The 144,179-nt window shown below is 41.0% G+C and overlaps 2 protein-coding genes across 3 annotated transcripts; both read left to right on the top strand.

Annotated features, from left to right (window-relative positions):
- The first annotated feature begins 45,569 nt into the window (after window positions 1-45,569).
- Window positions 45,570-104,339, top strand: LOC117465575 (nebulin-like). The gene is made up of 71 exons (XM_071206878.1): window positions 45,570-45,641; window positions 46,977-47,298; window positions 47,998-48,069; window positions 49,504-49,575; window positions 51,973-52,074; window positions 52,503-52,613; window positions 52,711-52,809; window positions 53,216-53,326; window positions 54,517-54,627; window positions 54,721-54,834; window positions 55,446-55,556; window positions 55,672-55,782; window positions 56,045-56,155; window positions 56,996-57,106; window positions 57,602-57,712; window positions 57,800-57,910; window positions 58,481-58,591; window positions 58,932-59,039; window positions 59,137-59,235; window positions 59,312-59,422; window positions 59,995-60,105; window positions 60,507-60,617; window positions 60,709-60,819; window positions 63,103-63,213; window positions 63,683-63,793; window positions 63,895-64,002; window positions 64,140-64,250; window positions 64,418-64,528; window positions 64,836-64,946; window positions 65,146-65,256; window positions 65,617-65,727; window positions 66,059-66,163; window positions 66,256-66,366; window positions 66,474-66,581; window positions 67,079-67,189; window positions 67,347-67,457; window positions 67,706-67,816; window positions 67,960-68,070; window positions 68,208-68,318; window positions 68,399-68,509; window positions 69,084-69,191; window positions 71,074-71,184; window positions 71,344-71,454; window positions 73,151-73,261; window positions 73,502-73,612; window positions 73,700-73,810; window positions 74,228-74,338; window positions 74,423-74,530; window positions 76,843-76,953; window positions 77,533-77,643; window positions 79,380-79,490; window positions 79,591-79,692; window positions 80,449-80,547; window positions 80,633-80,746; window positions 82,058-82,156; window positions 88,396-88,500; window positions 88,681-88,788; window positions 88,901-89,011; window positions 93,285-93,395; window positions 93,843-93,941; window positions 94,290-94,394; window positions 94,926-95,030; window positions 95,182-95,274; window positions 95,890-95,982; window positions 96,660-96,752; window positions 99,050-99,154; window positions 99,922-100,099; window positions 100,463-100,555; window positions 101,170-101,250; window positions 101,828-101,985; window positions 102,149-104,339. The coding sequence occupies exons 2-71, from the start codon at window positions 46,987-46,989 to the stop codon at window positions 102,323-102,325; spliced, it is 7,851 nt and encodes a 2,616-aa protein (XP_071062979.1). The 5' UTR covers window positions 45,570-45,641; window positions 46,977-46,986; the 3' UTR covers window positions 102,326-104,339.
- Window positions 104,340-104,964: 625 nt separating this feature from the next.
- Window positions 104,965-112,147, top strand: ssr1 (signal sequence receptor, alpha). 2 transcript variants are annotated; one of them, XM_034108678.2, is made up of 10 exons: window positions 104,965-105,136; window positions 106,725-106,870; window positions 107,275-107,371; window positions 107,456-107,559; window positions 107,697-107,855; window positions 108,624-108,700; window positions 108,809-108,887; window positions 109,279-109,372; window positions 109,780-109,794; window positions 110,373-112,147. In XM_034108678.2, the coding sequence occupies exons 1-10, from the start codon at window positions 105,067-105,069 to the stop codon at window positions 110,438-110,440; spliced, it is 909 nt and encodes a 302-aa protein (XP_033964569.1). In that variant the 5' UTR covers window positions 104,965-105,066; the 3' UTR covers window positions 110,441-112,147. The 2 variants fall into 2 exon arrangements, with proteins under 2 accessions (XP_033964569.1, XP_033964570.1); XM_034108679.2 differs by lacking the exon at window positions 109,780-109,794 and having other exon boundaries at window positions 104,966-105,136.
- The last annotated feature ends 32,032 nt before the right edge of the window (window positions 112,148-144,179 follow it).

Raw genomic sequence — 144,179 nt, 5'->3', positions numbered from 1 at the left:
ATGAGAGCGACTCTTAAGCTTAAAATGACTTAGCAAATATAATAATAATATTTGATCTGTGTGTGTGTGTGTGTGTGTGTGTGTGTGTTGTCTCCAGAACTGGCATAAAGGATGTTTCAGCTGCGAAGTTTGTAAGATGACACTGAACATGAAGAACTACAAAGGCTACGACAAGAAACCCTACTGCAACGCGTGAGTCCTCATCTCCCATCCTTCTCTCTCTCTATATCATTATAATAGATAATAATAATACATTTCATTTGAATGGTGCTCAATGTCACCTTTCATGACTTAAAATGAAGCAATAAAACATACAAAAAACAACCACTAGAGTCAATAATAACACATACTATAGGCAGAGAAGCACCATTAACAAACATGAATGAAATCAACAGCTAAACAATGAGGCTAAATCTGTAAAAATAAGAAAGAAGTATTTAAAAATAACAACTTCCTTATGTGAAAAAAACAAGGAAACGTATTACAAAAATATACACAAAAGTAAGTACAATTAGAATATGATATTATGACATAAAAATATGTACAGTATATTCGATTATTCTGAAAATGTACTTATAGAATATCCGCTTTTCCACAAACACATATGATGCCCTCATGATCATCTCTATACTGAACCACCAATTAGCTTACTGTTTGCTGTCTATACGGCAATTAAAGTGTTATTATTGATATATGTATGATCTTCCACAGAGTATAAGCAGCATCCTGTGGCTGCACTGTGTTATTATATGCCTCTGTGCCCTGCATATCTGCGTGTTGCTCCTTTAATGTTTTTATAGCAGCCATGGTTTTGGTGGCTTGAGGTTTTTCTTCGTGGTTTTGGTTTTGAGCCCGGCCCTGAGTCTGTGAGTTGTTTCTCTCGTCACTGTTAACCTGCTCGGCTTGTTATTATCTCTATAACGTATACATTGCAACAACATTTATTGCACAGCCTTCACACACACCAGAGAGATTATACACCTCAGAGGAGCCATGTTTGATGCATGTTGCTGGGAAATTCTAGCTTGTGTTAAAAACTCTGTGCTGGAGTCTTCTCAGATTCGGAACGCTTTGACCTTTGACCTTTTGACTTTTTGTCGCTTGTCATCTTGATGATAATTAAACCATTATACAGTTATAATCATGCGTTCAAACTATTTGTTACATGACTTTATTGAATACTGGAATCTGATTGGTCATTTAGGACATTTGAGAGGTTGTTAATACTCGATAACACACCGCTGCTAAGCATAATAATGACCGTGGCTAAGGAGGATCAAGGGAGAGAATAAGAAAGAGGACAGAGCGTAGGACGTCAGAGAAATCAACAGAAGAAAGCAGACAGGAAGTAAAAACGATTAAAATGGGAATACAACTATATAAAGAATAAGTACAAAGGACTAAAAGGTGACTTTAAACCAACTACAAGTATGGCATAAGGCGATAATTCTTAAACATTACAATTATTGTCAAAATGAAATCTGTGACTGTTTAAGGCAGCCGACATTTAGAAAGATAATAAATACTGGAGGGGGCCAAGAGGAGTACAAGCACACTTTGTCCAGCTCACCCTTCTGTCACACACTCACCCCAGCATTGACTCGACAAACATACACTCACAACAGTGAATTTAATGGCGGGGTTACGGCGACCTTTGACCCTGTGAGGTTAAAGAGGCTTTTCCTCTTCTCGGCTGGTGAAACAAAGCGGCTTTGTTTCCTTTTCTGTTGAAACATTTTGGACAACGTGTGTGTTTGAATTCACACTCACAAAGTGTCCCAGGACTTGGTGTCCTCTAACAATTGCTGAGATAGATTCACAATAGTTGGTAAATAAGGATGTTTACTGGTTATTTAAAAGCATCTTAAATCTGTTAAACTACACTAGCTGAGTTTTTCGGCAAAGATTCATGCAAAAATGTGCGCTTTATTCTCATGTTTTCTTTTTCCTACTTTTTATTTATTGAACCTACATGTACTTTGTCCAAAAATAAATAAAATGTTTCATATGTTATAAGAAAAAGAAATCGGTAAAAATTCTTAAATTGGAAAAGAATAATTAAACTTAAGAATAAATGCATAACAGTCATATTAAGGCGAGATTGATTACATTACATTTTACGTTACTTGTTAGACGCATTTATCCAAAGCGACTTACTGTGGACAATCCCCACAGGAGCAATTTGGGGTGAAGTGTCTCAGGGACACAACGACATGCTGACTGCAGTGGGGTTTGAACCTGTGCTCCCCTGATCCGAACAGCAACGCACTAGTCCACTGTGCCACAGCCTCCCTAATAAAAAAAAATGAAATTATGAAATTATTAGGACATATTTTGGTCCCCTTATTATATTACTGTATGGCAGCTTTAATCTAACTCTATTTTTTCTTAAATTCTTTTAAATTCTTATTATAGTATTTAAATCTTGTGTGTATTAAAGATGTGCCCGAAGATTTTTCTTTAAGTCATTCAGCATTATTAAAGACATTTTTATTTAATTTGTCTATTTTTGATATCTCTTAATTTAAAATCCATGATTACAAAATAAGCACCCCTGAATATACTTAAAAATAAGGCACAACAATAATTTACAAGAATGGTTATAACCAATGATTGCTGGATACATTTGTAATGTGCAGTATGGTTTTCACTGACAGACCAAACATTTAAAGACATGTTATAGTACAAAAGATACATTCATTACCTAGAAAATAATAAGCGCATTTATCTATAATGTAGCTTCAGAACTAGACTAATTTGTAGACCATGTCTAAAAATGCTCCAAATGCAATATTTTATTTTCTGCAGCCTGTAAATGAACGACCACTCATGTTGTATAATCTCCTCCTCACTATGACAACAGGCCTCTCATCCCACCTTCAAAAATAGCAGCTTTAAAAAAATGTACAGCATGTGTGCAGCATCCTTTGTCTTTTGGCGAGTGTATTAGTCTTTAGAGTGCAGGATGAAAGTGTGTGTGCAGCGGTGGTTCCCAGAGATTGCAGTTTATTATAGTTCTGATCATTAGCAAGAGCATAGTATTGGTATTACATTTGAGAAAAGTGAGCTCTTTAGTTCTGAATTCAGTAAAACCTGTTTATGCTGCAAAATTGATCTTGAAAAAAGTCAAAATTACTACTTAACTCATCTATCATCTCCATCTATTTACACATTGTAAATGGTAAAATATAAACGACAAGGCTGCTAAATGTAAACCTGTATCTTATAAACAGTAATACGTACTACCATATGGTAAAACCTGTAAAATGATGCCAATATATATCGCTCATTTTGTTGGTTATCTGGTTACGGTGAACAGTCTTTGCACTACAGTTAATCAGAAATAAGAAACTGTTGATTAAATTAGAAACATTAGGAAATATCCAATATTTATGCCCTTTGAGGTTTATATAGAAGTACATTACATTGTTGTCACTCGTTTTCATTCAAAAAGCGAATTAATGCGAAGGTCATGAGAGTTCAATTGAGTTTCTGAACTTTGGCTATAGAGTGGTGAAGTCACGCCCATCTACTTCCGGTCTATGGGACCTTATTTCGGAAAAATTATGTATTGAAGTCAATGGCGAGAGAAAAGTTATCTTTCGATCCCGTTTGAATTGTGCCATGAATTACACATATGATGTTTGTCAATCTTAAAAAATAATTTCCAAGTAAAAAAAGTCACAGTTAAACTGTGAAGTTGCACTTATTTGTGTGTGAAACCGCTCAATGAACTACATCTCTGGTCTCGCACAATACACGTCACCAACACCAGAATGAGGTGAAAGTATTAAAGGAGGTGGAAATCATTGAGCATGTTGAGAGCTGCTATTACACAAAAGGGGAGTTAGTCGGTTCTGTAATAGCCAGCATGCGGGACCGGCTGTACAAGCTGTTTCTGTGAATGTTAAACAAGTGTAATGTGTAACGTTAATGTCAGCTAGCTAACATTAGCTAACAAGGTACACTCTCGTGTTTTGTTTTAGCAACTCGTTTTCTGTGTACCTTGTCCTAGCCAACACTAATGTTATCCAGAACATACACAGCGATCACGCAGTTCTTAACGAGAAAACGAGTTGCTCAAACAAAACACAGGAGTGTACCTTGTTATCTAATGTTAGCTAGCTGACATTAACGTTACACATTACACTCGTTTAACACTCACCTCGGCTCTTACGGAACCGACTAACTCCCCTTTTGTGTGTATACAGCTCTCAACATGGCCAGACTTGTAGTGATTTTCTCCTCGTTTAATACTTTTCGCCTCATTCTGAAAGAAACAGGTGAAATGTGCTAACGTGACGGCCGTCTTGGTGTGTGGTGACGTGTGTTGTAACTTGTGTGAGACCAGAGATGTAGTTCATTAAGTGGTTTCACACAAAAAAAAGTGTTACTTCACAGTTTTATGACAATTTTTTTAGTTTTGACTTGCAAAATTATCTTTTAAATTGACAAACATTACATGTGTAATTCATGGCACAATTCAAACGGGATCGAAAGATAATCTTTCTCTCGCCATTGACTTCAATACATGATTTTTCAGAAATAAGGTCCCATGGAGTTCCACCGGAAGGGGAGGGACTTCGGCTCTCTATAGAGTGGCGAAGTCCCGCCCATCTACTTCCGCCCCATGGGACCTTATTTCGGAAGAATTATGTATTGAAGTCAATGGAGAGAGAAAGATTATCTTTCGATCCCGTTTGAATTGTGCCATGAATTACACATATGATGTTTGTCAATCTTAAATAATAATTTCCATGTCAAAAAAGTCACAGTTTGTCGTAAAACTGTTGAAATATAAGACTATGAAAAATACGCAACTAGAAAGACTACAAATCCCAGAATCCCGGTCCCGCATGCTGGCTCTTACGGAACCGACTAACTCCCCTTGTGTGTATACAGCTCTCAACATGGCCAGACTTGTAGTGATTTTCACCTCTTTTAATACTTTCCGCCTCATTCTGAAAGAAAGAAGTGAAATGTGCCAACGTGACGGCCGTCTTGGTGTGTGGTGCGAGACGGGAGATGTAGTTCATTGAGCGTTTCACACAAACAAATGTGTTACTTCACAGTCTTACGACACATCTTTTTTTTTTTGACTGGCAAAATTATCTTTTAAATTGACAAACATCATATGTGTAATTCATGGCACAATTCAAATGGGATCGAAAGATAATCTTTCTCTCGCCATTGACTTCAATACATAATTTTTCCGAAATAAGATTCCATAGAGCTCCCCCGGAAGGGGAGGGACTTCGCCTCTCTATAAGGCAGCAGGCTTGTTTGAGACACATTGCGGCTCGCCTCGAAAGTAGACGAGAGTAGCCGATCGCAGCCGGGGGAGGTGTCAAAAAGCTCGTCTTAAGTCGGACAGCTCGGACTCGGAGTCGGCTTGACTGGCTGGGTTTGCAATGGCGGAAATTGCGTTGGCGTTTTTCGTTGCAGATGAAGTGGATGCAATAGAAATCCCACATGTATTGTATGGAGAATGTAATTTGATTTAATCTTGCCATTTTAAATGATGTATTCAATAAATAAGGTTAAACCAAATCATTACATTACAATAGATTTTATTTTAAGGATTTGGTTTAACTTAAAGAGAAACTTTATTGTTATTGCACATATTACAGGTACTGAGACATATTACAGGTACTGAGACAACGAAATGCAGTAGCTTCTAACCAGGTGCAACAAGCAGTGAAGTGGAAAGTAATGTACACAATCTACAGAATAACATATAGAATGAATTGAATGATGAATAAACAGTGGGGTATGAATACACTAGATATCAGCTTGTGAGCAGTATGAACAGTGTGTATGAATATGCTAAGATATATAAAGTATGAAAACGGTAAGCAGTATAGTATAAAATATATAGATATTAATTTCATGATGATAAACATTGTGGAACAATGATGAAAAATGAGAATGGATGTGGCGACGTAAAACTGACACAAAACAACAACAAACTTTTGCCAGCCAATTGGAGAGTTTCATCAGCAGCACGTGGTAAAAACCACCAATGAGCGCTCAGCTCGAGATACCAGCGAGCCGTTTCCCATCAAGCATTTCGCTTCCGCAGCTCGTGGAGAGCAACTGCGCCAACTCGCCTCGCCTCGCTCTCAAGGCTGCGGGCGTCTTTGTCCCGCGAGATTTCAAAGTCTCATGTGGGCGAGCCTCCAGAGCAAGTCGGACAAAATGACTAACCATCATGCAACGCACTAGCAAGACGTTGATCGCAACTGCGCAGGTCTGCGCAGGTCTTGCTTGTCTCAAACAAGCCTAGCATAAAAAGAGAACACAGGTGCATTGAATCATGGGAATTGTAGTTTTCATTCTGCATTTGGCAGCAGCACTAACAGTGTTATGCTTTACAGCAGAACAAAATCCAAAGTAGATTATTAGTAGTAGTAGTAGTTTGTATCTTCTTTATATTGTATAAAAGCTGGAGAAGTTATCGTGAGGTTTTTCCTTTATTATTCATTAATGAGTTATTTGTGGTCAACATTGGTCACTGCTTCACACACTGCAGTTAATGGCTTTTCCCACACTACGTCAGAGTGTGTTATCTGAAGAATGTCACAGCAGCTCAATAAGGACCTGTAGGGTTTTCATTCCACTTAACACACGTCTGTTTTAAAAACACAACATATGTCTCCAATTATGTATTATATATATAATTGGATGTTGTGCACATTTTTTTTATAATGTAATTTTTGTACAGAAAACATCAATTTCCATTTGTTATGTAAAAATAAAAAACAATAGCTGGTTTCAGTCGCATCAAATAAAACAAATACATGATTTGGTAAAATAAATTGAAGCGAAAATATCCCCATTCTTTTTAAATAAACAACCTCTATCTTTTCAATTAACTCCATTTATATATGCTCAAAAGTTGCATTCCATATATCGGGAATACTTTTATTCATATTTAATTCATAATGGGCTTTATTCATTAATTGTGTAATTTAATGGAGTAAAAATCCATTCATTTGTTATAGAAACAGAGAATTCACACAAAGTTCCCATCAGTTTTCTCCTTTGAAAATTGAGTTTCCCTTTGATGATCCTTTTCCTCTAGAAATTACAAAAAAACATTAAAATCAAATGTATTTAATGGGAAAATGCAAAACTACAAGTCAGATTTCTGAATCTCTCTGTATTATTTCCATACTGTACACTGCTTCCTGTCTGTAAAGTCAGAGCATCGTGTTTTCGTTGCTCAAACATCCTGCAGGGATTCTTTGTCTTCAGTGAGAGTTTAGCACCTCGGTGTTACATGCAGCGCTGCGTGCACGGCTCCCTCTGTCGCTCTCTGCTCTTTACTGTGATATTTCTGCTGTGTGTGCTTTGTTTTTCTTGGCTCTTTGTGTCATGTGTCCATTGTTAAGCTGTGGCTGTTGCAACAACAATAACACACACAGCTTTCTATTTATTTCTTCTGTAGCTGCTTGGATTGTTAAACATCAGACAAAGGTAGTAGAGCCTGCACTTCCTGGTCTTGTTGTAGCTGCTGCTAAATTCCATTCATTTGAACTAGTGGACTGAGTTGAGGGGACATTTTGAATTAAGGAAGCTTGTTGGGTGAACAGCGGCATGTTTCGGGTCTCAGTTTATTTCACTGCAATAATGCTATTATGTTTAAACTGCATCGACTACTGAGAATGAACAAGGAGTTCTAATTGTTTCTTAGGAATGGAGGGAAATGTCCTAAAACTTGAGTACACCCAAAACACATGTGTACATTTGTACCAGGCATTTTGAGCTTGGATTATTATATTTAAAAGCACGATAAACTGTAAGTGTGTATTTTGCAGTGTGGTAAGACTGATAGTGCCAGCCTTTAGTTCATACTGCATGACAATAGAATCACTCTCTGCATCTTCAACGCGACATCCATAGCTTACTTCTAAATGTTTCTGTGCAGAGGGAACTTAAAAGTGTTAGAGATTTCTTGACCGTGGTCCCGTGCTTCTTAAGATCCTCTCTGCAGCTCAAAGAGGGGGGGGGGGGGTTGCCGACAAAAAGTGTGCCAAAGGATTACAGAAGCACATGAGACTCAACACTATAACTCATGGACTTTAAAGGTCCCATGTCATGCTTTTTCGGTTATTACCCGTCCCCTTGTGTGTTATGTAGCTTTTTCTGCATGTAAACGGTCTGAAAAGTAACAAACCCTCAAAGTACACCCTGTAGTGAGTAAAACTCTAACACAGAAAAGACCTGTCTATGCTGCCCCAGAACGCCTCGTTGGAGATTTCTCTTTTTCCATTGTTTACTTCCTGAGTATGGTGACGTAATCATGCTTAGGTCCAAATGGACCAATCACACACACTCACTCAGCCTTATCTTTTCTCAGCCGCAGCTCCGTGGATCTCCACTCACAGTTCGCCACACACTCACGTGTGTGCTCAGGCTGAGTTCCGCGGTGTCTCGCTGTCTCGCAGACCCAACGCAGCAACCAGGAAACGACACCAGTAATACAGCTCACACTGTCCGCTCCTCGAGCCTCAAAGGGCGGAGCAGCGAGCCCCGCAACGTCCCGCCAACACGGCACCCAGACCCCACGCAGCATTCTCACCTGTTTGTCATTACTGGTGTCATTTTCTGGTTGCTAACAAACGTCAACATAATCACTGATGTTCCGCTGTAACGGTGGTGAACTCATCAGAACAGAGTGGGCGAGCTGACCAATCAGAGCACAGTGCTCATAGGGAGGGGGGGGGCAGGAGCTCCAACAAGCCGTGTAGGACAGAGAGTGAATACACATACTATACAGAGATGCTGTATGAGAAACCAATGTGATTTTGGAACATTGAACAATGTAAATCTATTCTAGTAAACCTCAACAACGGAATTATGATCAGTAGAAATGGCCATGCCATGGGACCTTTTAATAAAGGACTAATTCAAACAGGAAACAAATAGTTTACATTGATATTCTAGAGTGAGAATAGTAATCAGGCGTTATTTCACACATAGATATTTATAAAAACAGCTTCATAATGAAAACAAACCACGGAAATCCCCATCCCAAAAATAGAAAAAGGGAAAAAAAGAAAAATATCTATTTACTTTTAAATGTAAAACCAGAGACCTTATAGTTTTGCAGTGGCCTCTTATCTTCTTAAGAGCTGTATATGTAAATTAAATAACCATGTATTTCTATGGCAGTTGGTCATGGGATGGTTTTAATCTGTTGTGTGTGACCTTATGACCTCCATCAACTCCATTCACAGATTTATTAACAGTTCACTGCTATTTCATTTCAAGAACCAGCACCTTACCGTGGTAGAGAGGTTTGTGTGCCCTGATGAACCTGGGGGCTGTGTTGTCTGGAACCTTGTGTTCCTGGTAGGGTCTCCCATGGCAAATTGGTCTCAGGCAAGGGGCCAGACTAAGATTGGTTCAAAAGACCTCATGAAAGGAAAAACAAGAAGTGAGGATACCCGGCCCGGAGGAAGCCCGGGGTCCCCTTCTGGAGCCAGGCCCAGAAGGAGGACTCGTCGGCGAGCGTCTGGTGGCCGGGCTTGCCACGGAGCCCGGCCGGGCCCAGCCCGAAAAGGCAACGTGGGCAACACCTCCGCTTCTCTGTCCCGCGGGCCCACCACCTACGGGAAACATCGATGGGGTCGGGTGCGCTGCCAGACGGGTGGCAGTGAAAGCGGAGGGTCTCGACGGACCAGACCCGGGCGGCAGAAGCTGGCTTTGGGGACGTGGAACGTCACCTCTCTGGGGGGGAAGGAGCCGGAGCTTGTGCGGGAGGTGGAGCGGTACCAGTTGGATCTGGTTGGGCTCACCTCTACGCACAGCGACGGCTCTGGAACCTTACTTCTGGATAGGGGTTGGACTCTATTCTTCTCCGGAGTTGCTCAAGGTGTGAGGCGCCGGGCGGGTGTGGGGATACTCACAAGTCCCCGGTTAGGTGCTTCGTTGTTGGAGTTTACCCCAGTGGACGAGAGGGTCGCCTCCCTACGCCTGCGGGTTATGGGGGGGAAAACTCTGACTGTTGTGTGTGCTTATGCACCCAACAGCAGTTCAGAGTATTCGGCCTTCTTGGAGACCCTGGAAAGAGTCCTGTATGGGGCTCCTGAAGGGGACTCCTTAGTCTTGCTGGGAGACTTCAACGCACATGTGGGCAATGATGGAGACACTTGGAGGGGCGTGATTGGGAGGAACGGCCCCCCTGATCTGAACCGGAGTGGTGGTTTGTTACTGGACTTCTGTGCTAGTCATGGATTGGCCATAACAAACACCATGTTCGAACATAAGGATGCTCATAAGTGTACGTGGTACCAGAGCACCCTAGGCAGAAGGTCCATGATCGATTTCGTTATCGTATCATCGGACCTGAGGCCGTATGTTTTGGACACTCGGGTAAAGAGAGGGGCGGAGTTGTCAACTGATCACCATCTGGTGGTGAGTTGGGTCGAGTGGCGGGGGAAGCCTCTGGATAGACCTGGTAAGCCCAAACGTGTAGTTCGGGTGAACTGGGAACGTCTGGAGGAGGCCCAAGTTCAGGAGGCCTTCAACTCACACCTCCGGCGGAGCTTTTCGGGCATTCCTGTGGAGGTTGGGGACATTGAACCAGAGTGGTCGGTGTTCAAAGCCTCTATTGCCGAAGCCGCGGTGGGGAGCTGTGGTCTCAAGGTCTTAGGTGCCTCAAGGGGCGGTAACCCTCGAACCTCCTGGTGGACACCGGTGGTCAGGGAAGCCGTCCGACTGAAGAAGGAGGCCTTCAGGGATTTGTTATCCCGGGGGACTCCCGAAGCAGTTGCAAGGTACCGACAGGCCCGAAGGGCAGCAGCCTCATCCGTGGCCGAGGCAAAGCAGCGGGTGTGGGAGAAGTTCGGAGAAGACATGGAGAAGGACTTTCGGGCGGCACCAAAGTTGTTCTGGAAAACTGTCCGACACCTCAGGAGGGGGAAGCAGGGAACCATCCAAGCTGTGTACAGTAAGGATGGGACGTTGTTGACCTCAACTGATGGAGTGTTGGGACGTTGGAAGGAACACTTTGAGGAACTCCTGAACCCGACAACTCCGCCCTCTATGTTAGAGGCAGAGCTGGAGTATGACGGGGGATCAACGCCAATCTCCCGGGGGGAGGTCACTGAGGTCGTCAAACAACTCCACAGTGGCAAAGCCCCGGGGGTGGATGAGATCCGCCCGGAAATGCTGAAGGCTCTGGGTGTTGAGGGACTGTCATGGTTGACACGTCTCATCAACGTTGCGTGGAAGTCGGAAACGGTACCGAAGGAGTGGCAGACCGGGGTGGTGGTCCCCCTTTTCAAAAAGGGGGATCAGAGGGTGTGTGCCAATTACAGAGGCATCACACTACTCAGCCTCCCCGGGAAAGTTTACTCCAAGGTACTCGAAAGGAGGGTCAGGCCGATTGTCGAACCTCAGATTGAGGAGGAACAATGCGGATTCCGTCCTGGTCGTGGAACGACGGATCAGCTTTTTACTCTCGCAAGGATCCTGGAGGGGGCCTGGGAGTACGCTTATCCGGTCTACATGTGTTTTGTAGACTTGGAGAAGGCGTATGACCGGGTTCCCAGGGAGTTACTGTGGGAGGTGCTGCGGGAGTATGGGGTGAGGGGGTCTCTACTCAGGGCCATCCAATCTCTGTACTCCCAAAGCGAGAGCTGTGTCCGGGTCCTCGGCAGTAAGTCGGACCCATTTCCGGTGAGGGTTGGCCTCCGCCAGGGCTGCGCTTTGTCACCAATCCTGTTTGTAATATACATGGATCGGATTTCGAGGCCGTAGTCGTGGGGGGGGGGGTCTGCAGTTCGGTGGACTAAGGATTGCACCACTGCTTTTTGCAGATGATGTGGTTCTGATGGCTTCATCGGTCTGCGACCTTCAGCACTCACTGGATCGGTTCGCAACCGAGTGTGAAGCGGCTGGGATGAGGATCAGCACCTCCAAATCTGAGGCCATGGTTCTCAGCAGGAAACCGATGGACTGTCCACTCCAAGTAGGGAATGAGTCCTTACCCCAAGTGAAGGAGTTCAAGTATCTCGGGGTCTTGTTCTCGAGTGAGGGATCAATGGAGCGTGAGATGGGCCGGAGAATCGGAGCAGCGGGAGCGGTATTGCAGTCGCTTTACCGCACCGTTGTGACGAAAAGGGAGCTGAGCCGGAAGGCAAAGCTCTCTGTCTACCGGGCCATTTTCGTTCCTACCCTCACCTATGGTCATGAAGGATGGGTCATGACCGAAAGAACGAGATCGCGGATACAAGCGGCCGAGATGGGTTTCCTCCGCCGGGTGGCTGGTGTCTCCCTTAGAGATAAGGTGAGAAGTTCGGTCATCAGGGGGGGACTCGGAGTTGAGCCGCTCCTCCTTCGCGTCGAAAGAAGCCAGTTGAGGTGGTTCGGGCACCTAGTTAGGATGCCACCTGGGCGCCTCCCTAGGGAGGTGTTCCAGGCACGTCCAGCTGGGAAGAGACCAAGGGGTAGACCTAGGACCAGGTGGAGGGATTATATCTCTTCGCTGGCCTGGGAGCGCCTTGGGATCCCCCAGTCAGAGCTGGTTGATGTCGCCAGGGAAAAGAAAGTTTGGGGCTCTCTGCTGGAACTGCTACCCCCGCGACCCGACCACGGATAAGCGGGAGAAGATGGATGGATGGATGGATGCTATTTCATTTCATTTCAAACCTTTATTTATACAGATAAAATCCCATTGAGATCATTGATCTCTTTTCCAAGGGAGACCTGCTCAAGTAGTTCCACATGAAACATAAAAACATAAATAGAACAACAAAAGGACATCATACAGCATCATTTACATAATTATCCACATAAGCAGGTACCAATAGCTTCCGATTGAGTAGCATCCAACCGAGCTTTAAAAACATTTAGTGGCACCAGATAGTTCAGTTTCCATTTAATTTGCAGACTATTCCAAGACAGAGGAGCTGCGCATCTAAAAGCTGTCTTCCCTAAGACAGTCCTTTGGCACATTTAATAAAACCACAGCATTCGATCTCAGGCAGTAGCCACTTACAATTCTCCGTGAGATCAGGGAGCAGATATAAGATGGAAGTTTCCCTAACATGGCTTTGTATATAAAAATGTACCAGTGACTGAGCCTCCGTACAGTTAGTGAAGGCAAACCAGCCCTTGCATACAGGGTACAGTGATGGGTTAATGCTTTACAGTTTGTCACAAATCTCAGTGCACTGTGATACGCAGCATCTAACTTGACCAGGCAATTGGCAGGTGCATTCATATAGACCAGATCCCCATAGTCCAGCACAGGTAAAAAGGTCACAGTGACTAGCCTTTTCCTGGCCTCAAGCGAGAAACAGGACTTGTTTCTGAAAAAGAAACCTAGCCTAACCCTCAGTTTTTTTAGCAGGTTATTGACATGAAGTTTAAAAGAGAGACAATCATCAAGCCAGATACCAAGGTATTTGTAACAGGCAACAACTTCAAGTTTTGTTCCTTGCGTAGTTACAATATCTAAAACAGGCTCTGGATTATTTTTTGCTTTTGAAAAGAGCATTACCTTGGTTTTATCCACATTTAAAAGAAGCTTTAATTCAGAGAACTGAGTCTGAATAGTGTTAAAAACAGCCTGTAATTTAACAACAGCCTCCTTAATGGTGGGACCTGCACAATACATCACAGTATCATCCGCATAAAAATGTAAAGTAGCTTCATCCACATTATCACCTACGCTGTTAATATATATGGAGAATAAAAGTGGTCCTAAAACAGAACCTTGTGGTACACCATTAGAAATGTTTAACCACTCAGAAGACAGCCCATCAAAATGAACACATTGGGACCTTTCAGAGAGGTAGTTCACAAACCACCCCACTGCAAGGCTGGATATGCCAATACTGAGTAGCCTCTGCTTTAAGATGCGATGATCAACGGTGTCAAACGCTTTGGAAAGGTCAATAAACAGAGCTGCACAACTCTGCTTATTATCTAAAATACTAGTAATGTCATTCACCACTTTCATTGTGGCAGTGATGGTGATGTGTTTCTTTCTGAAGCCTGACTGATGATTAGACAGGATGTCATTTGTACATAAAAACTCCTTTACCTGTTCACTCACTAAGCGTTCAAGAACCTTAGCCAGAACTGACAATTTAGAGATTGGCCTATAGTTATTTAAAATAGTTGCCTCCCCTCCTTTCAGTAAAGGCAAGACATAAGCAGACTTCCATACTTTTGGAATTGTATTTGTGCTGAGGGAGAGGTTAAAAAGAGAAGTAAGAGGTGGAGCAATAAAATCTGCAGCTATCTTTAAAAAGAAAGGTTCTAAGTTGTCCGGGCCAGCCGGTTTCCTAGGATCTAGCTTAGATAAGGCTTCATGAACAACATTGACAGTAAAAGGAGTAAAACTGAAAGGGTTTTCCAGACCACGTTGTTCAGAGTCACAGACTGTAGTGTTCACAGAAGCAGAGTTAGTCACAGAATCAAACATAGAACCGCAGGACACAAAATGTTCATTAAAGCAATTTAGCATAGTGGCCCTGTCCGATATAGAGCCAGATGCTGTGGTAAGGCACGGAGGTAGCTCATTACGGATCTCACCGGTTGATATCGATTTGATTGCTTTCCAAAATTCCCTAGGATTATTTAGGTTTTCCGTGGTAACTGACAAATAGTACTTCGACTTTGCACTTTTGACATTTGAAGTGAAGCTATTCCTTAGCTGCCTAAAACGCAGCCACTCTATCTCTGAGCCTGATTTCCTAGCCTTTGCCCAGGCCTTGTTTCTCTCATGAAGGAGACTAGACAGCTCAGCAGAAAACCAAGGATTGTCTCGTCCCTTTACTCTAAATTTACGCAGGGGTGCATGTCTATCAATGATCTCCATAAAACCAAGATAAAAATAAGACCATGCGGTTTCTACATCAGCACACAGATCTATTTTACCCCAATCAAAATCAAACAGATCATGCACAAAACCCTGCTCCACAAAATGTTTTATGTCTCTCTTGATGATAATGCGAGGTTTAACCTTTTGGACCTTAGTGTCCCTAATTGTGGCTACAACACAGTGATCACTCAGATCATTAGCAAATACTCCTACAGATGAATATTTATGGGGAACATTTGTTAAAATGAGATCAATTAGGGAGGATTTATTAGGGGACTTAATATTTGGGCGAGTAGGACTGTCAACAATCTGAGTAACATTCAATGAGATACAAAGGTTTTTAAAATCCTCTGACACTGCAGTTTACCAGTCCCAGTTAAAATCTCCAAGTAGGACTATTTCCTTGTAGTCTAGTTGTGATAAAAGATTTGCTAGTGAAGACAAGGAGTCTTTGACAGCTGAGGGGGGTCTGTAACAACTCACTACCATGACCTGTTGACCCTTTGCCACTTCTATATTTAAGGCTAAAAATTCAAATTGCTTACTGATCGATTTGGAAACTAATGTGGTTACACTGAACTTATTCTTAACATAAATTGCAACGCCACCACCTTTATTAGGCCGGTCGGTACGATACACATTAAAACCATTTAAGGCAATGTCAGAGGCCAAAATAGACTTATTTAGCCATGATTCAGATAAGACAATGACGTCAGCGTCAGTCGATTTTGCCCAGATACGGACAAAATCTAGTTTACCTAACAGACTGCGCACATTCAAGTGGATGAAACCCAACCCATACCTAGCTTTAAAATCAGCAGGAGTAGCGATCTGACTATTACTACTGGACGGACCAGGGTTAAGTTGTACATTTCCTGACAGTAATAACAACAACAAAAAACAGGCATCTTTTCCTCTTAAATGACACACATACACTGTCATCTAATTTAGAAACACCGGAAAAGTCTGCGAGAGTGTGATTTGAGCTTAAGAAGCAGTCCTGAAGAACCATCAACGCAGGAAAATAAAAAAGACAAACATATTTTGTCGAGCAGATTGACTGTGACAAGGCAACCGGTAATTGTTTGAGCAACACATCCGAACCTTTGCAGCGGATGCAGAACAGACCTGAATCCAGTAGTCTTCTCAGAATGACTAGAGATCTTCTCATAGTCCAAAACAGTTAACAGGCACAGTAGAAACACGATATGGGCCATTTTCCCAGACCAGCACTGCTTAAACAAATCTCCTCAAAACTCACACAAAATGACTTTATTATTGTTCATATCTTTAGCAAGGTGTTATATGGATTTACTATATTTGTATGACAGGTGTTAAACTCAGTTACAGTGCTATAAAAAACGTAATTAAGTAGTTACTCCAAATTAGAACAAACTATTTATCTATGAATTGATTAGTCAGTTGACAGAAACATAATGGGCTAATTATTGATATTTATTTTATTATTTCTCATGCAAAATCATAGACATTTTAGAGGTTTTAAAAAAACATTTTCCCTGATTAATTATAAACAGTTGATCTTGAATGTAGATTACTTGGATTCATTCTCCAAATACTACTCAAGTTTTTTTTAATATTTGTAATATGTTGTAATAGTTCCACTGTGCATTCCAAGAACGGCCACAGATCAGAAGCCCTGTTAACGTCGGTGATGGGAGGCTTTAAAACAAAAACTGAATATATTTAATTAAAAGAAATGCAATATATGGTGGACTCGTGCGACCTGATAAAATGTACTCAATATTTATTCCAAATGCACCATTACATGTCTGCATGAAAATGACTTTAGGTAAAGTATGAAGGCCTTTCCTAATGTTTTATTTGCCCAAATATGTGGGAAATGTTCCTAATTGTACCAGATAATCTCAAACAATAGCAACTAGATTATGAAATCACTGCATACCCCCCTTGGCATTTTGTATGACAAACTTGTGACTTAAATGTACAAAAACTACAAAAACTGTAGAGAAATCACAGCAAGAAATCTTTATTTCCTATCATTTACATGTCAGTAGATCGACGTGCAAGATAGTGCAGAGTAATGAATATTTCCCTTTTTGAATGTGCTTTTGCTAAAACATGAAATAAGCAGCAGCGATCAGCAGAGCAGAAACAGCAGATGAGTGCATTCATAGCAGGCGTCTTCCTATGTGAGAAATGTCTGATTAATGAAGTTTCCCTTCGTGCTCATTAATATTAATCAAAGCTGATTATGTAACGCTGCACCCAGCTGCTCGTAGGAACAGGAAGACACAAACGAAATATTATTCTGTGTGTAAATGTGAATGGTAACAAGATTCCACATGTAGTGCGAGTGTTAAGGCGTCAGGTTGTTGTGATCAAGAGTGTGTGGTTATGTAACGCTGCTGCCCACATAACCTAGATCACTGCGCCCCCTTTGTGCCTCAGAAACATTTCAGTCGATCCTGCAGCAGCTGTATCATCTCATACTCTGAGGTGGAAGAAAAGCATCTCTTCTTCCGTGTGAAAGCAGCCATCAGTCACAGAGTGCAGCCTCTTCTGGATGCTGCTTCCTGGGCTTTGAAGTGAGCCTCTGCACAATTAACGACGCTACAGTCGGCACATCAGGAGGGCACACGCTCCCATGAAAATAGTATGGCCTCAATAAAGTTGAAGCTTCGGAAGAGAGTCCAAGTTCCGACACTCTATAATAATATAATAACGAGGAGCGTTTATGTAGACTGATATTGCAATTGCAAGATAATTCATGATATAAAAGGGATTGATTATGTTTCCATCATTGAAGAATATATTAAAGAGAGATTGTGTTGGATCTGTACCGAACACAAGGGGGGTAAGTCTGTATGATACTGGAACTTCTCTGCAGCTCCTCAATACTTTGTTCAGATATTCTCACATATTTAATCTTTAACAAATATTGTGCTTCCTGATATTTAAATATTGCACTATATATTGTGATTTTACTTTTACTTGAGCAGCCCTAGGCAACACACATGGAAACGTCTTATTTAGAGTGCGACACTCTTTTTTGGCAACTTTGGGCCCCTGTACCGTAATGGAACTAATAAACAATTAGTTTAACACACACAAGCAAAACACACACATCCTTATTTCATTGTCCATGTACCAGTAGATGCTGTATGTAATGTATACACAGACAGGAACACAAGCAGGATGCTAAGCCTACTCCTGTGGATGTATTGATGACCCCAAATAAATAACAATCAGTTTAGATGCCCACTGTATTCAGAATATTTTCACATCTTATAAACTCTAATGGACTTCAGTGCTTCACCCCTTTATTGGTAGAGACATCTTTTGTAAACATTTGTGTAGCTGTACCAGAGAATATTGTGTTAAAACAGTTATGTTACTTCATTGTTCTCCATGAAGTTAGTCGAAAGTGGTGTAATGTGGCCTGTGCCAATTATGTGGAGTGTGCAGGACCCTTTAAAAACAGCCTTTTTAAATGCTACATTGCTTGTCAGCCACCAGTGTGGTTATTTAGATTTGGAATTCGGCCATATGTGCTCAGCTAGTGCTGCACGATTTGGGGAAATAATCTAATTGCGATTTTTCTGACAGATATTGCGATTGCGATTTGCGATATTTGTTTTTAAGCGACCCAATGGACGTTTATTGTAAAATGCGGCCATATCTCCGGCTAGGAAGGTCGTATCAACGTGCTCCCGCCTCTAGCACCCCCGCAGCCCGAGCTACGAGTGAAAGAACTAAACTTACATGAAACTTTCGTTGGGTTGCTTTAAAGTCAAGCTTCAGTTAAAGATTCACCCTGTAATAGAAACATGTGATGGAATATTACTAACCTGACTCAGATGCTTTGTTTCACCAAACTATCTAGGAAAGCTCCATTGGAAGCCATTTGGAAAAGTATTTCAAAAATACTTGGCAGGTGATTGGATCAATCTGTCTATCACCTACTATCATGGGCCACTTCTGATTGGTTAACAATGACTGGTACATGTGGAGCACAGCACTTCTGATTGGTGTGGATGACTGACATACAAGAAGAAAAGTCGCAGGCTTTGCGATTTGATAATCGTTCAGCCCTACCCTAGTGTTCCTGATCATGTTTTTGGAAGAAGAAAAACACTGCAGTTAATGGCGGACCAGATTTATAAAGTGCAGCTAATGTAAGTCAGTGTGAAGAGTGGTTCTTTCTTCAGTGTTACATTTGGGAACATCATTATTTATTGAGCCTCAGCAGAGGAGTCACATCTTACCCTGCTGCACCGCCACAAAACAAATCTCCCAGAGAAAGAGAGCAACTGAAAGGAGACTGGGAATCAGAAACAAAGATGGTGAGAGCAGCACATTGAGTGAAAGATACGAGGGGAAACTTATGTAAGACTCCCAAAGAACTGTCATGGTTTCCTGCCGTGAATCTGCAGAAAAGGAGATGAGGAGGGAGGGAGAAGCACAGTTTTAATAAAAGAGAATACATAGGGAAGGATTTGAGAGCAACGAGAGGACAGAGGGAGGAGAGGTGTCTCTATTGAGAGTGTTTTCTGCATGAATGAGTACAGAGAATGACAAAGGACACAGAGGACAGATCATAGTGTTGTTGTTTTCTCATCATGATGTTGGAGTGAAATCAGGAGGAGGAACTAGAGTTTCTTTCTATTGGTCTGTTTGCTTGTTTTTATTCACTTATTCAGACTCTCTTCCTCTTTAACTTTCCTCTGTTTTCACTTTTTTATCTTCTTAACTTTTCTCTCCTCACCTCCTTCCTCACTTTCTCATCTCCTTTAACACATCCTACTTTTGTCTTATTTACTTTCTCCTTCCCTCTCACCTCTTTTCCTCTTTTATTCCCTCTTACTTCTCCCATCCTTTCCTTCCCCACTCGGTCCTCTCGTCTCCTCTCCTCTCCCCCTTTCCTTTCCCCTCTCGTCTCCTTTCCTTTATCATTTCCTGTTTCCTCTCTTCTCATTACTTTCCTTTCCTCTTCTCTTTTTTTCTCTGCTCTTTCCTTTCTTTCTCATCTTCTATCTGCTTATCCTTTCCTACTTCTCTCTTACCTTTTGGTCCCCCATCCTTTCTTTCCTCTTCTCCTTTCCTCTCTTGTCTCCCATCTTCCCTAATCTTTCCGTTCCTCTCCCCGTTCCTTCTTTTCACATATCCTCTCGTGTTTCTCTTCACTTTCATACCATCCTCTTTCTTCTTCTTTCTACTCTCCTCTCCCCTCTTCTCCTCCTCTTCTTCCCTCTCTTTTCTCTCCTCATTTCCTTTAGTCTTTACTTCCTTCTTCTCTCTTCTCTCCTTTCCTCCTCCCCTCTTCTGTTTCCTCTCCTCTCTTCTCCTTTACTTTCATCTCCTAACCTCTCCTTTCCTAAACTTTCCTCCCTAACCCTTCTACCTCTCCTCTCCTGTTTCCTTTCCGCTTTCATCTCCTCCTTCCCTTTCCTCCTCTTCACAGTTGTGATGTTGATAAGTCATTAGAAAGCTGATAAGGTTGGATGTTTTCCCACTTGATTTTGAAATGACGTAATAAAGTAAGGTTTATTTCTCACTGACTGGGCAAGATAATAATGTTAAATTACTTTAGGACGTTTTTTAAGGAGAGGTTTTCCATTCTTTAAATAATGTACTCCTTTACCTTTCTCTTTGTTTTGGAGCTCCCTTCCTAATGTCTTTCTCTACACACAGCTTTAGTCTGAACTGCTGTAATCGCAGCTGATCATCAGCCTGGAAGCCAGCCATTAAATCCTCTGCGTGATCATATCTCTTATTTTAATAACTGCCTGAATTATCCCCCACATTTTGTCAAGGCCTTTTATCAGGAGCTGCCACCAACAGAAAAGCATGAGAGGAGGTAATACGCATTAAGGGTTGGTGATAAAAGTGAAGTCATTAAACATGAGCCTGCAAAGAATTGCAGGGTTTAGGGTGCGTCAAACACAGAGATACTTTCTAGGAAACATTGGACTATTTCTGCTTTTGAGGAACATGTGTGGAGAATATTTTGTTTCATTTATTTGATCCTTATTTCTTTGTGGTTGCATAATAAATCAAATATGGCAGAAAATGAAACGCTCAGGTGACAGACAGTCTCAGCTTTCGTGTCGTGGAGTTTTAATTTTCATTCTCCTCATGACTTTAAAGGAAGTCTATAAAAAGCCTCTCGATCAGCTGCAAAATGCATCATCACAGAGCTGAAAACAGAGCTGTTCTACTATGAAACTCATAACAAGTTTTTTAAATACTTTCGAGAGATGCGTTGTTCTCTCAACACGACGCAAAGCTGCAAACATACCGTATAATGATCTTATAGAATATGATGTGTTGCTGCAGGTTCAACTAGCCAACAGTATATAGGGAATCAAATCATCTACAGCAGTAAAATGCTGAGAACATTTTTAAATAATGTCCTGAAAATACTTGAAAGAATATCCCAAAAATATGTGGAAAAGAATCGAAAATTATTTGAAAAATGTCTGGAAAATTGTCCTGAAAAAATATGTCGGAATGGTCAGAAAATATGTAAAAAAATAAGTTAATTATTAGCCAACAGTTTATAAAGGAGTGCTTGTTACTGCACTATCAATCATTTTACAGTATAATTATTAGGAAGGATGTTTAATGCAGGACTTTAACTTTTCTTGGAGTACTTTTTCTGCAGTTAAGGTGATTTGTGATGGATCATGATGCGTGTAGTGATGTAAGCAGATACTCTGTGTGTGTATAGAATATGTGTGTCACAGTACACAATGTGTTACTCAGTGCCTGGGGGTGTATGCATGCAGCAGTGTGTCTGATATCAAACTAGGCCACCGGTTGCAAAGCAAGCACACACACTCAGCGTGGTGGGCTGCGGCAGGAACACACACACACACACACACACACGCACACACGCACGCACACACGCACGCACACACACTACAATATGCAGTGGTCCTGCTTGACGCCCACCTTATTATTTTTTGGCGGCACCTGGAGGATCTTTGACATCCTCCTGGATCCATCATTTTTATTATTATATGTATATTTCATCATCTTTCAAATTTGACCATTACTGTTGTAAATCCCCCAAGGTTTTTTTTTATTTATTTTCCCTTTTAAACGCACTTGAAATATTCCACACTCAACATTAACTACACATTAAAAGCAGTTTTGAGAGGGAGAGTTTGAAATATGAAGGCACATTTAAGTAGTTTTAGCACACATACAAAGCACTCCCTTTGCTCTTAATTCACTGATTGCAAACTGTGACACATGCATGTTTTATTTAATAATACTGAGTACAGTCTGTCCTCTCCATCTGATATTTCTCTGTGGTGCTGCAGAGCTGTCAGCAGGGTTTACAGTCTGTCCTAAACACACACAGAGAGCTTCATCAACACCTACGCAGGAAGGTGGAGAGAGGCCAGAACCACACACACACACACACACACACACACACACACACACACACACACACACACACACACACACACACACACACACACACACACACACACACACACACACACACACACACACACACACACACACACACACACACACACACACACACACACACACACACACACACACACACACACACACACACACACACACACACACACACACACACACACACAGTCAGCTGTCCTCCCTGACCCTCTTCCTCCGTCTCACATCAGTGATTCACCAAAAGATCATCCATGTTGTTTTATTTCACTCAGTAGAAACTTCTCCTGTGCTGGTGGCTTTTGTTGTTGTTGACAGTGAGGCATGTGGAGTCACTGACCCAATCTCCCATCATGCACCTGGAGCCATGGTAACAGCCATGCCTCCTACCAGCAGCTATACTGCATACATTTTGCAACATGTTTTACTCATAGAAAACTGTTGACACGAAAGCCAAAAACTCAAACATGACATTTTGTACAGACATTTATCTCTCCCTTAGAATGCATTCAAATAACTTTGATCCTGTGACTTTTATCTAGCACCATCAGTTCACATTTTTGTGACCAAGTACCGGCAGAAAAGACATGCCCATCAGCTTGAGTTGTACTATTGCTAATTAGCACATGCTAACATGCTAACGTTAGATGGTGAACATTAAACCTGCTGAACTTCAACATGTTGGCATTTCATCATTAGCCTCCAGGGATAGTTTTCATACATATGTTTTACTTTATAGCAGAGTTTACCAAACATCAATCATAAACATTAGTGCAACACAAAGTTACAATTCTCTTCTTGACTTATGTTAATTTTGTATTAAAGAACATTTACATGAGATAAGATAACAAGTACAATGAGATGAGACCTTACACACACACACACACACACACACACACACACACACACACACACACACACACACACACACACACACACACACACACACACACACACACACACACACACACACACACACACACACACACACACACACACACACACACACACACACACACACACACACACACACACACACACACACACACACACACACACACACACACCAACACGTTCTCACTCCCATCCCGTCACATATTGACGGACGGTCAGGGCCCCTCCCCGTCGCTATATTACGTACAGGGTACCCCTTGCCCGTCAGGCTTCTACGGGCAGGGCGTCCCATAGACCTTCATTGCGGACAGTGGACCCCTTGACCATCAGGCTTCTACAGGCAGGGCGTCCCATAGATCTTCATAATGCCTATTTTAAGGTTCATTTGGCCATTAAAATGCGTTTTGATGTCATTTTATGCGAGTAATGAGTTTTTATCTCTGATTATTTGTGCAGTACATGTACATGATGTTTAGTTTGCTAGTTATGACGAAGATTACTTCATGAATGTGTACACATTCATGGTTGCTAAGGTGGTTGCTATGGACGCTGCAACAGCTCCCAGACCACGTGATCAACAACAATGGCCGACCTTCGTGTTATTCTCGGTGGAAAATGCCCATTTTAAGGTTCATTTGGCCATTAAAATGCGTTTTGATGTCATTTTATGCGAGTAATGAGTTTTTATTTCTGATTATTTGTGCAGTACATGTACATGATGTTTAGTTTGCTAGTTATGACGAAGATTACTTCATGAATGCTAACGTTTTTTTGGTGGAAATGTGTTTTTTCACAGCAAAGTCACCCTCTGTACTTGGACTTATTGGGAGAATCTAAAGGCAAGAACATCCCAAATATTAATTTAGGTCTTTATTGTAGACCTTTAGTGTTGCCGTCTGTGAGGAAAATACATGGGGCTCAGAGCCTCGTATTTTTAAAATCTTTTTTTCCTTCTAATTTGTTATTCTTTTCAAAATAACACTGTGGTGTCTCGTCAATTGTGTTAGTCGTGTTTGTTTTATGTCTGTCACTTCATGTTTAGTCAGGTATGTAATTCCAAGTCTAGTAAGGTTTCTATGTAGAGTCACGTTTTCTTGTTACTTCATGTCTTGTCTGTCTATTTCATGTCATGTCTCGTTTTCCCATTTCCTGTTTTATTTTGTACTTACCTCTTGTCTTTCCTTTCAGGTCCTTTTAATTCCTCACTTTGGGTGATTTTCCGTCCTCGTCAGTGTCTGCCCCGCCCCTGATTGTTCCCACCTGGTCCCTATTCCCTCATGTATAAATAGTCCTTGTCTCCCTTTGTCTTGTGCCAGTTCGTCTTGTTTCAGTGTGCTTCCATGTCCAGAGACCCAGCGTTAAAACCAGAGAGAAGAGTTTTGTTTAAAATCGAGAAGTTTTGTTTTGTCCTCGCTTGAGTGATTTTTTTGTTAAAACTTTGTTTTATTTTTTCATTAAAATCTGAGCCGTCGCATTTGAGTCCAGTATTTTTGTACCCCGTTTTAACAGAACGAACTGGCCAACATGGACTCAGCCGACTCAGAAAAAATTAAAGTGGATGTCGAAGAACAGAGAGCAGAGCTTGCTCACCATGCTGCACAGCTGGTCTCCATTAACAGAGGAGTTGGTAACCTCACTGATCGCCAAGCAGAATTCCAGGAGGCTGTAACGAATCAAGTTAATCACCTGGCGGTTCAAGTGCACAGAGCTCTTGCCCAGCTCGAGGCTGGATCATCTACACGGTCTCCTACTATGCCAAGCCCATCCGTTGCATCCGCTGGTGCTGCTGCAGACCACATTCCCTCTTCTGGAACGTCGCTTCGCCTTGCATCTCCAGAAAAGTTTTCCGGGGACTCTGGGGACTGTCGCCCCTTTCTGGTACAGTGTGAACTGCATTTCACCCATAACCCCTCAGCCTTTATCTCAGACCAAGCTAGAGTAGCCTTTATGCTGTCCCATTTAACCGGGCGAGCTGCTGCCTGGGCTACGGCCGAATGGTCCTCTAATTCTCCAGTGAGCCAGTCAGTGAACATGTTCTCAGAGACTCTAAGGCATGTTTTTGATCACTCTTCACCAGCCAGAGAGGCCAGCCGAGTGTTAATGCAGATTAAACAGGGACCCAGAAGAGTGGCAGATTATGCGATACAATTTCGCACTTTAGCAGCAGATAGCGGGTGGAACACCCCAGCCCTTATTGATGCCTTTATGAATGGATTAAAGGATTCTATTAAGGATCAATTAGCACCCCTGGAGCTACCAACAGATCTTAACTCTATCATTGCAATGTCTACCCGCATTGATATTAGACTTAATGAAAGGAACAGTGAAAGGTTAAGGACCAGCGTGCGCCCATCTGCCCCACAACGCCCATGGATAAACAATACACCTCTGACAACATCATCCGAGGAACCAATGCAGCTGGGCGGAGCCAGGATCACGGCAGAGGAGCGACAGCGCCGTTTCCGTGAAGGATGCTGCTTCTACTGTGGACAACATGGCCATGCTGCATCTTCCTGCCCGTTAAAAGGACAGGCTCATCGGCGCGACGGAGGGCGCTGGTGAGCCGATTTTCTGCAGCTGACTTTCCTCCACGTTCATTGACCAAGGTAAAATTACAGTTACGTGACCACACCATGACTCAGGGGGTACTAGTGGATTCAGGGGCAGACGAAAGTCTGATGGACTGGGGTCTTGTTAAAAGACTGGGTATTACTACTGTTCCTTTGACTTCTCCTGTAGATGCCAGTGCCTTAGATGCCAAGCTGTTATTCAGAGTAACCCATATAACTGAACCCGTTCAAGTAACCATAGATGACATTCACACAGAAACATTAAGATTCCACTTATTTGACTCTGCACTTCACCCTATAGTTTTGGGACTTCCATGGCTCCTCAGGCACAATCCGAATATTGACTGGCGGTCGGGAAACATTATGAACTGGGGCTCTGATTGTAAAGTAACCTGCTTAGCCTCCCCTGGGAACTCCAGACAGTCTGTTAATCAGACAGACATCCCCAATAGAGTTACCACTGACATCAAGTCAGAGTATACTGACCTGTCCAGAGTGCCTGCATGTTATCTGGACTTAAAGGAGGTTTTTGACAAGACTAAGGCTACTTCGCTACCACCTCATCGACCTTATGACTGCCCTATTGACCTTTTGCCTGGAGCTCCGATCCCTAGAGGTCGGCTTTACTCCATCTCTGCACCAGAAAGAGGGGCCATGAAGACGTATATTGACTCTTCCCTTAAGTCTGGACTCATTAGACCGTCGTCATCACCTGCAACTGCAGGCTTTTTCTTTGTGGGCAAGAAAGATGGTTCCCTCCGTCCATGCATAGACTATAGTCCACTCAATGGAATAACTGTCAAGAATAAATACCCGCTTCCACTAATGTCTACAGCGTTTGAACTGTTGCAGGATGCCCAAGTATTCACCAAACTGGACCTCAGAAACGCCTATCATCTCGTCAGAATTCGGGTGGGGGATGAGTGGAAAACAGGGTTCAACACTCCGAGTGGCCACTACGAATATCTTGTTATGCCTTTTGGTTTATGCAATGCTCCAGGTGTTTTTCAGGGTATGATCAATGATGTGTTGAGGAACTTTCTCAACAAGTTTGTCTTCGTCTACCTTGACGACATCTTAATTTTCTCACCGGATGAGGAAACTCACATTCAACATGTCCGCCAAGTACTCCAGAAACTGTTGGAGAATCAACTGTACTGCAAAGCTGAGAAATGTGAGTTTCATGTCAAGACGGTCTCCTTCCTGGGTTATATCGTCACCGCTAACCATGTTCAGATGGATCCAGTAAAGGTTAGTGCTGTGGAAGATTGGCCAACTCCCACAAACAGGAGACAGATCCAACAATTCTTAGGCTTTGCCAATTTCTACAGAAGGTTCATAAGAAACTTTAGCACCATTGCGGCGCCATTACATGCACTAACCTCTTCTCATGTTGTTTTTAAGTGGAACACTGAGGCGGAGAAAGCCTTTCAAAGACTTAAGACGTTGTTCACAACCGCTCCAATCCTCACAGTGCCTGACCCGCAGAGACAATTCATTGTGGAGGTGGATGCCTCGAACGAAGGCGTCGGAGCGGTGCTCTCCCAAAGGTCTGCTCAGGACAACAAGCTCCATCCTTGTGCTTTCTTGTCACGGAAGTTGACAGACGCAGAGAGGAATTACGATGTGGGGAACAAGGAACTTTTGGCAGTAAAGATAGCCTTAGAAGACTGGCGTCATTGGTTAGAGGGGGCGGAACAACCATGTATAGTATGGACTGATCACAAGAACCTGGAATTCATTAGAAAATCCAAAAGACTAAACCCACGCCAGGCTAGATGGTCATTGTTTTTTAGTCGCTTTAACTTCACCTTGTCATACAGACCAGGCTCTCAAAATGTGAAACCAGATGCTTTGTCACGCATGTACGAGCCTGAACCTGCTGCCAAAAAACCTGAAAGCATCCTTCCACTTCATTGTGTGGTTGGGGCAGTTTCATGGCCAATAGAATCTGTGGTGAAGCAAGCACATGGTGAGAGCCCGGCTCCTAGTGGTTGCCCGCAAAATAGGTTGTTTGTACCTGTTTCTGTTCGCTCACAGGTAATTCACTGGGCTCACACGTCTTTGCTCACCTGTCATCCGGGGGTTAAACGCACAATCTTTATGATAAAGCAACGTTTCTGGTGGCCGGCTATGGAGAAACAGGTGGCAGAGTATGTGGCAGCCTGCACCGTTTGTGCCAGAAACAAGACCTCCAAACAAGCTCAGATGGGTCTGCTACAGCCTCTTCCTGTTCCACATCGTCCATGGTCACACCTCTCCATGGACTTCGTCACTGGATTACCCGTTTCCGAGGGAAACACCACCGTCCTGACGGTGGTGGACAGATTCAGTAAGATGGCACATTTCATTGCATTACCCAAGCTCCCCTCTGCCAAAGAAATGGCAGAGGTCATGTTACGTGAAGTTTTCCGCATTCATGGTTTTCCCAGGGATATCGTATCGGACCGAGGCCCCCAGTTCATCTCAGGTTTTTGGAAGGAGTTCTGCCATCTCCTGGGTGCCACCGTCAGCTTGTCTTCGGGTTACCACCCGCAGTCCAATGGCCAATCAGAGCGGCTCAACCAGGAGCTGGAGACCTGTTTGCGGTGTCTCGTTTCCCAGAACCAGGCATCGTGGAGCAAGCACCTGGTGTGGGTCGAGTATGCTCACAACACACTGCCCACCGCAGCTACTAGACTTACTCCTTTCCAGTGTGTTTATGGTTATCAGCCACCCTTGTTCCCTGCCAATGAAGGTGAGGTCACGGTCCCGTCGGCACACGCCATGGTCCGTCGGTGCCGCCGGATCTGGGCAGGTGCTCGTCGTGCTCTCCTGCGCAGTGCCAGCCAGATGAAGAAGGTGGTGGATCGGCATCGCAGACCTGCTCCATCCTATAGGCCTGGACAAAGCGTTTGGCTGGCTACCAAAGACTTACCCCTTCATGTCATGTCCAGAAAGCTAGCCCCAAGGTTTGTGGGTCCTTTCCAGGTGTCTAAGGTGATTAACCCAGTGTCTGTGCGCTTACGTCTACCCAGGTCGCTCAAAGTCCATCCTACGTTTCATGTGGGGAAGGTCAAGCCTGTAAGAGAGAGTCCTCTGGTGCCCGCCTCTAAGCCCCCACCGCCTCCCCGGATGGTTGATGGTGGTCCTGTCTACACTGTTAAGAAACTGCTTGGAGTCCGTAACCGTGGTCGAGGGAAACAATTCCTCGTGGACTGGGTTGGTTACGGTCCCGAAGAAAGACAATGGGTCCCTGCAAGCTTCATTGTAGATCGGAGTTTGATCACTGACTTTTATCAGGATCATCCAGGATGGTCTGGGACTTCCGGAGCAGTCCCTAGAGGGGGGGGTACTGTGGTGTCTCGTCAATTGTGTTAGTTGTGTTTGTTTTATGTCTGTCACTTCATGTTTAGTCAGGTATGTAATTCCAAGTCTAGTAAGGTTTCTATGTAGAGTCACGTTTTCTTGTTACTTCATGTCTTGTCTGTCTATTTCATGTCATGTCTCGTTTTCCCATTTCCTGTTTTATTTTGTACTTACCTCTTGTCTTTCCTTTCAGGTCCTTTTAATTCCTCACTTTGGGTGATTTTCCGTCCTCGTCAGTGTCTGCCCCGCCCCTGATTGTTCCCACCTGGTCCCTATTCCCTCATGTATAAATAGTCCTTGTCTCCCTTTGTCTTGTGCCAGTTCGTCTTGTTTCAGTGTGCTTCCATGTCCAGAGACCCAGCGTTAAAACCAGAGAGAAGAGTTTTGTTTAAAATCGAGAAGTTTTGTTTTGTCCTCGCTTGAGTGATTTTTTTGTTAAAACTTTGTTTTATTTTTTCATTAAAATCTGAGCCGTCGCATTTGAGTCCAGTATTTTTGTACCCCGTTTTAACAAACACACTGTTATTTACTCACCAATAACACACAATTATCCTTGCTTTTATTTATTGGTTTAATTCCATAATCTCGGTCTTTTTTGGTGTTCGTCAGCAACTGAATTTCAAAATAAAAATAACCGGAAACAGACGTAGGCCTATAAGGGCCATTTCGAGCATCATTGCGATTGTCAACATTTTTGAGTTTAGGATGGCCCGAAGACACTACACTACCCATAATCCCCAGCTATCGTTTAGGACTACAGTCCCCGTGATTACTCTTCAAGGTCTGGGATTGGATGTTGGAGTGGCAGTGCGCCAAGGTTACGCAGCGTCAAACAGCTGTTTGAAATGGAACGAAACCACGCCAGACTATCCAAAACTGGAATCGAACGCCCCCCAGAACTACACACTACACTATTGTGTTTCGCAAAATGTTCTATGGGACGTCTCTACTGAACGTTTTCGTTTTTCCCACAATTAGAAGTTGCCAGTATTAAACACATTGGTGTTATCAAATGTAAAACATATAATTAATAAATGGGTGAAAATCGCTGTCCATAATGCGCAGCATCAATATATAGCATTAATATATACCCACATGACAGCTCATTGATACTTTGTAATTCTACTCCACTACAATTCAGAGGTTAACCTGGTATTTTTACTCCACTACATTTATTTGAGTTACTTTGCAGATTCTGATTAATGATGTGAAATATAAACAACCCTTAAATCAGACTTTAGTTACACCTCAGTAAAATGAGATATTTGATAGTTGGTGCTTGAGAAGACTAAACACGTATCTGCAATTGACATTAATGGAAACGAGTAATAAAGTATATTAATTACTCGTTATTCTCTACTAATAGTTAATTAAAGACTATATATTATGGCTATTTTGCACATCCCTTTCAAGATTTCAAGATTTTAAAGGTTTATTGACATATCATATACACAACTACGGTGTAGTTATGCAATGAATGAAAAACTTGGGTCACAGGTCCCTCAACAGTGCATTACAAGACATCTATCAATATGTGTGTACCTCCACCATTAAACTGTCATATTCTGCACATTTCTTATTCTATCTACATACATAAGAGTATAATCCATATGTATAATATCAGTTAAAATAAGTGCTTCAACATAGTTAACATTGCAGGAAAGCAAGACCTTAATCTGTTATTTCATGTTTAAATAAAGGTTAATTCGTTTTTCTGTTTTGCACCTCCTATTAATATCTTTGTACATCATGCACTAAACTGTTTTTTTAATTGTTGATATATTTATGATCCACGTCAAGTATTCAGTTTCGGCGGCATTTCTTCAGTTTTTCCAAAGGTCTTCTCATCAGGGCGCTATAAATAAAGAACTACGGCATATCTGTAATATGTAATGCAGCCGAGCCGTGTATTACAATGCCGTTATGTGATGACTTTCAAAGAGAAAAGCAAGAGCACTCGGAATTAAGTATTATTTTATTATTTTAAAATGTTTTCCGGATTTCATATAATATAAACACCAAATCCCAGCATGCATTGCGGCTAAAAACATCCAATCAGCGTAGCTGAGAATCTTGGGTAATCGCTCGAAATGCTACGTCTGTTTCCGGTTATTTTTATTTTGAAATTCAGTTCCTGAAGAACACCAAAAAAGACCGAGATTATGGAATTAAACCAATAAGGAAAAAAAGGAAAAAAAGATTAGAAGGAAAAAAAGATTTTAAAAATACGAGGCTCTGAGCCCCATGTATTTTCCTCACAGACGGCAACACTAAAGGTCTACAATAAAGACCTAAATTAATATTTGGGATGTTCTTGCCTTTAGATTCTCCCAATAAGTCCAAGTACAGAGGGTGACTTTGCTGTGAAAAAACACATTTCCACCAAAAAAACTTTAGCATTCATGAAGTAATCTTCGTCATAACTAGCAAACTAAACATCATGTACATGTACTCAGGGGCGGACTGGGACTACAAATCAGCCCGGGACTCTCGACCGGCCCACTTCGGTACCGCCGGCCCATGCGGTGCCGCAAGTAAATACCGCTAGTAAATTGTCGACGGGGGGGGGGGGGTGTGCTAGTGACTTACCGCAGAGGTAGACATTAAGGGTAAAATTGACTTGTATTATCACTGGCCCCACCATTGTAACCACTGGCCCGGAGCATTCGTCCAAAAACAAATCGACTAATAATGAAGAAAATTAACACATTTGTTGCAATAGTAATTTATGCACTAACTACATTACTACTTGTACAACAACATTTGCATCATCAGTTCTTCCTCATTTTCCTCAATTGTTCATATTTGGTTTATTAAAATAATGATATTGTGGTGTGTGGTGTGTACACATTCATGAAGTAATCTTCGTCATAACTAGCAAACTAAACATCATGTACATGTACTGCACAAATAATCAGAAATAAAAACTCATTACTCGCATAAAATGACATCAAAACGCATTTTAATGGCCAAATGAACCTTAAAATAGGCATTTTCCACCGAGAATAACACGAAGGTCGGCCATCGTTGTTGATCACGTGGTCTATGAAGGTCTATGGGACGCCCTGCCCGTAGAAGCCTGACGGTCAAGGGGTCCGCTGTCCGCAATGAAGGTCTATGGGACGCCCTGCCCGTAGAAGCCTGACAGGCAAGGGGTACCCTGTACGTAATATAGCGACGGGGTGGGGCCCTGACCGTCCGTCAATATGTGACGGATGGGAGTGAGAACGTGTTACACACACACACACACACACACACACACACACACACACACACACACACACACACACACACACACACACACACACACACACACACACACACACACACACACACACACACACACACACACACACACACACACACACACACACACACACACACACACACACACACTGGTGTATCGTTAATGTGGTGTCTTAACCAGTAGCAGTAAGAGAAAGGCAGGATATGTCTGAGTGTGTTATTGTTATATTTAGCTCATGTCTGTAGATTAAAAACCTCATATTGGTTGTAAAGCAGATTGTGTTATTTGATTTTCATTGCTGTTATTTTGTGATAATTTATATTTAATTAATGTAACAACAATTTAAAAAGGATTATGAAAAGTCTTTTCTTTTGAACTCATTTATTTAATTTACTTGAATCAGTTTTATCAGCGATACAATTATCCCAATTTTACATGTTGAAACACCTATTGAGTGGCATCATGGGAAATGTAGTAATACAATAATGCCACACTTTTTCTCTTGAAATATCAATGTTCTTAAATCAGTGATTAAATGACTTTCTGACAAACATTTATTTTACATTTACGAAATGTGGCTCTGGATGAGCTTTTTCATGTCTGAGAGAAAACACCTGATAATGTCAAAGTGACGTCAGGGGGTGACGTTTGACGAAATATTTTCTGTGCATCATGGGAAGTGTAGTATTCCGTGTTTTTAAAGCTTGATCTCGATTTCTTCGCTATTTTGCTTAATCTGACTGTTCCTGATCTTGACACTTTATAGAAGTGCTTCAGTTAAGACTGCAGTTTTAGGGTTTTAAGCAAGAATGTGTCTTTTATATATTATTTTCTGTCTTTGGCCAATAAAAACCCAAATTGTAAAAAAGTAAAAAACGGACAGGCCTATTTGTGTTCTACAGACGTAGGCTGGCTGTTAAAGACTCGACACAAACTGAGTTACTGTGCAGAGCTGCTTGTCCACCCCGAACAGAGATACCTTGGCTAGCTGTGTGTGTGTGTGTGTGTGTGTGTGTGTGTGTGTGTGTGTGTGTGTGTGTGTGTGTGTGTGTGTGTGTGTGTGTATGTGTGTGTGTGTGTGTGTGTGTGTGTGTGTGTGTGTGTGTGTGTGTGTGTGTGTGTGTGTGTGTGTCTGTGTGTGGTATCCCACAGAGCAGCTCTTTGTCTCAAAGTATCGGGTTGCACCAAACGAACAAAGCATCCATGGTTGCCAGTAGCGACGGGAACAGGTGAAGTGAAAACTTCAAGACGAATTTAGTTTGTGTGTGTGTTTATGTAACACTAAAGCTAAGAGTAGCAAAGCGAAACAAAGGCCTGACGGTTAAATAAAAAAGACTCTAACAAGCTAACTTCTAACAAGCCTCGACAGGAAGTCTTTCCATGTTTATGTCTCAGAGAAAGAGAATAAACGTTATGACTTAAATTGACTAAAATTGAGAGAAAGAGGAGAAATAGTGAGACAGAAGGTAGAAAATATAAACAATAACACAACCAGTTCGTTTTGAAATCACGTCAGTTGCTTGAAGTTTGCTACTCAATGGAGGGCTGAATGAAAGTCTTCTTGAGTTTGGATTGGAGACAAACCTACTGAGAGACATAAAGATCATAACACGGCATCTATTGCACGTCTGTCCGTCCTGGGAGAGGGATCCCTCCTCTGTGGCTCTCCCTGAGGTTTCTCCCATTTTTCCCTTTAAACTGGGTTTTCTTTGGAAGTTTTTCCTTGTACGATGTGAGGGTCTAAGGACAGAGGGTGTCGTATTGTCATACTGATATTCTGTACACACTGTGAAGACCACTGAGACAAATGTAACATTTGTGATATTGGGCTATATAAATAAACATTGATTGATTGATTGATCATGATGACTGTTTGTGATCTTCTGATAATCATCACGTAAAGATCCCAGCAGCCTGTAATTATTATCATGATTATAAACTAAGCATCTGCAACAACATGATAATGAGTCTGGTGTCAGGTAACAGGTGATTCTCTCGTGTGTCTGTGTGTATTAGGTTCCTCTCATAGTGTGTGCATTGTGTTTGACCTCGAGGACAAACAGGGGTTTGGGACATTAGAGGTGTACAGTGTCACATAGTGAAACATATAGCTCACAAACATGGGTTTAATAAGGAATGAAGTGTTTTAAATGAATGTTATTTTGGGAAAGTGCAGGGTTTTCTTTTAAAATGTGAAGATTTATTTTATTCTTATTTCTTTGTGTTTAGACCATTGTTGAGAAAAAAGCCATTCTCTCTTATGGTGACCAATTTCTATAAAGTGCCTTTAATGGCTAATGTTGAGCTCATACAGGAGGTGCAGACAAACATGCTATTAACACAATGATGTATTGTGTTTGGTTTTATATCATCAGACCACGTTTTGCTGCTGCCTTCCATGAGCACGAATGAGGTGTACACTGTGGTGTGGTTACCTGAGACTTGTGCAAGGACTACCTTCGAATCGGAGTAAAAGCAAGAGTGAGAGATGGAGGGAGAGTGTGTGGGAGGGACGTAGAGTAAATACAGAAAAGAGCGTGGGAGGTAGAAAGAGGAGAGGTGGGAGGAAGAGGAGGAGAGGAGTGAAGGACAGTACAGGGGTCAAACTGTGCCGAAGAGAGACTGCTGGTGTCCATGATTCACAGAAAGAGTCGCAGGCTAAATGAATCAGCTTACTGTAGCTGTATGTTGTAATTCTCCTTTAATCTGGCTGATTTCTTCTTGCATGTTTTGTTCTTGTTTCTCTTGTTGTAGGTGTTCTTCTTGTTTTCTACTTTTTCCTCCTTAGTTTCTTGATATTCTTCACCACTAAAAGTGATTGAATAATTATGTTAGCATTACCCCAGATAGCTATAGCATGAATACAAGGTACATTCATTGCAAACGCTGCACTATTTTTAAATGTAGAAAACAGAAAAGTCTTAAAGAGTTGTTTTCCTGGAACTCAGGTTGCCTAAATAATTATAAGTAATGGTTGTAATAATTATCTTCCTGTTCTAACCATTGCCTACAATAAAGCCACCTTTTCAAAGTTCCTCCTGAGTGTGGGAGGGTTTTGTATTGTTCCCCCGCTCCATTGTGCTTCATGCTTCCTGCAGAGAATAGCTTTACATGTCAACTCACGAATGCTCTTTGTAGATACAGAAAACTAAATATATATCTTAAGGTCACTAATAAGTTACCAAAAGGTCCTGTGGGAAAAAGAGAGATATAGCAGTGTGTTGCTTTTTTATTTTGAACCTCTCAATGGGTCATTGTTCCTGCTAATGTCATCATCTTTAACTCATTCGGGTTACTCCCAGCATGCAACGGCTGCAGGCTTCATTGTTTAAAGAGGTCCATATTTCCTGGAAATGTTGAAGAGATGTTGAAGCAAAAATGTTTGCTCTAAAGAATGAATTTGTCTGGAAACTTGACTCTCATTGGTTAGAGGTGGAATGTTTCCATTTTAATTTTGAGGTTATCAATAATTGGTTAAAAGTTATTGAGGAATAGTTGTGAAAAACATTTAATCTTTCACGCATTTCTAATGTATTGGTTCATTAGCAGCTTTGACGAATGTCACATATTAAATGTTGGGGCAGTTTTTATTATTAGCTTCATTGAGTGGTGGACGAAGTATATTTACTGAAGTACTGGGTATTTTTAGCTCAAACATTTCTACTGGATTCATTTGAAACTCTGCTCTTCCTCCTTTAGACATTACCCCAAGACGTCATTCACCATCGTGGCCGACACACCGGAGAACCTGAGACTCAAACAGCAGAGTGAACTACAGAGCCAGGTACATGCGCGCGTGCACACACACACACACACACACACACACACACACACACACACACACACACACACACACACACACACACACACGCACGCACGCACGCACGCACGCACGCACACACACACACACACACACACACACACACACACACACACACACACACACACACACACACACACAATTGGGTATTTTGGTAAAAGCAAAATGTGAAATTGCGACGGGAATAAACTTGGTGAATAAATGATGACGTACATGAAGCCTGACTGCACACAAGGTGTAATTTTAAGATGTCCTCTTAGCCAAAACAGTCACCAAGCCAAACGTGAAGTTTCTTAAGGATATAAATGAAGGCTGATGGTAAATATTTGTTGTCATTTGTTTGTTAGCAATTATGGGAAATAAAACGACGAAGGGAAGCTGTTTTAGATTGCATCAGGAGTGCTACTTTTGATATTCCACGTGCAGATTTACGTGCACTTTATTTCTACTCGTCTCTGAGAGATAGATTTATGTTATAACCCCCTCCTTCTCTTCTTCAACTATCCGATCCATCTGTCTGATGTCCCCAGAGGAGATGTTTGAATCACTTCATATTAGCGCTGGAGAATTAAAGTCGAGCTTCAGGAAGTGATTATAACAGACAAAGAGGCGTGCAGTGTGAGTGTACACACTGACCCAGTTGAGTTACAGTATGGATGAGACATGGTCATGTGACACACGGAAGTGTGTGTGTGTGTCTCACAGCTGAAGTCATCAAAACTCAAGTGTGAGTGAAATCCAGATTTTAATTGATTTGACTAGATGTGTTCATACGTATGTACATTTCTTTTTGGATAAAACATTATAAAACAAGAATTTGGCGCCCACCTGCAGTAATCCGGAGGGCCCCATAGGGGTCACAGACCCCCTGCTGAAGACTCATGAATAAAAGTCTCTGCCATGCCTTTATAACAACAAGTTTAATTAAAAATGTTCGTCCGCAACTTAGGCGAGACATGACGAGTGGTGTATTAGGATAATGTGCAGCGACGCGGTCATTATGGGGAAGAGAACACTCGACAGGCTGATCAGGAGCCCGACGCGAAGCAGAGGGATCTGGATCAGCATGAAGGCAAACTGGATCTGCATGAAGGCAAACTGCATGCAGATGCATGAAGGCAAACTGTACGCAGTTTGCTTTTCGGCCAAACTGTATACAGTTACATCGACCAAACTTCTTTCTGCAGATGTGAGCGTCCTTAACAACGGTCAATAAATCCTTGACAGCAGTCTGTCTGTTCTGGATTAACAACGTGTCACGTGTTCTGAATTGACCAATCAGAATCGAGTATTCAACTAGCCATTTAATAAATATATTTATCTAAAATGTGACAATCTGCATCCTTATTACTTTTGCTGGATTTGGATGCTCATACTTTTAATTTTACTTTTAAATGCTGTACTTGGAATTTTATTTGTACACTGTGGTGTTACAGGTTACCACTGATATTTGGTCTTTTTAATTTGATATATTGATACAAAATTTAGAATATCACCAATCTTGGACTTTAAACTAGCAAAATTATTAATTGAAACAGGAAATATCAGATCAAAGAACAATTTTAAAAGACTGGGTGTTTGATGTCATTCACTCTACTTTAATATTTCATCTGATAGGCTCAGAGTATATTGCTTTTGTTTACGTAAACTATAGGGCAGGGATCACCAACTTTCATTTATCCAATAGACACTTTCGCGGGCCAGCGATTTTTATATATAGCCCAGAATTTTGTAGTTGTTGTCTGGGGGGGGGGGGGGGGGGGGGCAGCGGGGCTACTGCTGCGGAGCACATAAAGCAGACTCTTCACGCTAACGAAGGATCACTTCTTCTTCAGGGCAGGGAAGGCTACGCAGTCTACTGTCCCGCAGCTGCTGCCTCTCTGTTGGACTCCGGTTCTGCACATTACTCACGAGACGTTGTAACCACTCCGCCAACGCCACAGTCACCCCTGCCGTGCGTGCCGGATGAGAATGTCTGGCGGGCCACCAGTTGATGGTCACTGCTATAGGGGAATAACTCTCACCAGTGTGATTTTGGTGAGATTATGACCATGCTGGCCAAAATTACAGAGGGGATGCCAAATCCTGCAGCCATAACACCAGCTCTGCCAGATATAGAAAGTCCCATTTGATGAATTCACATACTGTACATTGTCATTGACTTATACTGACATATTTGAACAATTGAGTGACTTTAAGCAATGCAGAGAACATCGCAAATATATAAGGGGAATATTCCTTTAATATATTTGTGTTTTCTTTCCTGCAGGTGAGGTATAAGAAGGACTTTGAGGAGAGTAAAGGTCGAGGGTTCAGCATCATGTCCGACACCCCAGAGATGCAGAGACTCAGACGGACCCAGGAGCAGATCAGTAATGTATGTTCACACACACACACACACACACACACACACACACACACACACACACACACACACACACACACACACACACACACACACACACACACACACACACACACACACACACACACACACACACACACACACACACACACACATATATATATATATATATATATATATACACTATGTTACTGTTTGTCCTGGTGTGTGTATGAAAGTAAGGGGTGCACTTTGGTCAGTGAGCACAATCACACACATACACAAAATATCGACAAGTGTTGAAGATATCAGCTGAGTGATGAGGAGCTTCTTATGGAACCAATGAATAAGTAAGTAAGTATTATTTTTCATTTTTTATGTGTTTTAAAGCCAGTCAATATGTCAGTTATTCAATTAGAAATGTATTAACAAAATAAATAAATGTTTTAATGTTGCATGTACATCAACAACATCCTGAGCACGACTTATATCTAACATATTTTAAATACCAGTGTCTAACATACAGTGCATTATATATAATGGACATTCAGAGCTCCAAGAGACAAGTAGGCTGAAGATTAACCAACATTTAAATAATTAAATAATACTTTGCAAAGTGTCTTTAGAAAAGTCAATAATGAATGAGGTGGCGGATGAAGAATCCCATCATGTAAACAATTCATTATTAATTATATCGAAACAGCTCGGAGTGTAATATGTAACGTAGATATAAGTAAAATACTTATTTAATAGAAGCAAAACCATTTGGGAGTTGGGCTAAACCATCAGCCATGTTTGTAAATGTGCTTTTAATTCAACTGTGTATGAATTACATTTGAGTTTTATGGTAACAATACAGCTTTTAAACATAAAAGTTACAATTGTGTATGTTTAATTGTTGTATGTGTGTGAGGGTGTGTGTGTGCACAGATGCTTCTCCCATGTGTCCCAATGACCCAGTGACCCAGCAGATGATGCCAAGGTAGTGTGTGTTTATCTTTTTTTATAAAACAGTTTTTCATCGTATGTTGATCATATAAAAACATGATGAATGTTGGTGTAAAAGCATGAAATGCACATTAAACATTCATTTATGTGCATTAAAAAAACATTACAATGCACTATTCTGGTGTGCTCTCTTATAGAAGATGTTATTAATATTTTAATCTTAAATGTACTATATACTTGTAGGTCACTTTATGTGAGACACAGATTAAAAGATGGGATAAATAAAGTATTCTATTCTAGTTTATTTGTTATATTCTTGTTTTTATTTTATATTCTTAAAACGTTTTTTGTGTCTTCCCCTGTGCTGCAGTAACACATACATTTGTCCTTAGGGGCTCCAAAAACATTTATTTGATCTTAAAGTAGACAATAAATCCCCTTTTAAAATGTGTTAAGTTACTTTCTTCACACATCACATTTGGGCTTTGATTTTATTCTCCTGCCTGTTCTCCTTCCCTTTGTTGTTCTGTCCTCTCCTCTGTGCTCTCTGTATCTCTCTCCCTGTTTCTCTCCCCTCTCCTCTGTTTACCTGACCGAGTGATCCCATTATTCCGCCGCGGTAATACACCCTGGATTTTCTCATCTCATTTGCTTCACTTTAATTAATTCACACACATTAACTCTCTCTGTGTGATATTCAACAGCCTACACTTTTATCTTATTACTCCGCTCTTCTCAAGGTCGAAGAGAGAGAGTAGAGGATGGAATTTATGTTTTAAAATGTTTCCTGATCTCACAGAAAATATATAATTAGCATTCATCGTCAGTTTCTGCATGCAGAGCAGTGTGTTCTCCCTGCTAGTGAACCATCAGGACGAGATCACAGGAAAAGCTTTGTGTGTTTCTGAATGTATTATCTGTGACGCAGAGAGAAGCAGAGAGGTTTTTCCTTTTCATTTTTTCACCACCTGAAAACTGTGTCTCTTAATTTAGCTCCGACTGGAGACAGATTTATTCCCAGAGGTGTACTGCAGACTCAGCTGTTATTCAGACAGCCATGTTGTGTTTAAAGACCTCTGTAATCAGGATGTGTCTCTGTTTTTATGCTTTATTGTGGGTGTGACTATACAGATTAGAAAAATTAAAAGCACAAAATACACTCTACATTTGGCTGAGGTGGAAAGTTGAGCAAATAGTCTGTCGACCGAAATGTTACTTTACGCAATAATTCATTTGTTTATGCTTCTTTCATGCAGAATAATGAATAATTTGACTTTACCACAAGATATTAAAATTGTTCAGTTTTGATGTAATGTGGGATATATCACTATCAGATTTTGTAAGGCCTTAATGCAGAATAACCTCTTCATCACCTGTTTGTTGTTGTTTGATAAATAAGCGTTTTCTTGGTGTTGTTGTTCAGGATAAATAGTTTTTTCTTGTTGTTGTTAAGGGTAAGTGAGTGTTTTCTTGTTATTTGTATGGATAAACTATTGTTTCATTGTTGTTGTTGTTGTTGTTACGGGTAAATTAGTGTTTTCATGATTTTGTTAAGGATACATTTGTGTTTTCTTGTTGTTTTGGTGGACAAATATGCCTTTTCTTGTTGTTGGTGAGGATACATTAGTGTTTTCTTAATTGTGCTTAGTATAAATGTGTGTTTTCGTGTTGCTGTTAGGGATAAATTAGTGTTCTCTCATTGTTGTTATTGTTGTTGTGGATACATTTGTATTTTCTTGTTGTTGTTGTTGTGAAGCTTCTCGTTGTGTATCAGCAGATGGGCGCTGTCCTGTTTACCTCGGCTGCCATCTGACGCTCCTCACTGCCAGATACCTGCTGCTGTCAGGACTCTGTCGCAATACTATTAATCTTTATGGTGAGTAATGTCAACAACCACACAGAGGAGGTTAAGAAGTAATGGCTTTTATTTTCATTCGTTTGTGTACATACCTTTACCATTAATCTCCCCAATCATTGCATTGCTCTACATCTCACAGCGTTTGCAAATAAGTAAGCTACATTTCAGGCTCTAACCTAGACTTTAAAAACAGGTTATAGGACACTTCACATTAGCTTTGTCGAGATTGTCATAAAAGAGTGATATATCCATGCTCCCCTGAAATGTGAGACCTCCTTTTGTATTTGAAACTAAAAGGAACGGTAGCTTCACTGAAAACGTATATTACATCGGGAATTATTAAAAAGTGGATTCAATGCACTGAAGTGATTAAATAAACTTCACTTTAAAGCAAAAATAAAAACATAATTTTAACTTTCTTTCTGTTGATACTTATTTTTTAAATGGAATAAGAAATCTTAACATTAACCACCAAAGGAGCTTTTGTATCCGTTCCCGCTCCTAAAGCTTGTTGCTTGAGTGTTTATTTACCTGAGAAATATGTCAGCAGTCAGTCAGTGTGTATTGTGTTAAAACAAACACACTAGGCTTGTTTGAGACAAGCAAGACCTGCGCAGACCTGCGCAGTTGCGATCAACGTCTTGCTAGTGCGTTGCATGATGGTTAGTCATTTTGTCCGACTTGCTCTGGAGGCTCGCCCACATGAGACTTTGAAATCTCGCGGGACAAAGACGCCCGCAGCCTTGAGAGCGAGGCGAGGCGAGTTGGCGCAGTTGCTCTCCACGAGCTGCGGAAGCGAAATGCTTGATGGGAAACGGCTCGCTGGTATCTCGAGCTGAGCGCTCATTGGTGGTTTTTACCACGTGCTGCTGATGAAACTCTCCAATTGGCTGGCAAAAGTTTGTTGTTGTTTTGTGTCAGTTTTACGTCGCCACATCCATTCCCATTTTTCATCATTGTTCCACAATGTTTATCATCATGAAATTAATATCTATATATTTTTATACTATACTGCTTACCGTTTTCATACTTTATATATCTTAGCATATTCATACACACTGTTCATACTGCTCACAGGCTGATATCTAGTGTATTCATACCCCACTGTTTATTCATCATTCAATTCATTCTATATGTTATTCTGTAGATTGTGTACATTACTTTCCACTTCACTGCTTGTTGCACCTGGTTAGAAGCTAAACTGCATTTCGTTGTCTCAGTACCTGCAATATGTGCAATAACAATAAAGTTTCTCTTTAAGTTAAACCAAATCATTAAAATAAAATCTATTGTAATGTAATGATTTGGTTTAACCTTATTTATTGAATACATCATTTAAAATGGCGAGATTAAATCAAATTACATCCATGTTGTACACATCATAAATCTTAAAGTGGCAGCTAAAGAATTAACACAGCAGCAGGTCTGTTCAATTCATGCTCATTAAGCTTCATGTGTGCGGATCTGAAGGGACTGATCATTTGTAGCCTGTCCACCTATCAGTTTTGTAAACATTAAGAGGGAGGAGCATTTCTAATTATGGAACCCAGTCACTGGTGTGGTTCATCATCATGACTGAATTAACAAACCTATATAAAGCAATGGAGATCACCTTTGTCTACAGTGGGTAAAATGGAATTTCCGCCATTGCAAACCCAGCCAGTCAAGGCGACTCCGAGTCCGAGCTGTCCGACTTAAGACGAGCTTTTTGACACCTCCCCCGGCTGCGATCGGCTACTCTCGTCTACTTTCGAGGCGAGCCGCAATGCGTCTCAAACAAGCCTACTGTCTTAATGACCATTACCACCAGAGGTCTGTACTACGAAGCAGGATTTCCGCTTAGCCGGCTAACTTCAGGGAAAACTCTGGGTTTCCGGTCCTACGACACTGGTTCTCTTTTTAGCAGGCTAGATCTCCATGGTAACTTATGCTGAGCGGCTAACCTGGGGGGTATAATACGAATCTAGTTCAACCTATCCTGGATATGTTTTGAGTTATCCGGTTGACTTAATCCAAAACAAAGCCGCTCTCGCTAAACTGTCCTACGACGCTGGCTATCAACTCGTTCGCTCAAGCCAGCCGTGCCCTATCTAGTTAGGTGCGCGTTCACATAAAAGGGGTGGTATCTGGAGCATTCGACCAATCACAAACATGGAGAAGCGTACTGACAGCGCAGCGTCATACTTCCTGAATGAAAAGTCAACTATAATATTAGACATATGAAGAAGTTAAACTTTAAACATCCATGACTTAAACACTTTATCCAGGATAAAAGCCACATAGCTGCACCTGCAAGGTGAATACAGCTGGTAACAGAAAAAGTGTTTGAATGCGTACATTAACAGGTTTATGATATGATCTGACTTTACTTACATTTGACTCGAGTGTTTCGTCAACTTAATGTGTTGCTTAAAATAATACTTATGCATATGTGACACTGTGAGTGTTGCACAGCCAGATACGGCTCAGCTGACTCAGATAAGGAAATATATGATACATTATGATGTGATATGATGTGATATGAATGATAATGGGACACATCGACGTCTGCACTCACAGTGCCGCTGACTGTAGGCTACGTAATGTTACTTTGATCCGGTTACTTATGTTGTGGCAGATATTTAATTAAGCTTTCTTAACATAGCCTAATAGTATAATAGTTGTAATAGTCAGATTGCTCTGAAGATGGGAGATGTTCTATTCATTTTCACGTTCACACAGTCTGTGATTTTGGCCGGCCGTCTTTCCTGCAACGGCAGTTTAAACTGTATTTCCTCTGCACACTGAGCTCTGATTAGTCAGCAGGCGTGGTGCTTTCGCTGAGTTAATCTCTTATCCTGGAACCTATCCTGCTTCGGAGCACAGACTAGGTTCCAGGATAAGTCACCATGGAGATGAACCAGCTTCGTAGTACCGGAAATCCCAGAAGTTATCTTGCTAAACGAAAATCATGCTTCGTAGTATACCCCCCTGGTCGGGACCAGGTTAGGTTGCAGGCTAAGAGATCAACTCAGTGAAAGCACCGCCTGCTGACCAATCAGAGCTCAGTGTGCGGAGTTTAAAGCGATCAAGTCATATTACAGGAGAAAGGAAATACAGAAAAACTGCCGTCGCAGGAAAGACGGCCGGCAAAAATCACCGACTGTGTGAACGTGAACATATCACCTCCCATCTTCAGAGCAATCTGACTATTATAACATTAGCGTTAAGAAAGCTTACTTAAATATCGGCCACAACATAAGTAACCGGATCAGAGTACATTAAGTACAGTCCGCGGCATATCACTTCATAATGTATCATATATCTCCTTATCTGAGTCAGCTGAGCCGTATCTGGCCGTGCAACACTCACTGTGTCACATACTGTATGCAGAAGTATTATTTTAAGCAACACATTAAGTTGACGAAACAATCGAGTCAAATGTAATTAAAGTCAGATCGTGTCTTAGACGGGGCAGTGATATCATAAACCTGTTAATGTACGCATTTGTTAACGATGCCATGATCTTAGGGCAAGAATACCGTGAACATAGTTTAACGTGACAGAAGAATAAATACACACATACACCGTCGGCTTTGCTTCAACCGGAAGTGACACGTTTTATTGCGCATGTCCCTTTTATCACGGGAATACAGGAAGTGATTAGTATAAGAGTATTAAATAAACAAATTCATATATTACAATTCATAATTCAACACTTTTTCTGTTACCAGCTGTATTCACCTTGCAGGTGCAGCTATGTGGCTTTTATCCTGGATAAAGTGTTTAAGTCATGGATGTTTAAAGTTTAACTTCTTCATATGTCTAATATTATAGTTGACTTTTCATTCAGGAAGTGTGACGCGCTGCGCTGTCAGTACGCTTGTCCATGTTTGTGATTGGTCGAATGCTCCAAATACCACCCCTTTCATGTGAACGCGCACCTAACTAGATAGGGCACGGCTGGTTGAACTAGCTTCGTAGTACAGAGGCCTGTACTACGAAGCTGGCTCAACCTAACCTGGATATGTTTGAGTTAGCCGGGTTGGCCTAATCCAAAACATACGCGCTCTCGCTAAACTGTACTACAACGCGGGTTATCAAGTGGATCGCTCTGGTGGCTCCGTGGCAAGCCCGGCCACCAGACGCTCGCCGACGAGTCCTCCTTCTGGGCCTGGCTCCAGAAGGGGACCCCGGGCTTCCTCCGGGCCGGGTATCCTCACTTCTTGTGTCGTCTTTCATGAGGTTTTTTGAACCAATCTTAGTCTGGCCCCTTGCCTGAGACCAATTTGCCATGGGAGACCCTACCAGGAACACAAGGTTCCAGACAACACAGCCCCCAGGTTCATCAGGGCACACAAATCTCTCTACCACGGTAAGGTGCTGGTTCTTCAGAGAGGGTTACTTATGTTGTGGCAGATATTTAATTAAGCTTTCTTAACGCTAATGTTATAATAGTCAGATTGCTCTGAAGATGGGAGGTGATATGTTCACGTTCACACAGTCGGTGATTTTTGCCGGCCGTCTTTCCTGCAACGGCAGTTTTTCTGTATTTCCTTTCTCCTGTAATATGACTTGATCGCTTTAAACTCCGCACACTGAGCTCTGATTGGTCAGCAGGCGGTGCTTTCACTGAGTTGATCTCTTAGCCTGCAACCTAACCTGGTCCCGACCAGGGGGGTATACTACGAAGCAGGATTTTCGTAGCTTCAACCTAACCTCTCTTAGCCACTCAGCATAAGTTACCATGGAGATCTACACACACACACACACACACACACACACACACACACACACACACACACACACACACACACACACACACACACACACACACACACACACACACACACACACACACACACACACACACACACACACACACACACACACTGTACCCAGCCTGGCACTGTATTTGGATGAAGGGCATGGTGGTGATAAGGTTTTGAGTAGGGGGCTAAATGTGGACGTTAAAAGTGATAAGAAGTTCCCAACGGGCGACAGAAGACAGTCAGACATCACATGAGGCGGACATTAGTCGATTTTAGACGTTAAGGAAGACTGAGGAGTGAGAAAAATCTGTAAAACAGCATCTAAAACTTCCAGGAGACAAAATAGTGACATCAATTCTCTAGTAGGAGGGCATCTGAAGATACTGAGAAAACAATAAGCAACGCTTGGAGAGAATTTTTTTATTAAGAGACCCTAAATCGGACAAGGTGAGTGTAACGTTGAACTCATTTGATGATAGGTTGCTGAAGATGATAACGTTTGTGAAGAGGCTGGTGATTACTGACCTCTGATTGATGACCTTAAAGAAAAGGAAGGCCGAGCATTGAGGAATTTTAACACGGTGACTTTGATGAAGCTGAAAATGTCACCTTGAGCGGATAAGTTAGTCTGTGAGTTGAAGCCTGAAGTTTTAGTCAGTTTATTCATGTCAGGTCTTTTTTCATTCAAAAATAATTGATGGTTATGATTGAGCTTTCTTTATTAGCACATATGTGGTAAACACGAGATTCAAAGTGTTGCTTTTGGATGATTCTTTGTGGAGGAACAAAAGTTATATAGATCAAAAGATAAGACAAAATATCACGTAGTACAGTATATACAGTATATTTGTATTATATGTCAGATTAAAATGTGTATATTTAGGAATTGCATGAATAAATGAAAACAGCATAGCAAGTGAAATGCGTTTTTTCCTCAGAGGTGACGTCATGGAGGAAGAAGAGACTCCAGCTGCAGAGAGGAGAGAAGTTTTGACCGGGGAGAAGGAGAGGATGGACGTGGAGGAGGAGGGGGAAACTGAGAAACCAAGCAAGGAGGAGAGAGAGGAGGAAGGAGGAGAGGAGGAGACAGGAGAGTCATTGCAGGAGACCCTGGTTACGAAAAAGGTTTTTTCCGCAACTACAAGAAGTACGATCGTGGAGGAGACGTTGGAGGAAACTGAGAAAGCTAAAGAAGATGAGGAAGGAGGAGAGGAAGATGAGGCTCAGGCTAAGAAGGTTCTGGGATCCTGGGAAGCAGAAGTGAGTTTGACTTTTAAAACTCAACATAAACGCGAAAAGTCCTTATTCAGCTCAATAAATCCTAAAAATAATCAGATAAGAAACCAAAGAAAGGAAATTCATGATTCAAAGATCTGTGGGTTCCTAAAACTACTTGATTTGTGTGGAAAACATTCCTCTGCTTTGTGTTCATGTGAGAAGACAGCTAATTCATTTGTTATCTTTTAGAACACACTGAGATGGCTGTGCTCGTATGATGTCTCTCAGCTTTTTAATTATCTTACTTCAGGATGGTTTGAATTGTGTAAAGGGAAAAATTCCAAAAGGCTACAAATCTTTCCAAACTGCAGCTGAATGTTTTTGAGGTTTTGTTCCTGATTAAGTGCAGATGTATTCCTCTTTGTGTTGACCTCGACACTGCAGCTCTCATACGGCTTAGAGAGGATTAGTGAAACCATTATTAGCCTCTGATATTGGGATTTTTAGGAACTGATAAAGGAGGCGAGGGATTAACACTGCAGGACTCAGAAAAGGCTCCTTACAGATTTCAACGTCTCCGTTTTACAAGAGATAATTCAGTTTGGCAATATTACTAATAATAGGTGCAACAGAGATGATCTTTTATGATGGTTTAAAGTACAAAACCGAGAGGCGCCTTCATATTTTACAGATTAACTGCACAAAATTGTGAAGTCAAATGTGCATGTATGTTTTTTGTAGGTGTCCTCTGATGAAAAGCCTCCTCTTCCTGACCCTGCATTCAACAGGAGGTGCAGCCTGATCGTCAGTGAAGTAAGTCACTCTCAGATCATTTTGTTATTTATACAAATATCTCTAATAAACTGTAGTTTCATTTAGGGCTGCTTAATTAATCGTATTTTAATCGCGATTACAATTATGGCTTGCAACGATAACGAAAACAACATAATCGAATAAAACGATAGTTTTTTTATTATTACTTTTTTTGTTTTGTTTTTTATATATATATATTTTTTTTCAGTTGAATTATACTTAAAGTTCAGGGTAATCAACTGTTAAAAACATACTGTTCACATTTTTTTCTCCAATAAATGGATGTTTTCAAAGTCAATGAATAATCACATTTAATAATCGCAATTACAATTATTGACCCAAATAATCGAGATTATGATTTTTGTCATAATCATTTGTCATAATATTATACACACATGCATTTCCAAACATTTGGACTACCTATGTTGCAAATGTATTATCTTTTCAATTTACACACGGCATCTATTGCACGTCTGTCCGTCCTGGGAGAGGGATCCCTCTTCTGTTGCTCTCCCTGAGGTTTCTCCCATTTTTCCCTTTAAACTGGGTTTTCTTTGGAAGTTTTTCCTTGTACGATGTGAGGGTCTAAGGACAGAGGGTGTCGTATTGTCATACTGATATTCTGTACACACTGTGAAGACCACTGAGACAAATGTAACATTTGTGATATTGGGCTATATAAATAAACATTGATTGATTGATTGATTGATTGATTGATTGATTGATTGTTTGATTGATTGATTGATAATCGAGCAGCCCTAGTTTAATTTATTATACAAAGAAGAGCTGTGCTTTCACAAAATATTTACACACTTAGAGTATTGATAAATGTTCATCAGTGTTATGGAAACTTCTGTGTAGCAATGCAGTTGGAGTCACCGACTCAGGAAGGAGACAGGGTAGAGCAGGAGCTTCGATGTCAAACACTGGAGGTTTATTTGGAGTTATGGCCGGAGGATTCACATCACAATCACAGCAGTCACGGTCTGACTGCACGGGTGGTTGCCACGTCAATTCTGGAGCGCCTCTCTCTTGCTAGCCCATTTAACTGGTTTCAAAAGAGAGTAATCAACATGTTTTGATAAGATAGCTTTAGACAGTTTGGGCACACTGAGTTACCTGCGTCCGCCACTTATGGCCTCGAATATGTCATACCCTGGAGTCCACAAACAACAAAGAAGGAAGTGTCCCAGTGCACCCACAACAAAGACCATCTGTGACCTAGTATTGACCGATCACAGAATGGGAACAATAACATTATTGGCTGAAGCAGCCTGTGGTTTGGCAATATTACTAATAATAGGTGCAACAGAGATGATCTTTTATGATGGTTTAAAGGACAAAACAGAGAGGCGCTTTCACTCAGAAAGTGGATATTTTACAGATTAACTGCACACAATTGTGAAGTCAAATGTGCATGTATGTTTTTTGTAGGTGTCCTCTGATGAAAAGCCTCCTCTTCCTGACCCTGCATTCAACAGGAGGTGCAGCCTAATCGTCAGTGAAGTAAGTCACTCTCAGATCATTTTGTTATTTATACAAATATCTCTAATAAACTGTAGTTTCATTTAGGGCTGCTTAATTAATCGTATTTTAATCGCGATTACGATTATGGCTTGCAATGATTACGAAAACAACATAATCGAAATAAAACGATAATTCTTTTATTATTACTTTTTTTGTTTTGTTTTTTATATATATTTTATTTTTTTTCAGTTGAATTATACTTAAAGTTCAGGGTAATCAACTGTTAAAAACATACTGTTCACATTTTTTTTCTCCAATAAATGGATGTTTTCAAAGTCAATGAATAATCGCACTTAATAATGGCAATTACAATTTTTGTCATAATCGAGCAGCCCTAGTTTAATTTATTATACAAAGAAGAGCTGTGCTTTCACAAAATATTTACACACTTAGAGTATTGATAAATGTTCATCAGTAATGTGGATATCATGACTAAGTGGGTAAAGACAAATCATACACATTATATGTTCTTAGAACACAACACAACTTTACTGTAATGCTGCCTTTAAAACCCCTTGGAAAAACAACACTTATGCCATACAACAATATCCAGATTTATGAGAATAGCTAGTCTCGTATCTCAATAAAGATCTAATATCGATATAATACCCAAAACAGCAGTACAGTAGAAAATTACTATATTTTTCTAGGAAATGCAGTGAAATCGAAGTATAATGCTGACATAATATAATATGATAAAATATTATAATAGAATTAAAATAGAATATATATAATATAATATACTATTATATAACATTACATTACATACTATAATAAAATAGAATATATGTTATATGATATTATATACTATTGATATTTTTTCAAGCCCTGGTTTGAAGAAATAACCTGAGATAATCCAAAAGTAATATATCCAAATAATCCCATGAATCCCCTCCATGGTGAGCGCAGTGTTGCATCTGTGTGATGGTGACCCAGCTATTCTGGTGTGTAATCTGCTGCAGCTTCACCTCGTGAATCAAAATGTTTCTGAGTGTAAACGTCCTCTGCTGCCTCTGATATAAACCGGGTTGCTATTGGTAACCATCCCTCTAAAGGGGCAATGACTGGCCTTTTTTCAACCCGAGGAGATGTGGAAAAATGTAAAGTATTTCAGAGCAGTGAAACGCTGAATGAGGGTGACGCTGGTGCAGCATGTGGGAGGCGACAGATTTATTCCCTGTGAGTCAAAGTTGGCAGAATAACTGCAGAATGACTCATCAAGTCAACGCACGTTATAAATCCTTCTTCCTGTCTCACTGCCTCATTTAAATATACTTAAAATGTCTATTTTTCCATAGTTACTGTTATAATGTAGTAGTTCTTTACATTATTCATTATTTAAAGTAAATATTATTCATTTGTTTTCTGAGTGTTGCTGCGAAGATAAACTCTGAGCAAGAAAATGTAAAGTAGTTGAACAACAGTTTAGAGATCTTGTTGTTACCATGGAGACGCACGCCTCTTTAAAGTTTAGCTTCATGCTGCTGTAATGCCAAGAGACAGCTCATGCAGAGAACATGTACTGAATTTATTCATTTAAAAATAAGATCCAATTAGTTTTAAATGTCTAAAATCAAACTTTCAACATTTTAAATAAAAAGTAGGATTTTTATTTAAAATGTGGTTACCTTTCCCAAATAATATATGTTCTATTTTCTTTATTTTGGTTATTGCAATTTGCATTTATTAAAGGACATTTATATTCATTTTATGGATGAAGAAAAACAGCACATGAAGCAAACATGTTTAATGGTAGTTAGCTAAAAAAGAGGCCTTCATTTGTATTTTTGTTGTTGTTTGTCAACATTCCAAATTGTATAAAGCAGTGTTTTATCTTAAACATAATCATCATTTAAATCAAATGTTCTTCCAAATAGAGACACCTGAATGCAGTTTATAGTACATTTTCTGTGCATTTAATCTATCTTCCCCATTATGTGAATGCTATGGTATTTGTGCATCTTTTAAATATTTTAGACAAGACATAGACATAGTTTTCATACATTATTTATTAATGCTGCACACAAAGAGAGAGTCTACGACTCTGCAAAACATCTAACGCATTGTCCTCCTGAGGATAGAGTTCAACAGGAGTTCAGCTTATGCACACACACACACACACACACACACACACACACACACACACACACACACACACACACACACACACACACACACACACACACACACACACACACACACACACACACACACACACACACACACACACACACACACACACACACACACACACACACACACACACACACACACACACACACACACACACACACACACACACACACACACACACACACACACACACACACACATGCGCACACACACCCACACTCACATTTCTCTTGCTTCCTGCAGGTGAAGTATAAGGAGGACTTTGAGAAGATGAGGGGTCAGAGTCTGTTTGTTCCTGGAGCCGAACTCATCCACTCCAAGAACATCAGTGCCGTGATATCTGAGGTACACACACACACACACACACACACACACACACACACACACACACACACACACACACACACACACACACACACACACACACACACACACACACACACACACACACACACACACACACACACACACACACACACACACACACACACACACACACACACACACACACACACACACACACACACACACACACACACACACACACACACACACACACACACACACACACACCTAATGAGGAGTGTATGTGACGTAATCCATTTATCTTAACACCAATTATAAACCTTTAATCAGCCTATTTAAGAAGCAAGAAGCAAGAAGCAGCCTATATAGCATCACTTTCTAATATAAACACTCTTTATGTCCTTAAATGGAAGGATAAAATGATGTCGATCCATCACTGTGATATCTGTTTCTGAAATGTGTTTCAGTCGAAGTACAAAGAGGAGGGGAAGAAGGAGGCGTCCATGTCTCTGTACTCCATTTTGCCGCAGACCCCTGAGATTCAACACGCCAAAGAGGCCTCACAGCTGCAGAGCGACGTACTGACACTTATAGTTACAGTATTTATCTCTGAGTTATGTAAAAACACTTTCTACCGTGTAGAGAAAGTGACTGTTTGTGTTGTTTGTGTTCCAGGTGAAGTACAAAGAGAAGATTTCCCCCTCTCTTTACTCTCTGCTGCCAGAAACCACAGAGACTCAGTTTGTCAAGGAGCTGACGGAGATGCTCAGCGAGGTCAGACAGGATGGATGGATTCATGCATGAAAGGATGAATAGATTATAGATGGAGGGGTGTGTTCTGATGATAGGATGAATACGTGATAAATCAATTGATGAATAACGCTATGGATACAAAGTGTACAAATGGGTGGATGGATGAATCGATAATGTATTCATTCGTGGAAGGATTCATTTATGGTTTCGATGGATGGAGAGTTCTTCATAAAGGGAAGGATGGATGGACAACATTATTTAAAAAATGAATGAAAGACTGATGGAGGGACAGATGATGGATGGGTCTATGTTAAAGTGGATATAATGGATACCTAGAGGATGAATGAATAAACAGATAGATGGATGAATGGAAAAATCTTGGATGAATGAATGATCCACTAATGATGAAACTATGTCTGCTCCTCAGAACAAGTACAAGGAGGAAGGGAGGAAGGAGATGAGCAGCAGTTTGTACTCTCAGATGGCAGAAACTTCTGAGATGCAGCTGGCCAAAACCGTACACCAGTTTCAAAGCGAGGTATATATATATATATTTTTGGGTGTTTTTCAACATATTTCATCAGATAAACCCAGAGTGGGCATTAACACATTAAGATTATTTAATGCTGCAACCGCAGGTTTGGGGCTTCCCACTGCAAATTATTAAATACATAAAGCAAACACAGAAATATTAATTCAAGTTTAAGATTTCCATCTGCAGTCCCCAAGTTTAAGATTTCCATCTGCAGTCCCCAAGTTTAAGATTTCCATCTGCAGTCCCCAAGTTTAAGATTTCCATCTGCAGTCCCCAAGTTTAAGATTTCCATCTGCAGTCCCCAAGTTTAAGATTTCCATCTGCAGTCCCCAAGTTTAAGATTTCCATCTGCAGTCCCCAAGTTTAAGATTTCCATCTGCAGTCCCCAAGTTTAAGATTTCCATCTGCAGTTCCCAAGTTTAAGATTTCCATCTGCAGTACCCAAGTTTAAGATTTCCATCTGCAGTACCCAAGTTTAAGATTTCCATATGCAGTCCCCAAGTTTAAGATTTCCATCTGCAGTCCCCAAGTTTAAGATTTCCATCTGCAGTCCCTGGGCAGATACACACTTTGCATTCAGCTAAAAACATTACATAATCTCTATCACATTAACAATTATGAATATATATCAAAGCACGGATTCAATTGCACATTTACCGATGCAACTATAGTCAAAGTCAAAGTAAACTTTATTGTCAATCTTCCAGTTTGTGTGTACAGACAGAGAGATCGAAATGCCGTTTCCCACAATCCCGAATATAAAAACAAATGTATATAAAAATATGAGTGCAAATTTGTATATATATACACAGTCAAAGACACATTTTTACATGTGCACACATTAAGACCTAAATAAAAACACAACAATCAATATACTAACAATTATTTTTGAATACAGTGAAGTGAATGTTTGCAAGTCTGGTTGCTCAATATATATTATTTTACGTCATGGGAAAAAGAATGAAAGTTTGTGCACGTTTTAGCTGGAAGCATATTCCAATGCACCATGGCCATAAATGAAAAAGTATAAAAAAAGAAAAAGGCTCCTCAATGACGAAGATCAGCATTGTAAATACCAATCAAAGTTCCCAAAACAAACTGAGATTTAGAAAACTGTCAACAGCATTAAGGTTCCGTAATGACTATAGTGCTTGAGTGAATGTTATTTTGACACACTCAGTGATTTGTTTCAGAAAAAGTACAAAGAAGACGGGAAGAGGAGGGCCTCCATCTCTCTCTACTCCCAACTCCCAGAAACTCCAGAAATACAACACGCTATGGAGATGTCCCAGATGCAGAGTGAGGTACATAGAAACAGACATAGAAGGGAAGCCACAGGAATTCTGGGAAATGTAGTCTTAGTAGTGACACTTAGCATTCATCTCTCTCTCCTGCAGGTGAATTGTCGGCCCAGTCTTTTGGTGAAAGGCGCTCCTTCCTCTCTGTACTCCCAGCTGACCGACACCTCAGAGATCCAGTTCGCACGAGAGATGACGGAAATGCAGAGCGAGGTAAACACTGTCTCCAGAGAACTCTTCTTTTAGACTTTAGATAAAGAGCACTTCATCATATTTTCTTGGAGAGTTTAGTTTGTTTGGTCACAACCAGGCGAGACTGTGTTTTGATCCAGCAGTTCATAATGTCTCAAACATTCCGTCTATGATCCTGCACAGTTTACACATCTTTAAATCCACACTCTATCTCATTGCATTCTTTACAAAAATGTATATAGTTTTTTTTAGTTGTCTTACTTTGGTTTATTATACTCTATTCCATCGTATTTCTTTATACTGTGTTATATATAGCTACTCTATAAATATATATCATTCTAGTATGGTTATGTGTATATTTTGACTCCTGTACAATGCTTGTGAAACCTTCATTCCCCAATCTGTGATAATCAAACACAAATCTAACAATATATGTATTTAAAAGTACTTGAAGTGTACATTCAAGTTTGATTGAACAAGTTAGGAAGTAAGATTTTATATATATTACACCTCCTAACAATGATGGATTAAATGTATGACAATGAGAGTTAAACTCTTCCCAATACTCCTTACAACGTATTGCAATACAATCTATATTTTTCCTGACGACGGATATGTTTCTCCTCTCTCAGAGTAAATATAAGGAGGGCAGCAGGATGAGCATCTCTCAGAGTTTCTACTCTCAGCTCCCAGAGACCAACGAGACGCAGTTTGCTAAGAGTGTTGCAGAGCTGCAAAGTGAGGTAATGAATGTTCATTTAATCATCTTTTTTATTTTCTGATCCTTAGAAACTATTTCTTTTTGTAAAGGTTTTCAAAGTTTACAGCACATTAAAACAAATGTTTCTTCTTCTGCAGATGCGGTACAAAGAGGCGGGTAAGAAGGGGGTGAACTCGTGTTTGTACTCCCTGCTGCCCGAGACCTTAGAGACGGCTCACGCTAAAGAAGCCTCCGAGCTCCTCAGTGAGGTACAAAAACTACATTAACACCACAGAGACCATTGTATTAATAATAAATATGCATCCAAAATATACATGTTGAACATACAGTAAGCTCACGAAGCGAAAATAATGTCACCATTTTCAATTATTTCATAGGAAACACTACTTCTGTTATTTGTATTCTCTAAAGACTCTATTCTGTAACACAGTTCCCTTTCCTCCTTGTATTTATACTTTTGCTCTTAATTTGTCTCCATTTTGCACCTTTAATATTTCTGTATTCGTCCAGGTGAAGTATAAAGAGGAGGGGAAGAAGGAGATGAGCATGAACCTGTACTCTTTGCTGCCTCAGACCATCGACACGCAGCACGCTAAAGAGGTTACAAACCTGCAGAGTGAGGTATGCATGCAACCATTTCTGACGTTTTATTGATAAATAAATAGAAATACTGTTGTTTTCGCTTATATTTTGATATTTGCTTGGATAGGCCAAAATATATAGCCGTTAAATAATTGTAGTGCAGCAAGTACAACATTTCCCTGTAAAATGAAATAGGAAGTAGCATAAACTGGACAAACTAAAGCACTTTATTAAATGTACTTTCCATTATGGCAATTTACATTTGCACAGGGTTCTTTGGCAGTAGGCTGACACTCAACTCATTTAGTCGTATCTTACAAGAACAATAAGTTTGCCCATGTAAAATGTGACGTATATTTTTTAAATCAATGTGATACTTGTTATGGAAATCTAAGACCCAACACTGTGGAGAGTACAAGTCAAAGTGATCAAAACAAATAAATGGTGAATCAGACAGAGTTGTCTTTCTGGTTATTTATTTGAAGCTTCAAATACATAAGATACAATAAAAATAGACACAGGTCTCACAGAGCATAGAATAGTCTGCGTGAGTGTGCGCCATACAATATGGTAGCAAAGCTTATATACAAGAAAGAGTGGGAAGTTCAGAAATCTGTCTTCACACAGTCACATATTGTAATTAGACATCTGTCCTTGAGCTGTAGATAGTATAACGGTTCTCAGAATAGGGAAGTTCTTGTGTGACTTTGTGTGAGTCTCAACCCAGTAGCCAAATCAGCTCTGTGGCCTTGAAGCGCTTGGGAATAAACCCACAGTAGAGTAGAAAACAGCACATCTCAGGAAATGAGAAGCATTTGGTTTAAGCATCTAAGGATATAATAACAATTTCCACTACATTCTGTGTCCTGTTTCTTGCAGATAAAGTATAAGGAAGGAGTGAAGCAGAAGAATCAGAGCACTTTGTTCCATCAGCTCCCAGAGACCACAGAGACTCAGCTGGCCAAACAGCTGACTGACCTGCAGAGCCAGGTACCAAACACCTTTTTTAAAATGTATTTCTTTTTTACCAGAAACAAAAAGGAAGCAGAAAAGAAAGAGAAAATCCAGTTTTCGCTGAAGAGGGTATTTTACTGTTCCATAGCTACAGTGAAGAACTCTTTATGTGCAGAGCCTCTTCGTGAAGTACTCTTCACTCTCATCCAAAGCTTTCATGGAAAATCTGATCCACTAAAACATGTCAGATTTTTAAAGACAGAGGCTCCTGCAGTTATTTATATGATAGCATAATTGTAATAACTTATTCTGCCATGTGACGGAAGAATATCACACATTTTAGTGATGCTACGTTTGTGTCTGTTGGATTATGAAACATGTATTCAATAAAAAAAGAATAGAAAAGGACTTCCTGCAGAGACCTTTGATACACACATGCAACAGAGAAGCTGATTGTGCAGGAATGATGTAGACATGCAGCTGTAATTAGCTGTAATATTTAATAACCAAAATGGGTTTTGATGTGTGCAGGCAAAGTATAAGGAAGCAGGAAAGAAGGAGGTGAACAGCTGCCTGTACTCTCTGCTGCCTGAAACTCTGGAGACTCAGCACGCTAAAGAGAGCACTCAGCTCCTCAGTGAGGTGGGGTTCAATGCTCTACACAAACACGGGGAATTAAATAGTTTCATGAAGATTATTCACTTTTTTTCTCGATTTCCATTTCCCCAGATTAAGTACAGGGAGAGTGGGAAGAAGGAGGCGTCCAGCTCCCTCTACTCCTCTCTGCCCGACACGTCAGAGACGAGCTTCGCCAGAGAGATGAGCGACATGCAGAGCGAGGTAAGAGGCATGCACAAAACACTGATCATGTGACTCTTTCATTCCTGACTGTCCTCTAATGCAGGGTGCCTATTTTAACAAACGAGACGAGATGAGACACTGTATCGTGCGTTATGTATGATTTCAGGAGATGACTCTGAATTATAATCCTCCAAAATGTATCTTGGTATTAATGTGTGTAATGCTGTATCGGTGTCATCGGAAACTACACGTTTTTTATAAAAATAAAACTAGATAAATTGCTGAAAGTTATTATTATATTATTATTCTTCATTCATTTAAACAGGGACGATAAAGCAAATAGGTCCATTGTATGTGATAAAACAGGGAAATCTTCTGAGAAAGAAACTAGGATTATAGGGATCATTTCACTTGAACAATCTCACCAAGAAATAACACTTTAATATTATGTATAATTAAAGCCAATGTCAATATCTGTTTAAAATAACATCTGTGGCAGGTTGTTGTTCCTGCAGCAGCATTTCTGAGACAAGTTCCTGTTTATGCTGCATGCGTACTGAAAAAGGTGTATTGGAATCTTAATATTTGATTTTGTTTTGTCTTTTGCAGACTAAGTACAGAGAGCTTGGGATGAAGAGCCTCTCTCAGAGCGTCTACTCTCAGCTCCCAGAGACCACAGACACTCAGTTTGCTAAAAGTGTTTCAGAGCTGCAGAGCGAGGTGAGGAAAACACACACATTTATTCTGCAGACTTCTGCATCTGAACTGAGAGAAACCAGAGCTGAGAGGAAGCTCCAAATACAGTCTAATATTTAAAACTGATGCATGGAATATAAATAGTTAAATACTTGAGGGAAACAGAATTAGCTTTGAGAATAGAATACATACTATGAGATAAGATAACATCAGATCACCCACTCAGACAGAGACAAAATAATAATAATATCATATCTGATAAGACAATAAAACAAAGAGTAAGCATGTAACTCAGTACCCAGAAACAATAAATGAAGACCAATGGAAGAGGAATATTTCTAAAGAGAAAGGTCTTTTTTTGCAGATGAAGTACAAGCGTGGAAAAAAGGACATCTCCTCCTCTCTGTACTCCACACTGCCTGAGACTCTGGACATTCTGCACGCCAAAAAGGCTTCAAAGCTGCAGAGCGAAGTAAAAAACCTGCAGCACACACACTCTCCACACACACACTGTCCACACTGTGTCTTTTTATAGCTGGATAATTGTCTCTGCCCCTGTTTGTGTGCAGCTGAAGTATAAGCAGAAAGGATCCTCCGGTCTGTTCCACCTGCTGCCGGAGACCTTAGAGACGGCCCACGCCAAGGAGGTCTCCGAGCTCCTCAGCGAGGTAACGACAGAAAGAAATGAAGCCTCCTCCTTCCTCATGAGGCGCAGACATTCAGCACTTCTCTTTTTTGTTCCAGGTGAAGTATAAAGAGGAGGGGAAGAAGGAGATGAGCATGAACCTGTACTCCTTGCTGCCTCAGACCATCGACACGCAGCACGCTAAAGAGGTTACAAACCTGCAGAGTGAGGTATTCACAAGTCATTCTTTCTTATCTTGCTCTTTAATTTCTTGTGTATGATGCCATATATTGAGCATGTTAGGGTAAAAAAGAAAATATAAAAAAGAAGGAAATTAGTGTTTCTATTCTGACAAAAAACACCTCAAATCAGTTTTTATATTAACGTCTCTTGGAAATCTGGATCCTTATAATAACAATATGGTAAAATGTGGGTTAAATAACTAATATTTCCTTATTGCTAAATGTAATGGCTAATTACAGTTTGATCCACTGCACGCATAATACACAGCAATTGACGGCCATGTTGTTCATTGTAAAAAAACACATTTTCCCCAAATAATTCTCGTAAATGTACCACTTTAAAAAAAAAAAAACATCTCTCCCCGCCCAAAGTTAGGTAATTATTTTTTTTTTTAAACTTAAAATGGCCATAAAATGCTATCGTACTTGTTTCCTCAGACTGACACTCACAGTTTTTAATGAATGTTAGATGTTTGCCACTGTAAAATGGGACACATATTTGCATATATATATTTTTTTATAAATGTGATGTTGCATTGTTCTGTGTTGGTGTCCTGCAGGTGAAGTATAAGGAAGGAGTGAAGCAAAAGAATCAGAGCAGTTTGTTCCATCGGCTCGCAGAGACCACCGAGACTCAGCTGGCCAAACAGATGTCTGACCTGCAGAGCCAGGTACCAAACACACACTTTGTACACACATATACACATTATTTATATAGAACAAGACTGACAACGATACAATTTGGAGAAAACCCAAATATATCTATTTTAAAATGCGATTGTGATCTCAAACACTTATATAGCTTTGAATATTTTTGTATATAATCAAGAACTATTGTTTTATACAGCTGGAAAGTATTTTAAACAATAATAGGTATGTCTAGTCCAAATCAATTTGGCTTTTGAAGAAAAGCCAAAGGAACACAATGTTGGTTCATGAAGTTAACTATCTCTGCATTGTAATCTGCAAACTAACTCTTTTAAGATTTATACTCAAGGTTTTTTCTCCAAAATGTAGCTTTTTAATCTGGGAAATGTTCATGCAAGGTGACCGTGTTCTCGTCAATTTGCAGAATAAGTACCAGGAGGCGGGTAAGAAGGAGGTGGAGACGTCTCTGTACTCCCTCATGCCTCACACCATGGACACACAGCACGCTAAAGAAGCTGGAGAGCTCCTCAGTGATGTAAGAAGAAGAACAAAACACTTCTTCATTTCTGATTTCTCAGAGTCTGATCACAAAATGTTTCCATTCTTCTCTCTGCTGTTTCTTCCAGATCAAATACAAAGAAAGCATGAAGAAGGGGATGAGCAGCTCCCTCTACTCCACTCTGCCCGACACAACAGAAAACAGCTTGGCCAGAGAGATGAGCGACATGCAGAGCGAGGTGAATAAAACACAGAGACAATCTGGATTTCAGGGATTAGAGAACAGTTTTCTGACAGTTGCTCTTTTTTAGAATGAAATAAATAGAATACAAATATGTTTATTAATGTAAGTTAAAGTACTGTAAAATGTCCAATAAATGATTGAATAATATATATATTTAAATATTTTGACATCAATAACTTCAATGTTGTTTCTATCTGCACTGATTTAGAACTGCAGTTTACGTGTTGAGAACACTGAACGTTATTGAACAATATATATTTATACTAAAATAAATACTTAAATATGCCAAACAAGTATTTTTCATGCACATGTTTTAAAAGTTCTTATCATTTAAACTATGGTGTTAGATTTGGTCACGTAAACCAAGCTAATATCCGGATTTCAAAAAAGGCAATAGACCCTTTTGCTTAAATTAGCTCTTGATGGCACAATGTAATGGCTGCAGCATAATGACACCATTAGTGTTGAAATTGCTTCCTTATAAACCTTAGTGTTTCACGGAGTACTTTCTCCCATGAAAATGAATTGTATCTATTGAATCTATTGCCACTTTTTTTAAATGTGCAAGTAAACAAAGGGGGCACTCTAAACTAGGGCCTCCTTGACCTCAAACATTTTAAAGTGAGGTTGAATAAAGATGAGGTTTGCAGGATGCCGTTTGATTACTTATAAATAATCATAACCTCAGTACTCAGTGCTCTGTGATGTTTTTATACCTCAGACACTGACCAGAGGTTAGATTAGCATCAGAAACAGGATCAAAGGGCTCACAGTCTGTTACTAATGTGTATTACAGGAGAAGCATTAACACCGGATCTGTGGACTGAGAAATATGGGAGACTAGATTTTCAGTGTGCGAAAAAGTAAATAACACGTCCCACCGTCCGGGATGTGTTATTTACAATATCGGACAAGTAGATCTTTCAATTGACTTGTCCGATGGAGTGAAATTGTTCGCCCTTATTCATTGACAAATTATTGATAAATTCAGTTTACAAAAGGCAGAACTAATTCGCAAATTGTCCGTGTCCGCCATTGTTGTGGTTTTGCTTGTCGATTCCTAAGGAAATGCATCTCGCCGCTTTCTGTACTGTTAGACGGGGGCGGGGCTGGACGTGTAGCACATTGGCAGGCTTGGGAAGCAAAACTCGGTTCCGAGTAGGAACAAATAACAATTGTCCGGTACCGGGATTAATAAGAGTTGTGAGGACAGGAGACGGAGGCCGAGCCCCGCGGACCGCAGCTCTCTCTCCCTATGCTCCGTATCGTGTTGCCGTATCAGCTGATTGCTGCACGGTGCAGCTCAGCGTCTCTCTCTCTCTTTCTACACACAGCAGATCCGCTGCCCGTTTAACAGCCTCATATTTGTCAAACTTTCTTATGTTCTTTCTCTAACACGTGATGAAGGTTATTAAGCGTTTTAGCTCCTATATTGTTAATATTGACCGCCATTTGCTTTATGAAGTGAAGCAGCCTCCCTCTCTGTGTCCTCGCGCCGTCCTCACATCCCCGGACCCCCAGACTCGGAGGAGCACAGGGATGTCAGTATTGTTTATGAAGCAGGGTATAGAAAGTAACTACATTATTGAAATGAAATAACTATTTATTTACTTTTACAAACAGTGAGCAGCTGGGCAGCTGCAGCATGTGTATTGCAGGACATGTGTTGGACACACAGACTGTGTGGTTGGACTGTGTCTCACAGGCAGGTTGCAGTTTAACATCAGAGGAGACTGGGCCAATTGTACATTCTCAAACTGCACCACTTAGAACTAACTAAACAATTATTTTTATATAATTGTATTCAATAACCGTAACAAAATGAAACAGTATGAAGTGATTTGTAAATAGGAATACAGATTTGACTTAATGTTTTCATAAATATATTTTTCTCGCAGTTTGTCATGGGACTTATCTTTACCCTCTCAAAGAACCAGAATCGAGAACCGAAAAGAACCGGAATCGAAAAGCATAACTGGAATCGTTCAAATCCAAACGATACCCAACCCTATGTGTGATGCAGTAAAATCTTACCGTAAAAACCGTGGAAAAATGTGAAATACGATGCCAATCGATTTTTCTGGACAAGTGAAAAATGTAAATTTCCAAACTCACTTGCCCATGGACAAGTACTCTCTAAAAACCTTTTCTTACACTGTAGATTCATACCATCTCAGGGGGTACAGGAAATATAATCTCATGGGGTCTCATTGTACAATGTATCACCTCCTTATGGTTATCCATCAAACCAATATCTGTTGTTTTCATTTTTTTCCAGAACAAGTACAAGGAGGACGGGAAGAGGAGCCTCCCTCAGAGTTTCTACTCTCAGCTTGCTGAAACACCGCAGATTGAGTTCGCTAAAAATGTCTCTGAGCTGCAGAGTGAGGTAATGGAGAGACATGCTCCATAAATTATGTTTTATTTGGAAGCTGTAGCGCTAAAAAGCCAGGTACATGCATTATGTAATCATTGAACACACTAAAATATGACAAATATTTAGCAACATATGGGATGACATTAGTTGTACACGCTTGATGATGTCCCACAATTATATTACAGTGCGCTAAGTGGATACTGCTTAAAAAGATTCCTTTTCATAAAATCACATTACACTCTGAAGTTACTTTTCAAATATATCCCAAAAGCTGATTCGAGGGGGACAAATAATGAGTCAGTTAATGCAGCTATACAGATGACACACAACTCCATATTTGAGTGTCAAACGGAATCAGAGTACTTTATTTATCTAGGGAGAAAAACTGGGTAAATTGTGTCTCAGGTTTGTGCTCATGCTTATTTTAAATGAGATACATTTCGAAGCCAGTTTTAAGTAAATTTTTGGTTTGTGTTTTTAGATGAAATATAAAGAAGCAGGGAAGAAAGGAGTGACGAGCTCTCTGTACTCCACTCTGCCCGAGACTCTGGATACACAACACGCTAAAGAGGCTTCACAGCTGCAGAGCCAGGTACACAAACACGCTTTTTATTATGCTTTTACCTTCTTATATTCTGCTGTAAAAACTGTGAAAGGAAAGTGGTTGGGACCCACATGCTATGTGTTTTCCAGCTGAAGTATAAGCAGAGTTTAAAGAAAGACGCCCCCAGTCTGTTCCACCTGATGCCAGAAACCAACGACACCATGTTCCATAAGCAGCAGACGGAGATGCTCAGTGAGGTACCACAAAGTGGGATTATTTATATTGGATTTAACAAAACACAAATATGTAGATGTATTTCTATTTGTCATGATCCTGCAGCAACTGATCTCTGTATTAACCAGCATCTCGTTCCCCTTTCTTTCTTCAAATCAAGGTGAAGTATAAAGAAGAGGGGAAGAAAGAGATGAACATCAACCTGTACTCTCTGCTGCCTGACACCATCGACACGCAGCATGCTAAAGAGCAGACGGACATGCAGAGCGAGGTGCGTTCAGTGTCGGTTAACACAAGAACTACCTCCAGAATTAATATCATTTAAGAATTTCTCTTTTTTCAATCACACTCATAGTCTGTACTTTCTCACTTTTACTCTTCCTAAGGTGTAACACAATATGGTATAAACCTGAATATGATTCGTCCTTGTTCTTCCAGGCTAAATACAAAGAGGCCGGGAAGAAGCAAACGTCCTCGTCTCTGTACCAAAAACTTCCTGAAACTCTTGAGACTCAGCACGCTAAAGAGGCCACACAGCTGCAGAGCCAGGTAATACATGAATACAAGAATAAAAAAATCATCGTTTACAAAATCTCAAATACTCCCGGGGTTAAATAAAACATTTCTAATTCTAATCATTTCAGATTTTCTGCACAACTTAAGTTGACATGGCAAGTTTATTATCATAGCATAGAAACCAATGTTTAAAATGTAACTAGTATATCAAATATAAAGTTTACTCAGTTTTTAGATTAAGACTAGCATAGAGCTCAAACACGCAAATGTAGTTGTTGAATTATGTTTAGTGTCTTATTCGCTCTCCTCAGTGACTCCATGTTTCCCCTCTGTGTTGCAGAGCCTGTATAAAGAGGCCGGTAAGAAGGAGATGTCGTGTCCGTTTTACCACCTGATGACGGACACCCTGGAGAATCAGTTCGCCCGAGAGATCACTCACATGCAGAGCCAAGTAAGGAAGAATATATGACACATTTGTCTTCCTGTTTCTGTGGAGACCTTCTAACATGTACTGTAAGATAACAGCGGGAGCCATTTCTTTTGATTTGTTTTCTACGTTTTACATGTATCAGACTTTGGCACACCCTGCCCTTTATCATTAATCTGTGTTATTATTGAATATAACGTGTGTTTTCTGTCTCTGGTTGTAGAATAGGTATAAAGAAGACGGGATGAGGAATCTCTCTCAGAGTTTCTACTCTCAGCTGCCAGAAACTGCTGAGACTCAGTTTGCTAAATCTGTTTCTGAGCTGCAGAGCGAGGTGATAACAACACAGCAATATTGTAATTATTTGTATCTTATTTTATCTCAATGCATTTAATACTATCTTATTTTATCTTAATATATTTTATCATACTTTAGTTAATCTTACTTTATCTTATCTTATTTTTCAATTTATTTTATTTTATATTGTCTTGTTTTTCTCAAATGTTTTCTTATCTTATCTTATCATATTTAATTTGGTCCTATTTTTTTATTTTGTGTTTTATATTGTCTATTTTAATATTGTTTTTTTTAAATCTATTTAATTGTATCTTACCATATTAAAAATGTTCTTATTGTGTTTTATCCTATCTTATTTGATTGTAATCAATATCAAATGCTTTATTTTGAATTTTAGACAAAGTATAAGAAGTCTGGGCGTCAGGATGCTGGCAGCTCTCTGTACTCTGTGATGGCAGAAACTCTGGACACACAACACGCCAAGCAGGCCTCACAGAACCAGAGCCAGGTACACACACACACACACACACACACACACACACACACACACACACACACACACACACACACACACACACACACACACACACACACACACACACACACACACACACACACACACACACGCACACACGCACACACACACACACACACCACACACCACACACACACACACACACACACACACACACACACACACACACACACACACACACACACACACACACTGACTCTGAGCTAAGTAAATTGTGAATCGACTTTCCACTATTATCAGGCTTTTCCTCCCATGCAGTTTCTCTCAGTGAGATATTAACACATAAAGGGTGTGTTTGGTGCAGGTGAAGTACAGAGAGGAGGTGGGGAAGTCGAGCAGTCTGTTCTCCACCCTCCCTCACACTATGCAGACGCAGCTGGCCAAAGAGCAGACGCAGCTGCAGAGTCAGGTGAAAACACTTTGAGCGTCTGTCTGAAACTCTCCCTGTGTGCAGTCTGAAACGTCCACATGCTAAATGAATTCTATCCCTTTGTGATGCAGGTGAAATATAAAGAGGGACACAAGAAGGACGCGTCCTCCTCTCTTTACCACCTCCTCCCTGAGACCGCAGAGATGCATCTGGCCAAACACCAGTCAGAGATCCAGAGCCAGGTGCTGTCAACGCTGAAAAAATGATAGAAAAATAACAATACGTGACATTAATATAACGCTTTTCACAGTGCTCAATTTAAATCAATCTTTTGTCTTTTTGCCTCCAGACAAAGTACAAGAAGGACCAAGAGGATCTTTCTGAGACGTTGTTCTCTTTGATGCCGGAGACTCTGGAGACTCAGTTTGTGAAAGAGATGTCTGAGACACACAGCGAGGTGAGATGTATATTATAGTAGTTTATTGGAGTTTCTTACAGCTTTTATGCAATATATAACAGGATGTAATGTTGCTTTTGTTGTTGTGAATGGTCTTTTTAAAGAAGACTCAGTAATGTTATGACAGTGACATTAACTGTGTTGTTCTGAATATTTAAAATGAGACAGTCATTTCTGAGTAGAAATATCAACAATTCTTCCATATGTCCCATATTTACATCATAGACTAACATGTGTCCTCTAAGTTGGGTCAACCAGGGCATGGAGCTGAAATCCTATTGGTTGACAGCTGATGATGTCACAGAATGGTTGCTAATCAACCGCCAATAGCATGCACGTCTGATAACGCTGGTTAAAAGCAGATACATGTTTTACAGAAGTTCTCTGGAAAATAAAAAGATTTTGGAGTAGGAGGACTGTCGTGGGTTTAATACTTTAGATTGTAGTCAAAGTGTTGTTTTAACAAGTGTGTGTATATGTGTGTGTGTGTGTGTCAGGTGAAGTATAAGCAGGCTGGGAAGCAGCAGACAGCGTCTTCTCTTTACTCCAAACTTCCAGAAACTCTGGAGACGAAACACGCCAAGGAAGCGACTGAACTGCAGAGTGAGGTGAGTGTCTCTTTACCTTTACTGTATATTCTGTTTTCTGTCTGATCTTAAAAAAGCTATGTTGATAAAACGTACACTTCCCCCTAAATGTATGATTCTATTTTACTGTGGTGAATGTCCTCTTGTTTTCTCACTTTTCTTTCTATTTTTCCGACAGAAAAAGTACAAAGATGAGGGGAGGAAGGACATGACGTCGTCTCTTTACTCTCAGCTTCCTGATACATCAGAGACTCAGTTTGCACGAGAGATGAGCGAGATTCAGAGTGAGGTACAGCAAACACACTTTTCTTTTTGTTAAAATCACCTAAATAACAACATTTTCAGAATAAAACAATATGTCCAGCTCAGGAAAAAGAGTTCTCTATACAGTAGATGGAGATATTATCCTCATTACAATCATCTGGATGATTTTGTAGGACAATATATAGTTTGAATAAGACATGCACCTCCTGCAACACAACTATGATGATACAAGAAATAAAGTATCTTTCTGAATATGTGTTTATACGTCTGTAGAACAAGTACAAGGAGAGTGGGAAGAAGAGCCAGTCTGTCAGTATGTACTCTCAGCTGGCAGACACCAACGAGATCCAGTTTGCAAAATCTGTTTCTGAAATACAAAGTGAGGTACGGTAATGATTTACTTTAAATGTTGTTTGATTGTATTGATTTGTTTAATGCTCATTTGTTTACCTGCAGTCACAGTGTTTACCGCATCAGATACAAAAGTTCCCTTTGTTCTTAATTGTGATTTTCGTATTTTTTTCCAGGCTAAATATAAGGAGGCAGGGAGAAAAGAGGCGTGCAGCTCTCTGTACTCGAAGCTGCCGCAGACTCTGGACACGCTGCATGCTAAAGAGGCCTCACAGCTGCAGAGCCAGGTGTGTACAAGCAGTATTTGTTATTATTACTTTGGCTGTATAATTCTGTTCCTCAAAGGCTTGGTGAGAACAACAACTCCCATGATCCAATGCCACTTCACAACACCAATGTGTCTGTGTTTTCCCTCTCTGTGCAGGTGAAGTATAAGCAGGAGAGCAGGAAGGAGGCGACCAGCTCTCTGTACCACCAGCTACCTGAAACCTCAGAGACTCAGCTGGCTAAAGATCTGAAAAACATTCACAGCGAGGTGAGAAAAAGTGACAGATGAGAGGAAAAGTCAAAAAAGTATCCCTGCTGTGTTTCTAAGCTCGGCACTCTCTTCCTCAGTTGAAGTATAAAGAAGAGGGGAGGAAGGAGTTGGGGAAGAACTTGTACTCGCTCCTCCCTGAGACGGCAGACACATTCTTCGCCAAGCAGATGTCAGAAATACAGAGCCAGGTGAGGACCCTGAACGCATCATACAGGTGCTCTGCAGGGGGAAAGTCTTATTATGATCTTACAGTGTGTTTGTATTACTACTGCAGACAGAAATAACATTAGCGAATGCATTTTATTGAAACAAAATTGTCAATTTCGACCGTTTATTTTGCATAATTGATTATAAGAACTGCAATTATCATTCAGGTAAAGGCAACGTTGTATTCAAGTGTCGTAAAACTATATTGTGCCAATGATATAAAAAAAATCCTAAATCTGAGTATAGTTGTGAAATTGAGAATAGTGGCATATTGGTTTTGTGATTTCATTTTGGAATAAAATAAAGATAAAATAAAAATAGAAAACTAATATTTATGTCTGTTTTTTTCCAAATGATTATACTGATTTTGTTTAACGATTAATGTCAGTATTCTTGTTGAATATAAAGATGTTTTATGTTGTAAATGTTTTACTGAATACCTGAACATCTTCTACGTTCACCTTGTATTTATCTGAACTTAACGGTATAAAAGGGAACAACCAGAATATTGAATGACTTCAATCCAATCTTTTTCTTTTGTCTTTTTGTGTGAAGACAAAGTACAAGAGGGACAGAGAGGATCTTTCTGAAACGCTGTTCTCTTTGATGCCGGAGACCCTGGAGACTCAGTTTATCAAAGAGATGTCTGAGACACACAGTGAGGTGAGAAACTTTTACAGTTATTGATGATATTACAAGGATTTCAATTTGTTTTATGGGGAGTCACCTCACATTTTAGGGCAGGGGTGGGAAACCTTTTTCCTCTCAAGGGCCATTTCAATTTTTACAACATCCTCCGAGGGCCGTACAAATTATTGACCTCTGCTTAAAAATACTAAAATCACAGCCCATTCATTTCGCCTTTCTTTCATGCTGTGCAAAGAAAAAGCAACCTCTTAATCCAGATATTTTACCATGACTCGCGTATGCATGCACGTGCACGGTTGTGGCATGACCACCAAAACAGAAAGATATTGGACACAAGATATGTGCAAATGTATTTAGTTTCCTATCCATGTGGACGTGATTTAAATGGGGGGGGGGGGGGGGGGGGGGGTGATTAAAAGCATCAATCTGGTGCACTTTGAGAGCAACATTAGGAGTTCTATGGATAGATCTCTCAACACATATGAAACAGACCTGGAAGCACATTTATTTTTCTTTATGGATATTTCACAAACCACTCCCCTTTCGAACTGTATTCTTGTTTATTAATAACAACTTTTTTGTACTGTCATATAGTATTTTATACCCGTTTACTTTATTCTCTTATTTTTTTATAACTATAATGATCATATAAAGATGTGCCTTTACCTCACTGGTTGTAGAAAAAGCTTCTTATATTTTTTAGCATAGCTAGCTAACCAGATGCTAATAACAACAAAGTTATTGACTGTATGATCAGTGTGACAGATGAGCAGATCGCCACCGGGCTTTCAACTAAGGCCACAGCCACGCAAAAACTGCGGCATGTGTACGGCTCCTTATCGGTACTGCTTGCAAGTGCCGGAGCGACGTTCTGGTGCTCTCCGTCAGAACTGCACCCCTTTCAGACGAGACATGTACCACGTGAGGACACGTTAGGCTCGTGTTGTGTTCAAGGACCCTGACCGTGGCCAGGAAAAACAGGCACTCGCTTTGTTTAATTTGTTTGCGGTCTAGATTTCTTTAATTTTTTTCTTTTTTGCGTGTGTTTATAAATTACCTTGAGGGCCGTACCAAATGGTCTCGCGGGCCGGAGGTTCCCCACCCCTGTTTTAGGGCAAAAAGACTTTAAACTTAGTTAAACTTTATTAGTAAATATAAAAATACTAACCAGATCACCAGATGTGTACTGAAAATAGTCCCTAAAAAACACACTATTTCCTCCTTGTTTAATAAAAATGATCATGAGAAGCTGGGTTTTTCAAAAGGTTAATATCTTTAGATAAGACTTCTTTCTTTCAGCACATTGTTGTTTTGGTTCTTTTCATGCGTTTTGTTAAACGTCTGAAGGTAAGTCTGCAGGGGGAGCGATTACGTCAGTGTAATGCCTCAGAGATAGAATGAAGTGTGTGTGCTGCGTCACCCACACTTCATTCATTCACTCTGACATGTTGACACACTGCAGATAAACGGACCGTCCTTCTATTCTGAGCTTCTTATCAGAACCGCATTTAGAACGGCTGATACTTCTCTACATCTCACCCCTCCTCCACACTCAGGGTTTTTATTCTCTGAACGAAATAAGAAATACATAATCCTTTCATCCAGTACTGCTTCATCTGTTTTCCTCTGGTCACTCCTCATCTATAGCTCCTTGTTATTACTTTTTTAAGGGAATTGGGTGTCTTAATCTTTGTTCTTTTCAAAACAAATGCTACTGAAGAGCTTTTCCTGACGATCCTTAATAAAAGAACATGTCAGTTACAGATACTTCTCTCTTTCTCACTCCTTTTGTGCAGCTCAGACACATTAAGAGGGTTTTTAATTCACTGAACAATACAATGTTTTCATTCTGTATGTGCCTCATATGTTCTCCTCAACTCTAACTTCCTTACTGCAGGTCAAGTATAAAGAAGCAGGAAAGAAAGAGGCCAGCAGCGCTCTGTACCACAAACTACCGGAGACTCTGGAGACGCAGCATGCTAAAGAGGCCACTGAGCTGCAGAGTGAGGTACACATACTATCCTGAGGGAGTTTCATGCAAAGATAGATTGATTTTGGTATTCAAACAGCGTGTTAAAAAAGACATTGAGTTTGATTACGTCTTGATTGTGTCTGGTTGAGTTTAAACTCAATTCAAACCCCACTCAAGTGACATTGTTCCCTTCAGAATAAGTACAAAGAGGACTGGAAGAAGTCGATGTGGTGCAGTCATTACGCCCAGCTGCCGCTCACCACCGAGACGCAGCTCGCCGCCAAGATGACCGAACTGCAGAGCGAGGTACACACACACACACACACACACACACACACACACACACACACACACACACACACACACACACACACACACACACACACACACACACACACACACACACACACACACACACACACACACACACACACACACACACACACACACACACACACACACACACACACACACACACACACACACACACACACACACACACACACACACACACCAGAGATGGAGTACTCGAGTCCTGGACTCGGACTCGAGTCGGACTTGAGTGCCGATTTTCGGGACTCGTGACTCGACTCGGACTCGCGCACTGATTGACGCGACTCGGACTTGGACTCGTGAATTCTCGCACAGGATGACTTGGACTCGGACTCGGACTCGTGAATTCCCCCCCCCCCACGATGACTCGGACTCGACTCGTACATTGACGCTCCGACTTGGACTCGGACTCGAGCACATTTTCTCTGGAGTCTGATGTCCTCTATCCTGTGTGGCGAGTTCACGTACTGGGCCCCGCTGTTCCAGTCTAGAGATGTCTACAGACACACCCCGCATCGTGCTGTATGCTTTCACACATTCTGCTTCCACATTGGAAAAGAGCAGCGCAAAATGCTCGTTATGTGGAAACAATATAGAAGAGAAGGCTCCGTAACACATTACTCTAAGGATCGAGTTCAGACATATTATAGGCTGTCTTGAACACTATCATCAGAGTAACGTGATCTAATCAATAAATAAAGATTCAGCCGATAACGAAAGCACATACTTAACATGCAGAATGACATTTTGCATGTTAAGTAGCCATGTGCTTTCTGGGGATAAATCTTTATCGGTAAACTGATTTAACCCGTAAAAGTTCCTTCAAAATAAGAGTCCCGATCTTATTACTATCAAAATAAAAGTGCAAAACGAAAACTTTACCATAGGAAAATATTGGCATACAAATATAATCACTTCTCTAAAAGGTAACTCATTTTAAATATAGTTTATTTATATATAATAATAATATTAATATTAGAAATAAGCTTTATATTTGTATAGCACCTATTACAAGAATTGTAGCCAAACTCGCTTCACAGCAGTTCAATAGACAGGATAACAGCAATGTAGAGGAGCAGCTACATTTCAAAACATATATCCACGAAGATTAATACATGAAGACTTGTGACTCGGACTTGACTTGGACTCTTCTTAAGTGACTCGGAATTGGACTCGGACTCGAACACAGGTAATGATGACTCGGACTCGACTTGGACACTCCTTGGGTGACTCGGACTTGGACTCGGACTCGAACACAGGTAATGATGACTCGGACTCGGACTCGACTTGGACACTCCTTGGGTGACTCGGACTTGGACTCGGACTCGAACACAGGTGATGATGACTCGGACTCGGACTCGACTTGGACACTCCTTGGGTGACTCGGACTTGGACTCGGACTCGACTACGACTCTCCCTTGGTGACTCGGACTTGGACTCGGACTCGAAGAGTGGTGACTCGAGGGTGACTTGGACTCGTGAATTGGTGACTTGACTACAACACTGACACACACACACACACACACACACACACACACACACACACACACACACACACACACACACACACACACACACACACACACACACACACACACACACCGAACACACACATTTACTGCTTTATAACAGCTGAAAGATTGTAATGTATTTCTCTGTGTGTGTCCAGAGTAAATACAAAGAGGAAGGGATGAGGAGTCTCTCTCAGAGTTTCTACTCTCAGCTGCCAGAAACTCCTGAGACTCAGTTAGCTAAAACCGTCTCTGAGCTACAGAGCGAGGTGAGGAAACACTCGTACTCATCTTTCTTTATTTGTTTCACTTTATCCTTTGTACATCTCACTGGATTCAAGTTAAGGTCCAACAGGTCTCCACTGTAGTTCAGCATTAATATCCTATTATTACTAATTGAACCACTGTTTATATTGTAATAAACAGACCAACACACTAACAAAAGATCTTCAGTGACACCACAATCAGAGGTGGTGTAAACGGTGGCTAACAGCGGATGTTTCCTGCAGGCTAAGTATAAGGAGGCGAGCAGGAAGGAGGCGGGCAGCGCTCTTTACCACACACTGCCTGAAACTCTGGACACGCTGCACGCTAAAGAGGCCTCCGAGCTGCAGAGCCAGGTATAATAACACTCACATGTACCGAGGAGAACACTGTCGACAACTTCCTCAAAGCCTCTGTCTCTTACCACGCTGTTTCCTCTCCAGGTGAAGTATAAGGAAGGAGGGAAGAAGGATATGGGCTCCTCTCTGTACTCTGTGCTGCCACAGACAGAAGAGATGAAGGTCGCTAAAGCTGCCATGGAGCTGCAGAGTGAGGTACTATTCAGATACTTTATTGAAGTAAAAGTCAATATCGAAAGTATCATAAGAAATGTAGTTAAAGTGTATAAAACCTTGCAAAGCAAACAAACAAGCACACAAAAGTGGAGTAAATGTACTTAAATTCCACCACTAATGATTCATTTCCCGTGCCATATTGGAAATGTAGTAATAATAAATGCATTTTTTACTTTTAATTAAACAAGTGTCTTTGGAAAATAAGACTCTAGTTTGATTTGATTGTTTCATTTTGACGAAAATAAAACAAACATCAGGAGTAAAGGGCAGTGAAAACATACAGATGTTTTACTTGATGGGCATTTTTATATTGTCGTGTGTGTGTGTGTGTGTGTGTGTGTGTGTGTGTGTGTGTGTGTGTGTGTGTGTGTGTGTGTGTGTGTGTGTGTGTTGCAGAACAAATATAAGGAGAAAGGCAGGCAGGAGAACAGCTGCAGTGCTTTCCACCTGATGGCTGAGACTAAAGAGATGGACTTCATCAAACACATCTCTGAACTCCAGAGTGAGGTAACGCTCAACTCCCCTCTAACAGTTTTTATGACAATAAGAAATATATTTACATATTTGATCTGTTTAATATATCTCTGTTAGACAAAGTACAAGAAGGACAAAGAGGATCTTCCCAACACGTTGTTCTCTCTGCTGCCGGAGACTCTGGAGACTCAGTTTGTGAAAGAGATGTCTGAGACACACAGCGAGGTGAGAAACACACACATCCAAAACACACTGTGTGAATATTTCAGTGTGTGTTTGTCTGGAGAAGCCACTTTGTGCTTTGGGTTTGATTTGTTCTCGTTCTCAAACAGTACAGATTAATAATTCACCACAGCAGTCAGAACTGATGAACCATTTTTATGGGAACTTTCCAAACACTGTGATGAAAAGATGCCTGCATGTCATTAACATTTTATATTTATATATTACATTGTAAGTACTAAGTAACATTTCTTTTTTATTTCTATTTAAAGAGCCTGTGACAGCCTCCCAACAACTGTTGTGCAATGAAATATTGGGCTACTAGTCATCTCGAACCGTCAGTTTAAAAAATAAGTTGCGATACCGTTTCGTTAAATATCAATAATTTCGCGGGGAAATTCCTTCGACTCATTTTGAAGTTTTGGGGGAAGCCGGAAGTGACGTCAATGCGGGAACGCTTCACTGTGCGGCGAGAGAGCCAAACACGGACAAAGTGTGTTGTTATGCGTAGAAATGGTGAATTACTGAGATTAGGCACGTTAATAACGTTTTAATGAAGTTGACTGCAGTATATTCATATATTTGTCAGTGCTTTCATGTCAATTCGGCGAACATAAACATAAATGATCGTGGTGAAGATGATGATTACATTAGGATTAAAAATCGGTAGTGAGAGCTGCTGAATTTCCTCCCGTAGGATGTGATATAAAAACAAATCGATTATTTTTGTAGTTGTAAACTCAAGTGGATTAAACTACATTTATTAGTGCTTTCATGTCAATTCGGCGAACATATGATACATTAAATGATCGTGAGGATGATGATTTAAAAATCGTTTGTTTGAGCCGGTCTGCATTTCCTGATGAGAAAACAAACCGATGCTTTTTATAGTTGTACACCAACATGGATTAAACGTGTGTTTTTTTTACCACAATGTTGGGGAAATTAATGGATAAAATGCACGGATTATTATTATTATTATTCCCACTCCGATCGGGACACTAGGTACACCCTTTCCCCGCAGCGAGGCTCCCCCGTTGACAGTTTACGTGGGCTGTGCTGGGTGCAGTGGCGGACTGGTCATCGGGACGAATCCCGATGGGCCGGTACCGAAGTGGGCCGGTCGGATAAGTCACTAGCACATCCCCCACTCCCCCGTTGACAACTTACTAGCGGTACCGAAGTGGGCCAGTCGAGAGTCCCGGGATGATTTTTAGTCCCAGTCCACCACTGGCTACATGACTGTATTATCGCCCATATTAACGCACCTAATTCCTAAACTTCTAACAGATACAACATAAACCGATCCTTCAGCCTCATATGAGCTCTCAGACACGTTCAAAATTAAACTGTCATTGCTGTCTGAGCTTGCTGCTGTGTGCGCCATCGTGCGTTTACATGCAGATGCTGGGATCCTGAACGGTGCAGCTGGAGCGCTGTCCCCGCAATGACGTCACACATAATTTGGCGGGACTTGAAGAATCCCCGAGAAGATCCAGAAAATGGTCAACATTGAAGGCAGATTAATGGTTATTAAAGTACAAATATCCCAAATCAGTTCAGTAACGATTTTCAAGGGGACAATATTTACTCAAATTGATGGGTTTGGATGATGGGGGAAACTCGTGTCACAGGCTCTTTAAGTGTTACCTGAAACTGTTTCATCACACATTTTCTGCAGGACATTAAAGTGTTACAATGTGAAAATAATTTATTTCATAAATATCACAATTTAATGGTTTTAAAGTGAATTTCAATAAATACTTAATCAGATTCTATGTCTGTATTTGTCAGAATAAGTATACATTTATTTCAAACTGTTTTATATTATCAGCAACAATTTTCATATATTATCAAAGGAATAGTTGACGGAAAAGGAAATGTTTATAGTGCTCAATGGTCGCAGAAAAAAGGTTTTCTATCAAATGAACTTATTGTGTCTTCAGTAAAAAAATGCATTCAAATATTAACTAGTGACTGAACTTGAAGCAGCATAAAGAATATCTCCTTTCAACGTGCAGGGGATGCTAAAGCAAGTTTAAGTTTTATGATTAAAAAGCCACGAGAATAGAGATCAAGCAAGCTAAAATAGACTAAAACAGGTATTAAATACAAGAATAGAAGTAACAGTGCTGTCAGATAATAGAAGTAATGATTTGATTTAATTAAAGGCCCGACAGTAAAATACGACAAAAGGAAATGTTGTGTTGCTCACGTCCTCGCAGAGTGCCAGCAGCAGCAGTACTGTGTTTTCACTCTGAGCATAATATATTATATACAGAATAATATCTAATATTGTTGCTTTGTGTTCGCAGAGTAAATACAAGCAGGCGGGTAAGAAGGAGCTGGGGAACTCTCTGTACTCTGTGTTGCCAGAGACCAAGGACACTCAACACGCCAAAGAGCAGAGTCAGCTGCACAGCGAGGTGCCAACTAGCTTCTAAACCTTTTATCTTCATGCCTTGGATTCTGGTTTTCAGTCCCATATTTGAATAGGGGACAAAGTATGAGATGAGTCATTCTACTTAAAAAACAGTCCTAGCATAGCCATCGTCTGAGTATTATGTGTATTCAATTGCACTGGCATTAATCATGTTAGATATTTCAAAATGTGCAACAAAAAAAAAAAGTTATGAGATATCTTTTAAAGAAGTTTAATCTCCCCCATCTCAGCTGTTTGTGTATTAGAATTATTTTTGATGGTGCATTATTCTTTTTTTCTTTAGTTAAAAACATTACAAACACAATCCATGCTTAGTATTTACTTTACAGATAATTGGAAGTAAGTTGACTGGAAAAGCAGAAACAGAGGGAGCAAAGGCCGATGGGAAATGTGGTCCTAATTTAAGCAACCCTAAACCCTCAGCATGAGATACGCACACATTTCTTATTATGAATGCATTGATTTAACGATCCTTCCCCTAAAAACGATTCCAATACCAATCTGCTGATGTGAGTATTAATCCAATACCAATAAATGTTTCTCACGTGTTCCTGTGTTGCAGAAAGCGTACAGGGAGGAGGGGAAGAAGGACGCCGGCTGCAGTCTGTACTCTCAGATGCCTCAAACCATCGAGATGGTGTTCGCCAAAGAGATCGCCAAGACACAGAGCGATGTGAGTCTGTGGTTTCGGGAATCCTTTATTGGTCCAACAGCGGGAAATTAACATCCTTACAACAGAAAAGAAACAGTACAGATGAATGAATCGAGCACAAATAAGTAGGCCAACATTAAATAAATCGAGCACATGTGACATAATCACAGACACAAAACGAATGAATAGATTTAAAGTGTGACTGTTATTGCAAAGTGAAAAGGATACAGGATTTTGTTTTACTCTTAAACTGTAAAAAAACCCATTATTTTTAAGATGCTTTGTGTGTCATTCAAATTGCATAATCCTACACCTGTTTCAAATTGATATTGAAAGTAGATATCTTAAATGATCAGATCCTCTGGAAAGCTTTCTTCTAGCACTAACATTCAAAATAAAAAAGATCTGCTTTATCTGGGGACAGATTGCTATTATTACTATTGTTTGCATAAAATCCCAATAAGAAAAGAGCAGACTTTTTAAATGTGTGTATAAAAGAATAAACATCTTAAAACAAATGTCACACATGCTGGATTATAATCTCTCTAAACTGTAGAGATTAGAGCTCAGAGAAGAGCAGCAGGGAAGGAGAGACAATGATTCTTGAGTAAATGGGTCATATTTAAACATCCCAAGATGCTCTCTGCTTAACACACTCACACAGAGGGAGGCGCGGGTTAGTATCATTTTATGCTCTCAGGCGTTAACACAGAGAGCAGCTGTGTGTTTTCCACCGCCTGAGGACACAGACACTGATCCACACACACACACACACACACACACACACACACACACACACACACACACACACACACACACACACACACACACACACACACACACACACACACACACACACACACACACACACACACACACACACACACACACACACACACACACAGGTTTTGATACGTAATCTGGGGCAGGCACATGTTTGTGTTAAAACTGACACCTCTGACATAAACACAGGTTATTGGAAATAAATCAAATGTCTCCTTAAACTCTAACATGAGAGTTATGAATCAGCTGTTTTAGGGGCCATTCAGAAAAAGGTCGAAAGCAAACACATAAAGAAGTGAAGCAACTGCAGGAGTGATAAATCAGGTGTGTGTGTGTGTGTGTGTGTGTGTGTGTGTGTGTGTGTGTGTGTGTGTGTGTGTGTGTGTGTGTGTAGTCTGATGAGTCTGTGTTTGGGGGGTGATGAAGTGGGACACGCTGCTTTCTGTTTCTGTCAGCTGACCGAGCAATGTGTGGCTAACTGGAGCATAAGATTACCAGCACACTGTCTGCAGAACTCTCTCTATAGAAACTGATCTGAGACCCGCAGGCTATGAGAGGAAATCAGAGAAAATCATGAGGTGTCTTTATGGTCAAACTTTATTATCTGTGAAGAGTACCTCAGGAACAAAGAATAATACATCAATACTTGAAGACATTAATATAACTTGACACTTTCTTTTGTATGATATGTGTCTACTTTACGTTTTATTGTATTATATGTAAGAAACAGTAGTAAAAGGTTACTAAAAACAGTACTTAAGTACTATTTGAAGTACTTTAATTTACTCAAAAGCATCTATTACCACCATACAATTTGAAATCTGCTCATTTAAAGTAATCGCAGAAAGCAGCAACTTTAATTTTCACTAAGTTTAATAATCATTTTCCATGCAGTGAATTCCTCATTTTCATTGTTGTAAGCTCTCTTTATTTGTTCTACTCCTTTAATGGTCCTCTATCTTTTCTGTCTGCAGAAGTTTTATAAGGAGAAGTTCAACCGAGACAAGGGGAAGTCGAGCTACACCAACATGGCGACGCTGCCGGAGGTGGAGCACGCCATGGAGGTGAACAGGAACCAGAGCGAGGTGAATACATGCTGTAGTTTCCTTCCAGTAGGCCTGGGTAAAGAACATCAAACCTTAATGTGGTCTCAGTGTCTCTCTGAGTATCCTCTGCTGTTCTCAGGTCAGCTACAGGAAAGGTAGAGAGGAGATGCATCACTACAGCTCAGAGGCCAACAGACCTGACATCATCAACGCCTCCAATGCTTCGAAGCTGGCCAGCGACGTGAGTGTGTGTGTTGTGTGTGTGCGCCAGGGAGAGTGTGAATATTTCATTTCCATGACAACCGTCTCGTTCACCAGCTGTTCTCAAAGAGGAACCGCAATAAATAAAAGAAAACGTTCTGCTGTTAACACTGAATTGTTCTTATGTAAGAGTGTGTGTGTGTGTGTGTGTGTGTGTGTGTGTGTGTGTGTGTGTGTGTGTGTGTGTGTGTGTGTGTGTGTGTGTGTGTGTGTGTGTCAAACATCCTACACAAGAACAAGTATAGCTTAAATGTTTCAAGATAGCAGCATGAGTTCTGTATCTATTCTGTTTCTCTTTTTAATTATTTGTGAGTTTATGTTATATGTGAGTGTTTGTGTCCTTAAAAGGAATACTACACTCAAGAAAATGATCGTTTGTGTGCCTTTGCTTTCTACATGTTTGTTGTTTGTCTGCACATCCATATAGTGTTGGTTATTTTGTGTTTGTGTATACCTGTTTTGTTGGGCTATTTGAACAATTTGTGAGAGTGTGTGTCCATAAATGCATGTCTTTCTGCATTTATTATGAAACATCTGTGTGTACGTGTTGGTGTGTGTTCCAACAATTTAAATGTTGTAATCTTTATATACTGTAAATAGTTGTGTATTTGTATTTCTCCTCATCCACATATTTTCATCGTGTGTGTGTGTGTGTGTGTGTGTGTGTGTGTGTGTGTGTGTGTGTGTGTGTGTGTGTGTGTGTGTGTGTGTGTGTGTGTCTATGGTATTTATATAGGTAGCCTATAAGAGTAAGCAGCATGTTTACAGTGACGGCTTTCTTCTGGCGCGGACTGACATCCAGCATGCCAGGGAGGTGTCAAAACTGGCCAGCCAGGTAACACACACCCACACACAGCCTACCCAGCATGCATTGTTCAGATTACCAGATGATAGTTAACCTCTATGTGTTTCCCCTGCAGGTGAAGTATAAGGAGAACTTTGACAAAGATTTAAAGGGCCAGCGTCCGTGTTACAACCCTCTGGACTGTCTCTCGTTCAAACACACACAAGCCGCTTCTGCCCTGGCCAGCCAGGTGAGGACATTAAACACACACAATAATCTCTGAAACTTCAATGATACTTACAGGTTCTGTTCCGTGGAATAATCTCCACATATTAACACCATTTAATGTTTTTTGGAACTTAAAAGCTAACAATAGGACATGGGGAAACTTCAGCACAGTCACATAATTCACATTTAACTTTTAGTCTGTACATTTGACAAACAAATCAAGGGCAGGATTTTCTGTGGTGAAGCAGCAACACTTTATTAACCAACAATATAATTGTAATTCTATTTAATCATCCAAGTGTGTCTCCCAAAAGACATGCTTGTTATTGTGTTTGAAAAGATCTCACCAATCTGAATCGTTTCCTCCATGTTTAAATCATCAAGAAAACATGAGTTTAAGAGGAACAAACTGTGTCTATTAGTGTGTGTTTGCAGGAGTGTGTGTCTGTTAAATTAAGTCTGTTGTGTGGATGTAACCATGGCTACTTTTATAAGGCAAATGGAGAGGGATTGTAGGATGAGAGCTGGATAAGTTTAAGAGGTTACACATGCACACGCACACACACACACACACACACACACACACACACACACACACACACACACACACACACACACACACACACACACACACACACACACACACACACACACACACACACACACACACACACACACACACACACACACACACACACACACACACACACACACACACACAAAGAACAGCATCAGACACATGCAAATGCATATAAATATGACGAAGCAGTCACACACACGGTTTTATTCTGCTTGTTGCCCACACAGCCTCAAGAGCTTTCCCTCTCCACAGCATTATGTAACATCTTGTTGTGTTGAACGCTGCCTGGTGTTCACGCTGAGCTGCTTTCAGAAAAAGAGCCATCAAGATGCACAGGCAGCTTTCTGAATGCATGTTTTTTTGGGAAAGAATTTGGCAAAAGTCTGGAAGATTTTGGCACTAAATCCACAAGAAAGGTCCAAAGTGTTTTTTGAGGCTGTGAAACCTGGAGGATGGGTTTATGTTTGCAACCTCTGGAGCTACTCTTAAGAGAGTCTTATTTTAAGCAAAATCATAAGGGTGAGGCCTTTAACTCTTCAAAATCTATAACCAGAAAACATAATAACTCACACCTTGTGATAATGTCTGGAAATGTTCAGTATTTCCTTGGAGTTCTCACCAAAATCTGCTCCCCTTTACTCCCCTGTTGCGAATGAAGCCTCTGATGACAGAAACTATTTAGACTCGATCTGACAATGAAGTATACATCGTATCATATCATCTTACTGATCTGTATAGTGTTGTGTCCTGCAGGTGAAATATAAGATGAACCAGAAGCAAGAGTCTTCCTCAGACCTGCCCAACCTGCTCAACCTGGAGCACGTCCTGCACGCCAGCAAGCTGCAGAGCAACGTACGACACACACTGCCACTAACACCTTAGTTATACCTTATTTAACCAATTCCTTGTAATTTGTTGATTTATTGCTCTAATGACCTATAGGTTACTTACGTAACCCCAGTCTCAGAGTAACATGAAGTGAGATGTCTCACGATGGGATGCGCCTCATCGCGGAGCAAACAGAAGCATCAATCTCATTACGCCAATCCTGATTGGCTTGTGATCTTGACATCAGCGTCAGGGGAAATCACCCCCTATAAGTAGCCTGCGCCACGACCGATGCGTCATTCAAAATAAGCACCTCTTCTCGCTTCACCATAGCAAGGAGGGCCGTCTGGTGAGACATCTCACTTCATGTTACTCTGAGTACTGGGGTTACGTAAGTAACCTATAGTTCTCATTCATAACACTCCGTTCGATGTCTCACTATGGGATATTGTAGCTCCCGTATTGCCAGACGAGCTTATCTCGAAGATCACCGATCAACCAGAATTTAACAGGTGGAGTCCCGACTCAACAAGGTGCCCAGCATTGCTCGGGCCACGCTTGGAGCGGAGACGTCTAGCCTGTAAAAGCGGACAAAAGTGAGCGGCGAGGACCAGCTCGCCGCTCCACAGATGTCTTGGATGGAAACACCCTTGAACAAAGCCCTGGATGTAGCCAGGCCCCGAGTCGAGTGAGCCTGCATACTCGAAGGTGCTTGCAGATTCTGACTCGTATAGGCCAAAGCAATCGCCTCCACGATCCAGTGGGAGAGCCTTTGCTTAGTAACAGGCTTACCCTTGTGAGGTTTAGCCCAGGACACGAAGAGTTGGTCATTAAGACGAAGCTCTTTTGATCTGTCCATATATGTGTGCAAAGCCCGGACTGGACACAACAGATCCTGCTGCTGCTCCCCGGAGGAAACCAGCTGCGGAGGAAATGCCTCAATGTCAATTGGGGTACACGAACCAACCACCCTTGGTGTAAAGGCAGGGTTGGGTTTCAACAACACTCTCGTTTGCCCTGGGGCGAACTGAGTGCATGAGGGATGTACAGACAGTGCATGAGTATCGCTGACCCGTTTGGCGGATGCCAGGGCCAGTAACAGCACTGTCTTGAGTGACAGATGTTTCATGTCAGCTCCTTCCAGGGGTTCAAATGGGGTCATTTTGAGCCCATTTAAAACCACTGCCAGGTCCCATAAGGGCACCTTGATCGTGGAGAAAGCTCTGTGTTTTTCGATCAAGTCCTGTAGAAATGATAAAATCACCCCGACAGGACATTGAAAAGAGATGTGTCCTTCTTGAAGGCACCACTCCTCAAACACCCTCCACTTACAGTCGTAAAGAGACCTGGTGGAGGAAGCTCTCGCACTCTGAATAGTGTTTATCACCTTCTGAGGGAGTCCCACTGTATTCAGATTGTCCCACTCACGGGTCAGGCCCATAGTGCCCCGCGCTCTGGGCGTGGGTAAAGGATCGCCCCCCGCGCCTGAGACAATCTGTCCCTGCGTAGTGGGGGCTGCCATGGCTGCCCGCACAACAGCTGATATATCTCCGCCAGCCCGTACATTACGGGCTAGGGCGGAAACATCAGAGTAAGTGTGTAGCGTTGCTCCTTCACTCTGGCCAGAGTTGGGGGTAACAGAGCCAGGGGTGGGAACACGCACAGAGGACCCGGAGGTCAATCGTGTACGAGTGTGTCCCCGCCTAACAGTGCGTTTAAATCGTGCATTAAAGAGAACAGCTGTCATTGAGCATTTTCTCCTTTTGCGAACAGACTTAACGCGGCTCCGCCGTAACGCACCCACAGCGGACTCCCGATCCTTGGATGAGGAGTCCAGTCTGCATAGAGTGGTGCACCTCTGGACAGTAATTCTGTCCCGAGGTGCATAACTCCCGGTACCTGTGTCGCTCTCACGGAGCGTCCACACTACAGCTCCAAAAATAGCTTGGAGCTGGGCGTGTCTGGAGCTTGGGGATTTTATTCAAGCAACACGGCCAACAACCAATCACATGAATCTCCCGCCCCCGACATACAAAGCAAAAACCCCCGGGTATTTTATGCGAGCAATATATATATAAACTCCCCAAACAGGCGGAAACCTACCAGTTTCCCCCACTGTCTCTGTCACCTCCCTCCATGCCTGGTTCCTCCGGTTTGTATCCCGGTAGGTGAAGAGGGTCTGGTCATACAAAACCGGGTGATTTGCTACGGCGATAGTTAGTTTCTCCTCCGACTTTTTTTGAAATATGGAAATGAACGGCGGGATATCTCTCCCAGCTTAGACGCGGTTTGATTGGCTAGCGCTTCAGCTGTCAGATTTTGGGAAACGGGATTTGATTGGCTGGCGCTGGCTACTCCGGCGCCTGGGACGCCTGAGACGCCTCGCTCTGCTACCCACAATTCAGTTCGGCGAAAAAGCGCGGCTACGTGACGTCACCCCATTGAAAGTGAATGGGCAGCTTGGAGCAGCTTGGAGCTTTCGACGCTGTCGACGCTGTAGTGTAGACGGGCAGTCAGAGAGAGGAGACGTCTGCCGTTCCAAGGGATAAGTTTGTGTGCCAGTGTGTGTGACTGGAGACAACGCAACCTCCCCTGGTGGTTCATACACGATATCGTGTTGTCTGTCCTCACGAGGACATGGTGTCCTCTGAGAGAAGGCAGGAAGCGTTTTAGGGTGGGGAACACCGCTAAAAGCTCCGGGTAGTTTACGTGTGCCCGCTGGAGGTCTCTGCTCTAGGGACCTCTCACCGGGCGACCTTCGTAAATACCCTATCAGCCTGTCTGACCTGCGTCCGTGGTGACCACCTTCTGTGAAAGGACAGCACCTGTAGGCGCGTCCCGCACTAAAAAAGTCGGGTGTAGTGCCACTACGCATTACATAATAACCAAAACTCTCCGCACGCACGCCGTTTTATTGATCTCCTTTTGATTTTTTTGAGCTGCGCCCTCGGCCTGAAGCCTGGATGCGTCAGCGGCAAATGTTTTATGACAGAGGAATCAACCAACGTGTGACATGTGTTTGTGCGGACTTGAGGATGGTGTTTAGGCATCTCTCGAGGCGGCGGGAACACATTCACGGAGGGGAGAAGGAGGGGCTGTCACGCCGCTCGCTTCTTCTTCCTCGACTGCTGGCCGAAATTCTGGGTTGGCTGAGCCTGAGCTGCAGCCGGAACCGGAGATTTTCTCGGCCAACTTGTCTAGTCTGGCCGCAGTGCGCTGACACACGGCTTGCAGGTCCATGCTTAGACAGGGCGAAGCTGGTGTGCTATCGCCCGGGAGAGCAGCCATCGCTCCCGACTTTGCAGCCTGAGCTGGTGACACGAAGATGTCGTCTTCTTGCTCGTCCGAATCAGACAGGAGGAACTCAGAGGCATCCTCTTCATCCTCCATGTATTCCAATTCTAGGACATCCTCCGCGGGTGAAACCATGGTGAGGTCCAGCCGGGAGCCCCAGCTTGGTATAGCGTGGGGCCCCGTTCCTGCGTCTTTTGCCGCCACCGGGTCCCGGCCTGATATGGCGCGGGAATCCGGTTCCGCGGCTGCCGCAGTTGATGAGCCCCAGACCGTAAAGGTGAGGGACTCAGTCTCTGCGGCGGACGCCCCCGCGTCTTGATTGCCAGCCGGCCAATCAGTGGACATGAGGGGATCCTGTCCCGACAGGCTAGCTTGTTGTGCTAACCGTCGGCGGAGGCTCTTTATGGTGAGGCGGGCACAATGCCCGCACGAGCCGGGGTTGTCAATAGCCTCCTGGGCGTGTTCCAGCCCGAGGCAGGACGAGCAGACCTGGTGTGAGTCTGTGCCTGATATCTTCAACCCGCAGACGCAGAGTCGAGCCTCCGAGTCGAGCCTCCGAGTCCCTGACTCCTCTGGTGTGAGGGAGAGAGGCGTCCATCTCGTTCGCCGCGAGGCGTGGAGAGGACCCGCTCTTAACAGGTACGCCGAGAAAAAAGTGTTTACCGATCTGTCTTTAATCCGGAGAAACAAAGGCAGTGTGGGTCTTTTTCCTCAAAGAATATTACCTGGTGTGGTAATATTCTTTTAATCCTTTTCTCCTCCGTGAGAAGAGAAAAGAAAAAACGTCCTCGCTACCGTGGTGTCGGCAGTGAGGGAAAAAAGCACAAGCTAGCAACGGGTGTGTTGCTAACTTGAAAGTCAAAATCTTACCTTAATTCTAGAGGAAGAACGGCGAGGTTGACTATAATACTAACTGGTGTGTTAGTATCATACTCTTCTGTAAGGCAGAATAGGGTAGCCGGCTAACGCCCGTCGACCGAAAATTAGCTTTGGTTCAGTCTGTGGACTGTTAAGCTAGCCCGGCTACTATTAGAGATGTGCTCTGAAGCGAGAAGAGGTGTTTGAATGACGCATGCGTCGTGGCGCAGGCTACTTATAGGGGGTGATTTCTCCTGACGTTGACGTCAAGATCACCAGCCAATCAAGATTGGCGTAATGAGATTGATGCTTCTGTTTGCTCCGCGATGAGGCGCATTCCATAGTGAGACATCGAACGGAGTGTTATGAATGAGAACAGGAACACGTAAAAATCTTTCCTCTTGATCTTTTCTGGTGTTTTTTATTGGGAGATATCCCATACATATTTGACAGTTCTCCTAAAGAGGTTTCCCAAAAGCCACTTCATATATATATGATAACAATTATTTATAGTTTACCTGTTTGAGAATGTTTTAGAGGTTTAAAGAAGGTACATTATTAAACATTTTACAATTTTTAAGGATTCTTATGGTGCGTTTCCACTGCAGTGGGTAGCTCGCTTAAGCGTGCCGAGCCGTGCGGGGTCCGTTTTTGGTTGCGTTTCCACTTGGCCTAGTTTTGGCCCGGGGCTACTTTTTCACCTTTTTTCTGGCCCGACTAATGCGGCTTTCACACCAGCGCTTTCCCCTTTCTAGCTCCGAGCGGGAGCTTTTCTGATTCAGCTCCGGTTTCCCTTTTCAGCTCCCGCTCTGTTCACACCGCCCACTGGCGCCCCAGAGCTGCCCCTGCTGCGTCATGACGTCACCGTTTACATCGCTGATTTGCTCCGCAACGGCAGCCATTACGGCGCTCACAACAACTTTTCATTATATCTGAGTCAATGTAAAAAGAAAACAATACAATGTTATATCTACAATGTTTTACTCAAATTGAAATGAATGAAAAGCATTACAACGTTTGTTAAAAGGTAATCCTTCTGACATTGGATGAACGTAATTAACTTTAGCTCTCTAGCTAGTTTATTCACGCAATTTAAACCAAATTATTGCCTATAGCTGCAATATAAGTTAGTGTGCATGTTGTCGGACGTCCACTGACTAACGTAGTGTGTTCACACAGGATCTGCTGGTCATATGATGTCCTGATGAACAGAAACACAAGCAGCCCGCTGGACTCAGATCTCTAGATACTTCATCACTCCTCCGCTGCTCCGATACAGGGCTAGGGAGGTTTGTTGATACATGTCGTCTTCTTCTTTGCTTTAATCGAGGCTACGTAGTTATGCAGCGCCCCCATGGTCAGTAAATGGAAGTACTACAAAGAACCCCGTTTAGTGCAATTATTTCACAAGTTTTGTTATGCACAGCTCGGAAAATATTACCGAGGTCCGGACCTCGGTGACCTCAATGGTAGATACGGCCATGGCTACAACTACAACAAGATGAACATATTTGACCGTGATTTAATTGTAATACACGTTTCAAAATGATGCCGAAGTAACAACATACTGATACCGGTTAGTAAAAACCATGAATTAATGCTTTGACAAGTCTGCAGACAGACGGCAGGCGAAAAACCCTTTTAAAATGCGTGCTTTCTAAATGGAGCTTGGCTAAGCTAACGTTATATATGCTCCGACCGTCCACACTCACAACAACGGCCTATACAGACATAAATAAACCAGCGACTGTATTCGGCATGACACAGGAAGTCTGTGGTTTGTACTTGTTTAACTTTTGTCTAGTTTCTGAACAGATATGAGGAGCTGTGAGCTCTGAGTGCTAAGAGCTAACGGCTGTGTTGTTTTTTGGGGCGCTCATTGAAGATGACGTCACGGCTCCGCCTACACTGCGTTACTATAGTAACTACCCCAGTTCCTAAACTGTAATGGAAGCGCAGCATTAAAGTGAGCCGGGCCTAATAAGGCCTAACCAAACCGAGCGAGGTCTGCAGTGGACACGCGCCATGAGGCTTGAATAGGTGAAGGCATCCAGTATTTGACTTGTTTTAAGGATTTAACAGGCTTGCAAATGTATTTGTATGTGTGTCAGGTGGAGTATAAGAAGAAGTATGAGCAGTCCAAGGGTCAGTTCCACACGGCAGTAGACACGGCGGAACAGATTCACCACCGAGAGAACGTCACGCTGCACAGCCAGGTCACTGTTGATTCTTCTTCTTCTTCTTCTTCTTCTTCTTCTTCTTCTTCTTCTTCTTCTTCTTCTTCTTCTTCTTCTTCTTCTTCTTCTTCTTCTTCTTCTTCTTCTTCTTCTTCTTCTTCTTCTTCTTCTTCTTCTTCTTCTTCTTCAGTAATTACTTATCAGTGTGTGGTGTTTCAGGTGAAGTACAGAGAGGAGTATGAGAGGAACAAAGGTCGCTCTCAGATGGAGTTTGCAGACACAGAGCACTACAAAGTGTCTAAAGAAGCTCAGAAGATGCAAAGCGAGGTACAACTCTCTTCTTCCACTCTGCTCTCTGAAGTGCTGACATTTGAGAATTTAGAAGATGATTAAACGTGTAATAACAGAATCATTATTATTTGTTGTGTGTCTCGCTCAGAGGGAGTATCGGAAAGATTACGATGAGCAGATGAAGGGGAGAGCCTCGATGGACGTAGACCAGACCCCTGGATACATCACAGCCTGCCACGCCAGCAGCCTGATGAGCCAGGTAACACACACACACACACACACACACACACACACACACACACACACACACACACACACACACACACACACACACACACACACACACACACACACACACACACACACACACACACACACACACACACACACACACACACACACACACACACACCAACACGTTCTCACTCCCATCCCGTCACATATTGACGGACGGTCAGGGCCCCTCCCCGTCGCTATATTACGTACAGGGTACCCCTTGCCCGTCAGGCTTCTACGGGCAGGGCGTCCCATAGACCTTCATAGACCACGTGATCAACAACGATGGCCAACCTTCGTGTTATTCTCGGTGGAAAATGCCTATTTTAAGGTTCATTTGGCCATTAAAATGTGTTTTGATGTCATTTTATGCGAGTAATGAGTTTTTATTTCTGATTATTTGTGCAGTACATGTACATGATGTTTAGTTTGCTAGTTATGACGAAGATTACTTCATGAATGTGTACACATTCATGGTTGCTAAGGTGGTTGCTATGGACGCTGCAACAGCTCCCAGACCACGTGATCAACAACAATGGCCGACCTTCGTGTTATTCTCGGTGGAAAATGCCTATTTTAAGGTTCATTTGGCCATTAAAATGCGTTTTGATGTCATTTTATGCGAGTAATGAGTTTTTATTTCTGATTATTTGTGCAGTACATGTACATGATGTTTAGTTTGCTAGTTATGACGAAGATTACTTCATGAATGCTAACGTTTTTTTGGTGGAAATGTGTTTTTTCACAGCAAAGTCACCCTCTGTATTTGGACTTATTGGGAGAATCTAAAGGCAAGAACATCCCAAATATTAATTTAGGTCTTTATTGTAATGTAGACCTTTAAGTGTTGCCGTCTGTGAGGAAAATACATGGGGCTCAGAGCCTCGTATTTTTAAAATCTTTTTTTCCTTCTAATTTGTTATTCTTTTCAAAATAACACACTGTTATTTACTCACCAATAACACACAATTATCCTTGCTTTTATTTATTGGTTTAATTCCATAATCTCTGTCTTTTTTGGTGTTCGTCAGCAACTGAATTTCAAAATAAAAATAACCGGAAACAGACGTAGGCCTATAAGGGCCATTTCGAGCATCATTGCGATTGTCAACATTTTTGAGTTTAGGATGGCCGAAGACACTACACTACCCATAATCCCCAGCTATCGTTTAGGACTACAGTCCCCCTGATTACTCTTCAATGTCTGGGATTGGATGTTGGAGTGGCAGTGCGCCAAGGTTACGCAGCGTCAAACAGCTGTTTGAAGTGGAACGAAACCACGCCAGACTATCCAAAACTGGAATCGAAGTTGCCAGTATTAAACACATTGGTGTTATCAAATGTAAAACATATAATTAATAAATGGGTGGAAATCGCTGTCCATAATGCGCAGTATTAATATATAGCATTAATATATACCCACATGACAGCTCATTGATACTTTGTAATTCTACTCCACTACAATTCAGAGGTTAACCTGGTATTTTTACTCCACTACACTTATTTGAGTTACTTTGCAGATTCTGATTAATGATGTGAAATATAAACAACCCTTAAATCAGACTTTAGTTACACCTGAGTAAAATGAGATATTTGATAGTTGGTGCTTGAGAAGACTAAACATGTATCTGCAATTGACATTAATGGAAACGAGTAATAAAGTATATTAATTACTCGTTATTCTCTACTAATAGTTCATTAAAGACTATATATTATGGCTATTTTGCACATCCCTTTCAATATTTCAAGATTTTAAAGGTTTATTGACATATCATATACACAACTACGGTGTAGTTATGCAATGCATGAAAAACTTGGGTCACAGGTCCCTCAACAGTGCATTACAAGACATCTATCAATATGTGTGTACCTCCACCATTAAACTGTCATATTCTGCACATTTCTTATTCTATCTACATACATAAGAGTATAATCCATGTGTATAATATCAGTTAAAATAAGTGCTTCAACATAGTTAACATTGCAGGAAAGCAAGACCTTAATCTGTTATTTAATGTTTAAATAAAGGTTAATTCGTTTTTCTGTTTTGCACCTCCTCCTATTAATATCTTTGTACATCATGCACTAAAAACTGTTTTATTGAAGAGATCACTTATAGTATCTTCTTGATTTTTTATATTCTATATTTCTATCACAGACCTTCTACTTTCCCCCTATGAAAGTATATGTACTCTTAATATTTTTTTAATTAAATATAACACATAAAAACAATAATTCAATAACGTGCTTTAACCACTAGGCGGTGCACACAAGGTACACACAGACACTTGTATGTACAACATCTGAAGATGTGTAGTTTTATTCATCCTTTCACATAATTTTACAGAATATTGCTATACTATTTCAGACTCAGTATTTACATTCTTACATTCAAAATTCAATCCAATTCAAATCAGTAATATCTTTAAAAACTACAAGTCCTTTTATATCAGCTGTGCACCGTTATGGTGTAAATATAACCTATCTATGAATTATATCAAATGTAAAAGTCAGCCGAATTAGTGTTGATACTGCAAGGAGACGTATTGTGTGAAGAGAAATTGAAGATGTTTTTTAATTGTTGATATATTTATGATCCACGTCAAGTATTCAGTTTCGGCTGCATTTCTTCAGTTTTTCCAAAGGTCTTCTCATCAGGGCGCTATAAATAAAGAACTACGGCAGATCTGTAATATTTAATGCAGCCGAACCGTGTATTACAATGCCGTTATGTGATGACTTTCAAAGAGAAAAGCAAGAGCACTCGGAATTAAGTATTATTTTATTCTTTTAAAATGTTTTCCGGATTTCATATAATATAAACAACACCAAATCCCAGCATGCATTGCGGCTAACACATCCAATCAGCGTAGCTGAGAATCTTGGGTAATCGCTCGAAATGCTACGTCTGTTTCCGGTTATTTTTATTTTGAAATTCAGTTGCTGACGAACACCAAAAAAGACCGAGATTATGGAATTAAACCAATAAATAAAAGCAAGGATAATTGTGTGTTATTGGTGAGTAAATAACAGTGTGTTATTTTGAAAAGAATAACAAATTAGAAGGAAAAAAAGATTTTAAAAATACGAGGCTCTGAGCCCCATGTATTTTCCTCACAGACGGCAACACTAAAGGTCTACAATAAAGACCTAAATTAATATTTGGGATGTTCTTGCCTTTAGATTCTCCCAATAAGTCCAAGTACAGAGGGTGACTTTGCTGTGAAAAAACACATTTCCACCAAAAAAACGTTAGCATTCATGAAGTAATCTTCGTCATAACTAGCAAACTAAACATCATGTACTGCACAAATAATCAGAAATAAAAACTCATTACTCGCATACAATGACATCAAAACGCATTTTAATGGCCAAATGAACCTTAAAATAGGCATTTTCCGCCGAGAATAACACGAAGGGTCGGCCATTGTTGTTGATCACGTGGTCTGGGAGCTGTTGCAGCGTCCATAGCAACCACCTTAGCAACCATGAATGTGTACACATTCATGAAGTAATCTTCGTCATAACTAGCAAACTAAACATCATGTACATGTACTGCACAAATAATCAGAAATAAAAACTCATTACTCGCATAAAATGACATCAAAACACATTTTAATGGCCAAATGAACCTTAAAATAGGCATTTTCCACCGAGAATAACACGAAGGGCGGCCATCGTTGTTGATCACGTGGTCTATGAACGTCTATGGGACGCCCTGCCCGTAGAAGCCTGACGGTCAAGGGGTCCGCTGTCCGCAATGAAGGTCTATGGGACGCCCTGCCCGTAGAAGCCTGACGGGCAAGGGGTACCCTGTACGTAATATAGCGACGGGGAGGGACCCTGACCGTCCGTCAATATGTGACGGGATGGGAGTGAGAACGTGTTGCACACACACACACACACACACACACACACACACACACACACACACACACACACACACACACACACACACACACACACACACACACACACACACACACACACACACACACACACACACACACACACACACACACACACACACACACACTATTCAGTACTTTTTGCTGTTTTAACGATTTTAAATGCTTGAAAAGGTGAAGATAATCAGTATTTAACCTCGTATAAAAAATGTATTACTTTTTAGGATTTTAGAGGCTAGGAAAGTTGGAAATATTCCGTATTTTACTTGTTTAAAGGATTTTTAGGGGCCTGAATAAGTGAAAGTATGGGACTTTGTGTTGATGTCTGTGTTCTTGGTGTGTGTGCAGAAGGAGTACCGCAAGGATATGGAGCGGGACATCGTGGGGAAAGGCATGGAGCTGAGCGCTGATGTCCTCGACATGCAACGAGCCAAGAGAGCCTCAGAGATCCAGAGCCAGGTGTGTGTGAGCTTTTTGAACAATGAAAGCTGTATGACGTTGTCATACGTAAGAGGACAACAGCTGTGATGACAACACTTGAGCTAAGTGCCTGCAGGTCCGCTGCAACTCTTACTACTTTTAAATCCAGGCTGAAGACTTTTCTTTTTGTCGCTGCTTTTAATTGAACTATTCATATCTTAAACTGCACTGTAACTTTTATCCATGTACTTTTTCTTGTAATGTTTAATTGAACTATTCATATTTTAGACTGCACTGTAACTTTTATCCATGTATTTTTCCTTAATGTTTATTTTATTAGCTTTTCTTTTTTAATGCTTAATGTCTTTCATTTTTTTTTTTTGTAAAGCACTTTGAATTACCCTGCGTCGAAAAGTGCTATATCAATAAACTTGCCTTGCCTTGCCTTGCCTTGCCTAAGTGTGTGTTTGTGTGTCTGTGTTTCAGAGATCCTATAAGCAGAAGGAGACAGGAAGCTCCTTCGGGACGGTGACAGACACTCCTGAGCTACTCCACGCCTCCTACCTCAAAGACATGTACAGTCAGGTGTGTCTCTCTGTATGTTAATTATATTGTACGAAATAGTAATATATTTCATGGTGTAGAAATATAAGGTAGCAGAAAATACTCAATTAAAGTACCTATAAATTGTTCTTATGCAGCACTTAACCCACCTGTAAATATATTTGGTTTGCAGTAAAAACACGAGGTATTGATAATGAGTCAATCATCAATCAAACTTTATTTATAAATCACCTTTTGACCAAATCAATTGCTCTTCAAAGTGCTTTATAATCTTAAATTAGGATGTTCAAAATATAAATGTTTGTCTATTGTCGTCACAGACAGTTGACAAACATGATGAGATAAAGTGTGTTTCTGTCTCTCCTGCAGAAGAAGTATAAAGACGAAGCGGAGCGTCTGAAGGGTCGCTACAGTCTGACCTCAGAGACCCCCGAGATGGAGAGAGTCAGAAACAACCAGAGGCACATCAGCTCTGTGAGCACACACACTTCATTTATTACACACACACCTTTATTATATACTGCTTGGGGGGGCATTTACTTACTACTATCAAATCCTTCTAGCAATATATCTCTAATTAAAGATGTGGCTTTAGATTCCACTTAATTCTCAAACCGTTGGACTTTTCCACATATTGAATTAAAGATATTAGGCCATCCCTTAAATGCAAAGGTTTATTTGTATGTTTAGCTTGAAAAAGAGAGAAAAAAGCATGTTTTTGTTTTACATGCGGTTCATTTACACTTCCTGCAAACAGTATTGTTTTGTAAGGAAAGCTTTCTGGGAATACAATAAAAAATGTTTGTGTAAGCTTTATGAAAAAGCAGTGGAAGAAGTGGAAAATGTGCCTGCTAAAAGATTGAGCTTGGATGGTTTTATGTGTTTTTATGTTTATATTTCATCCTCTGAACCTTTATAAGGGTTGAACGTGTTCTGTTCCCTGTAATGCACCCTCACTGTGTATTTTTCTATTCATATTTTATGTTTGATATGTTCTCTGTGTAGCTGCGGTACTGCTGGGACTCTCGTCTGATGCAAGGCCTCCTGTCTTCAGTCACAGAGACGCCGGAGATCGTCCTCGCCAGAGAGAACAGCAAGAGGATCAGTGACGTACGTATACATCACATTCTCTCATTGAGAATTTGAAAATCAGGGTCGAGGATATAAAGTGAGCATGCAGTTACTGATACTAATAAACAGCCCTCTGTTCCACATCTCAGACCTTAAAAAAGTGACATGCTGTGTGTGTGTCTGTGCTCAGGTGCAGTACAGAGAGGGGGTGGGGAGCGGCACCTCTGTCAGCGATACCCCTGAGATGGAGAGGGTCCGACGCAACCAGGAGAACATCAGCTCAGTGAGGAAACACACACACACACACACACACACACACACACACACACACACACACACACACACACACACACACACACACACACACACACACACACACACACACACACACAAACAGATCATTTATAAAGAGCAGCATACTAATCAGAGAGAGGTGTGTGTGCGCGGACTTAATGAATACACATAAAAGTGAGCAATAACTGTGTGTGTGTGTGTGTGTTTTGCAATGTCATTAGCAGCTGTTAGCTGACAGTGCAGAACAATCATACATTCAGAGGGCAGGATACTAACACACAGACAGACAGACAGACAGACAGACAGACAGACAGACAGACAGACAGACAGACAGACAGACAGACAGACATTTCCTTTTTTTTTTAACATTAGGAGAATATATTGTTACAGGGCATACCCAACAAAGTACAATAAAAACATATTACCGTAAAAAAGGTAAAGAAATTAATGAACATAATTGTATCAGATACAGAACAGTTCATCATTAATCGTCATATCTAACTGGATCATCATTAGTAAAGGTGTGGGAAAAAATACAAAATATCCTGCAGTCTAATTCTGCATAATAGATAACATATATATCATTGTTTTTCTGGGTCTCCAGGTGAAGTACAGGCAGAGTGCAGTGAAGGCCTGCAGCGTCGGAGTGACTCCTGAACTGGAGAGAGTCAAACAGAACCAGGAGAACATCAGCTCGGCAAGACACACACACGCGCATAGACACACACACACACACACACACACACACACACACACACACACACACACACACACACACACACACACACACACACACACACACACACACACACACACACACACACACACACACACACACACACACACACACACACACACATGCACACCACAACACACACTTTATTCAAACTAAAATAAAACTCATTTTCTATAATCTGCAGTAAATGAGCTAGTAGATCATTTTAATTCAAAAATTAAAAATGTTATAGATGCCATTGCTCCAACTAATGTAAAGGAAGTGTCTGGCAAGAAAATATCTCCATGGAGAAAGGCCATGACCGTGAAAACAGAAAAAAGAGAATGTCGAAAAGCTGAACACAGGTGGCGAAAAACAAATCTCTAGGTTCACTTTGAAATCTATAAAGAGAGACTTGGCCTTTATAATTTGGAATTGAAAAACTCACGACAATCGTTCTTCTCTGACATCATTACCAAAAACAACGCACGTGCCTTGTTTGCTACCGTCGACAGACTAACTAATCCCCCAGTGTCAGTAGCCTCTGAATTTCTATCTGGATCATCATTAGTAAAGGTGTGGGAAAAAATACAAAATATCCTGCAGTCTAATTCTGCATAATACATAACATATATATCATTGTTTTTCTGGGTCTCCAGGTGAAGTACAGGCAGAGTGCAGTGAAGGCCTGCAGCGTCGGAGTGACTCCTGAAATGGAGAGAGTCAAACAGAACCAGGAGAACATCAGCTCGGCAAGACACACACACACACACACACACACGCGTGCGCACACACACACACACACACACACACACACACACACACACACACACACACACACACACACACACACACACACACACACACACACACACACACACACACACACACACACACACACACACACACACACACACACACATGCACACCACAACACACACTTTATTCAAACTAAAATAAAACTCATATACTATAATCTGCAGTAAATGAGCTAGTAGATCATTTTAATTCAAAAAATAAAAATGTTATAGATGCCATTGCTCCAACTAAGGTAGAGGAAGTGTCTGGCAAGAAAATATCTCCATGGAGAAATGCCATGACCGTGAAAACAGAAAAAAGAGAATGTCGAAAAGCTGAACGCAGGTGGCGAAAAACAAATCTCCAGGTTCACTTTGAAATCTATAAAGAGAGACTTGGCCTTTATAATTTGGAATTGAAAAACGCACGACAATCGTTCTTCTCTGACATCATTACCAAAAACAAAAACAACGCACGTGCCTTGTTTGCTACCGTCGACAGACTAACTAACCCCCCAGTGTCAGTAGCCTCTGAATTTCTATCCACCAGGGCGTGCAATGATTTTGCCTCCTTTTTCACTGACAAAATTCAGAAAATCAGACAAGCAGTCAGTGCCTCTGCATCAGGAACAGCAAATGTGTTGTCTCTGTGTCCACCTAATAACAATTCAAACACCATGACACAATTCCATCAGATTAATGATAAAAACCTAGAGGACATTATACAACTTCTGAAATCCTCCTCCTGCTGCCTTGATATTATTCCAACAGGATTTTTTGCAAGATGTTTTGCCTTGCATGGCCTCAGATCTACTTCATATAGTAAACAAATCTCTTCACTCAGGTATTTTTCCACAGGCCCTGAAAACTGCAGTCATTAAACCGCTCTTAAAAAAGAATAATCTAGATGCTTCAGTAATGAACAATTACAGGCCCATATCAAACCTGCCATTTCTAGGTAAAATCATTGAAAAAGTTGTTTTTCAACAGTTGAGTAATTTCTTGCATTTAAATAACTGTTTCGATGTGTTACAGTCAGGCTTTCGCCAAACCACAGCACTGAGACTGCTCTTGTAAAGGTCTTTAATGACATCCACTTAAACACAGACAGTGGCAGAACTTCAGTGTTAGTATTATTAGATCTCAGTGCTGCGTTTGACACTGTTGACCACAGCATATTACTAGACCGACTGGAAAACTGGGTGGGACTTTCGGAAACAGTTCTAAATTGGTTTGAATCCTACCTAAAGGACAGAAACAACTTTGTTTCTATAGGTAAATACACATCTGAGTTGACAAATATGACATGTGGGGTTCCTCAAGGCTGCACTGTAACTTTTTTCCATGTATTTTTTCTTTTAATGTTTTAAATTTAAACGTAATTAAACTCCATGACAATTATGAGAGGGACTGCTCGAAAGTCGGATATTTGGGATATCCGTCGTAGCCAGGGTTCTGATCAGTTTTTGGGTGATTTGTACTGAGGAACAAGTATCACATCATCGACGGGTAAAAAATAGTGTTTTGATAACACGGGGTGTTCAGGTAACACTTAAAGACTTTGTTATGGAACGCAAAGCAGAGTAGGGGGCTAGTACACACTCCTGAGGGTCCGATTGTGGATGTCATGCGAGCAATGTAATTAAACTCCATGACATTTATGAGAGGGACTGCTCGAAAGTAGGATATTTGGGATATCCGTCGTAGCCAGGGTTTACGATCAGTTTTTGGGTGATTTGTACTGAGGAACAAGTATCACATCACCGACGGATGAAAAATAGTGTTTTGGTAACACGGGGTGTTCAGGTAACACTTAAAGACTTTGTTATGGAACGCAAAGCAGAGTAGGGGGCTAGTACACACTCCTGAGGGTCCGATTGTGGATGTCATGCGAGCATAACATGGTGAAAACAGTCTAAATTAACAATCGGGACGGAAATGTTCGGATTTCCAAAGGGAGGTTCTGTGAATAAATTAAAAATCAAGAACCCAAATAATTGAACTATTCATATCTTAGACTGCACTGTAAATTTTATCTTTTAATGTTTATTTTATTAGCTTTTCTTTTTAATGACTGATTTTAAATGCCATTTTCTTAATGTCTTTCATTTTTTGTTTTTCTTTTAATGTTTCTTTTATTATCTTTTACTGTTTTTAAATGCCTTTGTCTGAATGTCTTTCATTTTTGTAAAGCACCTTGAATTGCCTGGTGCTGAAAGGTGCTATATAAATAAACTTGCCTTGCCTTGCAGGTGAAGTACCAGCGGGGGCTGCAAGAGCTGAGGGGGCGGAGCTGCAGCGAGCTCGACACACCTGAGTACCGCCGAGTCAGGAAGTCACAGGACACCATCTCCATGGTAGCGGCTGCGTTGCCGAGGCTCCCCCTTGAGATGTGGGCGGAGATAACAAGAGTGACATGGCACAGGAGGCTGTACTGAGGCACCGATACTAAAACAGTGCACTGAGTGTGTGTGTGTGTGTGTTTTAGTGTGTGTGTGTGTGTGTGTGTGTGTGTGTGTGTGTGTGTGTGTGTGTGTGTGTGTGTGTGTGTGTGTGTGTGTGTGTGTGTGTGTCCACTTAAACTCCAAGAAGACAGGGGTTACGGACTGTACGTATGTTTTTAAGAGTTTGTTTTAAGTTTGTAATTAAGAATTATGGCAGACCATTTAATTGAAATGTTGACGAAATAGCAATATGGACAAGTGCAATATCCTGAAACTCCAGCTTTAAAAAAAAGTTTCTGGAATGGTTGCTTCCATTTGCTTAAGGTCTGAGTTGAGAAACAGCGAACTCATCCTTCAGAAGTGTGAAAGATTGTGGGTATGGACTTATGCATGAGCGTGTATTCATAATAAAATATTTTAAAAACACTAGTGTGTGTTGTATTTGCTCACTGACCAAATGCCCCCTGACCTGTGTGTGTGTGTGTGTGTGTGTGTGTGTGTGTGTGTGTGTGTGTGTGTGTGTGTGTGTGTGTGTGTGTGTGTGTGTGTGTGTGTGTGTGTGTGTGTGTGTGTGTGTGTGTGTGTGTGTGTGATATCTAACAATAATAACTGTATTAACTCTTTATATTTCTAATTTCCATGTCACTCACTAGTGTGTTTTGGGGTATTCCCTCCGACAGGCGAAGTACCACGAGGAATTTGAGCGTGCGCGGGGCCGAGGCTGCACGCCGGGATTGGATGAGCCCAGCATGGAGCGCTACCAGAGAGCCAATCAGATGATAGGAGAGGCGGTGTACGGCAAAGGGATGCACCCCCAAGGCATTCAGACGGACAGACGGCCGGGGGGCATCATCGTAGGTCAGTGACCCCGACTCAGATCCAACCCCCACCATTTTTTTGTAACCTATATTTGTTGAAATAATAGGTATCTTCAGCAACATCTCTGTCAATCAAACTTTTACTTTTGCCTCTCTCCAGGTTACAGGATGTGTCGATCTTGTGACATTTTTTAACCTTTAACTGTTTTCAGGCAAGGTTATCAGATCCAGACTTGATAATCATCTTCTTTCATAACTGCTCAAATAACTGTTTTTAGGTGAAGTGCATGCTTGCTCCGGGGGGACAGATCTCTGCACAGGAAACCATTGCATTATATATATGTGTCCCCATGTCGTCTAATCGCAGTGAGTCTCCTCTCATGAGCTTTCCCTCCCCTCTAAGACCTGAAGGTGTGGAGGACAGACCCCGGGTCCATCTTTGACTTCGACCCTCTGGAGGACAACATCCAGTCCAAGAGCCTCCGCAGGATGTCTGGTACTCACCTGATTCCCCTCCAAAAAATAATAATAACCGTGAATGGCGGCTGGAGAAAAACTCACTTTTAGCACTTTTATTTACAACCAAAAAGGCATGAAACAGATCCTGTGCCACTTGTTTTAATTAACATTATTGTAAAGGTTCCACAGCAACTCTGAAAACCCTGACCCATGAAAGACCAACACCTGCATCTAATATTTATTTAAGAGAGTGTGTGATTTAAAGTCAGGTGAAACTCCTTCCTCTGTGCCACAGAGCTCATTGTTGCTCAATTATTGTTAAAAACTCCCTGTGCTTTGATTTGTCCTACTGTCACAAATATTCATTTAAAACACCAAGTTTGGATTAATCCACTGCTGGAAATAGTCCCCAACAAATGCACTATTTCTTCTTGTTTGTTTGATAATAGTGAGCATGGAGGAGATGTTCTCCTATTTTGGAAATGAATGATAAAAAATGTAATATACAAAACAAAAAATGACAAGCCTTATCCTTTAAAGTCATGAGCAACTATCCATGTTAAGAAATCATCCTCATTTTTTCCTTGTCTCTTATTTTCATTTCTGTCTCCCCTTTTCCTGTGCTGCCCCCTGCTGGTGTGTTTCTGTCAGAGCGGGCTGACCTGAGCAGGCAGCAGTCGGTCAGCTCGGTGACCTCTGACCTCTGGGACCGCAGCAGCACCAGCACTCCTGGTATCTTCCCTAATGTCCTCTTTCTCACTCAGACTCACACACAGCAGGGTGGAGGCGCAGACAGAGACCCTCGCATGTGTTTCACCGCTGTTTGAAGTATCTAATCCCCCCAAAAACTGACTAATTCACTGTTACAGGTTTTGTTTTTTAAATCACAAACAATCACTTCAACTTCTTATTCTTTTCATTTTGTTTTCCCAATATTTTGATTACATTTCATATTATTTAACTTTATTTTATTTTATTCTAGAATGGACCAACTGTCACGAACCCAACTTCCCTTAGGTCACATAAAGTTTTCTTATTCTAACCATTTGAAGCATTTTGTTCCCACGTTGTTTGATTTCTAATCCAGGAATGTCAAACGGACTATTTCACCTCCTTCTAACAGGTTGTGTTGTTTGAATCACATACTTTCCCTAAAATTCACAGTGTGCACAGCAGAGGAGGCTCTTGGTTTTATCAGACGGATGCACGATAAGGCAAACTGACTTACTCTCTCTCTCCGTGTGTGTGTGTGTGTGTGTGTGTGTGTGTGTGTGTGTGTGTGTGTGTGTGTGTGTGTGTGTGTGTGTAGCTCCAGTCCTCCCTGGAGCTTACCATCAGCAGCAGCAGCACCACCTGCAGCAGCAGCAGCAGCAACAGCAGCAGCAGCAGCAGTTTCACGGCTACATGCATCAGACCAGCATGTCCTCCGTCAGATCCGTCACCTCCCCCCCACAGTCAGCCACAATGGTACGTTCCATTTCAGGTAGCCCTCTCTGCAGGAATGTTGAGTAGACAACGATATAATTTTTTTTTGATTTAATGACTAAATTGCATTCTTTTTGAATGGGACATTTTCTTATTTTAGTTTTGATTTGTGATTTAATTTGAGCTGTCCCTTCTTCTCCTGCAGCGTGTCTACCGGGCGCTTTACGACTACGTGGCTCAGGACCATGACGAGGTTTCCTTCAGGGACGGAGACATGATCGTGAATGCTCAGCACATCGACGAGGGCTGGATGTACGGCACTGTGCAGCGCACCGGCAAGTCCGGCATGCTGCCTGCCAACTATGTGGAGTTCTGCTCCTAAAAAACATGGAGAACAACTAAACCCCCCCTCACTGCGGTAACATCAGCAGTCTGTGATGTTCTCTCGTTGCAGAGACTGTGTTTAAACTACAAAGTTACATCACATACAGACGATTAAGTGGATTTTAAAAGCTGGAATTATTTGCAGATATAAAACTTAAGCAGTTAATATCAAGCTTAAGCAATCATACATGAGGAAATCAATTGCAGACAACACATTAGGAAGTATTTTCAACGTTTTTAGTCAGTTTCTACATCCATAAGAGCAGGAAATAGACAAAAGTAGTGGTGGATCTTAATAAAGTGCATTTACTCTACTGTTGGGTATTTTCATTTTATGCTACTTATACTTTTGCTCCTCTACACTTTAGATGCCAACATTGTGCTTTTTACTCCACTACATTTATCTGATAGCTTTAGTTACTTTACATAATCAGATTACTAGCTAATATAAAACGTATGTATGAAACTTAAACAGTTAATATCGCAGAACATCATAGACTTCTGGTCTCCCCTGGAGATTTTCCTGTGAAGGAGGGAAAGGAAAGTGATGGACAAAGAGAGAAAGTGCAACTTCATGGTCATGTGTACTAGAAATACAAATACCTGTGCTTTGGCATAGAAAGAGAGAAGAAGAAAATATTTAAATCTAGCAAGCAGTCAACAGTCGATGTCAAATATTACAACTAGCGAAGGACGTAAGAGCGGATCGATGCATGAGGAAAGAAAATATGAAGGATTGGAAGCATCTATAACTTTTCTATTGACTTGAAACAAACTATATCAGACTTTTGCCATAGAAATTAAGATGAGAGTAGTACACACAGGAAGGAAGCAGGGAGCAAACAGGGGATACTAACATTCACATAAGTTACCAAGTGTCTATTGAGCAGTCCCCCCAAAAAGCACTATCCTCCTCTTTTAAAAAAAAAAAATACATAAACAATATGTATTCAATTAAAGAATGAAGGATTTAGAGCCAGAGACATTAAGTCATAAAGTATTTAGACACTGAGTAACACATTGATTTGTTTGTTTTAATTGGGTTATATACAATAAACATATATTACTTTTATACACCAGATTTCTATTTTAAGGATGCCTGAAAAATGAAGAGAAAGAGTAAAAGTAAAGATAAAAAGAAACAAATTAAGATGGGACATTTATTTTTTAAGAGATCAGTGTGAGAATAGGGGGGAAAGAGGTATTCATAAAGGCGAGATAGAAAGTTACATTATTTTTTTTGGGAATGATGCAACCAAAGGAAGGAGGGATGATTGGAGGTCGACGTTAGAAAATAGGTTTAGATTAGGTTTATATTTCTCAAGTTTAATCTTTAATTATTTATCCTGATTTTGAATTCTTGTTCAGGTGTAGTGTTTTAGTTTTTGAGTTATTTTGACTGATATAATCAGAAGGCACAGCTTCAACACTAACCTCTGTGTTTGTACTGGACTCAACTAACACACTGTGTCTATATTTTTGTTTTTTTAAATTATAAATACAAGTTTTCACGTGTTAATTTAACACACAGTAACAGTTTACGTGGACTTTAATCTGAACAGATGATGTGTGTTCGTCTTGATATTTCTGTATTAGACTATTTTGATACACGGTCTCTGTTTATGTTTTGGAAAGATATATATTCTATTTTATCTGTTTGTATCCAGTATTTCGTGTTTTTAGGGTTTGTTGTGTGGATTGCATCCTGGAATAAAACGTCACGCTGCCATTGTTTATCATTCTAGCTGGAGAGCATTTTTTACATTATTTCATAAAAACTAAATGCAATAGTTTATTATTTACTGAGTATTCATATGATTTTTGGAAGAGGCATTTTGTTAAATTCAACAATGTAAAGTTTTCGATTTAGTCTGTATGTCATCACAAGTTATACTACGTTTATTTACATATTATTTGAAAATATATATCATTCAATATCAGTTGTGTTTTTTTTGCCATAATGATAATTGCAGTGTGTTTCATGTGGTAGAAATAAAAATGTGTTAAAAGAAGTGTGGTTATTTATTCAGAATCATACTGTTAATCAGAAGGTATACATTTATTAATATATTACATATTAAACCTCATATACATTAATATATATATTATTCAGATTTGAACGCTTGAATTTATTGGAGAAATTGAATCAATTAATTCATTATTAAGATTTAAGATTCAAGCCAGAAAAATAATAACAATGAAATTCATATTTTATAAAAGAAAATCCGGTGTTGTGTCGAAATCTGTTTCCCCAACAATTTGTGATCACCTTAACTTAGTCTTAACCTGACCTTAACCTCAACCTTTGCTCTAGCAAATACTCTTCTAGAATGATTAAATGTATTAACCCTTAAATATAAAACTTAAATTATTAAGTACTAAAAAATATCCTCAAATTGGAGAAGCTGGAACATGATATTTTTATCATGCAAAAAGTAATGATATTTTCAAAATAGCAATACAAATATACACCGAACAATCAATATATTTTACTTTAGATTATTTAAGTAGTGTACAGTTTGCTTGTATGGGAGTATTTTCACAGTCAACAGTACTTTTACTTTTGGAGTGCATCGCTGCGGGCACTATTTTAAAGAGGTAGCCCAATTCACCACAACACTAGTGGCCGGTATCTATTGCGCTTGCGTCATAGTAATTGTAACGGAAGTGGCTCGCCTCTCATACAGCCAGGCTGTCTGACTGACACTGAATGAAAAACGCACTGATTTCGACTCCAGAATGATGACATTTTTACCCAAACTGCTGCTGCTGGCGCTGATAGCGTTCCCAGCGACACTCCTCATCAAAGGTAATTCTTTAATATGGTTTCTTATAGTGATCGAGGCAAAAAGGTTGAAAGAGCTTGTGAGCGTTACACGCTAGTATTAGCTGCTAAGCTAACTAGCCGCTAAGGGGGAGGCCATTCTCCATTTGACATGTGCTAGCTGAAAAGTAAATATGGGTATAACAATGAAATGCTTAATTGCTCTTTATGGAAATTGATGAAGTATTAACGTGTAGTTTCTGTTTTTGTGAAAGCGTAATTGTCACCATGTATGGTCCCTTTAAGTTTGCTACATGCATTTGTATGCTACTGCTTACACTGACGTGTCCTTACTATCTGCTTGTTAGCTGGTAGCCGTGATGCTAAGTACCTTGGTTAGCTGTCACTGTCGCTTCCTTACACATTAAACACGTTAAAGACATATTGTATCAAGTCTAAACTCTTGACTATATGTCTCTATTAGTGTTAGTTTTCAATACATATCTATAAAAGTTGTATTCAACTGGCTTGTTTCACATGTTGTCAGGCTAGCTAGCTTAGCTTTAACAGCTAACATTTGCGGCTGTGGTTTACTAGGCTGGTATTTTAAAGGACCCCTGACCAGAGGTATGTAACTAAATACATTCGATCAAGTTAGGTTCTTAAGTATACGTATGAATGTGATGTGTTTGTCCTATCGGTATTTTAAAATATGCAGCTGTATACCTATTAACTCAATCTCAGATGTAAATACTGTGAAATGTTCCCCTTCACTACAATTGTCTTGGAACGTATTCGATTTAGTGAAGTGTATTTAATAAAAACTCAAAGAGACACTTACTGGCACACCTCATCATAAAAAAACTGCAGGTCTACATTCATTGTAAATGTAAGTAGTATTTATTGCATTAATATGGCGGTGTGGCTATAGATATCAGCTGTATATTAGCCTGAAGCAAACTGCTAAACTATAACATACATAGGATTTTATTTACAATATTTTATTAAACCAGTTGAACATCGATGAATGAAAATAAAAACATATATATTAATGGTTGCCTTTTTTAAAGTGCATTCTCTACTTATGTTCATGTACTTTTTATTCATGTATTTTTTCTTTTAATGTTTCTTTTATCTTTTCTTTTTAATGACTGTTTTTAAATGCCTTTGTCTGAATGTCTTTCATTTTTGTAAAGCACCTTGAATTGCCTTGTGTTGAAAGATGCTATATAAATAAACTTGCCTTGCCTATTTACAAAAAAAATGTGTGCAATTTTCTAGGTTTGGCTACATCACAAATAGACATGATGACTATTTAATAAAACTCAATGTATTGTGCAGCTCCAGCCTTTGTCCCTGTAATTAGTAGACCTTGCCCTCGAAACAATTTCTATAAACTCCCAACCCAACATCCTTTTTCATGTGGAAACGTTTTGATCCACAGAAGGAAAATTACAGTCTTGCAGATTTTTTTTTGGGACAATGGTTGAGAGGACTAAGTGTGCTTTTGGATTCCCAGATTTTTATAGTGGCCACTTGTCACAAAAGATTATAAAATAAATTTGTTTTCCCCCCAAATCTCCCATTGTGTAATGTCTATCAAATGACATAACAAACGATATATTTTTTAAAGGGCCGATGGTGAGTGCCCAGGATCTGACGGAGGACGAAGAGGCTGAAGCTGAGACTGAAACTGTGGACGTGGATGAAGACGTTGTGGACGATGCAACGGATGAAGACGACGAGGCGGAAGTGGAAGACGATGAAAACGTGGAACTAGTGAGTTCTAATCAGGCGTCATCTTTAGTTCTATGAAATTATTAAGAGGATCATAATTATGATGGGTGATGTCAGCTCTTTTCTGTCATTTATTACTTAATAGTTCAGTAAAATATTCTTAAAAGATCAACTGGTAGAGAAAGTACTCAAATATTCTTAACATATGAATCAATTGTGAAAGTAATTGTTACACATTTTCGTATTCATCTCCTGGTAGCGCTTAAGTTCTATCATAACAAATATAGCTTTTTTTTGCATTATTTAGAGAAGTCCAAAGCCAATGCTTCTTATAGGATATGAAAATAATCCGAACGAGTAAAGATTTAACCTCTGGTTTTAATATACAACACAAACATTAAGCTCCTATTGATAATTATTTAAACTAAACCTGTGTGTCTGTGTAGACGGAAGAAAAAGAAGATGAAGAGGAGGAGGCGTTGGTTGGAGAGGTGAAAGCTTCTCCTAACGCCGACACCACCATCTTGTTCGTCAAAGGAGACGGTAACTTTTTACGACATCTTCAAAATTAAAAGATTACATTTTTAAGTCAAGCAACAGCAGAATGAACTTGTCTTTTCTCTGCAGATTTCCCTGCCAACGACATCGTAAAGTTCCTGCTCGGCTTCAGCAACAAGGGATCAGAAAACTTCATCGTGGAGTCTCTGGATGCCTCCTTCAGATACCCTCAGGTACAAAATTAAACAAAATACTTACCGCAAGATAACACAAAGTTAAAGATACAAATGATGGAGAAATAAATACAGAAGAAAAGCATTGTAGCATTGAAAGGAAGAATTATTTCTAACTTCCTGTGTTTTTCTTTCAGGATTACCAGTTCTACATCCAGAACTTCACGGCGCTGCAGCTCGGCATTGAAGTCCCCGGTGGTCGGCAGGCCACCTTCGAGTACTCCTTCATCCCCGCAGAGCCCATGGGGGGGCGGCCGTTTGGACTCGTCATCAACCTCAACTACAAGGACGGCAACGTAAGGAGAAAAAAACATCAAATACTAGATTCTTGCCAATATTGGGCAATTATAGTTCACTGACATATGTTAGTCTTTCTTCATAGTCTGCGGAGGAAGACAATTACACAAACACCATGACACACTTAATATCCTGTTTCCTTTCTCACCAGTTCCTCTACTTGTGATTAGAAATGTGTGTATTTTATAAGTTAGATCCTTGATGATGTAGACCCTTAAAGTCTGAGATTTGGATGAAACTGCAGATTGTGTTCAAGCTAACCTGATGTGTACATCAGGGTTTCCGCCAGGAGTTTTTCTTGCCGGTCAAGTGTCCGGAAATAATTTATTTTACCGGACAAGTTTGATGTTTCAATAATAATCAGGTGATCATGCAGAGCTGCGTGTCTCCGTCAGACACAGCAGCTGATCTGATCTCTCTCTCGCGTCCGGTTATACTTCTCTCGCGTTTATGTCCATATCGATCAGATCCAGCTCTCCTGCTCGGCCTATAGAGAGCACCGATCAAACTATTAAGAGTGAATATCGGCCGTTAATGATCGGCGGCCAATCGATCGGAGCATCCCTAATTATTACCGGACGTTTTGACCGGGTTTTTCTAAATGTTACCAACTAAAAACCGGTAAATACCGGCTAACGGAAACCCTGGTGTTTCTATCTTTCTTTTCTTATCTCCAACCTCTGACCTTTTTCTCTTTTTCTTTATCATCTTTATCTCTGTTGCTTTCTCTAAACCTCTTTATCTTTTTCCTCTCCTCCTCTCTGTAGGGAAACATTTTCCAGGACGCAGTGTTCAACCAGACCGTGACCATCACAGAGAGAGAGGACGGAATAGACGGAGAGACGTGAGTTTTTACTTCATGCAGCTTTGAAGTCTCCTCTTTTACTTCCACTGTTCTTCATTGATTCTTGCATCTGTTCTGACCCTCTTCAATATGTCTTTCCTCTCCCAGGATCTTCTTGTACGTCTTCATGTCCGGCCTCGGGCTGCTGGTCGTTGTCGGCCTTCACCAGCTGATGGAGTCCAGGAAGGTAAGGATGACAATATTGCAACATCAGTATCTTGGGCAAAATGGAAAATTACACTCAAGAAAACAAAGAAAAGGCAGCCAGTTATTTATAAATTGAGGGAAAATAACTCTTTTGTTCATGTCATTTATATAAGAAAAATGATACAAATTCACCTTTTGAAACTTGGGAATATGCTTTATTGCAAACTAAATATACAAGTGATGATGTTTAGTGGGCGTGTCCACTACTTTTTACATTTTATAGGCTAAAAGAAAATCACTTGCAGCCCTCACAATATGTGAACGGTATTCAGATGAGTGACATGCTAGCATACAAATAATTGTTGTAATATTTATGACTTTACTGCAGCTTGTTTTTGACGTTTTATCAATCTGTGTGTTGTGGTGTGCAGAGGAGGCGTCCGGCTCCAAAGGTGGAGATGGGAACATCCAGCCACAATGACGTGGACCTGAGCTGGATCCCTCAGGAAACACTCAACCAGATCAGTAGGTCACACACATACACACACACACGAAATTAACAATATGAAATGGCGTAAGTGCAAAAACTAAGCTGTTCACATTTGAATAATGACAACACTAAAATGTTAGTGCAAAGATAAGCTATTCACATTATGGTAACAATCATATGATGATAATAATAGTAGTGGAAAAATAAGTTTAACACTTGATGACACTGACATTTAAAAATGTTCAAGTGAAAAATACATGTCTTGGTGTTTATCTCTCCTTAAATACCAAGTGGTGGGTTTTGATGTTTGTTTCCTCGGTGATCAGCTGATGTGTGTCTCTGCTCTCTTCCTGCTTCAACTGTTTGACCTTTGACCTCCACTGTGCATGAGGGTCACTCACTCTTCTCTCTTTTCCTCGCTCATGTCTTCCTGCGTCTTCAGTGCAGAGTCGCAGAGGTGAGGTCTGCTGTGTGTGAGAGCGTCTGTGTGTTTGAGAGAACTCATTTCACTAACATGTAAATGCAGTGCTGATGTCTGAGTGGTATAATTCCTTTTTGCAAATAAGCTTCCTCTCTTTCCAAATGCTCTGATTTATAAATGTTGTTCAACAGCAATCACGAACATTTCCTCTTCTCCCAATGAACCATCAATATTAAAAATGTATTTCAGTTGTTTTAGGATATTAATTCTCTCTAGTAATGGCTTGTAGGATTTAGAAAATGTTGGCTAGTAAGAATACATATTGAGCTGTTTTTGATCAAAAGCCATCGGAGCAACTCTACCTTTTAAGATTCCCTATTTTGCTTTTTGGGGTTTACCCTTTCCTTAACTGATGATTCACTTAATTAAAATAAGTAAGAGAAAGGTGACGTGATAAAATATGGTCACAGACATTTATAGTTTAATTTTTTAAACCTCCAAAACAAGCTGTGAATGTAAAAATTTACCTTTTTTGTTTCACTTGACTCCTATAAATGAAATGTGTTTGTTGTATTTTTTAATCCATCACTCACATGTTTCTCCTTCCTCTCCAGACAAAGCGTCTCCAAAAATATCTCCTCGCAAAAGAAATCAGAAACGCTCAGCCGGCTCCGACGAGTGACGGCGCCCGACACCACGGGACTAACCTTCATCATCCCGTCTTAGAAGAGCAGCAGCAGCAGCAGGAAGAGGAGGAGAGATGAGAGCGCACTCTGCCCTCTCTACTGAGGAACTTTGACCAGTGCCAAGCACAGCGATGACTGGCTCTTTACTTAGCTTAAGAACTGTACCACACACACACACACACACACACACACACACACACACACACACACACACACACACACACACACACACACACACACACACACACACACACACACACACACACACACACACACACACATACTTTCATGAGGCTGTCAGAGGGAGTGAAGAGAATCCTGAACCAGGTGTGTTGGGTTTTAAGGGGAAGACATTTCTCTTACGGTTGTTGGTTTTTCTTTTGTTGTTAAAGCCTCAGTATGACTGCTGATGTCATCATTGTGAGACCGTTTGATTGTTTTTTTACCTCCTTTTCTGATATCAGGCTGGATCTTTGATTCAATTAACCAACTGAGATAATGAAGTCATCACGTTGTTGATTCATGTTAAAGAGAAATGCCTGAATATCTTCTAGTCTGAACTGTCACACTTTTCCTTGTTCATTTCTCCTTCTGTCGGTAAACTGAGTATCTTTGGCTTCAGGACTGTTGTTCAGGCAAAATATGTTATCAAGTCGTCTTGTGACAGACATCAGTAACTATTTGAGAGAACATGATTAAGTATTTTGCCTATGACTTTAGAAATGGCACCAGGATCACGGTAACACATGCCGTTTTTGGATTGATTTGTTCTGTTGTTTGAGTTGATTTGTTGTTTCACTGCACAGATTCTGGTGTTGGCGGTCACACATTCAAATAACAACGTTTTTTCTTTTTTTTTAAATGTCAGAACGACTCGGTTACTCTTTTTGCAAGAACAACATCCCATAGAGTTCATGTTATACCCTGGGTTTGACATGACGGCAAAACAAAAGTGAAAAATACAAGAACATCTGAATGTGTGACATTGCTGGTTTCTGCTGACATGTTCTCATTTTAAAACCTTCGAACATCACATTTAACAAAATGGGAAGTACAGCTGAAATATTAAACAATAATTTAAAACATATTTTTAATACATTTGTTTATCGATTAAGTATTTCAGCCAACAACGTGAACTGGTTCCCACTTCCTCAATGTGAATAAATAACTTTAAGTGAGTGGAGCGAGGTGCCCTTTAACCCGACACACTGAGGTCTATTCATGTGAACACACACACACACACGCTTTGGGTTATGAACATCTTAAAGAGTTAGTCTAGCCCTGGACGTGTGCCTGTTTTCTACTCCTGTCTGTTAATCAATCGGAACAATAACTTCCCACTTACTGAATTGAAATCTTTGTTTTTTTATGTTTTCTTTTGAATTGTAAAATGTCTCCCTGGCTGAAGCACTGGTGTAAATACTGGCTGATGATGAGCAGAAATTACTGAGCTAATTTATTAGAGTGACAGATTGGGTTTGTGCACTGTTTTTATTTTTGTTTTACCACTAGGGGGCAACACAGACTTTGGTTTACACTTCCTGTTGTGCGGATATAAATGATCCAACACACACCGCAGGAAGTCTGGTCCAGTCTGAGAGGATGTAGGGGTTCTTTTTCTAAAATAACGGGGCTGTCATTCATAGATGCAAGCGTCTTTTATTTGCTTTTAAATGTGCAGGAAATAAACTTGATGATTTGCATTATTCTCCAGGCCTCATTATTTTCTTAAATTGATAACATTTTTAATTAACTCGTAACTGATTTTAAAAGTGTTAATATTTGCTGTAAAAATATATCCATGTAACGTGCATCAAAGCTAAAAACCCTATTAATTTACTGAAAAAATAAATTTCTTCTCTCACTTTTCAAGCAAATGTAAAACATTCAAGCCTCTTAAAGTGTTTTATATTCAACTTTTCTTTGTCTAGTTTAAATTTGTTATTTGGAGGAGCGGATTTTGAAGTAAAAGAAGCATTAGTTGAGTTATATTTAGCAAAGACCGTGTATATATGTGTGTGTATATATATATATATATATATATATATATATATACACACACATATATATATGTGTGTATATATATATATGTGTCAGGGTTTCCGCTAGGATTTTTTCTCGCCGGTCAAATGTCCGGGCAGATTTTATTTTACCGGACAAATTTGAAACTTACCGGACATATTTCAATAATAATAATAGTTGTGTAGCAGAGTTTCCGTTAGCAGGTAATTACCGGACTATGAGCAGATATGCTTCAGTTTAAAACTCAGTTCACGGGGCTCATTTTTATATTGCTTCAGTTTATAATCGTAACAGATCGAAAAATTCAGATTCATTTTTCAATAAATTATTCCACAAACAACATAATTACATTCAAACAAACTACTTGTAGTAGATAACGTACATTATTCAAAAGTTTACATAACATTTGAATAATAACACGGGAGAAACGGATCCTCTCTTTTCCCCTCTCTCTCTCCTGACAGCACGTCAGTTTCTCATGCAGCTCCTGCAGCTCGCTAAACAGAGGGTGGGGCTTCAGATGATTATGCAGAGCTGCGTGTCTCGGTCAGACTCAGCAGCTGATCTGATCTCTCTCTCGCATCCGGTTACACTTCACTCGCGTTTATGTCCATATCGATCAGATCCAGCTCTCCTGATCGGCCTTTATAGAGAGCACCGATCAAACTATTAAGAGGGAATATCGGCCGATAATGACCGGCGGCCGATCGATCGGAGCCTCCCTAATTATTACCAGACATTTTGACCGGCAGGTTTTGAATTTACCGGTTTTGAATAAATTGTATCAGCTAAAAACGGGTAATTACCGGCTAACGGAAACCCTGATATGTATGTATATATATATATATGTGTATATATCTGTGTGTGTATATATGTGTATATACATGTGTATGTGTGTATATATATATGTGTGTGTGTGTATATATATGTGTATATATATGTATTAGGGCTGTCAGTCGATTAAAAATATTTAATCGCGATTAATCGCATGATTGTCCATAGTTAATCGCGATTAATCGCAAATTAATCGCACATTTTTGATCTGTTCTAAATGTACCTTAGAGGAATATTTTTCAAGTTTTTAATACTCTTATCAACATATGAGTGGACAAATATGCTTTATGCTAATGTTTATTATCATTTGAACAATAACACAACAACCTCTGAACATTACAAATATTTGCCTCAATTCAACCTGGAACATCTCTCATTCAATAATACAATAGTGTGTGAGTGTGTGTGTGTGTGTGTGTGTGTGTGTGTGTGTGTGTGTGTGTGTGTGTGTGTGTGTGTGTGTGTGTGTGTGTGTGTGTGTGTGTGTGTGTGTGTGTGTGTGTGTGTGTGTGTGTGTGATGGATGGATCGATCGTCGGAGCAACACGTTCTCACTCCCATCCCGTCACATATTGACGGACGGTCAGGGCCCCTCCCCGTCGCTATATTACGTACAGGGTACCCCTTGCCCGTCAGGCTTCTACGGGCAGGGCGTCCCATAGACCTTCATTGCGGACAGCGGACCCCTTGACCGTCAGGCTTCTACTAGGCCATAAGGTTAACCCTGTTATCGTTTCAACCCGCTCCACAGAAGTGGAACTACATAATCTTCAGTTCATAAAAAAGAACGAGTCATGCTTATCCACCAAAAAAAAGTTTATCGCTAAAATTCCTGCCAATTCTTCTAGGCACGTAATTATTGGCTGAACTAGTCCCTTCAAAGCGTAATAATATCGTGGTCCAAAGTAGTGCCACGGTTCGTCACGTGATCGTGCTACACCAATTGGGTAGCTGCATATTGTCCCCCCCCGCAACAACAACAACAAATCCCGGCTCCCCCGGAGGCCGTGGTATAGTTCGCACACTGCATGTACTGCACAAATAATCAGAAATAAAAAGTCATTACTTGCATAAAATGACATCAAAACACATTTTAATGGCCAAATGAACCTTAAAATAGGCATTTTCCACCGAGAATAACACGAAGGGCGGCCATCGTTGTTGATCACGTGGTCTATGAAGGTCTATGGGACGCCTTGCCCGTAGAAGCCTGACGGTCAAGGGGTACGCTGTCCGCAATGAAGGTCTATGACTCTAGAAGATGAATTTTCTTAGCTTCAGAAGATCCAGATGGCTCCCCCTGTCTTTGCAGGCTTTCCCAGTCTTTCCTCCATCGGTGGTATTCTCTTCTGCAGCCATAGAAGATGGGAAGACTTGTGGGCTTAATCCTCACTACTGGTATTGCTGGTGATGGCAGTCCTCCCCTTCTACCTGGCGCTTCTGCTTCCAGTTCCTCTGCTGCAATCTTGCGTGGTTTTGCGTGAGTTGACAAATTCACCTTGCCTCATCTCAAGTCTATTTCTCATTGCTTTGAGGTCCTTGACTCTGCCAGCTAGATCTGATTTTGCCATCATGGGTATCCAGCACTCCCAAGCTGCCATCACTCTGGTGGCCTCCTTCATCCGCCTCTCTAGAATGGTCAGGAGCACCCCATAGCCTTCCAGGTAGGTTCCTTGCACAGGCACATTCCCAACTTGTTCACTGGCTTCTTCTGCTTCCTCAATTGCAGTGATGAGCTCATACTGGCCATATCTGGACCACAGGTTATCTTGAATAAGGCCTCTCACCTCTTCCATTCTGGCTTCAGCCTCCTCTGCAGTCCTTTCACTGGCGGCCTTTTCCCGCTTTGCAAGAACTTCTTCTTCCTTTCCTTCGGCCTTTTGAGCGTCTGCCTGTAACCCAGCCATGCAGTCATCATTTGCTTCAAGAACCTTTCTTAATCCCTCTTTCAGCTTGGTGAATTCCTCCCTTAGCTCTGCTTTGACCATTCTACCTGCTTCTCTGTTGAGGTAGTTGGCCTGCCTGGTGAAGTTGCTTTTTGCATTTGTTCTTGCTTTCTTGAGCTCTTTAACCATCTTCCCCAGGATTTCTTCCGCCATTTTGAGCTAATGGAAATCCACGGTTCCCCTTCTCTGCGTCAACAGCTTTCTCTGGACGTCTGAAGCCTTTTATCCTCTGGCCCAGGCTGCTCCGCGTGGTTTTCAACTGTCAAGTCCTTCAGGTTTTTGGCCTGTTCCAGTGATTTAGCCTGACTTGATAGGCTAGAGGGCAACAGAGGACGCTTTGGACAACTCGAATTTGTTCTTTTTGTCTTTATTTATTCAAGACAGCTCCAAGAATTCATCAGGTTGAAAACCTTCAAAACACAAAGGACAAACAAAAGTTAGCTCACATGCTACACAAATTACAAACATTTTGCAGGTCCCACTGCATTCTCAATAATAACAATAATAGCACCACAAACTATGTTTTAATTAAAAAGGGATAAATTGTTACTTTAAAACCACATCATTAACTTCAAAGAATTAATAAGAGTGTTTATCTCCACTTGGAAACAAGCACCAGAGAAAACCTCATCTCGTTTAAATTACATAGAAATCAAACGGAGCACAGGCAGACCGCGCTGCGTAAAAAACACAGCTGATTGTGCAACAGCACTCTCGCAAAGTGCGACAACAGATCAAGTACATAAACACAATAAACATACCAACGGCGTCTCCGGAGCCTCACACACACTGTCGCCCAGGGGCGGACTGGCCATCGGGACGTTCGGGACGAATCCCGATGGGCCGGTACTGAAGTGGGCCGGTCGGACGATGTGGGCCGCCCGGTAACCGGCAGGGCTCGATATTAAATGGCCCACTGGCCCGGAAGCACTATTTAGACACCCCGGGCCAGCATAACGTACTTTCCACTTGCCCGCTCGGGCCACTAAAAATATTGCTTTAAAAAAATGGTCCTGTGGTATTGGTATTTTGACTAGCAGTTTAGTTAAATTGTTTCGTTTATCAACGCTACAACATAGCGTTCCGTGAGTCGGTTGTCGTTGTTGGGTGAAAAGAAAACAGCTGTTTGCTGCGGAGTGCAGCGCGAGCAGGCTCCCGTGAGCGGCAGCGCGCTCCTTCACTATTTCGCCAAAATGTTTTTAATACCAGCGGTAACCGGCCAAGCGCCGGGCAAAAAACAATCTTCAAATAAAAAAAAGTCACCGGAGGAGTTAAAGGAGAGTGACAGGGATCATGAGAAGAAGAGGGAGAGAAAGTTTCAGCTTGATCGATGGAGTTGGCTTCTAGTGGTGCAGTGATGCGTCCTAAAACCCTTTTATAATCTATCGATTAGATTTATGATTAGAAAATTATAAAAGTAGGGTAGACATGTGGAGATTATCCGGCTGAACAAAACGTGCATTTATCAAACAGGTTTGTTTTCCACAGACCTTATTTCCAGCTATTTTCCAAAACCCTTGTCGAGGGAACCAGCAGCTTACTTCCTGGTTTCAGGACGCGTCACTGGCTGCACCTCTCAATATGATGCCAATATAAACAAGGTCTTCTGTCGGCTCTGTACATCAATGCCGACCTATGCTGACAAGTAAGTGAAGAGTAGACAATATAAAGGAATGTCGAAATGTCCCAGCAGTTTAGGATAATGAAGGATCTAATCTATAGCCATTACATGTCTAACTCCTAATGACAGGAAGGCAGAAAGTGCATTATACAAATAATAATCTCATAATAATAGCAGACATTTTTTAACAATGACCACAATATCATTATTTTAATAAACCAAATATGAACAATTGAGGAAAATGAGGAAGAACTGATGATGCAAATGTTGTAGTACAAGTAGTAATGTAGTTAGTGCATAAATTACTATTGCAACAAATGTGTTAATTTTCTTCATTATTAGTCGATTTGTTTTTGGACGAATGCTCCGGGCCAGTGGTTACAATGGTGGGGCCAGTGATAATACAAGTCAATTTTACCCTTAATGTCTACCTCTGCGGTAAGTCACTAGCACACCCCCCCCCGTCGACAATTTACTAGCGGTATTTACTTGCGGCACCGCGTGGGCCGGCGGTACCGAAGTGGGCCGGTCGAGAGTCCCGGGCTGATTTGTAGTCCCAGTCCGCCCCTGCTGTCGCCTGGTTCTCTCTCCGTGGCTTTGAAAACAAGAGACCGGCCATCACAAATTACACCCCTTTTTGTAGCCGTGTTGCCGGAAGCGGCATTCATATTTTTCCTACAGCTCGCTTCTGAAAAGTAGCCCACGCTATCAAAATAAACAAATACCCTCTCCTGGTATTGAACAATACTATAATAATAATAATAATAATAATAATCTAAATGAAAACACATAATTATTTATTAGTCCGTTTTTCACAGATATTATTACATATAGGCCTATTGACTTTCGTCTCGACAAGTATCGAATCAAATATTATGTTTTAGAAAAATGTTTTTAAGGCAGACATATCAATCATCTCATGCATGCTGATTGCTACCAGCGCTTTTAAACCTGATAATCTGGTTTGTATTACAAAACTAAATGAAGTAAGATGGAAAATATGAAAGAACAGAACATACAATATAAGGCCTTTTTCAAATGTATTGCTTGAATTGGTTAATATTGATCTCTTTTATTAAATGTTCTTAAACAATCTTCCACAATGCACCTACCTTTTTGCAGTATATAATCTGTGTTACTACATTTCACCAGTAGACATCTCTTCAACTCTACTCTGAGCAGCTACACAGAGACACTGAAGGAAGAGATGGGATAGTAATGGAGGGTGGACGTTGGAGGGGAGTTTTTTTGTTGTAAAACTGTAACACAACAGAGATTTAAAAAAAAAAAAGAGCATACAGAAATGACCATGTAGATAGTATGTTAACAAAGGGAACATTTATATTTAAGTATTAAGCAGCAGTGACAGTATAAAAACAATGACAAACTCCTGCCACAGTTACAGTACATTAACAGAGCTAGCTTTTGCTGTAACGTCGGGTACTTATGTATGGCAGCCTGTTTGCGCCACAGAAAAAAATCTAAAATAAATCCTGTAAATCATAATTATAATTATGACGCCAAGTCCAAGTCCAATTGAAATCTATATTAAGGTCAGATTTGCTACCACGACAGGAGTTTGTTGTGAGTATCTTTCCGTACTATCTCACTTCGGACCACTGGAAGTCTGAAGTGATCTCTGAGGCGGACTGGCTCGCTGACTTCCTGTTTCCCCCAAGCAAATACAATTTTAATCCACACCAAGGATTGTGATGAGTTGCTGATCTGGAAGTAGAACTATCTGCATACATTTTATTTAGATATGTTCATTTTGAGAAGCCGATCGCTGATAATAAATGATCAAAATATGCATTCCTGAGTAGATTAGAATGAACCAGTGTACACTAAGCATAAGGCTACATGAATAAAGATAAACTACCACTTAAACAGCAGAAGAGAAAAACATTAAGGTCGCAAACACAGGTGTACAAACAATATAAGCAGGGGTGCACATAACTGGTATGCATGCGCAGCAACAATCTGAAATGCGGACCGTCACTTGTGTCACAAAGCGCATTTGCGTACAGACGTACTTGTGAAGCTTTTCCAGAAGGCGGAGATCACCGGACGACAGAGTCGGTCTCCGTGTGCACAGACAGGGCTACTGTTAACGTCGGTCTGTACAACGGAATTGTGCCAAAACTACGCCAACCGGCTGCGGAGGGAGACTCCCCCCCTTCATTGGAGAAATGCGCTAAAACAGCTGACCCCCCCCCCCCCCCCCCCCCCTGGGTGATAATGCTGAAGATCTGGATTTGATGAGGAGATGGGATGAAGAGGATGTGTGATGAGGTCTTTGGATTAGCTCTCCTGGTACTGGATATGATGAAAGGAGGTGGATGGGGGGGGGAGGCGGGCGGCAGCATGAACACCTGGAATCACAGCTGACTGCAGGAGAGAGGAGAACCATTTAAACAATTGTAATCATTTCAGCAAGACATGAACATATATAACCACTATCATTCAATTCTGTAATTGCAGGTTTGTTAGCATGATATTTCAAACATAAATGGCCTGTCTTAGTTTAAAGCCCACTCACCATATTTATATTTATTTATATATTTATATATATTTATATATATATATATATATATATAAATATATATTATATATATAACAAAAAGGGGTGTTGTAGTGTGTGATATTGGTATTTATGGGAACATTTTACCCCTTTCCTTCAAGTATTATATGTTTCAGTTACTTGTGGGCTACTTAACATGAATAATCACAGTTACTATCCTTTTACTCCATCACATTTCAAAAAGAAATAGGCTATTGTTATTTTAACTCCACCACAGTAATCCATCATCAGCTTTACTTTTTAGATAAAGTTTTAACTCACAATTGATCATAACAGGCTTCAACATATACATTTTTATATATTACCAAGTGGTTTCATGTACAACCCACACAAGTATCATGCTAAATGAAGCTCTGTTGCTTGGATATCACTAGATCCTGATGTCAGCTTAATATAAAAGTACATAACGATTGATGTGTAATTTAGCATAATTTACTAGCTAGCCGCTAGCCGCTAACTGCCGCCTCATTAATATAAATCCAGTACCATGCTGTCATGAACGCGCGGTGCTGTTACGTGTACGTGCTTAATGTGAACGAGCCTTTTGGGCGGCATGGTTAAAGTTGCGCATGCTCGATGAGTGCACATACGGGTACTTCTCAGGCATGCCGGGTAATCTGTGACGTTTCGCTCTCTCAAAAGTTGGGCCATTTTGTCATCATGCGCCATTGAGCAACTCTCATAGGAATGAATGAGGCCCCGCCTCCCACGCTGTATCTAGTTCTTATTATACATCCATGCTCTGAGTCTATCCATGTGCAGCCTCGAAATTTCTCCCAAACCAAGGACGCGGCTTCGGTGGAATTCCAAGGCCCTGTCTCAGGTCGACTATTTTCATTTCCTCGGTCCTTGGTCTCACCGGAAGTTGATTTGTCTGCGCCATCTTGAGTACCGTCCCATGGCTCTTATTTCTGCCGGAGACAAACAAACAAAGTGTGCAATCCAATGAATGTTAATCTAACTGGGTTTTGATAGATAATATATCTCTTTTTCTTCTAAACGGGACTATAAGGGACTAAACGCAGGGAAACGACGCAAGTGAGGGAAGCAAGGATTTCATTTAACCGACCTGAGACGGGGCCCTAGTATGCTGGAGATTGGAACAGTCCTTCGGCGGCACTCGATGACGTAGCATCCTTGAAATATTGCCTTGGAAGCCAGTATCCTCGAGATTGAGAAACGGCCCTTATTTCGGGTGTGAAGAAATCCCAGAGTCGCAGAGTAAGTGATGTCATAACTGCAGTGGCGACTGGTCATTAGGGGCAGGTGCACAGCCCCACCTAGTGTCAGCAGAAAGTATTAAAATAATGATTACAACAAAATGCAAAAAATTAATTAAAAAATATATAAAATATATTTTAAGATCATGTTTAATCATCTGATTCGTCTGTACATTGCTGTTTTAGTATATGTTCTTCTAATTAGTGTCTACAGTGTGTGCCTATTGAGCTGTTTAGAGCCATGTGGGACAAAACCTGATCCTGCCCCTCCCTCTGACTGTCTAAGTGAACGGTGACTGCAAAAACTACACTGCGCATGCTCAGAGTATTTTCCTATTTAATGTGTGTGGCAAAAAATAATGACCATAGGGGCAAAGTGCTGCCGTCCCCACCATACGTCATCTCACATAATTCAGAGCTGATTGGCTGTAAGTACGTGTGCCGCGAAAAGTGTGGTGTGTGAAGAGGAGGAGAGAGAGAGCTGCAGTGAGGCGTCCTAAAACCAGGAAGTAAGCTGCGCATGGCTTCCCTCCACAAAAAAGCAACGAGATTTCTCCATAGAATTTTAGAAAATAGCTCAAAATAAGATCTGTGGGAAACGTAGCTGTTAGATAAATGTAGGTTTTGTTCAGCCGGATAATATCCACATGTCTACCCTACTTTTATCATTTTCGAATAAAAAATATATTGATTAGATTAGATTTATGATACACTTTTGAAACTACAAGAAGATAAGGAGGACTTTTACAAAAAAGTAATAGAGATTTGTGTCCAGAAGGATAGGCAAATGGACTTAATATTCAAGTCAAGGTAAGACTGCAATTTTATTGAAAATGGGATCTTACTAAGAGAGAACAATTCAATATTTAAATGATAAAATTACATTTTGTTGGGTATCCTTCGGTTGAACTGTCTGTTTGAAAGTAATTGAAGCATCAGACAAAAAAAGCTTTTCAAAATAATATTATATTTTGATTTAATATATTTGTAAACCTGAAGAGTCAGTGCCAGTGCCTCACCAGCCATGAACCTCTCTGCAGAAGCTTATATATAGACATCTGAGTTTTTTGTGCCCCACCACTTTTGTACATATAGAAACGCCACTGCATAACTGATGTCACAATTGTTTTCCTCCACCAAATAAGAGATAGCTAAGATAAGATAACTTTAACAAGATGCCTGTGTGCTTAGTACCAGGTTGTTATCATACCAGCAATGGGTCTTGCTCGTTCTTTCGCTTCCCGTCTGATGAAAGGACCAGGAGTGGCTGGATCAAGTTAGCTACCTAGCTAGTAGCAAGCACATTAGTTAGCATTACAGTCTTAGCCTTGTCATTTGTATTAGCCTTAACATGAAGTAACCCAAAATGTTAAACAGTAAGAGTAGTAGTCATATTTCCTGAACCCTTTGAAGAGTACTGTCACACCGGTGTGATCATTCTATTATACACCATTTAAGCCCGGGGGAGAAATGCTAACGCTAACGCCACATTAGCATCGGCGATCTTTTCTACTTCATGCTATCTGCACAAATGGTTGACATTAAACATTAAAAGATCAGGCAGTTCAGAGATAATCAAAGGAAGGCAGGCAGGCAGGCAGCTTTGCATGACATTCTTCTGGACGTGTTGATAGTAAGGGTAGGCAATCCCTTTAAGACAATTGTGACGGCCATCTTGGTGACGTGTGTTGTTGTGCGAGACCAGAGATGTAGTTCATTGAGCGCTTCACACAAAAAAATGTGTTACTTCACAGTTTTACGACACATTTTTATTTTTTTGACTTGCAAAATTATCTTTTAAATTGACAAACATCATATGTGTAATTCGTGGCATATAATAATCTTTCTCTCTCCATTGACTTCAATACATAATTTTTCCGAAATAAGGTCCCATGGAGCGCCCCGGAAGGGGAGGGACTTCGCCACTATTGAAGTCACATCCTCATGTAAATGAGAATTTAACGTACGATAAGTCAATTAATTGCTTATCGCGACAGGCCTATGCAGTGCACACAATGAAACAGTGGAAACAAACATGTGTTTGACTTTCATTAGTGAATGAAACTTTGTGCCCTTTATAGTCTGTGTCCAATATTGTGTATTTGTATATATTGTATATATATCCTATATATATGCTAAGGTCCCGCTACTGACACGATAGCAGTCATTTAGTGCGCATATGTGTAATTAAACCCATGATATCAAAATCTCACTCCAGCCAGGTACCCAAAGTTGGCAACCCTGACGTAGGTGTGTAGTGTGATTCTTTGTAGTTTATTTATGGCATCCCGTTGAATTTGACGTCATCTGAACTGCTTGATAGCGTGCGAAGGTCCGTTTACGCCGGTTGTTAAACAACATCGTTATGGGGAAATGCAAGTTTGCGTACAAATGGTTGGAAGATAAGGAGGAAGGACAATCAATACTATAGTAAATGTGAGGTAAAGTGTGTCGCCAATGTAACCGGTTAAAACTCGAAGTGGCGATACCCTGGTAACCTTAAAGATTGAGTCATTTTTACGCAGCTCATTGTGTTCCACGTCACGCAGAATTTCTCAGTAATCACTATGTATTTTCAGCTCTGCACTGATTTCTATTTTTAGTAACAAGGAAGTGTTCAATTCCTCCAGGAGCACCACTTAGACATGTGGTTTGTGGAATCATACTGTAGTCTTTCTTATTGTTTCTGTCAATATTTACTTTAATACAAAGTCCATTGCGAAAGTGTTGTGCTCAATGTAATTCAATCCAATCTCTAATGCTCTGCTTTTATTGGCTACACTACAAATACTAATTTGAGTTTATTAATCAAATCAAATAGCATTACAATAATCCTGCATGGGGATCATGATGCCAAAGCTGCTCATGCTTAAATTCCTCCCAGATATAGTCATTAAAAAGTATGACACATTATTGTCCTTTCACTTTTTAAGTGTTGTGTTCAATGGTAGGAGGAGATTTGGCTGTTCGCCCATCAGATAGTGTATTTGCATCCTTAAAACGAATGTGACCGTGCAGAAGAATGTCACACAGTAAAGAACCAGCCTGTTAAGCCCGAATTTTTTTTTTTTGAATGGAATGAATACCTATAGTGATTATTCAATGTAATACAATGATTTTTATAGTCTGGTATCTGAAAAAGGTCAAATGGCACTGATGGAACCAAATGTGCCCAAAGCTTATTCCGCCTGGACTTTATTTTCATAAACCTCTCTAAAAAGGTCAAATGTCACTTGTTTTGCCTCAATCTTGATACAGGGTACTTATTATATGTTATAATTTGGATTCCTAAAGCTTTTAGGCTACTAACCCATCATTCAAGGTTGGTCTTCACTATAAGTAATGGGTTTTCTTTAGGCGGAGACAGGAATTTACATTTTTTTGCTATGTTCCATCTGAATTTACTCTGACACAGAAACATCTATATTGATTCTGACACTTCTACATCCAACTCACAGATGTAACCTTGCTTTGATAACAAAAAGTATTCATATAAACCTTTTAGAAGTGAAGTTACAGTCATTTGTTCTGGGAATGTCATTTTCGAGCCTGAAACCTGAAAAACAGGCTCGGGGGTTTAACAGGTTTTAAGCTGAATGAAAAACTCGAGAGGACGCAATCACTTTGTGAGCGATGACAGAGAACAAACTGCAGCAGATGGTGAGTTTATTTTCATTATTTTAACATTTTAAAAGAAATTCTCAACCAAAGTAAAGGCTAATGACCCCTGAGGGCTCAAAAGCTCAGATACAAAGTGTTTATTTATCTTAATCAGGAAGTACTGATTTACTGCATGTTGTACACACGTGGTGGCAGAGGGTGGATGGTAAATCAGGAATTGCATCTGACTTGTTTATTTTTCTACGGCTTAAAATATTCAGTGATATTTTTCCTTTGTTTTCAACAATACTGTTGGACAGAATTCATTAACCTGTTGCGTCAGCATTTTTGGTCAAAATTCAAAAATTCTTAATCAATGTATATACTGAATGTGTAATATATCTTAAAAAACACAGCATTACAGTTACACTTAGTCAGAAACATATTTAACCTAACTAAAACTCAATACAAAAAACTAATCAAAGAGAAAATGCATTACTTTGAATTAAATACCAAAGTAACATATACAATTACTCAAAATAAATATTAAAATCTAATAATAAAACAAAGAGTTAAAGCACATATGAACACATAAAAAAGCATTCAGTAACTTTAAAGTAATGCTCTCTTTAAACTGAGTCATTAAATGTTTTGTCTGCAGTTAAATGTCTACAGAAAGTGCTCTAATATAAATTCTGGGGCCGGTCCAAGAGTAAGTAATACAAATGTAAAATCAATTCTGCAATGTAAAGGAAGCCAACTCCCATTATCTCCATTAATAGCTGGCAGCTGAAGTGTGATCCAGCATTCAAAGATACAATCCTGCAGACGTTTGGCATGCAGTCTTCCTGTTTTTACCTGAATGCATCTAAAGGCCTGCAGTTACTGTAATATGAAACTTATTCTGTAATTGGATCTTGCTGCGCCTTGTTAATGTGTGTTTACGTGACGACATCCTGCAGCAAGGACATAAAGGTTGTCGCAATTTATTTTTAGCAAGAGGACCAAAGCTCAAAGTACAGCAGAGGAAAGACATTTATCGAGTCGTACCAATTGTTTTCAAAAAAGGATCACTCTACATGCAACCTTTTTAAAATGTACTACAAGGAGGAAAGCTGGTTTGTTTTATGCATGGATCTCTGACCTGTATTCGGGTGGCAAAGAGAAACAGGTAATCACATCTAAGCTTTAACAACAGATAAAAGCAGCAAATCTCTCAAAATGTAGAAGCTTAAAACAGCATTTTAAAGACATGTTGCATGTAAAATACCCTTTTTAGGATTATTCATTACCAAATTATTTATAGCAAGAGGGATAATAGGGATTCTTTTTTGGCTAAGGGACTAACATGAGCATACAGCGGCAGCTCTAGAAAACTGTCCTTAAAACATTTGGATAATGTCTGAAAGGAATAAGAAACATTTCTAAAAGTGATACGACATTGATTGAAATGACAAATGAAGTCATCTGATGTGTGGAATATCTGTAGTTTAAAGGACACCTATTTTTTTATACATAAACATGTGTCCCCTCTGTGCAAAGAGATTCTGAAAGTTTCAGGAAAAAAGATTCACTCTCTTTTTGTCCTGATCATTCTTTATAAAAGCCTGTCAGAGCTGATCAGATTTTGGCCACTTTATGATGTCATACAGTTGTGTTGGCTTTTGTAACCATCAGCCAATCACGAACCAAGTTAACCCCCCCACCCCCCACCTTATCACCTGAATCTCCTCCGAGAGCACCATTGAGTTCTTTTTAACCAAATATCTCTCAGAGGGGCGTGGGGAGTGGCTTCTTATTTTCATCTAAAGTAACAGACAGAGAATCAGCACTTCTGAAACAGGGCTGAAACAGAGGGGTTTATGGGATGCTGCAATGATCTGTTTGGTGTTTGGAGCCAAACACTTCAGAGACATGTTTTGTATATATCTGAGACCTATCGTGCCTTATCTTTCTTACAGTGCAGACGCTTTTCTGCTTGCTCCTGCCTCTGCTTACTTTTTATGCTGATTTTCCTACTCTTATTCTCTGAAAACTTCGTGCAGCAGCTCCTGGACATTAACTTATCACTGGGACAGTTCATCTTCGTAAATAGACGGAGGGTTTCAGCCATATTTCAAAAAAATTACGACGACCTCAGTCTTACAGTAGCGTGGCCTAGCAACAGCTAAAGCCTGGTAGGCTACTGCATGCTATTTAGCTTAAGCTAGTTGGTAGCAAAATGCCTCCGTTCTCTACAGATGACTTCCACAAACGTATACAGAAGATAGCTGTGTTGGAAATGAAAATGCAACAGTTGGAAGTTAACGTGGAAGTGAATGGACTATGTCGTGGGAATGACACCACTTTACCAGTGTTGCAAAATAATGGAGAAGGGTATGCTAACTCACAGCTAGTTAGCAGCTACAAGGATTCCAAGGAACAGGAGGGCTGTGTACTGGGTAATAAATCTACAAGTGGTAGTCCTCCCTGGAACTCTCTGGGTGCAAAGCCTAAGAGTAAATCATTTCCATGGGATTTGGGAGGACGGATAACAGGCAGAGCCCAGCGCTCTGAAATCTGTGATGCGACCGGCTGGCCTGCATTGTTATCACCCAGGAAGAGCGCCTCTTCAACCCCTATTCATACTAGGAAACAGCAGTGGACAGCTGCTAAAGGGAGAATTACAAACAATCCTCCTAAACCACCAAGTGTGCCAATCCAGAACAGATACGCTCCGCTGACCGAGAACCGGAGATCCCTTTCTGATGACCTGGATAACCTGTCCTCTTCACACAGCAGGGTAAGGACCAATAGCTACTCCAAAAGTAAAAGGCTAGAGGGAAAGCTAACGACTGGGCCTGAAACTCTGATTGTGGGTGACTCTGCTGTAAGAGATGTAAAAGGTCTGTGTAATAAGAACAACACCAAAGTACTCTGTTTTTCCAAGGATGTGGTCTCTGACTTGGCTGAGAAGATCCTGCATATTGGGGCTGAACATCCGACTGTGAAGAATGTGGTACTGCACATTGGAACAAATGATGTTGTGAAACAAGAGTCAGAAGTGCTGAAAGAAGACTTTAAATGTTTGTTGGAAACTGCCAGCTCTCTAAATGCAGAGGTGTTCATCAGTGGCCCTCTACCGCCAGTCAGAAGAGGAGTGGAGAGATTCAGCAGATTGTTTGCACTGAACACCTGGCTTTCAACTGTCTGTATTGACGATTCTGTCCATTTTATTGACAATTTTAACTTTTTATGGGATCGCAGACATCTTTTCAAGGCAAATGGAGTTTGACTGAACAAGTCAGGAGTGAAATTGTTTATCTCTAACATATTCAACTGCCTGCGTCATCAATCTGTTCCCTCCGCCAAGGACAAGCGGCAAGAGGAATCAAAACAGGAGAAAGACACAACACATCGCGCAGAAAACCCTGAAGAATTATCACTGCACCCGCCTGAGGAATGTTCTGATTATGGGAGACCTATGAGACACATGGAGGAGTCTCCACTGCCCGTCACCCCCCCCCCCCCCCCCCCCCCTGTCAACGCCTTTGAGGACGTAGGCATTCAAATGAAAAAGAAGGCGATACGCAGGGCTGGAAGCATGTCCTTTAGCCCCGCTCCTCAACGACGCCCACCAAAATCACCGCAGAGACGCGCACCACCTCCCCCGTCTTCATCACCGCGCCTACGTCAACCACCTCCCCCCCCTGGCAGCATGTCCTTTACCACCGCACCATCTCCCCCGTCTCCTGATAAGGATGTGTGTGTACAAAACGCAACAAACTCTAACTGATATGTGTTGGGTCCAGGCTCAAGGGCGTATGGCACTCTCAACTCTTTCCAGGACATGCCTGGGCCCTGCCTGCCTATAGCTTTGCCGATATCTGTGTTGATAGGTAATAGATTAAGAGCGGTGAATCATTTTAGAAACAGGAAGCGCTCAAACGTTTGTGTGAGTTTATCAAATTTAGCATTGATTCCATGTCAGCCACAGCTTGTTACAAAAAACATGACTGATAGTGTGTTTAACAAACTTAAACTAGCTTTATTAAATGTCAGGTCTTTGGCAGGAAAAACATTTTTAATCAATGATTTTATCACAGCACAATCTCGATTTTATGTTTTTAACAGAAACTTGGATTGAACAAAATAACAGTGCAGCTGTTCTTATCAAATCAACCCCTCCCAACTTTAGTTTTATGAGTCAGGAAAGAATGCATAAGAAAGGGGGTGGAGTTGCTATTCTGTTTAATGATTCCCTTCAATGCAGGAAGACATCGTATGGAAACTTTGATTCTTTTGAATATGTGGCCCTTCAGCTGAAATGCTCCTCTCGAGCTCTGTTCCTAAATATCTATAGGCCACCCAAATACTGTGCAAGCTTTTTTGATGACTTTACTGAACTGCTGTCTATAGTGTGTATTGACTTTGACCGTCTAGTCATTGTTGGTGATTTTAACATCCATGTTGACAACCCCCAGGACAGAGGGGCAAAAGAACTGTTTTGTGTTCTTGATAGCTATGAACTGACTCAGCATGTGACGGAGCCCACGCACAATAAGGGGCACACTTTGGACTTAATTATCTCAAAGGGTCTGAATATCTCTAACGGCCCGTCTACACTACAGGCATCGAAAAATGCTTTCAACGCTTCCCCCATTCATTTGAATGGGGTGACGTAGAAGATTTTTAAACTTCGCCGAACTGCATTGTGGGGAGCATGGCATGGCTTTGCAAGCATCACGAGCATCTATCGGCATCAAAAGTTGAACAATGTTCAACTTTTGAGGCTCGATGCTTGGCATCAGCCAATCAAATCCCGCGTATGCAAATCTGACAGTACAAGCGCTAGCCAATCAAACCGCGTGTATGCTGGGAGAGACTACGCATTTCCTCATATTAAAAAAAATGGAGCGGTAGTGAATCACCCGGTGCTGTATGATCAGTCTCTGTTGTGTTCATCTACCGGGATACAAACCGGAGGAGCCAGGCATGGAGGGAGGTGGCAGAGACAGTGGATGAAACTGGTAGGTTTTCGCCTGTTTGGGGATTTTATATCCAGTTTACTTCGTTTTAACATTGCTATTGCTTTGTATGCCGGGGACGGGTGGGAGATTCCTGACTGGTTGTTGGTCGCCTTGGGCGCGAGAAATCGCCAAGCCTCAGACACGCCCAGCTTCAAGATTTTTTGATGCCTGTAGTGTAGACGGGCCGTAAGGTTGTGGTGACTGATGTTGCACTCTCTGACCATTCCTGTGTTTTCTTTGAGAGCTCTATTTCTGTTCACAAAAATGTTCAAAAAGAGATAACCACAAAGCGATATTTAACTGAAAATACTAGGGAAATGTTTTTCTTCCACACTTGCCCCTGCTAACATCTCAGTAAATGAGCTAGTCGATCATTTTAATTCAAAAATTAAAAATGTTATAGATGCCATTGCTCCAACTAAGGTAAAGGAAGTGTCTGGCAAGGAAATATCTCCATGGAGAAAGGCCATGACCGTGAAAACTGAAAAAAGAGAATGTCGAAAAGCTAAACGCAGGTGGCGAAAAACAAATCTCCAGGTTCACTTTGAAATCTATAAAGAGAAACTTGGCCTTTATAATTTGGAATTGAAAAAACGCACGACAATCGTTCTTCTCTGACATCATTACCAAAAACAAAACCAACGCACGTGCCTTGTTTGCTACCGTCGACAGACTAACTAACCCCCCAGTGTCAGTAGCCTCTGAATTTCTATCCACCAGGGCGTGCAATGATTTTGCCTCCTTTTTCACTGACAAAATTCAGAAAATCAGACAAGCAGTCAGTGCCTCTGCATCAGGAACAGCAAATGTGTTGTCTCTGTGTCCACCTAATAACAATTCAAGCACCATGACACAATTCCATCAGATTAATGATAAAAACCTAGACGACATTATACAACTTCTGAAATCCTCCTCCTGCTGCCTTGATATTATTCCAACAGGATTTTTCAAAGATGTTTTGCCTTGCATGGCCTCAGATTTACTTCATATAGTAAACAAATCTCTTCACTCCGGTATTTTTCCACAGGCCCTGAAAACTGCAGTCATTAAACCGCTCTTAAAAAAGAATAATCTAGATGCTTCAGTAATGAACAATTACAGGCCCATATCAAACCTCCCATTTCTAGGTAAGATCATTGAAAAAGTTGTTTTTCAACAGTTGAGTAATTTCTTGCATTTAAATAACTGTTTCGATGTGTTCCAGTCAGGCTTTCGTCCAAACCACAACTTTGTTTCTATAGGTACATACACATCTGAGTTGACAAATATGACATGTGGGGTTCCTCAAGGCTCCATCTTGGGGCCTCTGCTCTTTAACATCTACATGCTACCACTGGCTCAGATAATGAAAAACAACAAAATAAGTTATTGGATGACACACAAATCTACGTAACAATTTCACCAGGAGACTATGCTCCAATTCAAACACTGAGTAAGTGCATTGAACAAATCAATGACTGGATGTGTCAGAACTTTCTCCAATTAAACAAAGATAAAACTGAGGTAATGGTTTTTGGAGCAAAGTCAGAACGTATAAAAGTGAGCGCTGAGGTTCAGTCTGCAATGTTCAAAACAACAGATAAAGCCAGAAATCTAGGTGTAGTCATGGACTCTGACCTGAGTTTCAACAGTCACATTAAAACATTTACTAAATCAGCCTACTATCACCTAAAGAATATATCTAGGATTAAAAGACTAATGTCACAGCAGGATTTGGAAAAACTTGTCCATGCTTTTATCTTCAGTAGACTCGACTACTGCAATGGTGTCTTCACAGGTCTCACTAAAAATCTATTAGGAAGCTGCAGCTGATTCAGAACGCCGCTGCTCGAGTCCTCACTAACACTAAGAAAGTGGATCACATCACTCCTGTTCTGAAGTCTTTACACTGGCTTCCTGTGTGTCAAAGAATAGATTTCAAAATACTGCTGCTGGATTATAAAGCACTGAATGGTTTAGGCCCAAATTACATTTCTGACCTCCTGCTAAATTATGAACCATCCAGATCTCTCAGGTCTTCAGGGACTGATCAGCTTTCTGTCCCCAGAGTCAGAACTAAACATGGTAAAGCAGCGTTCAGTTATTATGCTCCAAATATCTGGAACAAACTCCCAGAAACCTGCAGGTCCGCTGCAACTCTGACTACTTTTAAATCCAGGCTGAAGACTTTTCTTTTTGTCGCTGCTTGACACATTGAACTATTCATATCTTAGACTGCACTGTAACTTTTATCCATGTATTTTTTCTTTTAATGTTTTAAATTTAAATGTAATTAATTTCTTCATGACATTTATGAGAGGGACTGCTCGAAAGTAGGATATTTGGGATATCCATCGTAGCCAGGGTTTACGATCAGTTTTTAGGTGAGTTGTACTGAGGAACAAGTATCACAGCACCGACGGGTGAAAAATAGTGTTTTGGTAACACGGGGTGTTCAGGTAACACTTAAAGACTTTGTTATGGAACACAAAGCAGAGTAGGGGGCTAGTACACCCTCCTGAGGGTCCGATTGTGGATGTCATGCGAGCAAAACATGGTGAAAACCGTCTGAAACTCCACGATATTTATGAGAGGGACTGCTCGAAAGTAGGATATTTGGGATATCCATCGTAGCCAGGGTTTACGATCAGTTTTTGGGTGATTTGTACTGAGGAACAAGTATCACATCACCGACGGGTGAAAAATAGTGTTTTGGTAACACGGGGTGTTCAGGTAACACTTAAAGACTTTGTTATGGAACGCAAAGCAGAGTAGGGGGCTAGTACACCCTCCCGAGGGTCCGATTGTGGATGTCATGCGAGCATAACATGGTGAAAACAATCAGTCTAAATGAACAATCGGGAAAGAAATGTTCGGATTTCCAAAGGGAGGTTCTGTGAATAAATTAAAAATCAAGAACCGAAAGAATTGAACTATTCATATCTTAGACTGCACTGTAACTTTTATCTTTTAATGTTTATTTTATTAGCTTTTCTTTTTAATGACTGATTTTAAATGCCATTTTCTTAATGTCTTTCATTTTTTGTTTTTCTTTTAATGTTTCTTTTATTATCTTTTACTGTTTTTAAATGCCTTTGTCTGAATGTCTTTCATTTTTGTAAAGCACCTTGAATTGCCTGGTGCTGAAAGGTGCTATATAAATAAACTTGCCTTGCCTTTCCTTGCCTTGCCTATAATATATTGATAAAAAACAGTATAACAGGGGACCTTTAACTGGCAGATTAGTTTAGACTTTAGCTCAAAGCAAACTTTATCTGCTGCAGCATGTGTATGTTCCTGCTGTTATTCTGCTGACTTGCAGACAAAAGTTGAGTATTTTTACATTCGGCTAGTTCTATACTTCATCTTCCTCCCACTCCGTGTGCTGTGTCTCCCTTTCAGGTGTTTTGTTGGTGCGGACATGGAGCTGTGTGCTGAGCAAGTTGCAGCGTCTGCAGCCAGCAGGAGCTCCGAGAGGCTCAGCATGCCCACATTCAGCCTCCAAACCCCCCCTGCATCGTGAGCACACACACACACACACACACACACACACACACACACACACACACACACACACACACACACACACACACACACACACACACACACACACACACACACACACACACACACACACACACACACACACACACACACACACACACACACACACACACACACACACACACACACACACAGCTGACCTTACCTCTGCACTGAAGACTCACTTAATGCTGTCAGGCTCAGTTTGCTGATAAGATAAGGACTACTTTGTTTTTGTATTGTGGAAAGTTATTGTGCAACAGTTGCAGAAAAGAAAAAGTAAGAAAAAGGTGAAAATATAACATATATCAATAAGGTGCAAAGGCAACATGTATAATTTATTTAGTTTATAAAATCAAATCCCCAGTAATCACATTTAACCTTTGAATGACTTTAATCCAAAAAACCTGCAGTTGATCGCAGGTAATTTGTTCAGGAGCATTTGCTTTACTCTTTATTTACTACTGTACCCTGTTCTGTGCATTGTGAACCGACACTACACCACTGAAGAAAGGAGGAAAATATACTTATAACAGTTTCATATGTAATTGTCAGGGTTGAGAGAGGCAAGCAGGACCCAAATGCAGATTAACTGAAAATACCTTTATTTCAAGGCTACAGACAGAGCAAAACAGAACTCTTCCCTGTGAACAACGTCACAAAACTAGGGCCAACAGGGTGGGTGGAGGGGGTCTGGAGGACGGGCTTGGGCTGACAGCCCAGGGGCACAGCGGAGGACCCGGAAGGGGTCTCGGGCAGACGGCCCGGGGGCAAGGCAGAGTTTGAAAAGGGGGACTCGGGCGGACGGCAAGGCAGAGTTAAAAAAGGGGGCGAAGACAACAGCAGGCGAACTCAGGGGGCCGAGCATGAGGGCTAAGGCAGCGGCAGGAAGAGTCAGGGGGGCGGCCCGAGGGCGAGGACCGCGGCTCTCAGGGGGCCGGGCTCAAGGGCGAAGACCGCGGCTCTCAGGGGGCCGGGCTCGAGGGCGAAGACCAGACAGCTCGTGAGGCCGGGCAGGAAGGCGCTGACGGGACAGCGCCGGAGGCCGGGCAGCAGTGGTGTGCACAGACATTTATAGGGGCAGGTGCTCAAGAGAAAAAAAAGGGCACCTTCTGTCGTCGTGGCGGTCGCGCCAAAATTGTGCGCTCCGAAATTGTGCGCTCCGAAATTGTGCGCTCCGAAATTGTGCGCAAAAATTTGCCGGATAATGGCGGATTTTGTTCGTTTCTTTTCGGTTTTTGGTTACTTTATTTCGGTTTTAGGGTTAGGGTTAGGTTAGGGTTATGTTATTTAATTCTTATTTTTGCCTGATTTTACTGATTTATTATCAAAAAATTAATTATTTTAACATTTAATTGTATTATTCTAAATGACTTAGGGGGTCCCCCCCCCCCGGGATTGACGCCCCTGGTGGAACCGCCGGCTGCCTTAGTAGTGTGAGATTTATTAAAGGCACATCTTGTATGTCGTAATTGCATATATATTTATTTCAATAACCATATGCTGTCTGATGCAGATGCCTATCTAAAACAAATCAAATAGTAGGCTTACTAGCTTCTACACGCTAAAGCAACTGTAGTCAGGGATGCAAACTCATCAGGTATGAAAAAGGTGACAAGGATCCGAGCCCCCCGACCCCACGGAATATCGGCTTTAAAATGAGGAATAACAGGATTTTAGCAGTCAGAACAACTAAAGCAGCAGGTAATAATAACAGAAACGCCAAAGAGTTACATCTAATAGAAATATATAAAAGCATTTATTTTAATTGTGTAGCAGTCAGTTTATAATTTTGCACTGTTGAGCATTTTGAAAATGTATTTTCATGCCTCTTAGTATTTTTATAATACTTTTCTACTTTCACTTGAGGAACATTTTGAATGCAGGACTTTTACTGTAACAGAGTATTCCTACACTCTGGTACTTCTACTTTTACTCAAGTACAAGATCTGAGTACTTCTACTTTTACTCAAGTACAAGATCTGAGTACTTCTACTTTTATTAAGTACAATATCTGAGTACTTCTACTAAAGTACAATATCTGAGTACTTCTACTTTTACTCTAGTACAATCTCTATACTTATACCACCTCTGTTCATAGCCTATGAAAAAAACTATTAGAAAACGAAGGCTAAAGCTAACGTTAGCAGATAGTGACAATGATATTGCGACAGAAAAACTTTTCAGTTCACATCACGCTCTGCCGCTCTGCTCTGAACACCTGAACGGCCATTTCTAACAGCTGTTTACCAGCGGCTCAGTCTGTGCCACAGTGACTCCGCACAGTTAACGAACGGAACACATCGTAGATAATGTAGCTGACCCTCATCCCGGAGCAGCAGAGTTCAGCCGGCCCGACAGGCAAGAAGACTCGAGCACACAGCTCGCACTTCATATATTAAAAAATAACACCATGCGTGTCATGATGGCACATAACAGCTCGCGACCGCAGATTATTTCGGCGATTAGATAAAATGTAAATTATATTTGACACAACTTTAGTTACATTTCCATGACTTTTCCAAAACTTTGGGAAAAATATTGTTTTCCATAACTTTTCCAGGGCCTGGAATTTGCATTTTGAATTTCCATGACTTTTCCAGGTTTTCAATGACCGTACGAACCTGTATAGGTTTAGTTTGGCATCTAATTTAGGGGATTAAACAATACACTCGTTGTATTTGTTACCTGGTGGTTACTTACTTGGTCGTCACTAGGGCACTTTTAATCGTGTTGCTGCACCACACACCCGCTGTGGCCTGTCTGACTGAGTGACTATGCTTGTTTGAGACCATAGTTTGAGACGCGTTGCGGCTCGCCTCGAAAGTAGACGAGAATAGCCGATCGCAGCCGGGGGAGGTCTCAAAAAGCTCGACTGAAGTCGGACAGCTCGGAGTCAACTTCGTCTTCTCTCGGTTTTTTGGCGGATTGCAAACAACTTTAAGTTGCATACCGCCACATCCGGAGTCGGCTTGACTCGGCTTGACTTGGTTTGCATTTATAAAGAATGTACACGTGTTTAATCGTTAATGTCAGATATGTACTAAGTAAATACATTTGTTCCTGCTCAAGATTAGATTCAACTTTATTGTTATTGCACATATTACAGGTACGAAATGCAGTTTAGCTTCTAACCAGGTGCAACAAGCAGTAAAGTTAAATCTAATGTACACAATAGACAGAATAAAATATAGAATGAATTGAATGATGAATAAACAGTGAGGGGTATGAATACACTAGATATCAGCCTGTGAGCAGTATGAACAGTGTGTATGAATATGCTAAGATATATAAAGTATGAAAACGGTAAGCAGTGCAAGTATAGTATACAAATATATATATATTAATTTCATGATGATAAACATTGTGGAACAATGATGAAAAATGTGAATGGAAGTGCGGTAAAACTGACACAAAACAACAACAACCTTTTGCCGAGCAATTGGAGAGTTTCATCACCAGCACGGGGTAAAAACCACCAATGAGCGCTCAGCTCGAGATACCAGCAGCGAGTCGTTTCCCATCAAGCATTTCGCTTCCGCAGCCCGTGGAGAGGAACTGCGCCGCCTCGCCGCGCCTCGCTCTCACGGCCCGTCCACACAGCGGCGTGCGCTGCCGCTTGCCGGCGGGCGTGTCTGAAACTCGACCAACAACCAATCACATGAATCTCCCGCCCCTGACACACAAGCAGCGGTTTGATTGGCTAGAGCTTGTACTGGCATATGATTCGATTGGCTGACACCTCGCCGAGGTGTCAAAAGTTGAACATTGCTCAACTTTTGCAGCGAGCCACGCCAGCTACGCTCCACGTCGCTTCCCACGATGCATTTCGGCTAAAAGTGACGTCACCCCATTCAAAGTGAATGGGGAAGCGTCAACGCACGCCGCTGTGTGGACGGGCCGTCAAGGCCCGTCCACACAGCGGGCGTCTTTGTCCCGTGAGATTTCAACGTCTCATGTAGGCGAGCCTCCAGAGCAAGTCGGACAAAATGACTAACCATCATGCAACGCACTAGCAAGACGTTGATCGAAATTGAGCAGGTCTGCGCAGGTCTCGCTTGTCTCAAACAAGCCTACTGACTGTCAGCTCTGGGCGCTGCGCGTTCACGTTGAGAGCAGGGAAGGGAGGGGCTGCAGCCAGGGCACATACGGGAGTGCCGCGGGGCAAGTGTGGGGATGTCTGACAAAATTACAACGCGCATTTGGGTCATTGTTGTATATATTAGAAGCTTTTAATCCAGAATTGATCGACGTTACCATGAGCCACATACAGTACACTGTAAACAAAAACAAAAACAAACTGTAAGAAACGAACTTTCAAAAGGGCACATTGCTGTCCAGAGGGCAAAACGGGCAGGTGCTCAAGCACTAACTAGAGTCTATGGGTGCACGTCTCTGCCGGGCAGGACCCGGTGTCGGCCGGACAGGAACCGGAGCTGGTAGGACAGGCCTCGGCAGGATCCCCCACGGAAGAGGACCAGGACACGGGATTGGCAGGACCCCCGGCAGGAGAGCAGTCGGCGGGACCTCCAACGGGACTGGACATAGGGTTGGCAGGACCCCCGGCAGGAGACTAGTCGGCGGGACCTCCAACGGGACTGGACATAGGGTTGGCAGGACCCCCGGCAGGAGAGTAGTCGGCGGGACCCCCAACGGGACAGAACATGGAGTTGGCAGGACCCCCAGCGGAACCTCCAACGGGACGGGACATAGGGTTGGCAGGACCCCCGGCAGAAGAGTAGTCGGCGGGGCCTCCAACGGCACAGGACACAGGGTTGGCAGGACCCCCGGCAGGAGACTAGTCGGCGGGACCTCCAACGGGACTGGACATAGGGTTGGCAGGACCCCCGGCAGGAGAGTAGTCGGCGGGACCCCCAACGGGACAGAACATGGAGTTGGCAGGATCCCCAGCGGAACCTCCAACGGGACGGGACATAGGGTTGGCAGGACCCCCGGCAGGAGAGTAGTCGGCGGGACCCCCAACGGGACAAGACATGGAGTTGGCAGGACCCCCAAGGGACTTGAGTTGGGACTTGAGTAGGAACTCGAGAGGGGACTCGAGAGGTGACATGAGAGGGAACTCGAGAGGTGACTTGAGAGGGAACTCGAGAGGTGACTTGAGAGGGAACTCGAGAAGAAACTGGAGAGGGAACTGGAGAGGGGACTCGAGAAGTGACTAGAGAAGGGACTAGAGTTGGTACCTGTTATGACCCGCTCGTAGGCCACAACGGCAAGATAACAAAATGTACACGAGTTTCCAAAAGCCACGGCACATTTATTGCAGCTGTTAAATATAATGCACAAAATAGATGGACGAGGGGAGAGGATCGCCGTGTTACTCCTCATGCGGCCGGCTTGGAGAAAGTCAGGCCCCGTGACTCCGGGCAGCTGGGCTTAATAGCACCTCGGCGCCGGCCAGGTGTCCGCGATCGCGCTGATTGGCCTCTTCAGCTCCACCCCACCGTAAGACCTGCAACACACCTTGCACACAGGCTCTGGGGCCGTCACAGTACCTGAGAAGTGACCTGAGGAGGGACTAGGGAAGGGACTAGAGGGGGAACTCGAGAAGAGACTAGAGAGGGGACCAGAGAAGGGACTTGAGTTAGGACTCGAGAAAAGACTAGAGAAGGGACAAGAGATGGGACTATGGCAGCTGGGGCCAGAGCTGGGTCTGGAACCATGGCCACTGGGGCCGGAACTGGGGCCGGGACCATGGCTGCTGGGGCCAGAACTAGGTCTGGAACCATGGCTGCTGGGGCCAGAACTGGGTCTGGAACCATGGCTGCTGGGGCCAGAACTGGGTCTGGAACCATGGCTGCTGGGGCCAGAACTGGGGCCGGAACCATGGCTACTGGGGCCAGAACTGGGTCTGGAACCATGGCTGCTGGGGCCGGAACCATGGATCTTTGGGCTCGGGCTGCTAACCTGGCCTTGCGACTCCTTCCTTTAGGAGCCGTTTGGAAGCTCCGTGGACCTCCAAAGGCCAGACGAGTTCCAGAGAACGGCTCCTGGACAGGAGCAGGCAATGGGGCAGAAGCCAGGGTTGACTTCAAACGGACCACACCGATGCGTATGGTGTCTTAACGGGAGTTGGGAGGCCTGGGGCTGTCAGGCAGGGGATAACACACCATGAGGAAATCCAAAATCCCACCCGGTAAGAATCTCACCAAGCCTGGTTTCTCCATAGTTATCTGGCGTGCCGCTGCCAGAGCAGCCTCTCGCTGCTGAACCCCGGACGCTCCCATCCATCGATCAGAGCAGGTAGCCAAAGAAAAAGTAAAATCCAACAATTCCTGCTCAAAAGGATCTGCTGGGCCCATATTTGGTGAGTTCCTTCTGTCAGGGTTGAGAGAGGCAAGCAGGACCTAAATAACTGAAAATACCTTTATTTCAAGGCTACAGACAGAGCAAACCAGAACTCTTCCCCGTGAACAACGTCAAACTACAACAAGGAACTCACAAAGACTAACAGAAAACACAGAACCTAAATAAACACAGGACTAATCAAACAAACAAGAGACAGGTGAGGAGGGAGGAGAAAACACAGGGACACCAGGTGAACACAATCGGGTAATCAGGGAGGGAAAACAGACAGAAAGTAACAGGCAGGAACGGGGGTGAACACTTTACAATATAAAACAGGAAACCAAAGGCAGAAAAAGACAAGACAAAACACAACACAACACAGACAGATCGTGACAGTAATACAGATTCAGTGCACTGCTACAGCCTGTGTTGTTCTGGAATGATCCGCTTATTTAGTTTTGTTAAACATTAGATGAATATTATTTATACCTGATATTACTGAGTAACTGTCCTGACTTAAAGACTTTATCTTTGATTATTTCAGTGACAGAAGGAGCAGCATGGAGGACTTTGCGGGATTTTTTTACCTGCCCATAAAACGGCACCAAGAGATCATGGACTTAACGTTCAGTCTGCATCCTGCAGTGGAGAAGTAAGCGCTCTAATATACATGTGATTAGAGAAGAAAAAACATTGCTTAGCTTAGCAAGTAACAAATATATTATGTATAATATATTACATGTATAATAAATACATGTTTGTAAGTTTGTTTTTATTGCAGAGCAGATATCACGTACTGACCTTTAAATGTAATTCCAGAGCTGTGTGTGTGAGGACCAGCAGTAAGGGATATCCTCCTTCTTTCTAGAGTCTCTCAATCTCACAGTGAGTTCACTTTTTATTTCTCATGCTACACCATGATGCTGTTATTGATTGGTGTATACATAATGAAATATATTCCAAAGGTGATGATGCTGTCAGGAGGAAGGAATCCTTGAAGTCGAGACACTGAGACTCTTTATTCCAGTTAAAGCGACTTGCAGCTGACACAAAAATTCAAACTGCGATTTTTGCACTGAAATTGTTGTCATGTCTGAATCTTTGCACATATTATTTCAGTTTTTATGTATAATCTTATTTGTGATATGTTGCCGATCATGACGCTAACACAAGGATAAAGTGGTTAGTTGATATTGGTAAATGTCATAGAACAGTAGGTTCATCCAGTAATGTCTCGTTTATCTTCCTGTGTGGAATTTTGGAATTGGAAAAGATAATACTGGTGAAATGAGTTCTATATTTTAAGCTAAAAAGCTTTTATGTTACTGGCATGCATCCACAAGAGTTAAATTGCAGATCAAATAAACAGTCAGAACATGATCCAGGCAGCTGTTATACTTCACAGCAAAATATCAGCAAAAAGTTTATTTTTACAGACCACAATTTTCAAATATTACTTAACTGTAATTTTATTTTGACGGATAAGGTATTCTAGCTGCTTTACCCTTACATGTTATTAATGTTTATCTGTTTTTTGAGGATTAAGATTGTGTCCTGTTGTTGATCTGCAATTAGTTTGATCTAAAATATTGGTGAAATGCAACAACCCTAAAGTACACCATTACACTGAGAAATTAAATAATTATTTTTGTACAGAAAAAAAGGATCACTCATTAATTTAAATAAATAATATGTTAAGATCAAATAAATAGCTGTATTTTACAGCCTTTGTCATTTCAAATTCATTCGTATTTTGCCTTTTTAATCTGATCACCAAATAGATACCATTTAATACATAAACATACGTTATTAGTTTATTTTGTATACCTGTATACTGTTTGGGTTTATGAGTTGAGCAATAATCTAACATAACAAGAAAAACAGCAATACAGAACATTGGGTTTAGGGCAAATCGGTGAATATTAAATAATACAGTTTGAAGGCTTTGGTGAGAACTACAGAAACTACAAATCCTGGAAAACATGTGATTTTTTTTGTCCTTGAAAAGTTCCGTTAAATGAAAATATTTGCCAAATTGTTCCTGAATAAGCTGCATAATGTACCATTTATATAACCCTGTATTTTTGTATGAATGTTGTATTGGTGGTGGTCCCTGTGGGATTGAAACTGTAACTGTGCATCACAAGCTTATGTTTTTAGTGCCTTCTTCTTTGTATTTCACAATTGTTCTACAATAAAGTTGTAAATATCATTTGAATCATGATGTCTTTGTTTGTGTGAAACTATGTGTTTTATTGCAAAAATAATTTTCTGGCATTTACAAAAACTATTATCACCTTTAAATGTGATGAGGTGATTAATTGCAATTCAGAGAAAGATATCGAATTGTTTTATTTCATTTGCAGATTCAAATTAATAAAACAAAATATGATCAATGCATTAATTATAATATATTTTTATAAATTAATATTCACTTTATGAATCAACATGAGCTATCCAGCAGTAATAAAGTTAATACAATTAGCTTAACATAAATGCATCAATACATATGATCAAATATGTATTATTATTATTATAGACTGTATGATTATTATGCATGGTTTTGGTACTTAAAGTTTTCATGTTTATAATGTAATAACTTTTCTAAAAAGTAAATGCAGGTCTGGTAACACAGGCTAGGTGCTGTAATGCTGTAACCGCACATTAAAAACCGTAGAAGAAGAAAAAGCAGCACACCTGCAATCCTCCGTGCTTTAAGTGAATCCATCTTTTTATACCGGTAAGTACGGTTCAGAAAGCTAGCTAGAGTTCAACTAAAGTTTATTTTCTCTTTATCTATGTGTGTGTATCGTGATAACTTAATTGCGGAAAGAGTCCGTGTTTAACCTGTTAGCTGTCTCTCTCTCTGTAATTTATGCCAGGAACGTCTGACGTTATAACAACACAGAGCCGGATAAAATTGGTTACGCCCAAATATTTAATTCTACGTTTTAAATATTAGTTAGAAGTAGACAACACAAAATCATTTAAAAAACAATTTAAAGAAAATGGCAATTGTTGATAAAGAAATAATTTAGTTTTATATGTTTTGGAAGTTTCACTGTTAGGCTCTGTTTCCCGCCTTGTAAGCTTACATGACAAGAGCAACATAATGTGTTTTAAATCTGTTTTTCTTATATACTTTTCTTTTTAATGAGCCATAAGGGTTTGTTTATCCTTTTTTATTTGAATTCCTTCACCAACAAAAACGGTTATCATTACAGAAAACATTGTAATCCCCACTCAAACAAGCAGAACAGTAATATAATGTACATGCATTTAGTTTATTTCTCAGATTTCTACATTAAACATCACATTTACTGAACTGGTACACACTTTACCTGGATTCACATACCTGCAGTTTATATAACGTTTTTTTCCTTTCAAAATTCACCTAATTACATTAGGTATATCATTATTTTATTCTTGTATAACGTCTGCACTATATTTTGTGTCTGATCATACCATTTTTGTTGCATTTCCTCTGACTTTGTTTTAAGAATTTGATAAATAAATACTTTTTGCCTAAATAAGTCAGTTTAGATCAGACCAGTTCTTTAAATATGTCCTGAAGTTGGTACTTGTCTGATAGATGTTTAATGTGTTGCATGTTGCAGTACCGTTGTCCTCCAGCAGGAGGCAGAACAACCTCACACACCTGATGTTTGTCTCTCTCCGGTGAGTAAACCTAATTTATTCTTTGTCTTTAAAACTCATACCTGTCTTTCTCCTTACTGTTATACGTGACACTACCATACCGATCATTCCCATGTTTGTATTTTGTTTCATTTGCGATCTATAGTTATAGGCTTTTTTTTACAACTTCATATTGCGGAAGCTGAACAACATTTTCCCCCTGATAAATAATGTTTTATTTTATTGATTTATTTTTGGTTGCAAGGCTACAAATGACTCATGAATGAACATTAGCAATATTCAACAATTATAATATGACACTTGCCACTTAAAAGCATTTCTCACCAGAAGAAGTAGAACTGCAAAGCTATAGGGAGAAGTGTGGTTTAAAACTAAAAGTACCAAAAGAAGTAATGGAAACCAATTTTTTTTTGAAAAGATCATTGAACATGTACATGCGGTGCAATATTTTACCGAAATGTACCAAAGAATCATCTGAGAGCATCAATTGCCACACAAGTTGGTTTCTAAAATAAATGTACCTTTGGTAAAAAGGTAGGTGTTATAAGTGATATGTTTTCATGTATACTTAAGTATGGTTTGCTGTCACTGTGCACTTTTGACAGAGAGAACATAATATTAAAAAAAACATTTGCACATGCACGCTCCACAGAGGTCAAAGGTCACTAGTCAAATAATTGTTTACTTGGCACCTACAAAAGAAGGCATGTGCGCTTATCACACATGGGATCGTTAAAGTAATGTGTGCCTTTTACTGATAATGCTTGATTGAGCCACATTACTTTTTCTTTTTAATATTTTATTTATTGTCTTATCTTTAACCTTGGTTTTGATGTTCAACATACATCAGGGTTTGCATACATATCCTCTCTTATCTATAATGAAAGGAGCTTCATAGGACTTTTAATTAAAAAAATGTAGACTTAGTAAACAACATTGCTTTTCGATATTCACAATATACTAATAGGTTGAGGTGTAAAGACAACACAATAGACAAAAGGCTTACCCTAAGATATAACATATTTAATAATCAAATAACATAACTTAATCAAAGGGCCATTGCTGTTAATGTAAGTTATATTTTCCTATCATACAGAACCGTTTTGTTTCATTCTTATTTTTCATCAAGTGCCAGCGCGATGACAAACGGGATTTAGGGCGTAACCTCGCGATACTTCACACCTCTCTCTCTCCCCCTCTCGCTGGCTCGGCGGGATGATGGGAGTCCGGCCGGTTAGCCCGCAGAAACGCAGCTCAACACCCTCTGAGGGCAAAACTTCCACTTTTTCCTCCTCTATGAAATTCCCCAAAAACAAGAACAATTAATGAACGGCAACAGCTGGACACGAGAAGGGGACCTTTTATTTTGGAGGCGAGTTTTCTTCTTGTTAATTATCACACTGAGAAGAATTAAAATA

Source organism: Pseudochaenichthys georgianus, chromosome 20 (genome assembly GCF_902827115.2).
Source record: "Pseudochaenichthys georgianus chromosome 20, fPseGeo1.2, whole genome shotgun sequence".
Lineage (NCBI taxonomy): Eukaryota > Metazoa > Chordata > Actinopteri > Perciformes > Channichthyidae > Pseudochaenichthys > Pseudochaenichthys georgianus.
Note: the sequence above shows the minus strand (reverse complement) of the source record. Positions and strands in the feature narration are given on the sequence as shown.

Bases quoted from the DNA above. Each gene is read 5' to 3' on its own strand.
- LOC117465575 (XM_071206878.1), top strand. From the start codon at position 46,987: ATGGAGGAAGAAGAGACTCCAGCTGCAGAGAGGAGAGAAGTTTTGACC. The intron at 55,783-56,044 runs GTACAAAAACTA...GTATTCGTCCAG, and splicing joins CCTCCGAGCTCCTCAGTGAG to GTGAAGTATAAAGAGGAGGG. The intron at 57,911-58,480 runs GTAAGAGGCATG...TGTCTTTTGCAG, and splicing joins TGAGCGACATGCAGAGCGAG to ACTAAGTACAGAGAGCTTGG.
- ssr1 (XM_034108678.2), top strand. From the start codon at position 105,067: ATGATGACATTTTTACCCAAACTGCTGCTGCTGGCGCTGATAGCGTTC. The intron at 107,560-107,696 runs GTACAAAATTAA...TTTTTCTTTCAG, and splicing joins CCTCCTTCAGATACCCTCAG to GATTACCAGTTCTACATCCA. The intron at 108,701-108,808 runs GTGAGTTTTTAC...TTCCTCTCCCAG, and splicing joins GACGGAATAGACGGAGAGAC to GATCTTCTTGTACGTCTTCA.